Source organism: Pleurodeles waltl, chromosome 4_1, assembly GCF_031143425.1.
Source record: "Pleurodeles waltl isolate 20211129_DDA chromosome 4_1, aPleWal1.hap1.20221129, whole genome shotgun sequence".
In the NCBI taxonomy this organism is placed as follows: domain Eukaryota; kingdom Metazoa; phylum Chordata; class Amphibia; order Caudata; family Salamandridae; genus Pleurodeles; species Pleurodeles waltl.
In genome coordinates this window covers 516,394,189-516,538,367 of record NC_090442.1, presented here as the reverse complement: position 1 = coordinate 516,538,367, position 144,179 = coordinate 516,394,189, and positions in this window count along the sequence as shown.

Genomic DNA, 144,179 nt, shown 5'->3' with positions numbered 1-144,179 from the left:
GGCCCTTTTTTCCCATTTTTTTGGAAAAAACTAAATTTTCACTGTATTTTGGCTATTTTCTTGGTCTCCTCCAGGGTAAACCACAAACTCTGGGTACCATTAGAATCCCTAGGATGTTGGAAAAAAAGGACGCAAATTTGGCGTGGTTAGCTTATGTGGACAAAAAGTTATGAAGCCCTAAGCGCGAACTACCCCAAATAGCCAAAAAAGGGCTCAGCACTGGGGGGGAAAAGGCCCAGCAGCTAAGGGGTTAACAATCTGTGATAACAAGTACAACCCAATCACTTATGACAGACACTCCTAGTGGCTGTACAGATTGGAAGACAAGAACTTATACGTTAATAAATAGATCATAGTGGGATAAGTGGGGTAAATGCATGCCCGGACTCGCCATAGATTGCATCAGGCGTTTCCCCAGGATGCTGGAAGGGTGGAACACCTAAGGTTGTTTGATTATAAGAAGCATACGTCTAATGTATTTTAAAATAAATGTGTTTATAATAAATGCACACTTCTGCCTAAAAGGAGCCCCTGCACTTAGGAAACCAATGATTAGGGGAGGGAAAAACATAGATGACAGCCAAACAGTCCTGCTGATAAAGCCATTTTCAAAGCTTTCCTAAAGGTCAAGAGACGATCACAAAAACAAGGACTGAGTAGCAAAGAATTTCCGAAAAAGCACAACCCCCCAGCCTGCAACAGTGAAACATAAGGACTAACAACAGATTGGAGTCAAAAGACATCACTTGACACACAGGAAGAAAGTTTGACAACATAGTAAAGAACATAATAAGGGCTACCTCATGGCATAGTAGTGTGACATATTTGCCAAGAGCTTAGCACAATTTACAAATAGCCGGAAAAAGGCGGCGCACAGTCTCGCACAGCCAGGCAGAGTGTTTCAGGATGAAATGCTCAGCTCACGGCTGGGAGGCCGAGCAGCCTGCACCGCAGTGGCATTTATGTGCTCATCCAGAAGACTGTTCTGCGATCAGCGTGGAGCATTGGACGGGAAAAGTAGCTTCGGCACTGCAGGGTTGTGGGCTGGGCAAAAAAGTGGCAAACTTTAACTTCTTCTTTGTGAGTTAGACTGAAAACAGGAATTACTGGGAACGTGACATGGACAAGCCTCAAGAGCTGCTCTTCCAAGATGTTAGTCTATGCAGGAAACTTTGCCTGACATTCTCGATCCTAGATGAAATATTTCCTGTACGTTTAGTTCCTGTGTGAGTTGAACATATGGAGACTTTAATGACTGATAGATGCATCACGAAACATCGGTTCCCTTCTGTGGCATCATATTCATCGCCTTGTTATTTTTTTTGCCCTTGGTTTCTTGAAATCTTCCTTTGGATGTCCACCTGGATGCCTTTACTCCTCTCTCTCCTCTTCTCTGTTTTTAGGGAGAGACTGGTGCTGTGCTAATTCCTTCTGCATTGGTTTCCCTCATCTTCAGTCAAGAACCACATGATTGCCAAAGAAGTGCCTGGCCCTTGGTGTTTTCCTCCTAACTGGGAGAAGCATGGTAGGAAACACTAAGCATATGATCTCTCTCTACAATGATGATATTTTGCTATAACTGGAAGGTGAGGCGAGAGACCTGTACCAGACACCAGCCACTCTTGAACGATTTGGAGACTTATTAGACTTAAAGATTAACAAATGCCAAAAACAAATCTTGGATTTAACCACGAAGATTATTGGAGTAACTTGAGGGCCTAATACTACTCCATTTATCTCTCAACAGGGAGCAGAATACTCGCCACTAGGCGGACAATCAGGTATGTAATACAGGTACAGACTTAATATACAAAACCCTGAAAATTATAGCTTTACCATGACTTCTTTATGTCTTTGTCTTTGTCACCATGTGTTGCAGGTTCATCTGTAGTGATAACAGAAGTAAGCCAAAGTGTTTGATTTGTGGCTTTATTTAATGATAGCTTGAGTACAAGCAGACTTCTTTTTGTAGCAAAGTGGATAAAAAGTTAAAAATAATGTCCTGAAGGGTTTAATTTCCTGAAGGTTTGTTTGTTTTCTTCTAAGGTAAGGATGTAGTCTTTATGTTGTTCTCCTTTGGTTAGTGTATTCTAAACCTTGTATTTTCCCACTTCCCAGGTGATTTTGGACAAACCACTTGCGGAGGCCCCCTCCCTTATAGAAATAAAAGAGATGCATCAGGTAATTAACTTTGTTGTCTTGCCTCTTACTTCCCTTTCTTTTTCTTCTTTATCCTCTTTACTCTCTGTTTATTGGCCTCTTATGTCTACTGGACTTCTTTCCCTTACTCTGGTTTTGTGTTTACATTCTCTCTTGTGTACTTCATTTTCCTTTCCTGTAAGCGACCTATTTTAAAATTCTTTTGACTTGTACGCTTTTGGGTACTATTTTATTGGCCCCTTCTTTTGTAATATATTTCCTGTTTTTTCCAGGTTTACTGTCCTTCCCCAAACAGACTTGTCTCGGGCACAATTTTTCCTTTGTGTTAGTTGTCCACCAAGTTTTTCCAAACTAATTGCAGAGAAGCAAGCAATCCACAAAACAAAATGTTCTTTTCTGGTCACCTTCTTTGCTCCTATCTGTACTTGTTAGTGGGTATCACTTTAGAGACCCCCTCTCTTAGGGTATGCCCTTACCACTCCTGCAGTACCATGCAGCAGAGTGTGTGCTGGAGTGGGACTTTCTGTACCTATATCTCCCTGTATACTCATTAAACAAACCCCACTTACTGGTCATATGGATCTTTGAATTCAACAAAGATTAATAAGGAGCTATCATCTGCATAAAGCATTTTCAATTATTACATTTTTTAGTTCAGTCAATAAAAATAGTTAGTGTGAGTTCAAGGGTTTTATTCTCAAATCATTTATTAAAACTGTATTATTCACCAAAGATCATCATTTGAGGTTAGTATAATCCATCAATCAATATTTGATTATAAAAAAAACAATATTTTTGCCATTATTACAGTCAATGTAGTAATTATGCTACTAGTGTGTTTCATAAAGGAAAGCTCCCTAGTCTGTATAAAGGATTTATTAGAAAGGTGTTAATTCAGATACCCATTAAAAGTTCTGATGAGAGAAGTCAAACTATAAGCGTAAAGCTTTAGCATAATCAGCTGGAAAGTATTCTCAGCTCAAAAATAAGCAGATTATTCAGGGAAAATGTAAGGAACCATGCCTTTCATGAAGAGAGAATTCAGAAACTCAAAGGATTGAGTCTCTGATCAGAGAGTCAGGGAAAGAATATGCAAATCCCCCTCTACTCTAGGAATATGCACTAATATAAACACACAGGGCTTGATTCACAAAGATAAACTTTGAGCAAAAGTCTAAGTTACGCCTGCAGCAGCCAGGTCCACTACTATTCATCCATGAGGTAAGTGAGCCATATAGTGTTGTAAACTATTGATTTTGAAATTGTGACCATAAACCAACTCCTTGTGAAAGGACATTAGCAGATTTTGCCTCTTTCTTATAGCATCTGACGTTGCTGTGTAATATCTCACCAACATAGTCAGTAATGTCTGTGTAATTGCATGTACACATATCAATCATGCTGAACATTAATTTTGGTGTCACTTCTTTCTGAAGCTGCTGGATCGAGGACCACATCTTCTGCAACATGCTCAAGGAGCCAGGTGCAGCAGTTGACATCACAAGGGAGCTCAATACCATACAGAGCTGTGGCTGGAGCTGGTGTGTTTGATTATGCATTGCACACCTGCAATGAACATCTCAGTACTAGAGTGTCAGCTGTCACATGTAGGTTTACACAAACAAGGTCACATGTGAAACATCAGATCGATGCAAAGATTGTTTGACTGAGGCCTTTGATTGTAGCACATGATATACTAAGGCAAATACTTAGCCTGTTGCAAACTCATTTCACATGCTGAGGATGATGAGTCGCTTGAGGATGCTGAACCATCCACCAGTAGAGGGCGGCAGGCAATCCAAGGAGAGAACCCAAATCCTCCTCCAAGCAGCTATGCCTGCTGCCAGCAACGCAATAGAACCGGTGGATGAGGAGGAAGTAGAGGAGGAAGGAAATGATCTGGTGCTGGTCTCAGGAGTGCATATTTGGCCCCTAGGCCAAAAGACCAAACCCTACACCAGGTCCGGCCACCATTGCACCTCCCACTTTACCTCTTAGGATTGCCCATTCCCAGCAGTCAGCCAATCAGCCACAGCATTCACCTACCCCAACACAACCATCACCTCCTGACAGCCCCCACATCCAAGCTAGACGTGTTGGTTCTCCTACACACTTTTGCCACAGCCTCCCAAGTACCACCCCTCTCCTTGCTGGTAGACTTGACTATCATAACAGAGTCCATCCCACGTGGAGGGGGCTGGCAGATGTTCTTGGTGGCCAGTGGGAGGGTGATTTGTTCCAACAGCAGGCTGATGTGAGGCAGGTCATTCATGTCATAAGGGCTACTCTGTTTGACATGTCAGACTCACAGCAGAAAATACACCAAATCCCTCTGATGCTCGACAGGCAGACTGGTGTCTTGGACAGCATTGAGAAAATGTGCCAAGACATGGCAAGGAGGCAAAATGACATCCTAGCAATCTATAGGAAAGAAAGAGCAAGAAACCATGCCTTGGCCATGAAGATAATGGAGGGCATGTGGAAACTGTTCCAAAGTCTTTCTTCACGGTCAATGCATGGAGGGGACACAACACACCTCTCTGCACCACACCCCTCCCCCAACCTGTACCACAATCAGCACAAGCACCCTCACCCCAGGCACCTCCATCACATGTACAGCCATCTTCACCCCCTGTACAAGGACCTGCACCACCTGTACAGGCACCCTCACCCCCTGTAAAGCACCTCCACCACATGTACAGGCAGATCTACCACACCCACCAACACATCAGCACCAACACAGTAAACACACTTACTCGCAGAGATCCTCACCACCACTACTGCAACATCACAAAAAAGATCCCCCATGATCACTTTAATATATGTTTTACACTATAGTTTTTAAACGAAAAGATATCTTCCACATTTCAATAGAGCTGAGTAATAGTTGATGATGGGCAATTGGTTATTCTGGTAGTAGGCCATATATGTTTCAATAAATGTGTGTAAGACGTGTAGATTTGTAGGGCCATCTGTGTACCAAGGTATCCAGTTGAAAGCATAGGTAAACATCTACCAACATATCTTCAATACTTTGAATAGAGCAAATATAATAAAACATACAACACAAAGATGTAGATTTTTCTAATTTTTTGTGAGATGGTAATCAAAATAATATAAAAACTGTCCTTTGAAAAGGGAGAAAGGAAATCAAATAGAACCTTAAATCAGATTGGGCAAGTAGACTTGGAGGGGGTTGGGCAAAAACAATATAACAGATCAGGAAGCATCATGGGAACCAGTCTATGTACAAAGAATAACCAAAAAAAGTCCTGAGTTCAAATAATGTCCAGTCACTGGCCAACCTCACTGTCCTCTTGACAATAATGTTAAAGCCCTATTGACTCTTCTTGGCTGGCCGGTGCAGGACCAGACACATGAGGGGTACGAGGGGTAGCAGGGGAAACAGAGGGGGAAGATGAACTGGAAGACACAACTACAGTGGTTGGGGGGACGTGAGCCAACACAGACAACATGGCTGCACCTAAGGAAGTGATGGAGGCACTGAGATGAGCCATATCTCTTGATTGTGCCTCTCTGACCATACAGAGTTCATCTTTGATCTCCTGCAAGATCAGAGAGGACACATTCCCCTCAACCTCAGATGCCAGCACTACTTCCTAGGATGCAGCTGCTGGAATGACAGTACATGGAGGGTTTTGTGTACAACAAGAGGGATGAAGAAAACAGAGACAGATGCCTCCCTCAGCTCTTCTGGGCAGGCACATGGTGGGGGAGTAGTGGCAGGGGATGCAGGTAGAGGCTCCGTTGGAATGGTAGACTCAGGAGTTATGGAGGCACACATGTTGATGAGACCTGCCCCGGGGACACCACTTCAAATTTCATTTCTCCTGAGCCAAGGGGACACCCACAATCCCCTTGCTGGTGGTGTCCCCCTCAACATCATCCCCTTTAATGTCTGCAGCCTCCACTCAGGCAGATGTGTTAGTAGTGCAGGTTTTGTCCAAGTGGGCACACTACACCGGCCTTGGTCTTGCTTTCCCTCCTCCTCCTACTCGTCGGTATAGTTGAGAGGACTTACCTTCCGATGAGCTGAGGTTCCACTATCCTGCCCCTGGTCCTAGGTGGATGTCCCTTGTCAAGCAGGGTCCACTGAAATAGAAAGCAAACAATTATGTAGTTGGTGTTCAATTCATAATCAAGCTCATGACCACATTAAGCAAGTGCTGACTTTGTACTCCTTGGTCTCACTTGGCAATGCTATGTTTTTTTATCCCAAAACTATGTTTATTATCACTGCAATGTCCACACAATAACAGCTGTCTCAAGTTTGCTCTGTATACTCTTCAGTATATACTAACCCTCATATAGAGCAATCTACAGCATTGTTGCAATGTGAGTTTCTGGACATTGAAACATAGCTGACTTCCAAAGTAAAAGTTTACAAGTGGAGATGAGACCCAGTCTGGAAGAATAAATCCACACCAAAAAGTGGATCCAGGAGTATCCTGTAATGTGCAGTCTCAACTGTTTTATACATACTATCAAATGTCATCTGTTGTGTACTATACTGAAACACTACATACCTGAGAAAAAAGGTGTACATATGCAAACAAGGCCTTGGATATGACCTTGACAACAATGTGATTCTAAATATTGGAATACCACTTGAGAACATCAGACAGTCTACATGACAAGTGCCTCATGTAGCATGTCAAGACAGCTTTGTCTGTGCTGTGTACTGGTAAGCACATGTATATAGTTTGGACTGCCGCCTAGATATTAGAAATTACATACGTGCCACTGCAGAAAAGGTGTGAGTGTGTCATCTCTCTTTGGTATGTTTGTATCATTTTGAGTGAGCCAAGTTTCACAAAGTCAGCCTTTACTTCATTATCCAAAAATATATTATTCAACCTAAAAACAAATACACACAAAAAGCATGCATGATACAGCATCCAACACCCAAACCCCTCACATACCAACACTAGACATTGTGCAAGCCATTCCTTGATCATTGGATCCATCAGTTATAAGGTCCTTCACTGAGTATTCATGATAATCTAAGTACATTTTGTATTCCTTAAAATGCAACTGTAATGGAAAATTATCCAACTTGTGTTTACTACACTACAAGTCCCAGAATGCCCTCATCAAACAGCATTCCAAATTCTCAAAGGAGGCTAAAGACTTATAACTACTGTAACCAGATAGACGGAAAAGCTGACAAAAAACATGATGTAATATGTCTTTCACCACTCACATAATACAACCAGACACGTAAAGCAGTTCATGCTCTTATCAGGTCTCTGTTGGTCCTGCTCCTCCAGCTGAGCATGGAGGGTCCATCAGGCTGTTCTCTTGTACCCCGGTAAAGTGTGCTGAAATAGGGCTTATGCAAGTGTGGCTGGGAGGACAGGCCCATTAGGTCATGGGCCTTCATATGGGCCTATCATCTCAGGTCCTCCTAGTGCTTCCTACACATTAGGACCCGCCGATGGGATACACCCACTGCACTGCAGCATGCTGCAATGTTTGGGCAGATTCTGTTGCGCTTCATTACTCAGCTATTCTTCTGAGGCCCCTTAAACCTAAGGGTACTTATCAAGCACCCCTCAGCTAAGATGTTCAATTCTGTTCAGCTGAAAGGGGGTGCCTTGTCATCAAGTCCCACAGCCATGCTGGGAACAGGTTTGGTACACAGAGCAGCAGGATGGCAGATGATCTTGCTTGGAGGTGAGGATGGCTCAGAATGAATATAAAATGGCTGCCAGCAGCTTTCTTTGACAAACGTCCTGCTGTTTATTTCCTCTTTGTCATTTCCTGTATAAAATTGCACGGTTCTGGCCCACTGCTGAGTCCCTGCTCCATGTGTTGAGTTTACACCTTCAGGACGGAGGCTCTGCACTTGAGCCTGAAAACAAAGATTTACTACAAAAAATGACACAGAGGCAAAACAAAAAAACAGGAAATCCAGTACCTAAAGTTCCAGGCAGACATTTTATGTTGTTTTTTTTAGCTATCCTCACCACCAACAAAGAAGCTCTGCCATCCTGCATCTGAATTAAATAGGGCAAACTTTAAGAGGCATATGTACAAAAGCGTTGCATCAAGTTTGCACCACGCAAAGTGGTACATGCATGAAGCAAGCCTCAAAGTCGAATTTATGAAGCAAAGCAAGGCAAATTTGTGTTGCTTTGCATGGCTCATAAATCTCTTGTAGCACTACGCAGTGCACATTCCAGTGCTGCAATATTCTGCTGTGGGTTGCGGTGGGTATTCCCATGCAATACCCATGGTTTTTGACACATGCCCAGATTCAGAAGACCATTTAAATCTGAGAATGCGCCAAAACCTTACGCCTCCTCAGGGGAGAGGTAATGAAGAGATAAATCACTATTTCTCCTAGTTTTGTCCTCTTTCTGTGTGTTGCTGAATGCAGCACACATAGAAAGAGGAAAAAGCCTACCAGGTTTGTTTTTGTGCAGGAAGGTGCCTCTTCCTCCACAAATACAATCCTGCACACAACACAAGTACCCTTGCACCATGGTGCAAGGGTGCCTGCATTGACACTTGTCAGGCCATTGAGCACCAGCTCAGTTGGGAAGGGGCAGGAATGTTCTGTATGCCTTGGATACCACACAATTCTCAGTGATGCAGTGCATCGCAGCAAGATGACTTGCTGAGCAGCACTGCACCACTTTTTTAGTAAATATTACCCCAAGCTTATAAGATTGCCTGATACCCCCATGTCACGTGTGTAAAGGCCGTTGTCCAACATGCAGTCTGCCACACAGCAAGCCTAACCAATAGGGAAGGTGCGCTTGTTTTGAGTATGTGTATCTCAAAAATCTCAGGTTGACATTTACTTGTACAATTTTCAGTTTCACATATACCTGTAGTTTTCCTTGTTGTACACAGTGTCAAATGCACTGACTCTTTGCATAGGCATCAATCCTTGTGAAACTTGGTGCCGTAAATGTTTAAGATATCCATTGTCCAGGACATGCATTGACATGTACTCCCCTTAGGAAATGGAGTCATTTGTGACTTTGTCAACACTGACAATGGCACAAATTCTGTAGCAGGGACCTTTGACTCTTGAATACATCAGTGGTTGAATGGGTTACAGAGTAGTCTCAGGATGGAATTTAGGGACAGCATGTTAAATGTCCACCAATCATCATTGACAACAGCCTTATATGATCGCAAAAACATGGTGAGGAGGGTGGTCTGTCCACAAAGACGCGAGGAGTGGATTGTATTATAGTTCATTTTAACCAGTCCAATGTCGCAGGCCATGTAATTGTGGCAGCCCTTTTTCATAAGTCCAGTTCATTAACTTCTATTCAAGTCCTCCCTCTGGGGTATTTTTATAAACTAGAACCAGTCTGCTCCAGACCCCTATCCTCTGCTAGCAATCATAGACACATAGGCCCTATCATGCAAATATATTTCCCGCCAAGTGGTCACTTCTAACAGATTTGCCCCTTTGAGTCGCCTTGAGTTTAACAAGTCCAACTTAGCAGGTCATGTACTTGTGGCAGCTCATTTTTATAAGTCTAGGGTATTATCTTTTCTTTAGGTTCTCCCTCTGGGGTATTTTTTGTAAAACATAATCAGTCTGGTCCAGACCCCTATCCCACGCTAGCAATCATAGACCCGTAGGCCCCATCATGCAAATACCCCCCCACACCCAAGTGGCTACTTCCAACAGATTTGCCCCTTTGAGTCGCTTAGACTCCTGAGACTGGAGCCACTTGCACCTCAATCCATCTCAGTTCAGCCCCCCTTAGCACTGATATCACCAGGGACCATGAGCTGAATGTTCACTCAATACCTACCTGCAGGGAACTGCAGATGATGAGCTTGAATATGGAGGGCTCACTTTTAAGTTTATGGTCCATTTGTGGTTGAAGTATGTCAAGGGATTCCATCTGATCTGTTTACAGGAAACCTGGGAGACTGCAAATGCCTTCTTTATAGAGAGTTACAAAACATTTTTTGCCCCAGCCATGCTCTCTACATCTGCATAACGGTACAGAAGTGCCGCGGCACCTCCAAGATGGCGCCCGCACCCTTCCATTGATAACAAAACACAAGCGCAGGCTAGGTTCAGCTTTACAGCAACATAAAACGCCCGCGAATGCGAGCATCCGGTTGACGGCTCGTTGTAGGATTGAAGACACCGTTCTGCAGCCGACGCGTTCCGCGAGGCTTGCGAACGTAGACAGAGTGGGCTATAAGAGAAGTAAGTAAATCATCATCTGGCTTGGCGGCCTGAGTAGTTTCATTAATAGAGATAATGGATTATTTCATAGATCTGAATGGTTTCATATAAAGTTGCCTATGTTGTTTTCAGACCCCAGCATTTTCTTGGATAGACCTAAACAGAGTAGCACGGCCAATTAGGTAAGCCTATCAGCTCACTTGGTGTCCCCTTTGGTGTTCTATGAGACATAGTAGGTATGGGCTCTTTAATTGGATCCTTTCCTTCCTTTGGACTTAGGAGTATAACCAACAAAGTAAGAGGACATTAACTCGGGAAGTTCGGATAGTTATCATAACGTTAAGAAAGGTAGGACCTATAGTGTAAATGAGCACTTATGCTCCACTATCTAGGGTGTAAGGATGACTAATGTTGACACTTTTGTTAAAAAACTTTTTGACTACGGTGTTATAATTAGGAAGTGCCATAAAGTACAGGTATAGAACGATTAATGGTATTGCTTGATTTCTGTTAAGAGCATGACAATTGTTTTAACTAAGATACAATGGGATTGAGTGGTGGCAGCTTGATACTAATACTGGACACATTTGGTGGAGGATGGCAGAAGTATTTATCGAATAAGGATGATTGTAATATATGTTAATTTTTGTAGAGTTGCCAGTGCCCCCTGACAGTCCTGAAGAGGCCTTGAGTGCTGCGGCCGAAACGCGTCGACATCTCTTTAATGGTATCAAGGGCTTGGAATAATAATGAATTGAGACGCATAAATGGGTGAACACTACACAATACCTATCCAAAAAAACATCTAGGTATTGTTCAGCTGGGTGTAAGACCCTTGGTGACCATATGATATTAGATCACATTGTGAACTGTGTTATAGTGACTATTTGTTAAAGTTTTTAAGACGGGCACACTTTTTTTGTATTATTTTTTTGTATTATTTTGTATCATTGTCATGATTTTTGCTATATGAGAATGTATTTATGTTTTATATGTTAGATGTAAATATATGTTTGTAGACTTGTATATATTTTTGCCTTTATGATTGGATAAGAGATAGGTTTCTTTCCAATGAGTCTGATGCTGCATTGATGTGAATTGATGGAATAAATAAGTGCAAATAATTTACCCCCTGAAACCAAGAGTTAATATTGGTTATTAGAAATTAGGATTTAATTTGTCCCTTGCCTGCTAATTGTTGTGAATGTGCTCTACATCTGGCAGGGCAAAAAGGAGCATGATAATCTTCTTATCATTGGACATTGCAGGGTGAGTCTCTGTTTTACACTCAGGGGCCAGACTATACAAGTCCTTAAGGTAACTCTCTGCAAGTCATTTTCCATTGTTGTGGTGAATCTCTACAACGCAAAACCCTGGTCACAGATCACCCCAAACACTTACACCCTGGGGTCCTATATTCACCAGTTGGTCACTAGCAGAAAAGGGCAGGCAAATTTAATCATAGCAGGGTATTTTAGCATTCATTTGTGTGTAAACCCAAAGCAAGACGGAAATGGCATGCAGAATTGTCTTTTGTCTAAAGGGTGGCATTTGAAACACACAAGAGAGGGAACTAATTTGACTACCCTATTAAATGATTTTAATCTTGTTCATACTATGGATAGACTGGAGATGTCTGGGGGATTAGTTCCAATGTACACGGGAAGGGGTTGTGCCTCCACTATAGACTTCATATTTGTTTCGTCTCAGTTATCTAGTAAGATTTCCAAATTTAGTATCTCAACACAAGCATTTAGCGACCATAACCCACTGATTTTAGCACTAAAAGGGTTACAAATTCCCTGGTGAGCACTTTGAGATTGCATTTGAAACCACAACTACAGTGTCAAGGGAGACATTTAAGGCGGGCTATGATGGAACTGGAGCATTCATTTTATGCACTCTCTACTTCATAGTTGTGCGGGGGAAATAACAACTTGCTTAGACTCTACCTCCCCTGGCCACTTGCTTTTACTGCCAATTGGCTGCATTGCAGATAAGGTGGCTGAATTGTTACTCCCCCACCCCTCCAGCAAAATTCACCCCAACAGCCTAGAAATGGTTTGACTCTGGATTTTCTAAGGCCCTGCGCAACCTAAAAAGTGCCCTTAAAACTTCTCCAAAAGATGGTCCGCTAATAGCAACCCATTGGCGCAAATATATATTAGAATTGAAGAGAAGAGAAGGAAGGGAATCCTGAGGGGAAAAGCTTGTAAAGACTTAGTACAAGCATGCACAGAGAGAAACCTCTCTGTGTCATCACATTGCAGCATGCAACTGGGTCACCCACTTTGAGACATTTATAACGACACCGGGTCAATAGTAACCAGCAAGCAGGGAGATGTTATCGTTGGGAGTTCAGAACTCGTCTTTACCCTAGAAGATATTATACAGGACACCCAGGGCCTCACAAAGCAAAAAGCTCCGGGACCAGATGGGATCCTCCTGATCTATTTGTTAGCAGTATTGAGTTCTGGGCTCCTTTGCTGACTCTGAGCGCTGCAGTGAGATAAGGATCCCCACCCCATCCTGGTCAATAGCTGTTATTGTTCCGATCTTTAAAATGGGCAATCAGGAGAACCCCCAGAGCTATAGGCCCATCTCACTTATAGATTCATTTGTCAAGGTTCTGTAATCTTAGATAGGCTCAAAGGCTGAGCGGAGGAGAATAACGTTTTGTTTCATACTCTCAATATAGTTTCCAGTCTGGCAAATCTACCATTGGCCAGTGCATGAACTTACACATGGTGATCAGTAAATATGTTAGTGCCTGCTCAGAATCAACCATGACATGCAGTGGAATATACTTTTGGAGCTAGGGACAGATGTAAATAGTTTCTACTTTTTATGAGACCTTTATGTAAACACCACGGCAACAGTAAGGGAGTCAAATGATGAGGCATCTACTAAGAGTTTTGGAATGAGTCGGGGGGGAGGGAGTCTGCCAAGTGTGTATCCGTGCCCCATTCCTGTTCTCCCTGTAAATATATATATATATATATATACATTGGTTCGAACAGGCTTAAACTGCTATTAACACTGATTGCGCTGTAACTGGCTTGCACTCCATACCCGTTCTCCTTTACGTAAATGACGCAGTCCTGATGGCAAAAACAGCCAATGGATTGCAAACTCTGTTGAATTCCTGTGAAACCTTTAAGGAGGAACTGAACCTGACTGTGAATTTTACAAAATCATATATACTGATGGTGGGCTCCAAGTCAACTAGAACCAAGACCTTCACATTGAATCACCATCCGCTAGTCCAGAGTTTTCCTTACCTGGGGTTGCTGCTTGATAACAACCTTAGCTGGAAACCCTTGGTTATGGATAAAAGGCAGGAAATCAGGAAGTCTATTGGGGCCATTTTTTGTTTTGCCTCTAGGCTGGCTAGCAGACCACTAAAGCCCTAAGTGAACATTTATCAGGCCAAGTGTGTTTTAAAAGTGTTGTATGGGTGTGAAGTTGGGGTTATAGGGCCGCCAATGGTTTACAGATTGAAAAAAAACTGTTTCTCAGGCCCATTCTCTGTGCCCCACAATATACACCTTCTTTTAGTGTTCCTGAGTAGCTAGGGGTTAAATACTTCAGCAACCAGATAGCGTTCCCTCCTTTATTGTGCTGGGCTATGATCTGGTCTAGGGAGGAACTCAGCTTTAATCGTCCAGTTATGAGGGAATATTTGTCTTTGGATGGTGCCCTTAAAATACCATGATTCAGATGTATAAGGGATATTTTTTTTTCAAACTAGGACGAGCTGAGTTATTTTCCAATCCAAAGGGCAGCGTTAGAAGGGACTATGAATGGGTCAAGGAGCATTTTATTGACATGGTGAAGATGTACATGTAAGGGACAGAGTTGTTGAAACCCAAAGTCAGGAGTTATGCTTTGGTTACTACCACATTGAAGATGGAGCATTATTTAATAGCTGTCAAAAACAACAGGGACAGATTTCTGATAGTCGGATTTAGGCTCAGCCTCCTGCACCTGACCTTCACCACCCCTAGCGGCTGCTATGATTTTTATTCTTTGGGTCCCTGTGGCTGTGACAAAAAGTCTCCACAGGACACCTTGCACTTGGTAATGATTTCTAAGTTTTATAATGCACCTACAAACTCCTTTTTAGTTCCCTCACTTAAAAGGACAGGCTATTCACAAGTTTGCCCTTATGTTCTTTACCTACAAATGTTGCAAGATGAGTTTTTTTAACTAAGGTTGTGTGTGTTTTTATGAACCATAAATTGTATAAGAAGTTCACAGGATGATTCATTTTGTTATATTATTCTGTAAAATAATAGCCCGATTGTTTGCAACTCTTATTGTATTTTACATTTTATGTCATTTATGTGTGCTTTTATGGTTTTGCAACAGAAACCGAATAAAAAGTATTTGAAATTGAAATCATTGACAACAGAATGTGCAACCACAAAAAGTCTGTAACACAACGAGTGACTCAAGAGACAAAAGTGTCAACGAGCAGGTCATGCACCTGCATACACTGGCCTCTGTTAGGTACAATGGCCCTGTTCCCTGGATTGAGACCTAGGTGAGGGTTCAGAGGTATGTGTAAGTCCTGAACGTACCTCAATAATGTGTAAAACACAACAGGCTTCTATTACCTTGCACACAGCTTCAGGAGAGTACAGCAGGACGCCCCCTGTATGTTCAAAACACCTGAATTGTGACTCTAGGAATCCAAAAGTACGCTCTAATTGCCTTTGGATCAAGGTCATCAAGAAGTCCTCTGGGCCAGCCAGAGGAGTTTGGGCGGTTACCAGTTTTGGCAGGAAGAGCTGCTGAAAAGTATTGGACCACTGTGGGGGACCACTTGGAAAAGCAGTGCACAGGCGGACTTCAAGGTGAGTTTGGTGGGTCCCTTTGGACTGCAGAGGTCGCAGGGAGTGGGAGACTCCCAGAGAACAGCTGGTTCTCTGGTGCAGGGCCCAGAGAGGCCAGGTGCAGAGCAGATAGGTGAGCCAAGAACTGTGCTCAAAGATGTGATTAGAAGCAGGAGGCGGGTCACTTTGAGGGTGGATTGCAGGTTAGCAGGGCCACTCTGGGGAGCGATTCTCACTTGTCCTAAAGTCCCTTGACTGGGGCTTGCTCCAGGTCCTTTTGGAGTCCGGAGTAGACTTTTCTTCTAGGTGTTTGACGTTAGGAGTCCAGTACCATGGGCTATTGCACGGTTAAACCACTGGAGGTCACAGTGCCACCAAACATAGCACACTTGCAGGATTTGTCCTCTGAGTCTGTTGGGTAGAGATTGGTCTGGCTGCTATGTCTGGTTCCTTGGTCAGCAGCCAGTCAGTGAACTGGACTTCACTGGTCTTTTGCTCCTTTGTTGCAGGGAGTGATGCCTTGACTCTGAAGGAAAATCTTTGGCGATTTTCAAAAAAAGGTGGGAGTCCACTGGGGTTTTGTGGAGTCCGTTCAATGTCCGTGCAACCCCTCAGCAACAATTGTTGAGTCCCGGGTGCAGCAGTCAGGTTTTGGCACCTTTTTCTTTGTATGTATGTATGTGTTGATTGTATTTGTATTTATAAAGCGCATTCCGGCCATGCCATCGAAGCGCTAGGCAGCAGTGAGTAGAGTGACAAGAGAAAATGAAAAAAAGAAGAATAAAACTACAGAGGAAAAATCCAGGTCTTTACCTGCTTCCTGAAGGCCATGAAGTTGTGTTCCTTCCTAATTGTCAATGGGAGCGAATTCCAGTGTTTAGCAGCAGCCACTATAAATGCTTTTTTCGCCCCATCTAGCCTTACAAGTGCGGGGGGAGGTGCACCAAATAGGAACCTGTTGATCTGAGCTGACGACTTGGAGTGTACCAGTGTAACTTAGACGACAGGTATTCAGATCCGCGCATATGCAAGGACTTGTGCGTCAGACATAATGTCTTGAAAATAATCCGCTTCTTGACAGGTATCCAATGTAACTGCCTCAGACCACCGCTGGCTGAAGCTGAGCGGGGAATATCTAATATTAGTCGGGCAGCTGTGTTCTGAACTAGTTGAAGTTTATTAAGCAAAGTTGTGTCTATATTAAGCATTAAAGCATTACAATAGTCTATTTTAGAAATTACCAAAGCAAGAGATACTGTAATTCTAAGCTCTTTTTGTAAATAGGGGGAAACAAAATCAAAATTCTAAGCGTCCAGAAGCAAGCCTTAGTGACGAAATTTACTTGAGACTTAAAGGATAGGTCATTGTCAAAAATAATCCCCAGATTCTTAGTAGAACTGGTGGGGGTAGGAAGATCTCCACAAGTAGATGGCCATCAACTTGAGCTCCACAGGTCCCTACTAGAGCCAAAAAGCAAGATCTCTGTTTTCTCACCATTCATCTTAAGCCAGTTCAGGCCCATCCATCTGTTGATCTCACTCATACAGTGATGAAATCGATTGGCAGCTTCCTCCCAATTTCATATGAACGGGGATGATCAATTGAGTATCATCCGCATAGGAGGTGTCAAGAAAGCCAAAAGATCAAATGAGTCTGGCCAATGGTGCTTCATATAAATTGAATGAATAGCGTAGGGCTAAGCGAGGAGCCTTGAGGAACCCCACATGGTAGTTGATAGGTGGGTGCTCTGAAGTCTCCGCAACTTACTATGGTAGATCTGTCCTCTAAAAATGATTTCAGAGTGTTCAGCGCTATGCCTCTAACACCTGCTTGATGAAGACGATGTGCCATAATATGTGGAGAGATGGTATCAAAAACCGCTGATAAATCTAACAGCACAAAAAGGCTCCTGATCCCTCATCAATTAATCTTCGGATAGGATCTGATGTACTAATGAGGGTGGATTGCATGCTGTGGGCTTTCATGAAACCATGTTGAGTGGAGTCTAAACCGCCAGAGTCTTGAAGAAACTTGGCAAGTTATTCATTAATATGTGCAGCAGGATTGTAGTTCTCGAGCCTTTGGTCTTCTTTGTTGCAGACCTTCTTGTGTCCTTGGAATCTGGTCTGCAGGTCTAGGGGTGCCAACTAAATACTTCATTTAGTGGGCGTTTAGGGGAGTACCTAGTAGTGACCAATGGGTCATCTACCTCAGGGTGGCTACACCCACTATGTGACAACTTCCTGTGGGGAGAGGTCACTTCCCTATCCCTGACAGGCTATTTTCCTACCATGCAAGATGGAGGAAAATGAAATGGAGGGGTCACCTCGCAAGCAACACCTTAGGTGTGGTGCAACATGGGGGTGGCCACTCCTCCTGTCCTTTGTGCATTTTTCCGCCGTGGCTCTCTCTAAAAGTGGGGGTTTGCAATGAGAGCGCCCACCTGCTGCTAGCAGCAGGGCTGGGGGTCGAGTTTCAAGAGCGTTAACCCTTTGAAGCTCATAGGCAGGGTTGTGCACATTCCTGGGGAGGAGGTGTAACACCTCTGCACAGGAAGGGCTTTGTTCTCTGGACCCAGAGAGCTCAGGCTCTCACCCCAGTGTTCCAGAATCTTGTCTAATGGTGGCATGCTGGTTGTCAATGGCCAGCAACCATGCCAGGGTAGTTAGCTTTTGCCGAGGGCACCTCTAAAGTAGCCCCTGGGTACTTTTGCAATGCAGCTAATACTGGTACTAGTTTGGATGTATCATTCTGAGATGTTTGATACCAAACAACCCAGGGTGCAGAGTGGCAATCATGTAGTTGTGGAACTCGTACTGACCAGTGTCCCGCACATGCCTGCTCTATTAATTTACTATGTCCCAGGGACACAGTAAGGACATATTGCTCATGCATCCATGCCCACACTTGCAGTATAGTGCACCCTGCCTTAGAGCTGGAAGGCCTGCCAGATGGGTGACTTACCTATATTGCATGCAGTCTGTAGTGGTCAGGGCACCCAGAATGTTTTGCATATTAGGATTGCACCAAGACACTCAGCCTGCAATGGCAGTGCTGGGTACACTTAGATGCATGGTCACTGAGGATGGCACAATCTGTGCTACTGCCCTTAGAGGTCTACACTTAGTACCTCATGCCCTGGGAACCTGAGTACCACTTACTAGGAACTTACAATGGCACGTAAAGGTGTTTCCAATTGTGCCAATTCATCACAACAGTTTTGGGAAAGAGATCTGGCCCAGGAACACTGGTTAGCAGGGGCCCTGGCCACTAACAACTTTGAAATCACATCAAATACCAGGCAAAAAATGGGGGCTAACCATGTCAAAAGAGGCCCTTTCTTATATAGCTTAGTTCCAGTGGCACAGTGAACATGAAACCCTCATCTGGCCATACCCGTCACACTTAGGGAGTTGCACTGAAGTAAACAAAATAACTATTAGCGGAATGCTTGATTAATCCTAGTCACTGGTAATTACTTGAACCACCTCCCAGTCCGTTTTTATTTTGTTTATCATGCCATCTCAGATTAGACCCAGCTATATGCAAATCAGTTTCTATCTTGCTCCAATAGGAACCCATAGGAACAGCCCATCTCAGACCATTTCTACTGGAAAGAGTTAAGACTGATTTACAAATGGCTAAGTCTAAATTGATGTGGCGTGATGGGCAAAAGAACAATGGGTTGGAATGCTACTCTGAGCAGCTGCCAGTGGTTAGACTTATTGCAAGAATTCCCCCATCAGCTTTTGTGTGTTTGATGTAATGCCCTAAGTGGCAAAGGATATGCCAAGAGATGGGTACTGTGCTCACTCTGCCACTGGAACCAAGCTTCACCCAAGTGAAGAGCCCTAATCATGACAACCCCACTCTGGGCTGCTGGTACTCTGGTTCATTAAGGACCTGGCTTGGCAGTTCGAGCAGAACTGATCCTACTGCTGCAGGGTCAAGACTGATTGGTATTTGGTTGTGTCCAACCTAAGATGGAATGGTGGGTAAGCTAATGATTGGTTGAAATGCTACTTTGAGCGATTGCCACTAGTTAGACTTATTGTAAGCATTCCTCTTACCCCCTTATTTTTTTACCAGATTAAAATAAGTAGCAATTTGGACAATTGGGGATTTATTAGATGGAGACATATTACACAATTCCAGAGCTAAAACAAATATATTGCATCCCACTGGGACAATTTCTGGTATGTGGCACCCACATTGTCCAGACTTTTTAAAGATACTTGGGATTATGAAAGTCGTCTGCCTCAGGTGCATACATTATTGGCATTGTTGAGAGACAGTAAGAGAATAGTGTCACAGATATACTTAACTTTATGAAATATAACCAAGACCAGCTTGGTAACACTGTGGATGATTTGGGCTGATGACCTGGGCAAGTAATTTCTGAGACAGACTGGGAAAAAGCAGTGGGATAGCTGCACTTGGTATCAAGTAATGATAGCTTTACATTGATCTAGCACAATATTCTGCATCATATATATCTAACACCGAGCTGTCTCCACACAATATTTCCAACAGTGCCAAGAACCTGTCTGAGGTGCCGCCCTGAAGATGTGGGCAGGTTCCTCCTTATTACTTTGCTGGCCTGACTTTCTCAGATTTCGTGAAAGCCTGATAAGGAACACCGTTGGCTCACATTTCAAGGGTTTGATTACTTGGTCTGATGTTTAGAACTAAAACAGAGACTAGAATGCAGATTTATTGACCTGACCCTTGTACTTGCCATGAAACAGATGGCCATGTTGTGGAAATCCAGTACTGCGCCTCAAATGGGCCAGTGCAAAAGGATATCTCTAAGGGGGCAGAAACCAAGGGTATAGCCATAGACAAGCCAGAGTTTGGGAGATGATACTCCTGAAACTGGCTGAAAAGGTTAGTAATAGACCACCTGCACGTAATAAGGTTGTAACACTCTCAGGGTCAATGCATGGCTTTGCCCGCGGATCCTCTCACACTGTTCGAGGTGAAAGTATATGTCGTGTTATTAGTAGTTCTGGCTAAACCTACAGCAAGTGAAATAAAAACTCTAACGTTGTTAATACCCTTGCACCTATTAACCACTGTGACCCGACCTGACAATTATAAACAATGCTTTATTAAAACGTGGCAATTTATATGTAGTTTGTGTGTAAACACCGATAGAAATATGTTTTTAAAGTGGTACCATGGTAACGTTTCTATAGCTTGAATTAATGCTATTTTTTCAAATTTTGTGTTGGTGCATCTGAGAAACGTCACGCGATTTCTTACTAGATTTCTTACTGCTCAAGTGCAGAGACAGCTTCGCTCTTTCCGTGCCTAAAGCGGCCTGAGACTTCTCTCTGAGAGATGAAGCTTTCTTTGTATTGCTAAATCTAGCTATGCGACGGCGAGCCATGGCACCTTCCCTCAAGAGTTTACGTGACATAGTGTGCAAACGTCCCAAGCTATCCAATGGTTAGTAATTGTGACAATCACAAGAAACTGCAAAAAGAGTTGAAGCTTTATGTTTCGTTACACCTACTCTGGTGCCAGGACCCCCTTTGGAGATTTTGAAACCTAGCCATTTATTTAAAAAGTTGTACCCTAGTGGGAAACAAAAAACACTTAAGTCATATGTGTTACAACAAATCCAACTTCCAAATAAAGTTAGAACTGGCATAATGGAAAAACTGGGTGGTTGGTTAATAAAAAAATGATTTTTGTACCTATATAGCTTGAATGCTTTATAAAATATGTATTTAACGAGTTGAGCCCCTCATCTTTTTTGAAAGCCAATTAAGGTTACCCAGCAGAACACGGCGGAAGCACATTATGTCAAAAGATTGTGACATGTTTGTGCTTGACTAATGTGAAGTGACACGTTGTCATTCAGTTCCCGCCTGCGGCATGCACATGCGGTGAACTTGTTCTCCAGCAAGCAGAACGGAAACAAAGGACGGACAAAACTGATCAGAAGAAGTGAATGTCTCACAAGAGATGAAAGCTCGTGGGCCTCGATTCATCTTCCATTGATTGCGACGCAGACCAGGCATTAGTCAAGATCAAAGAATCGCCTAATAAAGAGCGGCACAGTGAACTCAGAGCCAGGGTTGTGGTTTTCAGAACGCGGTCGGTTTGCACTATTGACGGCAACTCATACAAGACCCTTGTCCCAAGGCCAGTGCATGATTGTAAACGCATGTCTCCTTAAGTCTTGCGAAAAAACGGTGAGAATGTTCTGCAGTGTAGGCCTAGTTGCATATATAAAAAGAACCACGGAAAAGAAATTCCAAATGCACGTCTCTGTCCTTGAATAAAAACGCATATATGTATTTCAGGTACCACAGGACATTTCACGTCAGAGGGCAGTATTTGGGGCTTTGAGTGACAGCCCTTCGCAAGTCTACTGAAAGTTCAGATAATAGACATCATGCCCTCCTGGACATTGGAACTATCCGTTCGATAAAAGTGCCGAATGTGAAATGGTATATATAGCTCACTCAGCTGGAAACAAGGGCTGCACTTGCTGAAAGTAGCATAAGAAAAAATAAATAGTTCTTTGTCCAGGGTTCGTACCAGCTTAAAATCGTACACGTCAGCGAGCGGTGATATGGAAACGTCACCTGCGACATACTAATGGGAGCTGAACATTTTTCAGGGGAGCATGCACAGTGCCTGATACTTACTGCTGGAATATCAGATCGAGATATTTATAAAGTATTCATATTCCCATCAAAGAGCACAGGACATCCAGCCAGATAGCTGCTAACATGTCAGGGGGTATCTCTCATGTTCGGTATGACCCAGAGTACTGCAATTCAAGCTCGGTCAGACATTTATGAGATACTTTTATCATAGCCTTAAACTAGTCAGTCAGATTGCAGATGTCTACCAACTACAGCACAAAAAGAATTCTAAAATGTTGGAGTACGTGTTATGCGTTCACAACAACTTCCACGAAAAACAACACAAATTCAGGATCTCCGCACCAGTGGTGTAACACAAAATTATACCCCTCCCCCTTATCACCCACAGAATGTGATGTGGCTCCCCCGAGTCTCCTATATCGTAGATATCATCATTGGACTTCAGCTGAACAGGGGACTCCTTAAGGGTTGTGCCCCCCACTTCTCCATCCCGCACTGCAAGGGCTGCAATGGCCTACTTTTTACCCATGATCTGCACCTTATTTATAACCTCACTCACGGGCTTATTTATAAGCCCCTTGTGCCGCCGAGCCGTCACGTTTTCCCATGTAAAAAGTCGGGCACCGGCAGCCCAAGGGACTTGTAAATAAGCCCCTCCATATTTTCACAAGGCCATACTTTTGGCAAAGTTTTTCCATGACAGAAACACATTTTGAGAACCATGTTAGAAAACTTAATGAGGTTGCATCTGTTATTTAAAGTTCAGAACTCAAGCTCTAAATTAAGCCAATGTAACTCATGATAGGGAGTTCTCAATGATGTCATTGCATATAGAACTGATATTCAGGAGAGGTGTAGAATTGGCTGACCCTACAATTTTGTGATGTACTGGTTTGTGGATGATGGAGTGATTTTAGAGCTCACAAATATGCTGCAACATATAGAGGGCCCTTCTTAATGAAGCGAGAACATGTGTAGCTTTGAATAGTACTTTACCTCGTGCCTAGCTTAGCAGCAGGGGTTCTTAGCACAATGCACTCTATATCTCACCCTTATGGTCTGTTATTTTTGTGAACCTCCTCATGTGCACTGTAGCATTGAATGTATACACGCTCTTCTTTAGTGCATGCATGGATCCCGCAGGGACAGGCAGTGTTTACTGAAGCATGCTGGATTTGCATCTGGTCATCTAGCCTTTGACGTGTCTCTGGGAGCCCCCTTAAATGTAGGTACAGTCTCTGACTGTACAGTGTATGTTGCCTTCTGAATGCTTTCAGGTACTCTCTCAACACGAGGGTTTCCTAGGACAGAGCCAAGATGTCTGATCATTGCTGTAGAATCTGGAGCTTTGTCAGGAAATTCATGAAACGGCCAGGTCGATGGAATATTTAGAATCTAGCATTGCTATTATAATAAAGATTGCAATGCATGTAACTCTTTTTTTTGTGATAGCTGCACACACCAATACATGTTTTCCTTGTTTTGTCCACCGCCTTATGTTGCACAGGTGTCAGTTAGATGTGTGGAAGTGGCACAGTATCTGTTTTACCAAAATCTTGAGGAAGTGTACAGAACTTAATTGCTCTTCCTTAACAAGGTACACATTCCATTAATGGTCCAATGTAAATGGTTGTCACTGCGGAATGTTGTGGAGTTTAGTAGAGTGTAATCACAAGAGTAAGGAATTAAGTTAATTGAAACACAAAACATGGGGACATTACAAAGGAGGATCGTTGAAATCCAATAGTGCACAAAGTCTCCTTAAGAGGTAAAATATCAAAACAATTCTCTCTAGCGGATTCAAATACTACTTGGGCATTTTCTTTTAAAGTTCACATTAGAGAAACCTTGTTAAACCTTGTTTCATTAAAGCAAGTGTCTGTCATATGCATTAATCAGAGATCATATTTTAAAATAATATTTCCTAGATTAACTGCGAGTCTCGACCAAACATCCACAGGGGATGGTGGGAGGTCGGAGAAATCAGTCTACAAAAGGGGGATTAGAGATCATCAGGAGTAGTGGGAGTTGAGATTGGGAATAATAATTCAGTGGAGTTGATGAGCAAAGATTTTGAGTAATAAAGATAAAAATAAAGTGGGAAAAGAAAAAAAGGAGGGAGAGATTATAGATGTTGCCACACATAGTGGTATCCATGCCGCAGGGGTACATTTATCTAATGAAACCAAACAAAAAAATTGAAGGGGGAATTTCTGTATATTTACAAATTACTCCACAGGAAGATCGAGGCAAAGGAGGAAGCCAAGAAAGAATCTTAGGAATTAGCCTGGAGGCTGAGAGTGCCTGTTAAAATAGATACATGGGCATATGCCTTTAATACATATTTTAGCCTGTATTGCAAAAAACGAGAGAGGCCTGTGGCCACATTGAAATATATTGACATGATTAGAAAGGGGCAAATGGACTTTGGTGGTTTAGTCTGGCTACATTTGGCGAGCAATTTTGGGCCAAGTTGTGCATTGCACCAGAGAAACTATGGGATGAAGTTGTCAGTGAGCTGCAGCCCCAGTAGATGACCCCCACCAGAACAGAAGCAGCATTACATATAGTCAGCAGCCTACTGGTGCCGTATAGAGCCTTTCTTGGGTGTCCCACACTCATGGGGTGGGTTTTGTGGGCACAGGAGAGAGTGTCAAGTCAGGGGCATGTTGTGGATTTAATAAAGGTTTCTGTAGCATGTAGATACAAGCACTAATGCTGAGATCCATGTGTAAGAATCCTATCAACTAATGCTTGGGAAAGTCACCAATGCGTGCACGAATTCGGCAAGGACAGGACGGGGCTTGCAATGTCAGCTTGGCAGCAAGAACTTTTACATTGGAAGAAATGTTACAGTTGGAAGAAAGGTTGGCTTTTTATCCAGATACGGAGGCTGCCGTGAATTTGAAGCAGTGTTTCAGAGAGGGTTTTCATCTGAGATATCAAGCTCCTAGATTTAGGGGATTCACGGACATCCAGAAGTCTGCTAGAGAAAAGCTGCATAATGTTGGGCAGAAACTATGGAAGGAGGTAGAAGAATGGCTGGTCCTTTTCAAAATTTGCCAATATAGGACTTAATGGTGTCCCTGCTGGGCATGGAGTCCAACAAAACTCAGGTAAATTTAGAATGATCCTTCACTTGTCTTGGCCGGAAGGGCCAACAGTTTACAATTTCATTTCGAAAGATACAATGTTGCAATTTGCCTTTGTGAATTTTGATTTTAGCTTGATTCTGAAACATGGAGCACGCATAGAATACGCAAAATGTTTCATTAAGTCAGCTTTTAGGTTGTTACTGGTTCACCCAGTTGATTTTGCATTGCTAGGCATTCATTTTTAGGAGAGTTTTAGTGGGCATGATCTTGCCAGTGGGCTGATATACTGCAAATTGTTTGAAAGCTCCAGCTCCTTTTTGCCATGGTGGATTATCTAAGGTTGAGGTAATGAAATGGTTACAGTCTAGATACTTTTGATTAAACGAGAGAGACAGTGTGGACGATGCAATAAGGTATGTGAATCTATGGCACAGGAACTGTGGGTGTAATTGGCCCCAAGAAAACAGCAGCACCAAGTACCACCATAAAGTTGGTTGCTTTATTGGAGGAAGCAGTGGTTGCCAAAAACTGGAGATGAGAAAGGTGAAGAAACTGCTAGGTTATCTGAAATTTGTTTGCAGAGAGGTTAGAAAGAGGAAATCCTGTTGTAGGCATCCAGGTTTTGAAATGTCAGGAGCAATGCCTCATCATCACAGACTGACAATTTCAGCATCAACTAGATCTGGCTTGAAGGTGTGGTTGATTAACTTTCAATGTGTGATTTCAATGGAGTGACAATGTGGTAAAATTACAAACTGAGCAGTGAGCCCAGTGGAAGTATCTCCCCTTTGTCCCACAGTAAGTCATTTCTAAAGAAGCATTGTGCACTTGCTATGAGCTTATTCTGCTCAAGAATGCAAAATGAGGCAACTAAATAGAAAAATACATATAGTGGTGCACCAACAGAAAATAATAATGTGAAAAAGTCCATATCAAAATGTAGAATTTTCCATATCTTCAGCAGAAGAACTTGTTTGCTGTGAGATGGATGGTCTGCTGGATTTGGAGGAAAAACAAGGAAGCCTTACACAACATTGTTCTAGAGAATCGGATCAGAAAAATTGCATTCAGAGATGGAAGACACAAGTGGCACTGCAGAGACCAATCAGCAGAACACAATACTCTTAATGCCCAAGTGGTGTTCTGAATACTGTCTTCCACTCACCACCTGAGTGGATCCATATCAGATGATAAGCTCCTCTCATATCCAAGTTAGTATTGAATACTTTAGCTCAAGGACAGCCTCCAGAATACCAAACATTAGTGGCAAAGGATAATGGTCCTTGATTGTTATCCTATTTAGACCTCTGTCATCAATACACGCTCGAAGTTCTGAAGTACCCCTTTCAGGTGCAAACAATAAAGAAGCTGCAGTATGAGATGTAGATGGAATAATCAAACCATTCTCTAACTTTACTTCAAGATATTCTCTTAAACCTTGCTGCTCCAAAGGAGAAAAGGAAAAGCTGGGCCTCTATGGAACTATAGCCAAAGGAAGAATGTAAATGGTGCAAATAAAGGGCCAATGAAGTGGTAACTCCTTGGTAGCTGACGCTTGAAATACATCAAGGTATTCATGATCAATTTCAGGGATTGCAGTTAATTGTACAATTGTACCTCCACAAGAGCAGGCACTAAGAGACGTTCAGGCTGAATTAGTAGTTCCCCTTGCAGACAGACAAAACTAGAAGGTTTCAGAGGAGAAGGCAGGGGTGACTGATTTACACTTGCCTCTAATTCCTGCAAGATTCCTAGTTTTCTGATTTCATAAACTGACATACAGGGCATACAGGACAGATCTCAGAAGATAACTTTTCATCAACAGAATAAATATAGCCCTTGTTTACATCACTTTGTTCTTTCTTTGTCTGCCAAAGGACTTCTAATAAAACCCTCATGCATGGGTTCATCTTCTGAATCAGAAGTTTTAGATGGAATTTTGAATGCAGGCATTGAAGGGGACCTTGAGTGAGATTGTTTACGACCTTCCAGCCCATAGCTGCCAAGTTTTTTTGCTTGCTTATCTGTGATATTTATATGGTTTCTTTGTATGAATGAGTGGCATTCTACTACTGAATATGTGATACTTCGAGTGACCCTTCCTCATGTGTAAATCAAAGCAATGACTAGTAATATTTACATGCCTGTGAGCTTTTTATTACTCTAGCCAAATATACGACATAATAATTAACATACCCTAAAACAAGCCAGACCTACCTCATCAATATTCATGAGGTAGGTTGCAATTTGCGAGCCATTGCGAATGGCTACAATCACAGGGATGGTGGCCTGCTGGGCTCAGCAGACCACCATGTCTGTGTTTGCTTTTCAATAAAGCAATCTTTTTTTTTTTTTTTAAATGCAGCCCGTTAAAGGAAAACGGGATGCATTTAAAAATGAAAAATGAAAAGTTTTCTGATCATAAAAAACGTTTTTGTATGCATTCACAAAGGGGAAGGTGTCCCTTGGGGACCCCTTTTTCTGTGCAAATTCGGCGCAAACAGAGTATAAATATGCCCCTTGGATCGGATTGAAAGAACAGTGGTTGAAACGATGTTTGGATGGGATTGCCTGTCGGGGTTGTTTAATTGATGGAATTTCTTAGTTGGGGGAGGTTTAATGGTGGGAGGGGACAGGATTTTTCAATGTGTTAGGTGGGAATTTTGCTGATTGGAATGTTTTTGGAATTTAGCTGCAGACATGTTCTGATACAGCTACCTTTTGCTCTCTCAGATTTGTCCTGGTTTATTAGCACATCTTGCTTGATGGGGGCCCCTATGGATAGTAGTCCAGAACATCTATCTTTGGGTTTTTCAGGCTGATAGTGCATTCCAAAGTATTTAGTGCATTAGCATTTTGTAGGTTGTCTAAGGGGGTGGGATTTAGGTGACAGGCAGGGCAAGGATGTCATGGCCTTTTGTCCCTGGTGCTGTGTTCGTGGTTACGGTAAATTTGTGATTGGCCCTTCCTACCACTTTTTAGGCTTTCCTTGTGGATTAGAGTAGAACCTTATTAATCATTTCTAGTAGTCCTGTTGTATGTTTTTTTCTTATAGGTGTGTAGCAAGTGATGTAGCTGAAATGTTATTGCTACTTTGACATCACAACAGTAATCTACATTTGACAGAATTTGCATTTTGTTGTTTGAAGTTCTAACAAGTTAACTGTAAAGTGGTGCACTGAAAGCTTATATTAGAGTGCATTCACTGTGGAATAGTGATTTAATGTTATCTGGTATAGCCACAAAACTTCACGTACAATCAATTAATTTGATTCCATGTGTTTCCCCATGATGTTAATGAATAGTTTTCACTAAAATGATAATGAATTTCTAGAATTAAATGTGTTAAATGTAACATGTTAATGTTGAAAACGTAGTTCCCCATTAAACTTACTGAAATGTATTAGCAAAGTTGTTGTGGTTTAAATCTACTGTAACATGAACACTGGCAAGCCTATTAATGATTAATTCATGATTTTAAATGTTATTGGTGTTGTTTAATGTAAATTAATGCACCATTTTAACTCACTATAGTTAGCCCACTTTCTGAAATGTATGGAAAACATTTAGGCCCTCATTCTGACCCTGGCGGTCTTTGACCGCCAGGGCGGAGGACCGCGGGAGCACCGCCGACAGGCCGGCGGTGCTCCAATGGGGATTCCGACCGCGGCGGTAAAGCCGCGGTCGGACCGGCACCACTGGCGGGCTCCCGCCAGTGTACCGCCGGCCCATTGAATCCTCCACGGCGGCGCAGCTTGCTGCACCGCCGCGGGGATTCCGACCCCCCCTACCGCCATCCAGATCCCGGCGGTCCGACCGCTGGGATCCGGATGGCGGTAGGGGGGGTCGCGGGGCCCCTGGGGGCCCCTGCAGTGCCCATGCCACTGGCATGGGCATTGCAGGGGCCCCCGTAAGAGGGCCCCTACATGTATTTCACTGTCTGCTGCGCAGACAGTGAAATACGCGACGGGTGCAACTGCACCCGTCGCACAGCTTCCACTCCGCCGGCTCGATTCCGAGCCGGCTTCATCGTGGAAGCCTCTTTCCCGCTGGGCTGGCGGGCGGTCTGAAGGCGACCGCCCGCCAGCCCAGCGGGAAAGTCAGAATTACCGCTGCGGTCTTTCGACCGCGGAACGGTAATCTGACGGCGGGACTTTGGCGGGCGGCCTCCGCCGCCCGCCAAGGTCAGAATGAGGGCCTTAGTTTTAGTTTCTTGCTAACATGTCATTTCTTTCGGACTTCGTACCCATTGAATGTTAGCTTTCAAATAAATGTCCTATTGTTTTACACATAGAGAGCCTGAGAAAGTAACCTTAAGTGTGATGTGAGTGATGGACAAATCATCTTTGACTTTGGATTTTAATTTAGAATTCCCCAGTTTGGTTAAAAGGCAGATCCTATTTGGACTTTGAGCAGATTTCCCTTGGCCTTTGAGAGGTACAGACCTCTTTGTCCTTGCCCACACCTTAAGACTGAGATGAGAAGACTAAGGGGCATATTTATACTCCCTCTGCGCCGATTGTGCGTCAAAAAGTTTGAGGCACAATCAGCGCAAACGTTGCCCCGTATTTAAACTTTGACGCCTGAGCCCGCGGACGACAAAATTCCGCCGTGTGCTTCATTTTTTGGATGCGGCAACCCGCCTTGCGTTAATTATATGCAAGGCGTTCCCGTCCCAAAAATGGCTTAAACAGGCGTGCGTCGTATTTATGCTTTAGGGCAAAATTGACGCACGGCCGGGAGGAGGAGCCAGAAAATGACGCACAGCCTGGTTTGCGTCAAATTTTAACGCCTGGGTCAGGGCAGGCGTTAAAATGGGGCAAACACACCTGTATTCAATCAGAACACACAGAACAAACAGCAGAGCAGCAACAGGGAGCCATGGAGGTGATTCTAATCCAGCGTGCAAGCAGACGCAGAGCCAAGCAGCAACAACAGCAGCTACAACAACACCAGCAGGGACCCCAAAGGCAGCGCAGAAGGCAGGAGAGGATATTCCGCCAAAGAACAACCCTTTAGGGCCTCAGGGAACACAACATCATACAGAGGTACCGGTTGAACTGGCAGGCCATTCAGCAGCTGCTGCGAAACATTGAACAGCAGTTGGCCCTCACTTTGGTGACACCCCACACCATCCCAACAGAAACAAAGCTGCTTGCCGTACTTCATATGCTGGCAAGTGGCTCTTTTCAAACAACTGGTGCCCTGGTTGGCGGAATATCACAACCATCATTCTCCGCCTTTTTGCCCAAAGTACTGGACGCCATCATTCGACTGACACCCCGCAACATCTGCTTCCCTAACACACTTCAGAAGCAGCAGGAAACTAAACAGGGGTTCTACGCAATCAGTGGCTTCCCACACGTCCTTGGTGCAATCAACTGCACACATGTACGCCTTGTGCCACCTGCTGCAACTGAACACCTCTACCGCAACAGGAAGCACACACATTCCAACAACGTGCAGGCCATAGTCGATCACCGGGGATTGATCACCAACATCGTGGCTAAATATCCTGGTAGTGTACATGACTCATACATCTTCCGTCACTGCACCATCAATGAACACTTCCAGGGTGGACGGTGTGGCAATGGACTACTTGTTGGTAAGTACAAAAACCTACATATATATACACTGCACAGCAACCCTCTAGGACACACAACACATACACCACAAGAGCAACATGTGAACAGGAACACACTGAGGTCGTGACATCGCTAGCCATGTTTCTTAAGTCACCATTGAACCTGTCACACATTGGAATTTACTGTACAGCCTAATGTGAAGAGGTCAATGAGTGTGGTTGCCTAAATGTCACCTTGCAAATTGTAAGTGTCCCAATGACCTTTACATTAATACATTGCCTAAGTCTAAAGGTATGGGATGTCCAGGGTACTTTGATATGAACGTGTTAACAACACTTTCAATTTTAACTGTGCATGGAACTATCATCTCACCCCCAGTGAAGACACACGGACACCTGTATCACAAGTCACAATGCTAGGGAGGGCACACTGTACTGCAAATCCCAAAACATACTGCTGACAAACGGTTAGCAGACAAACACTTGTTCAGCCACGGAAACAACACAATGCAGATGGTATAGCCTACAAGCATAGGATGTCACATTAGTACACAAAAGAGTCACAGACAACTACTGCCATTAAAGGTCTTTTCAATAGTGCCAGCTACATCAACATGATCCCATTAATTTTCTCTTGCAGCTGATCAGGGGTATGGCATCCAGCCATGGATAATGATACCATTTGGCAACCCGAGTACAGCTGCAGAGCGTGCATACAACGAGGCCCATAGGAGGACACGCAGCATTGTCGAGCGGACCTTCGGCATCCTCAAGTCAAGGTTCCGCTGCCTCAACATCACTGGTGGTAGCCTCCTATATTCCCCTGAGATGGTCTGTAGGATCATCCTCACATGTGCAATATTGCACAACATTTGCATCAGAAGAAACATTCCCTTCCTGGAACCAGAGACACACATGCCTGAAGAGGAGGAAGAGGAGGATGCTGGCCTGCAACAGGAGGGGGAACTACAGAACACAGCTGCTGGCATATGCAGGCGGCAACAGATTGTAAATAATTTCTTCTGAATATGATCACCTTCACCACTTTAGTTAACTATTTTAAATAAACACCTATTATAATCACCATATCATGGTCTGGCTATTCCTTTTTACACACCTTCATCTCTACTTATCAGAATAAGAGTGTTGCCTCATGGAGCATTGCTGAGATACTGAGTAGGACACGGAACATCCCAGAGCTTATGTGATGCCTAACATACAATGGTCACATACACACACACTCTTAATGACATATATCATGTACATATCTCCTTTGAAGGCCTACAGCAGAGGACCACAACTATTTCACACATACATGTTGAAAGCAAGGTCCAACGCAGCATATGGCACACAACTATGACAACATCACTCAATAAGGGGAAAACAAGCCTCATACATGAGGCAGTCAATGTGCTTTGGCATCACTAACAGGAATGTCTGTCAAGACCATTGACAGCAGTTAGTCCAACTGCATCCAATATTTGCAAGGAATATCTGTGACTAGAGTTCCATAGAAGCAGAACATAGACAGCACAAGTGCCACACATATGACATGCATTGCGCACATGACATTCCATGCACATGTCAGCCCATTTCCTAACTCCTGACACACCCATGGACCTGGTCACAACCCACCTGTCGGAAGAGGTCCCTGGAATAGTAAGATGTGTACCCTGATAATACCTCCTCTACACACACAGACCAACATTAGCAAACCAGTGTGCTACACCCTTTCCTAAGGTATGCCATTGTCATAGAACATCTGACTGCATGGACGTCAGGTCAATTTATACACTGTCTTCTAGTTTCAAAGCCCTGTTAGCACATGTAGATTGCTTCGCCTTGTGAAAATGTCTGTTGGCCCTTAGAATGCAAGTTTCACCTACAGGACTGGTGAGAAACAGATGCAGCCCACACCTGTGATCACCTCCATGCACACCACCCATTACAAAAAGCACTGCCTCTGATGATGCCTGGAACAGCATAGGAGTCGCCATTATGTCAAATACACCGTCAACCATTGATAGTAATTAAGCCGTGTAACACAGCCCTTCGGTTCATTTGTCACCTTCAAAAACACAGGACATACACAGTTAGAAATGTCAACTGTCTAGTTCATCCTCCAAACAGTCTTAGTCAGACCACTGATTATGTAACTTGTCAAATTGCTGTATCCTAATTCACCCTGCATTCTGTCAGCCTGACTGGTATCGGTCTGTGCGTCACACTAAAGTATCCCTGTGTCTACATATGTACCACACTTGCGTTAGCAAACCTGCCATTCATCAGGGGGCATTGGGCATGGGCTTCTACCATGCATACACAAATACATTGTATAGCATCATCTGCCTTTTAACTGTACCATTTGAGTTAAATCCTCTTGTAAAAGCAAAATTCATGGCCCATCCCTTGTCTGGGTTGCATTTATACATGAATGACAAAGTGTGACAGTGTCCCAGGGTCATAGGCAGGGATTGGGTACGGGGCTTTCAGCACAACCAGGAACCTCTGATAATGTCCATGAATAATACACAAATGTCAGAACCATGACAGTTCACACACAGCATCACAGTGAGCACAACATAGTGATGGGCCGTGTGTGGTGAATACCTGCGAGAATAAACAGCAAAGAGGCTATGATGTTCCCAGATGCAGTGGGAAGTGCAGAGGCCAACCTGTGTACAAATGTTGTAATGACACCTGCCGGAACATGACAATTGAGACATTATCTCACTCAGCACACCAAGGTTGCCCTGCTGACTGTCTCATTACACGTCTTTAATGACAGGGTGGGACCATCCACATGTTGGTTCACATGTCCACATCTACTTTACTCACATTGATCAACCAAGGATACTCAGTAGTTACAGGAATAGCTGCCACTGACTCATGATGAGTCCTGGTCCGTACTGTGACAAATGACACTCCAAAAAAGCTACAGGATCATCATTGGACCACACACATGAACAAGACACCTATGTGCAATTGATCACTGGATATATGTGGACACGTGCTGTCTTGAATGCTGGTCCACCACAGCCACTTGATAGTTGGGGCTTACTTCTATGGCCTCAACTGTGGTGTCATCATACATATGAGATTGACCCTTGTCTGTCTGTGCAAACAACATGGTACCCACTTCCTCAATGCATGTGTATGACTCACTGTGGGATTCATCAACTAGTGCCTAGGAAGCTGTTACCAATACTCTAGGACATAGGATGTAGAAATTGTGGACCTTTGACATGAACATGCGTCTGCCATCCATCTGGTGCATGCTATGTCACATGTGGTGTCTACGTGACCCTAAAACTTGGAAGTATACATTGCGGGTGTTGTTACATGGATGACTAACACATGCCCTTGCTCATTCCAATTTTTACTTGCATCTTAGGGTTGGACACATGGAGGTCACATTCATACAACCAAATGTACAATAATGCTTCATGTGATGTACACACACACTTGGTCAACCAACAAATTAGTTGTCAAAGCACACACTTTGAGCCAAAGGCAATTAGGTATTGTACATATGTGCGTCACATTGCTATCTGTGAAGCATATTTGCTTCTTATGGCAAATATGCACAATTTGTGCCACACATATATGTAGGGCACACTTATGACCATCTATGACATCAGCCAACTGTAAACATACTGTGAAGGGTGTAGTGGATGATGTTCCACTGCAGTATGATGTCACACATGTGAACATACACCATCAACACCATACTGTCTTCAATTAGCCAATCTCTGATGTGTTCCAAATGTAAAATAACCAAAAAAGAAGTAAAAATGCCCCAAACCAGTTAATGCACTGTAATTTTGACGTCCCTAGCGGTGTGCGTCATTTTTTGTTTACCAAAACTGTATTTGCGTCATTTTTTTTTACGCACAGGAGTGAAATTTAGCCCGCATCCAGATATTCGTACAGTCCATGTATCAATATGTGGATGCGGGTTAATATTCACGTCTGTGCGTAAAAAAAAAAAATGACGCAAATACAGTTTTGGTAAACAAAAAATGACGCATAACGCGAAAAAGGCGGGACATTTCATAAAGGAAGTGATGTAATAGGATATCCTGTTTACAGATCATGTACAGTGGGTGTACTTTCACTTTGCAGTCTATGATCCTTCTAGACTGTGTGGCTGTGTAGAGAGTGTTGTCCAGAGATTTTGTGCTGTATTTGTCCTGTGTACTATCTGTAAAGTCCTTTTGTGAAATAAATATTGTTTGTGTATACTGTGGTACTGTGTTTTGTCTACATTTGTCCATTTATCTTGTGTATTTCTTGTTTGTGGGAGTCTGATGTGGGTAGTGTTAGTTTGGGGATAGTTAGTGTTTAGGTTTACTTTTTTTCTGTCTTTTTACCCTTACTTTCACCCATTTCCCCTTTCTATATCTTTTACCCCTATTCCTTCTCTTCAATTATAAGTATGTCTGGTAGGCCACATCTTGGCAGGATGGGGGAAGAGGAGTTGGGGGGGCTTCATCTGGCTGGTGACACATTTCTTGCCGCTTATGATCCAGGCAGGGGGCAGGGTCATACAGGGGTACCCGACAGAGGCGCGCAGAATCCGGTGGGGAAAGGTGCTGCATCACCTGCAGCGTGTGTATGCCAGCCAGAGGAGTGACCACCAGCTGAAGCACCGGTGGGCTGACCTCATCACCAGGGAGCAGGATCTCTTGGACCACCTGGGAATCATGATTGGTGGCACTGTTGGTGAGTACGACTATTGTTATTGTGCACAATTAAATGCTCTGTAGTGACATCAGTGGATTAGTGTAATGTCTGCCAGCTAACTTGATGACTGTGTGTAATTTTGGGGAAATATAAGGGGATCATTGATGCACTATGGCAAGGATCACAATTGCTAGCTGTCAGGTAGCACGTGCTCAGCAAACTTACAGGTAACTTTATCATGAAGGAAATTGGTGCAGCCTTTTTGTCAGCACAGCTAACAAAATAGGAGCCAATCATGTCTATGTGCTGCACATTAAACAGCCGGTCAAGGATATCAAGAGGACCCTCCGGAGGGCCAACCTCTAGACAGTTGAATAAATGGACATGATACCCTCCCCTCCCTCCTCTTTCCTTGTTCTTATAGTTAGTGGGCTTAGGGGGCTTAGTGTTAGGTTAGTATAGGCTGTTAGTTTTGTCAGTGTTAGTGGGAGGGGGCTAGAGGGTCCTGCTTGTTTCTTTTTTGACTTATTACATGTGTGTGTGGGTGGGGGGTTATGTTGGGGTTATTGTGTGTAAAAAAAAAAAAATACCAAAAAAAGAAAAAAACATTAAAAAAAAAATTACCCCAAAAAAATATATTTGTTTAGGATAGTATAGAATGTGTTTAGGTTAGTATGTGTTGTCCTCAATGTGTCCCATCTCATAAGGGGGTTGGGGGGTAGATGTTTAGAACGTTTCGTTACATGTGATAAGTAAGTGTAGCTTAGGTTAGTTAGGGACAGTTGTGGGTAATGAGTAGTCAGGGTAGATTAGGGTAGGTAAGATTTTTCCTTCAGTTTCCTCATCTATGGTTAGCTTTTAATAAATATTTGGTTACCCCTTAATAGTATGTGTTGAATGGTACTTGATCATGGGTTTGGATTCCGTGTACATCTCTTTTGTACTATAACATCTGTGTCCAATGCTACAAACAAATCACAACTGAGCTGTACGATTGGCAGCTAACCCAGAGCTACCTTGCAAAGTGTCTACCCTTTATTGCAACCACCAATGACAGTTAATATGGATGACAATGTGTTTCTGTTGATAAGTGTGTTTTCAAAGTCACTAACAGTGCTTCCAGACTTGATACTGGGGAAACAGTTTTAGGTCTGACTGCAGTGTGATGATCATGCACACCCTTATAAGATGAGTTCTCATTGGCAATCTTGTATTCTTGTCTTCATGACCCTCATACATCATTTGTGACATAGGTCGGCATGATTACCTATTTGTATGTTAACTCAGACACCTTCATTTATGCAGTTTTTTTTTTGTATTTACTTAGATTAGTGTGGCATGTTTATTGTGTTATTTTTACATGTTGACAACATTTAGCGGGCACTATTTGATGACTTAGTTATCCCCTGAGGAAGCATTCTTCTGTCCAACACAGCATGGTGGTGTATGGTTTCTCACTTCATCAGATTATTCCCTCAGGATGGGCAGACTATGAGGCAATCATGGTCTCTGTGCAGATTTCTTGTATTGACAAGCTACGTTATTTGACAGTAGGGACATTTCAATTATCTACAGCGCAGTTTATATGCCACATTACCCAGAGACAGATTTGTTGTGTAAGTGCTATTTATTGAAAAGTGCTGTAGTGCTATATGTACATTGTCCATGATTGTGAGTCCATTATAGTGATATCTTCCAGTGTGATCCAACACAAGGATTTACCAAAATGCTTTTGTCATCCTGGGGTTGCTGTTTCAGACAGTGCAGAGGAACAGACTTAGCCAATGAGTAGGAGAGAGACAATCACTGGGCTGGGTGACAAGTTATACAGTGGTTAGCAGAACAGTGCTTGAGTACAGTTGTTGTAAGACTGTCATGTTTCAAAACGCAGGACTTTGGTAATAGTTGGCCATGTGGCAGGGACTAGTGCTTCCGGGTACTTTTCCTTGTGAATGTGATCTGTTCCATGTCTTCTTCTTCTGATGTGTGTGTTGCCTGCTTTGTCCTTGTTGTTGTTGGTTGTGAAGGGGCAACACACACCTCAGTGTTAGAAGACGTGGAGTCAGACATCCCGGTGGCTGCTCCCTGTGAAGGTCTTAAGGGCAGTACTGCTGCAAGGAGGGCCTGCTGGTTCTTGAGAATAGCAGCCACATCACAATGGTAGGCAGCCAGGTCAGCCCTGAGGGGTTCCATGTTGCATTTGTGCACGCGTTGACAGGATTGCTGTTGTAGGTGTTGGGTCAACTGTATTACAGCTGTGCTGATTTCCTTCTGGGTTTTCTGCTGTTCCTGCAAGATAGATGTTAGGGCTTGCATAGCTGCTGCCTGATCTGCAGATGACATCATGCACGAACGCATCCCCTCAAGGCTGGCTGCCATAGTTTGCATCCCCACCCGCACCTCCTTGGCCATCTCCCGCTGTACTCCAACTACAGTTCTCTCAAAGCTGGTGCCAGTGTCGTCTGAGTCCTCAGCTGTATTGGAGCTGGCAGGTCATACAATTGGGGTGGTTCCTCTGCGATGGCTGCTTGTTCTGTGCTCCTCCTTGTGACTGAAGGTGGGGTCTGGAGGGTTTCAAGGACCTTTTGGATAGTATCCTGGGGAATGTTTATCGGCTCGTCATCCATGTCATCAGGGAAATCTGGGACAGGCATATCGGCAGGAGAACCATCTTCCTCTGCAATGAAACAGGGTACAATTAGTGTGTCTGTGTTGTGACAATTTTGACGTGACGTGCCTGCCTTTTGATGAATTCACTTTGTGATCTTGTTTTGTATTAATATCTGCAGTCCTTCAGATGGGCATTGTTTCAGGCCTATGGCCCACCTGTGTGTCACAAGTATGTTATTGAGTTATCAGACTTGTCAGCCTCATCGCCTCTAGGTGTTGGTTTATGCCAAATAGAGAATTGCCACCTTCTTGTCCTTCTCGGCCCTCCGTGTATATCCATTCTCATGGTGAGACCTTTCACTGGCTGTGGGTGTTCTGATGGCACCAGCAGCACACTTAACTATCAGGACCTGCCCCAATCCCTGATCGTTCACATCGACCTAAATGTAATTGACATGTTGCATATCCTATGCATGGCAATGTTATGATCTGATATGGATGTTGACATTGTTAATGGGTCCTGCTGATGTTGGGTAGTGTGTGTTACATTGGATTGCCCTGATAGTCGTATCAGTGTCCTATTTCGTCCTCTGACTGTGCAGGTGTATTTCAGTGACCAGTTACATGTGTCCCGTCCTCAATGCTGTTGTCTGAGCAGTATGACATTTGGGATGTTGCCTTGTTACCCAGGCACAGGATGGACCCTGACATATGCAGCATGGGTGTGTCCTTAGTGCTGTGTCGCTCCTATTGTTGTTTACTTTGGCTGATGTTTGTCACAACTATGGGCATTGACATTTGGGTGTACTGGGGCCTTTGTCTTGTTTCAGGGGATTGTTGCAGATGTGATCCTCACCCCCTAATTTAGGTGTGTATGTTCCATGGGAGGTTACTGCCATTGGCTACTTGAGCTGCACACATATCAGAGGTGGTAGTGGCAACTGTTGTCGCAGTTACATTGCAGTTGTCGGTTTGGTTAGAGGATTGCTAATAGGGCCCTAGTTAATGTAGGAGGTATGTTGGCTGATGAGTGCCAGGATGTCAGTTTGACGTAGTGGCCTTCCCTCCTGGTGTGGCTTTCCCTTTGCTCCATCGTTGGCATGACAACATGCCCCCATGGGAATGTTGTTGGTGTTGTGTAATGGTGTGCCCCAGGTCTTCTCAGAACGGGCCATACTCCCATGCCGTGCCCCTTTACCCATGCCACTCAATGTATTAGATGACTTCCATGCATTTAGTGGTCGTATCCCCCCCCATGCTCACAGTTGACATTAGTGAATTTTAATTCCCCATGCGACTTACCCTGCATGTGCGTTGTGTCCTGGTAGTCTGCGCTGTCCTGTCCTTGAATCCCTGTGACAATCTCCTCCTGGATGACGGCTGCGACCATCTCCTCCATGTGGTCCAGGGCCTCCTGGTGTGCTGGACTCCCCCCTCCAGTCTGCAGTGCTGCCTTCCTGTTCCTGGCCATCTTTTCCTTGGTCCTGCGTTTGCAGTCATGCCAGCGTTTCTTGCACTCGATGACTGTTCTGCGTACTTCTGCCACACTGTTTATCTTGTCAACAATTTGTTGCCATATAGCCTCTCTCCTACTGATTGGCAACTTTGATGTGACAAACAGTTAGTGCTGGTGTTCCGTCACCTCTTTAACCAGGATTTCCTGCTCCTCTGCACTGAAGCGACACTTTCTTTTCTTCTTAAATGTGTCCTGGTTCTTGTGTGGGTCCTCCTGGCTGGTTCCTGGTCTGCTCTCATCTTCCTGGAGTCTGTAGTGGCATCTGGGATCCATTTTGGCTCTCCTCTGGTGAAATGGCTGTGTTCGCTGTGTTTTTTTACGCTATTGCGTCAAAAAAAATGGCGCATATCCGGTTTGCGGTGTCGTAAATCGACCCACAGTCATTTCCGCTGCGTTAACGTCGTTTTCCTTTACGACTTGACGCCGTGGTGTGCGTAAAAAATAATGACTCCCACCTATTGTTTGCGCCGCCGTGCGTCAAAGTATAAATCTGACGCCCGCACGGCACACCAAAATGGCGTTAGCCGGCTGTAATATTTTTGACGCAAAACTGCGCCGGCGCAGTTTTGCGTCAAAAAGTATAAATATGGGCCTAAGATTTTTTTTGGGACCCATGAGAAGACTCTTGACTGAGTTTCTGACATTTGTTTTGTAGCCCAGCACTTGGAGAAATTGGACTTTGTACCTTTAAGGGATCCCATTGTTTGAAGAATAATTGGATTATTAGCGAGATTTATACAATTGCTTTGAAGAACTGGTCAACGTTTATTCTCAGCACACCAGGTTCTTGTATTGCAGTGATAGAACTCTTAGGCCCTCATTACAACCCTGGCGGTCGGTGTAAAAGCAGCGGTAATACTGCCAACAGGCCGGCGGGAAAAAAATGGAATCACGACCATGGCGGAAACCGCCAACATAGCATCCACTTTAACACTCCGACCGCCATGGTGGTAGAAACAAACACCGCGGTGGTAACCGCCAACAGACAGGCGGAACACAAGGTTCCGCCCACTGTATTACAACACGCCTATCCGCCATCTTTTCCGGGGCAGAACCAACGCTATTAAAAGCACGGCGGAAACAGTACACAGAAGGGAAACCACTCACCTTGCAACACCCAACGAGGAACCAGGACGCCATGGAGCCCGAACTACACGTCCTGCCCATGCTGGTCTTCCTCCTTCTGTATCAGGAGCACGACAGACGCCGTCGAGGACCACACTGAGTACTGCACCTACAACACAGGGGATCGTGGGAGGGAAAAGAGAGTGACACACACATGCAACACGCAATAACCCCACCCCACCCTCACCCACAACACCATACACACAAATACATGCAGCAACATTACATATACACCCCTCACCCCCTGGAAGAACGCAAGGACAAAAGGAAATGATTGTAACGAGTGTAATCAATAAAAATCAGATAGTTCAATTTCAAAAATCAGTATATACAAATATGTACACCAACTACACAGTAGTTGTCCAGATAGTGTTCCAATCATTGTCCGTGGACCAGTGGTCCCAAAATGCATGGGCGAAGCCCACACAAGATACCTGACTCGAAACGGAGAGAACACTGCAGGGGCATCAGATCGAAATGAAACAGGCACCTCAGGGGGAGGGCGGGGACCTCAGCTGGATGAATGCACGGCGCTACTGCTGCACGAGGGGCCTCCATGCCCACTGCTGTATCCTGGGGAGTGCAAAGCCACAGTCTCTCAAGTCTTTCCAGTTGGTGGTTGGCTCACTGCTCTATCCTGGGGAGTACAAAGCCACAATCTCTCAAGTCTCTTCAGTGGGTGATTTGCCCACTGCTCTATCCTGGGGAATGAAAAGCCACAGTCTCTCAAGTCTCTTCAGTGGGTGGTTTGCCCACTGCTCTGTCCTGGGGAGTGCAAAACCACAATCTCTCAAGACTCTTCAGTGGGTGGTTTGCCCACTGCTCTATCTTGGGGAGTGCAAAGCCACAGTCTCTCAAGTCTCTTCAGTGGGTGGTTTTCCCACAGAGTGCAAAGCCACAGTCTCTCAAGTCTCTTCAGTGGGTGGTTTGCCCACTGCTCTATCCTGGGGAGTGCAAAGCCACAATCTCTCAAGACTCTTCAGTGGGTGGTTTGCCCACTGCTCTATCCTGGGGAGTGCAAAGCCACAGTCTCTCAAGTCTCTTCAGTGGGTGGTTTGCCCACTGCTCTATCCTGGAGAGTGCAAAGCCACAGTCTCTCAAGTGGATGCTTTTCTCCACTGGTTCTGGAGGGGGCTTTGTGCCCAGAGTTCTTCATCCTGCCAAGGACTGAGGTAGTGGATGTCTTTCTCCACTGGTTCTGGAGGGGGCTTTGTGCCCAGAGCGCTTCATCCTGCCAAGGACTAAGGTAGTGAATGTCGTTCTCCACTGGTTCTGGAGGGGGCTTTGTGCCCAGAGTGCTTCATCCTGCCAAGGACTGAGGTAGTGGATGTGAATCTCCACCGGTTCTGGAGGGGGCATGGTGCCCAGAGTGCTTCATCCTGCCAAGGACTAAGGTAGTGGATGTGAATCTCCACTGGTTCTGGAGGGGGCTTTGTGCCCAGAGTGCTTCATCCTGCCAAGGACTGAGGTAGTGGATGTCTTTCTCCACTGGTTCTGGAGGGGGCTTTGTGCCCAGAGTGCCTGATCCTGCCAAGGACTGAGGTAGTGGATGTGAATCTCCACTGGTTCTGGAGGGGGCTTTGTGCCCAGAGTGCTTCATCCTGCCAAGGACTGAGGTAGCGGATGTGAATCTCCACTGGTTCTGGAGGGGGCTTTGTGCCTAGAGTGCTTCACATGCAGTGTGGCTGGTCCCATTCCCTCACATGGATGTGTGTGCCCGAGATTGCCTAGGAACACGTAGCATGATACGCCATGGAGGCAGAGACATACCCCACCTTGCTGTGGCTTCGTCTGCCACCTGCAGGTGGAAACAGTGATGAGAGTCATGCCTCATGGAAGCTGGGCAGGGTCCAGGCCATCTCCTCCAGCCTCGGACAGCCGCCCACTGGGGATGATAGTCATGTCAGCTGTGGTGGCACTGTCTGAGCACATCGCGGGGCTGGTGGCGGTGCTTGCGGCGCTGTATGTGGCGGAGGTGCTGGCGGTGGTGCACGTGTCAGCACCAGTTAAGGGACACAGCAGGATGTCTCCTGCAGCCTTGGATGGTTGCCCACTTGGGATGATGCTGGGGACTGTTGCTGAGGCAGCAGACGTGCAGGTGGCGGTGCAGGTGGCGGTGCTGGTGGCGGTGCAGGTGGCAGTGTCCACTGTGGTACATGTTGGTGTAGTGGTTGACAGAAGGGGTGACTCTAGTCCCTCAGTCAGAGCCACCGTGCCCTGTCCCGACCTGCTCTTTAGGTTGTGCCCCTTTCCCACCTTTGATGTTGCTGCTGGTGTCTTGCCACTGTCCCCTTTTGGCTTGGAGGAGCCCTTGCTTGTTGGTAGGTGCGGCTTCTCCCTCTGGGATGTGTGCACCTTCTTCACCTTGGCAGGTGGCGGAATGTCCTTGGCCTCGCTAGGTGGCACACTGGCAGCCCTGATGGGTGGCGCACTCGATGAGACCGCAGTTGCTGGCACCACAGTGCCTGGGGATTTGGTGGCTGAGGTGCTGGGCTGGGACCTGGAAAGCCTGGCCCTAGGGGAAGGACGGGGTGGTGGGAGGTGTAGGGAAGAGGTCAAAGTTAGTGAGGAAAAGTTTTTCAGACACACTGGGATGGGAAGATGGAGGGGGTTTGGGATTGAAGGAAGAGGTAGTGGTTTTAGGAGGTGTACGTTTGCTGAATTTGGGTGAAGGTGCATGGGCCCGAGGTTGTTGTGAGGTGGATGGCTGTTGGGTGGGTGTGTGTCTGTGTTTGTGTACTTTGGGAGGAGGGCTCACAGACACTCTGGGAGGGGACACTGGGGATGTGTGAATGGTAGTGGGGGTGGTGATTACACTTGAGCGGTGTGTGTTGATGGGCGTGCTGGTGATGGAGGTAGTGGCTGAGGATGTAGTGCATGCAGGTGTGAGTGGAGATGAGACAGGGAGGGAGGAGAAGGACGTGGAGGAGGGGGACACAGTGGAGGCAATGGATGTTGCTGTGTCTGCATGGGGATGGTGCTTCTGTGAGTGCCTGTGGGATGTGTGGTGCTTATGTTTGCCATGTCCACTCTTGTGTGTTGATGAGTGTGCATGCTGGTCTGATGGTGTGCTTGGGATAGGTTGAGGTACAGGTGATTGGGTCTGGGTGGAGGAAGTTGGAGGGGGAGGCTGGACACAGGGACAATGGCTGCCATCAGTGCTGAGGCCAGAGCCTGAAATGCTCTCTGTTGGGCCGCCTTCCCAGAATGAATGCCCTCCAGGTATGCATTTGTTTGTTGCAAATGCCTCTCAACACCCTGTATGGCATTCAAAATGGTAGATTGCCCAACAGTGAGGGATCTCAGGAGGTCAATAGCCTCCTCACTGAGGGCAGCAGGGCTGACCTGGGGCAGGGCCTAAGGTGCCTGGGGCGAAGGAGATGCCCACCCTCCTGGGTGAGCACGCACGGGACACGCGCTGAGGGGCTGCTGGGAGGGCGGTTCTGGTAGGGGGTGGCACAGAGGTGCCCACCACCGCAAGGGAGCTCCCATCAGAGGAGGAGTCGCTGTCGCTGGTGTATGCTCCTGTCCCCGCCGTGGAGCTCCCCTCACCCTCCGTCCCACTGGTGCCTTCAGACTCCGTTACTTCATGCTCCAGGGACATGTGGAATGCAGCTCCCTCCTGCTCCGGTGCCACTGCTCCTCTGCCATATGATGCTAATGCAAGCAAGAACACGGTGACAAAACAAAAAGGGGGGGGAGACAGAAGAAACACATGTTCAGTGCATGAAACACCACTACTGTTGGCGGACACAACACACAGGGAGCAGCCCTATGCACTAAGCCATGCACTAACAGTTCTTAGGAAATTCACATGCCCATGGGCGACGATGCCTAAGCCCAATTGCTGCACACCTGGAACCCACAGGAGCCTGACTAGGTGTAGATGGCTATTACCACTAGTGTGGTTGGGGTACCACACAGCCTGCCTAACAAGGGACCTACCCTACCAAGTTCGCCCTGGCCTAGGGGAACCCACAGCCCACTTCCCCCAGCCAGACACCTTGTAAAGCGTGCAGAGTCAGCTGAATGAGAGTGTACTCACCCCCTTGTGGTTGCTGTGATGCCCTCAAGAGCCCATCAAAGTCCGGATAGACCACCTCCAGGATCCGGTACGTCAGGCGGTCATGGTGAGACGGGCACCCCTTCCACGTTGGGAGGTCATCCCCAGCTGGTCCTCCGCCATCTTCTTGCTCCAGGGGCGCAGGTCCTCCCATCTTTTCCGGCAGTGGGTGCTCCGTCTATGGTAGATCCCCAGGGTCCGGGCATCCTTGGCGATGGCACGCCAAATACCATTCTTCTGGTGGGCGCTGACCTAGAGGAAAAGTGAAGTTAGAATGGATGCTACTATCCCGTACATTTCATCTCACGCATTGCCTAAACACCTCCCACCCTGGGCAGGACATACATACACATACACTATCCTGACATGCTGGCCTGTCCCTCTCCCCACCCTCTTCCATCCATGACACTCCATACAATCATGTGCCATCCACCATGCTCACAGTGTACTCACCTGTTTGTCTGGAGGACCGTACAGTTGCGTGTACTGGCGGAGGACCCTATCCACCAGTTTGTTCAACTCCTCCGAAGTGAAGGCAGGGGCCCTTTCCCCAGACACTGTAGCCATTGTTGCTTCCAGACACAGGTCACAGCAGCACTTGCAGTGTAGGTCTTCTCCTGTTGAAGGTCAGGTATCAAGTGAGGGAATAGTTAGAAAATGGCAGCCACATCCGCGGCGGTGCGTACAGTCACTGCTGGCGTACATCGTCATTGGCTCCTGGGACCCATAGGGCCCAATGTTAACCAATGCTGAATTGCGCCGGGGTCTTCGAGCGCCTACCGCAACGGTGCACAACGCCAGCACAGTTACCTCATTTCCCCTTGTCCCACCTTACAGGGCAGGCAGCCGCCATTTCAGGGGGCCACATGGCAGTCAAAAAAACTGCATCACACCTATTTAGGCCAGGAATACAGACAGACAAAGGCACATTGGGAATTTCTAACATTTTTGCAAAAAACACATTGTGATACCTAAGTGTTGGATGACCCTCTTCTCACTGTTCTCCTCCATAGGGCACATCTGCTGGGGCAGGTGATGAGATGGTGGCAGCCTTCGGTGTACAGACCCCTGGTGGACCTGTCGACAATGGAAGAGAGACACATCATTATCACTTACAGTCTTGATCGTGCCACAATCCAGGAACTGTGTGCCCAGTTGGAGCCAGACCTGATGTCAGCTATCCACCAACCCACAGGAATCCCCTATCTAGTGCAGGTTCTGCCTGTACTCCATTTCCTGGCCAGTGGGTCTTTTCAAACAACAGTGGCCATGGCATCAGGGATGTCCCAGCCAATGTTCTCTAACGTGTTGTTTGCCCTGCTGAAACACATGCGCAGCTACATCGTTTTCCCTCAAGTGCAGGATTTGCCAACAGTGAAAGGTGACTTCTATGCCCTGGGACATATCCCCAACATCATTGGTGCCATTGATGGTACACATGTGGTATTTGTCCCCCCGCAGGAATGAACAGGTGTTCAGAAACCGTAAAAGCTACCATTCACTGAATGTGCAGATGGTGTCGTTAGCAGACCAGTACATCTCCCATGTGAATGCCAAGTATCCAGGCTCAGTGCATGATGCTTACATTTTGAGGAATAGCAGCATCCCTTATGTGATGGGGCAACTCCAGAGGCACCGTGTGTGGCTAATAGGTGAGCCTAAAGACCCCACACAGTTTCATTTGGTGTCTGGGTATGGGAGATTCCCTAATGTTTGGAGGATGTCTAACAGTTGTCCCTCGATATTTGCAGGTGACTCTGGTTACCCCAGCCTGTCATTGCTACTGACCCCAGTGAGGAATCCCAGGACAAGGGCAGAGGAATGCTGCAATGAGGCACATGGGCGAACTAGGAGGGTAATAGAACGCACCTTCAGCCTCCTGAAGGCCAGATTCCGGTGCATCCATCTTACAGGTGGATCCCTATACTACTCACCGAAGAAGGTGTGCCAGATAATTGTGGCTTGCTGTATGTTGCACAACCTGGCTTTGCGACTCCAGGTGCCTTTTCTGCAGGAGGATGGACCTGATGGTGGTCTTGTGGCAGCTGTGGAGCCTGTGGACAGTGAAGAAGAGGAGGCAGAAGAAGAAGATGTAGACAACCGAAACAACATCGTAATGCAATACTTCCAGTGAGACACAGGTAAGAAGATGGAACTGCTTCCCACATCTCATACTATTGTTGGAGCTAGCATAAGTCTGCCTTTTTCACTCTGTGTATGAACCCTGACTTGTTACTTTGCCTTTCCATTTCACAGATCTGGGTCCCAATTTGTGCCCTCTGCTATGTTTACTGCTGGCCTACAGCTGTGTAACATTGGTATGTGAACAAGTACATTGACATTGCTATATTCCAGAGGTTTTGCAATTACACATTTGTGAAAGCACAGACTGACACCAGATTGTTTTGTGATTCAAGGGTGTTTATTTCTGTGTAAATAAGTGGAGGGGGTTGTGAAATGGGCTGGGGTGATAGTAGAGGAATGTCCATGGCAGAGTCCAGTCAATTTGTATCACAGGTGCATTGTCCATTGACATTCAGGGGGGTCTTATTTCCTGGTGGGAGTCTGACTATGTTCTCTGTCTTGTTCCTGAATCTCAGGGACCATTTGCAGGGTGGGGTGCTGGTGGCTTGTTGGTCCTGTGGCGGTGCCTCCTGTCCACTAGCGCCGGCAGAGGTGGAGGGCCGTTCATTCATCCAGGCTAGTGTCAGGGGCCCGTTGGTGTTCCACTGTGTCCCTCATGGTGTTAACAAGGTCTGCCAGCACCCCTGCAACGGTGACCAGGGTGGCGTTAATGGACTTCAAGTCCTCCCTGATCCCCAGGTAGTGTTCCTCCTGCAGCCGCTGGGTCTCCTGAAACTTGGCCAGTACCATGCCCATGGTCTACTGGGAATGGTGGTATGCTCCCATGATGTTGGAGAGTGCCTCGGGGAGTGTCGGTTCCCTGGGCTTGCCCTCCCACTGTCGCACAGCAGTCCTCCCAGCTTCCCTGTTATCCTGTGCCTCTGTCCCCTGAACCGTGTGCCCACTGCCACTGACCCCAGGTCCCTGATTTTCTTGGGTTGGTGGGTTTGCCTGGGGTCCCTCTAGTGGTGGACACACTGCTGATTGACGTGTCCTGGGACAGAAGGATTGGCCCACTGGGTGGGTGCTGTGCTGGTGTTTCCTGAGGGGGAGGCTCTGTGGTGGTTTGGGACTGATGGGCCAGGCTGGTCATCTTGATCCAGGCGTGCAGAGCTGCTGTCGTCACTGTGGGCCTCTTCTGTGGGGGGACTGGATATGTCTGGCACCTCCTGTCCGGTGAAGTTGGGTATGGGTCCTGTTGGGGTGTAAATGTATAATCTTAGTATATGTGTGTGCCATCTTGTGCAATGGGTGAGTTAACCTCTACTCCTGTGCGTGCATTATTGCTGTCGCCCTTGTGTGATTGGTGATTCTGGAGTGAGTCTCTCTACTGGACATGCTTTGATGAGGGGTGTCCATGCATTGGTGTTACATTCAGGGCTTGGTTTTGGGATGTGTGGGTTGTGGTAGTGAGGTATCTTTGGGGTGTTGGGGTGATGGGTGTGAGGGGTGACGGTGGGAGTATGTCTTGGCATGCAGGTAGGGTGGGATATAAATAGTAAAGATTTGCCTTACCAGAGTCCAGTCCTCCTGCTACTCCTGCGAGGCCCTCCAAGACTTGCTTCTCCCATATTGTTAGCTGTGGGGGAGGAGGTGGAGGTGGAGGTCCACTGCCAGTCCTCTGTACATAATAATCTGGTGTCTGGATACCATGGAACGTACCTTCCCCTGTAGGTCGTTCCACCTCTTCCTGATGTCATCCCGTGTTCTTGGATGCTGTCCCACTGCGTTGACCCTGTAGACGATTCTCCGCCATAGCTCCATCTTCCTAGCTATGCAAGTCTGCTGCACCGGTGATCCGAATAGCTGTGGCTCTACCCGGTTGATTTCCTCCACCATGACCCTGAGCTCCTCCTCTGAAAACCTGGGGTGTCTTTGAGGTGCCATGATGTGGTGTGGGTGATGTGTGAGTTGCTGTCTGTTGTGATGTGTGAGGGGATGTGTTGGTGTGTGTTGTTTGAGGTGCGTGGATGTTGTATAAGTGATGGTGTTGTGTGTCTGTGGATGCTGGTGTTGTGTTAGCTAATCTCTTTCTCTGGCCTTCTTTCAAAGTTTTGGTTGTAAGGGTTTGTGGGTGATGTGGGTGTGTGCTTTATATTGGATTGGGTGTGTGGGTGTGGTATGTGTATGTGTATCAGGTGTGTGTATTTTTAATTGTCCAATGTGGTTGTGTTTTGTAAATGTGTGTGTATTTTGAGCACGGCGGTGTGTACTGCCAATGGATTAGCGCAGTTGAAAGTCCGCCGTGTTGATTTGTGGGTCGTGATAGTGTGGGCGTATTCTTGTTGGCGTGACGGTGTGGGTTGTGGTATCGCCAGTTTATCACTGACCTTTGGTGTGGCGGACTTGTGTGGGTGTCTGTATTGTGGTGGATTCCTAGCTGTTGGTCGTAATACCTGTATCAGAATTCCGCCGCCGCAACAGTATGTTGGCGGTCTTCAGCACGGTGGAAAGTGGGATTTACTGCCAGGGCTGTAATGAGGGCCTTAGTCTGTTGGATGTTAGTTAAGTTTCAATTGTTCCCCAGATTTGGACATCCAATGGTAATTCTGCATCTTTATAGTTTTGGCTTGAGAATAATCTACATTAATCTGAGTCTGAGTTTGTAATAAAACCATTTAACTTTAGAACCGACTTGTGTTTTCCTTGTGTGGCCAATGTTGATTTGATTGTACATGTTGACTTTGTCTTCACCCCTGCTAGGGCGAAATCTGTTGACCTAGTTTAGAGCACACCTGAGCTGCCCCAACACTAGCTTTCTCACTGCTGTTAGGATAGGTTGCAGGGAAACATAGCCCTGATTGACAAAGGTGGAAGTCTTGGGGTTTTGTCAGGAGACATTAGGGCATGTGACACCTTAAAGGCAACTTTGGGTCAAGTTAAGTGAACAGTAATTGAAAGGATTTTTGGATGCGATGGATGTTGGAGTAGTTTGACTAGAGGAGTTACATAATTTGGGGACTTTTAAGAGTGGGATGTATTAGTGTTTGTCAATGTGTTAGTGAGATGGCTTTTTTTCTGATTGTAATGTTTTTGAAATCTAGATGTGGACTTGTCTTAAAAAAGCAGCTTTTTGCTCTCTAAGGCCTATATTTATACTTTTTTAGCGCCACATTTGAGCAGCTTTTTGACGCAAACTTGCAAAATACAATTGTATTTTGTAAGTTTGTGCTGCTTTTGCGTCAAAGGATGACGCAAATGTGATGCTAAAAAAGTATAAATATGGGCCTAAGAGTGATCCTGGTTTTTATGTGCTATCTTGCCCAATACATGCTTTAAGCAATTAATTATTTTTTTTAAAAAATTCAAAACACTTTCTGATGAAAAGTGCATGTTTCCTGGTTTTGGCGCTGAGGTCTAAACTATGGGTATCATACTCCATTGGCGAGACTTTTTCAAGGAAATCATAGATGTTAATCCATTTGCAAAGATTTAACCGCTCCAACGACTCTATCCTATTTCTCCAATAGAAAACCTGCAACTGGCAGAGCTTTCTCAGCATACTGATGTAAAGTTTTAAGGATTCCTGAAAGTCATAAATCTTCACCCACGAGAGAGTCTAAATCACCAGGTGGAGATTTATGGTTACTGAATTTGGTCCATAATGTTGTACTAGCTGCAAAAAATAAATCTAGTTGGCATTTTTAAACATTGTGTCTTATGGGGAAATGTGTTGCAGTGAATGTTCAGTTACTCATTACAATACCTTTTAGGCATCTCTGCTGCAATACCATGAGGTTGTGTGCATTATTCTGCAAAATAGTCCTCTCTTAATTTTATGACTGTATGACAAATTGCATGAGAACATACAAATGTGTAACACAAATGTAGTTGAAGTTTATTTGCTGCATTATTACAAACCTACATCCCACTCTGGCTAAAGGTCAGACATATCTCTCTGCCAGACTGTTTGCTTTACTCCCAGTTTAAATACTATTAGAGTAGGCCGTGCCATGTATGCTTTTTAGTTATTTTATTTCACTCCGTTCACTTTATAAAAAAAGGCACTTTAGAGACTCTCCTGTCAGAGCGAGCAAGTGCCATTTAGGGAGGTTTACGCTCTAGCTAGCCATAAGGGGTAAGTATTTAATGCGCATGTCTGAGCTAGCGCGCACAGCGGGTGTGCCAACGGTGCACCTAAGGTGTGCCAAAAGCAAGCCCGTCTGCACCCATCCACGCCTAGCGCCAGACTTTCTGGCGGTTTGTCTCCTCAAAGGCACTTGAGAGAAGTACTTCTCAGTCTTAGCCAGGCAGGTAAGATGGTTGGCAACTGTACATGTGTGGGCTGTCTTTTTAATAAGAGTAGTTTCCACTGGAATAGCTGCGATTTCAGGTGGAGATGCGAAGAAGTGCCATCTTATGTCAAATTACCTCCTAAGAGAGCTGCCTATTCTAATTATTTTAACTGTTTTTTGATTAACTCTCGCTCAGTTGTTAAGCATAAATATGATCTAAGAGAATTTTTAGAGACACATGCTCCCATCTAATGTTTCTTATGGAAATGTGGCCCGACAAAGCCTTAGACCCAGGTTTCATTGCAGCTCTCCCTTCTGGATATGTTTTTTTACCAATTAGATTGGATGGGAAAGAGGGGAGGTGGCATTGCTATAATCCATTCTAAAGTATTTAAAGTGTCTTGTAAACCTTTGACTCTAGAAGACAGTGAAGCGATTTTCATTTAATTGCTTATTAAACCATCAGGAATTGTTTCATGGAGCTCTTATTTATAGACCACCAGGCCCTAAGTCACAGTTCTTCCAGTCATAAACTCAGCTGGTGGAGACGAGTGTCCAGTACCCCAACTACACAATTTTGAGGGATTTCAATTATCATCTTGAAAATAATGAGAATAAAGAATCACTAACACTAGTGGAGACCCTGGGCTGTTTTAATTTGAATCAATTAGTCAATATGGCCACACATAAAGTTGGCCATATTTTAGATGGAATTTTCACTAACTACCCCAAGCTGAAAATGGAATCTGTCTTCCCCATAATATGGTCAGATCATAGTGCAGTATATTTTAAAGTTGACCTGGTGTGCTCCAACTCATTGAAACCTACTAAGAAAACGACAAAAAATAAAAGGGCTTGGAATAAAGTGAACTATGCAGATTTAGAATACTGTCTGTCAGCTTCTACACATGGTTTAGTGGTTAATTCCTCGGCAAGACTATATAACAATTGGTTATTGGGAGCAGTGTCTAAGGCAGAACCTGAGATATGTCCAAATTCTTTCAGAAAACACCGACTACACACTGGTACTCATTTTCACCCAGACAATTTAAGGAAAAATGCAGTAAGAGGAGAAGTTATGGAGGCTAAACTATAATGTGAAAGAAAGAACTAAGTATAAGAGTATGATTCAGGAATATAAGAGTGCAATAGTTAATGAGAAAACTAGGTACTATTCTGCAAAAAATTAGTCAGGCAGCCAGATCAACAAGAGAATTCTTTAGAACTGTTCAGTGTCAGACCAAGCCTGACCTTACGTCAGGCTCTACTCCCACGCAGTTATTCTGTAATAAGTTAGCACACCACTTTAAAGAAAAAAGTGGAATCAATATATAATGAATTTGACACCATGAGATCCTTACCAGAAAAACTGCTGAGCTTACTACCTTGGTATCTAGAGAACTGGAGCAATGTCGCTTCCGATCTCTGACAGAAAATCAGGTGTCAGAGTTGATTGTGCGCACTAAGGGGGTTATTACAACTTTGGAGGAGGTGTTAATCCGTCCCAAATGTGACGGATATACCACCAGCCGTATTACGAGTTCCATAGGATATAATGGACTCGTAATACGGCTGGTGGTATATCCGTCACTTTACCGTCACTTTTGGGACAGATTAACACCTCCTCCAAAGTTGTAATAACCCCCATAGTCTGGCACTCCATCAGATCCGATTCCATCAAAGGTGCTACATAAGGTCATTAAGACCATTTTTTCAGTAATGACAGCTGTATTTAATAAAATTATAGAGGAAGGCTATTTTCCTGGGGATTGGACTCAGACCACAGTGTTACCACTTATAAAAAACACCACTCAATTCCATGCTAGAAAGTAACTGGTGTCCTATTTCAAGACTCTCTTTTCCAGCCAAGGTAATCAAAAGGTATCCTAATAATATTCTGTCAAACTATCTAGAGGACTATAATATTCTGAATGAGTCTAAATTTGATTTCAGATCTGGGCACATTACGGAGACCACTCTTGTTGCAGTCTCAGGTGAAATCAGGAATAATATGAACAATGATAGGAGGGCTACGGTCCTCCTTTTAGACCTGTCAGCAGTCTAGTTAGCCATGTTGTACTTCTGAAACGGTTAACACAATTAGGGATTTCCGGTTTGGCTCTCGACCTTCTGTTATCTTGTCTGGAAGGCGGTGTACAAAAAGTAGCCTTGGAAGAATTCCGTCTGGTGTCCCTCGGGAGTCATCACTAAGCCTCACTCTATTTAATAACTATGTGGCCCTGTCGCGTGGGCTCTCATTATCCTAAATGAGACTACTGGATTTCTAGGCAGCAGGATCGATAACGGTGTGGGGGACTGAGTCTGACCCACTTGTAAAGAACTCTGTCACCCTAAATCCGGTTTCTGCTCCGGCTAACTAGCAGTGCCTCATTTCTCCCATGGGGAAGAAATTATTAGGCAGCCGAGCGCATGACATCTTTGGAACTTCTCAGGGAAGTCGTGGTCACTCAGATCCAAACTAACTCTCTCATTTACAATATGGTCTCATATACAAATGACAAAGACAGTATAAGTTTTATATAATGTTTTAATAAAACAACTGTATTTTAGATAATAAGGCGTGAGCCGCAATAACCAGAACAATACAACATAGTAGGATTGAAATAGTCACCAGGAGAGTAAAACATAAGAACAAAGCTATCATAGTGCCTAACAGTTTCTACTCTCCCTCTGCTTGTTCTATTTAGAGCACAGCATGTTAAGCTTCTAGCTTGCCTTTCTGAATCACTGGGGAGACATCAGCCCTCATACCTGAGCAAAGGCCTGTGATCTGGTTCAGCATCTGCAACGAGGCAGTCAGCGTCTAGTTGTGGGTCTCTGGTCGGAATCTCCCTCTTGCATGTATTGGGACAAGGAAGTGATTTTATAACTAACATGTCATCGTGATCACAAAATGTCCCTACGCAGGAATGCCAAATCTAAACTCCTACCACGTCTATCGGCAATGTACCAGACTGTATCCTTGACTGAAGCACAGAGTGAATATGTTATGGAGAACCCCAGTGCTGAAGTAGGCAAAACAGTGTGATATGAATAAAAAACAACACCGTAGAACTGGCTATTCGAAAAATAACAGTACGAAGCCTAATAAAAAGCATTTAGAGCAAAGTGCACAGAGGCTCTAAGCTGTAAGCAAATGAATAAAATACATTCAGGGCAAAGTGCACAAAGGCCTAAAGCCTGAAGCTAATGCGCAAAGGATACGTAAAACTAACCACACTACAGCCCTATTAGACTCATTAGCTCCTTTAGTTTTGCCACTATATCATATGCCTACAACACTCAGGTTGTGGTGTCTGTGTCCAGTAACTTTGGTAAGATTGCTGATCGTTTTAATAGATGTCTGAAAACAATTGCTAATTGGATGAGCAACAATTTGAACACACATAAGACTGAAGTTCAATGTTTTTGGGAAAGATTGCACATTCCGGAATAGCTCCTGGTGGTCTTCTTTACTTGGATCTCCACCTACACCACTGGCAAAAGTCAGAAATGTAGGAATTGTATTTGACGATTGTTAGAAATTGTTTTTTTGGTTGACAGTCAGGTTACCCCATGTTCAAGCAAGGACCCTCACTCTAGTCAGGGTAAAAGAGAATCACCCTCAGCTAACCCCTGCTTACCCCCTTGGTAGCTTGGTAGAACAGTAGGCTTAACTTCAGAGTGCTAGGTGTAAAGTATTTGTACCATCACACACAGTAACTTAATGAAAACACAACAAAATGACACAACACAGGTTTAGAAAAATAGAAAAATGTATCTAAACAAAACAAGACCAAAACGACAAACATCCACAATACACAAGTCAAGTTATGAATTTTTAAAGATGAAATCCAAAAATAGCACTTAGAAAAACAAAATGCTTCGATGAGGTGTTAACACAGCATCATGACGGAGCCGTTCCCAACAATCCGACACCAGCGGTTCTGGCCACAGAGTCATGCAGACCCCCAGGCACAGTACCTTGGTGAAGAGTGAAAACAAACCGATGCGTTAAGTCGGGGATCGCGGCGTACGTGCGAAACATTGAATCCGCGCACTTCGAGCGGCGTCAGTCACAACATGGTGCGACGACTTCCATGGAGTCGTGGACTTCGGCGGGGCTGCAGCGGTGCCAGGCCTGCGAAGGTCGTCGCATTGGAGCGAAAGTCACGGAGACGGTTGCAGGCGGCATCACCGGAGTCAGCAGCGACGTCGGTCCGGAGTCGTCCGAATTCGATTTCCTTGAACTTTCACCAGCTTTTCCTTTCAAGAGCCCAGGATAGGGCACCACTTGTCAAAGCAGGAGTCTCAGCAGAGAGTCCAGGTACTGGTAAGGGAAGTCTTTGATGACCCTGAGACTTCAGAACAGGGGGCAAGCTCAGTCCAAGCCCTTGGAGAGTCCTTCTCAAGCAGGAATATACCACAGAGTCCAGTCTTTCTCCCCTAGCACAGGCAGAAGCAGCAACTGCAGGATAGTTCAAAAGCCAACAGCAACAGGTCAGAACAAATAGCAGACAGGAGGCAAAAAGATTGATGGTGACCCTGCAAAAGCAAAAAAGTCCAACAACAATGAATTATCTTTTGTGGAGCAGACCAACAAATTAGCCTCATCTTGCTTTTTTGTCATAAAAATGCTGAGGAAGGTTTTTGCAGTTTATTCCTCCAGAGCTCCAAATGTTGGGGAGATTGCCCTAGTTCCATCCAGATTGGACTATTGTAACCCGGTATATGCTGGTATGAGACAAGGACCACTAAATAAGCTCCAAATGCTACAAAATACTGCTTGTTGCCTACTTAAAAAAATTCCAAAACACGAAAACAGCTTTGACTGTACTTCATTGGCTGCTGATAAGAAAAGGAATTGCCTTTACAGCACTATGGCCCTCATTACAATGCCGCCTACCGCCGTGCTTACGGGCGCCAACATATTGTGACCGCGGCGGTATTCCACTATGGGTATTATGACCCACACTGAGAAATCCGCCACAATGCAGACACCCACACAAGTCCGCCAGACCAAAGGTCAGTGAGAAATTGGCGGTACAAAAACCCACACCGTTACGCCAACAGGAATACACCCACAGTATCAGGACCCAATAATCACTGCAGCGGTCTTTCAACCGCGGTAAACCATTGGCGGTACACACTGCCACACTCAAAATATACACACATTTACAAAACTACACCACATTGGACAATTCAAACTACACACACCTGACAAACATACATACACCACACCCACACAGACCACTATAAAACACACACCCACATTACCCACATCCCTTTGAACGAAAAAAAAGATTGCCAACAGAGAGAGACATAAGTCAGGAGCACCCACTCAATCTGAGCCACAGAACACCATCACCAATGCACCATCCACGCACCTCACAGCATACACCACAATACATCACCCCACGCATCCTCACACATATCACTCACACAACATCCATGGCACCCCAAAGACACCCCAGGTTTTCAGAGGAGGAGCTAAGGGTCATGATGGAGGAAATCATCCGGGTAGAGCCACAGCTATTCGGATCACAGGTGCAGCAGACGTCCATTGCAAGGAAGATGGAGCTATGGTGGAGGATCGTGGACAGAGTCAACGCCGTGGGACAGCATCCAAGAACAAGGGATGACATCAGGAAGGGGTGGAACAACCTACGGGGGAAGGTGAGTTCTGTGTTTGCAAGACACCAGGTAGCTGTACAGAGGATTGGCGGTAGACCCCAACCACCTCCCCCACAACTAACAACATGGGAGGAGCAAGTCTTGGCAATAATACATCCTGAGAGCTTCGCAGGAGTAGCAGGAGGACTGGATTCTGGTAAGTCAAATCTTTACTACTATATCCCCCACCCTATCTGCATGCCATCACAAACTCCTACCCCTACCCTCACCACCATCACTCCACTACCTCACATATACCCCATTATCACAACCCACCCATCCCAAAACCAAGCCCTGCATGTAACACCAATCCATGGACCCCCATCACAGACCTGCATGGACACCATCACCACAGCATGCCCATTAGCCCACAAAATCACCACGCACACAAGCCTAAGCTGCCAGGGCTATCAAAACCATACAGGGAAACAAACCCATGTACAAGATGGCACACTGCATTTTCATCCCCACAGGACCCCTACTCAACGTCACCGGAGAGGAATTGCCAGCAACATCCAGTCCCCCCCAGAGGAGGCCCACAGTGATGACAGCAGCTCTGCACGCCTGGATCACGATGACCAACCTTGCCCATCAGGGACCTCTTGACAGTCGGTTCCCCTGCCACAGACCCAACCCACCACAGAGCCTCCCCCTCAGGAAACACCACCACAGCACCCACCCAGCGGGCCCATGCCACTGTCCCCAGGACACGTCAATCAGCAGTGTGTCCACCACTATAGGGACCCTAGGCAACCCCACAAACACAGGACGATCAGGGACCTTGGGTCAGTGGCAGTGGGCACAGGGAAACTGGGAGGAATGCTCTGTGACAGGGGGAGGGCAGGCAAAGGAAACGACTCTCCAGGAGGCACTCTCCAACATCCTGGGAGCATACCACCATTCCTAGGAGACCATGGGCCAGATACTGTACAAGTTGCGGGAGACCCAGTGGCTGCAGAAGGGACAGTACCTTGGGATCAGAGAGGACCTCAAAAACATTTACACCATCCTGGTCACCATTGCAGGGGTGCTGGCAGACATGGGCAAGACCATGAGGGAGGCAGTGGCACACCAACGGGCCCCTGGCACTAGCCACACCGAAGAACAGCCCTCCACCTCTGCTGGCGCTAGTGGACAGGAGGCCCTGCCACAGGACCAACAGCCCACCAGCACCCCACCCCCTGCAGAATGAGAACCACCCTGCAAACCGTCCCTGCGATCCAGGCAGAAGACGGAGAACATTGCCAAGACCCCTGCCAGGAAAAAGGGCTCTCCTGATTATCACCCTTCTGTCCCACTCTGTTACCCTGTCCACCTTGAACTACCATTACTCCCCTTCCTATGCCCCATTGGACAATGCACCTGTGATACCAAGAGACTGGACTCTAACTGGACATTCTTCCAGCTTCACCCCAGCTGATTGCACATCCCCCTCTACGTATGAGCACTTAAATAAACACCCTTGGAACAAATACAAATCTTGAGTCTGTCAAATGATTGAATTATGTATTAGTACAACATTCTGAAAACATTGCAAGTCATATGTACAGTTATTTATACATTGGTATGACCTTTAGTGGGCAGCAGTAAACATACCAGGAGCCAGAGTAGGGCACAGAGATCTGAAAATAGAGATGCCAAAGGGTAGAGTAAGTGGCTATAGACATAGGGAAACCAGGCTGTTTTGTACAAAGTCCAACAGAAAACTGAAATGTAACGTGAAGTTACAGTGTCTTACCTGTATTAGTGTATTATATTACTTCTGCTGTCCACATCTTCTTCCTCTGCCTCCTCTTCCTCACTGTCCACAGGCTTCACCACTGCCACAAGATCATCTCCGGGCTCATCCTCTTGCAGAAAAGGCACCTGGCATCTCAAGGCCAGGTTGTGCAACATGCAAGATGCAACGATGGTCTGGCATACCTTCTTGGGTGAGTAGTACAGGGATCCACCTGTCAGATGGAGGCACCGGAAGCTGGCCTTCAGGAGTGCAAAGGTTCTTTCAATTATCCTCCTTGTTCGCCCATGTGCCTCATTGTAACGTTCCTCTGCCCTTGTCCTGGGATTCCCCACTGGGGTCAGTAGCCATGAGAGGTTGGGGTAACCAGAGTCACTTGCAAAAATCGAGGGATACCTGATAGACGCACACTAACACTTAGGGACAACTCCATACCCAGACACCAACTTATACTGGGTGGGGACCTTGGGCTCACCTATTAGCCAAACCTGGTGCCTCTGGAGTTCGCCCATCACATATGGGATGCTGCTATTCCTCAAGATAAAGGCGTCATGCATAGAGCCAGAAAACCTGGCATTCACATGGGAGATGTACTGGTCCGCCAAACACACCATCTGTACATTCATAGAGTGATAGCTTTTTCTATTTCTGAACACTTGTTCATTTCTCCGGGGGGGGGAGGGAGGCAAATTCTACATGGGTACCATCAGTGACACCAATATGTCCCAGGGCATAAAAGTCAGCTTTCACTGTGGCCAAATCCTCCACCTGGGGGAATAAGATGTAGCTGTGCATGTGTTTCAGCAGGGCAGACAATACTCTGGTCAACACATTGGAGAACATTGGCTGAAACATCCCTGATGCCATGGCCACTGTTGTTTGGAAGGAACCACTTGCCAGGAAATGGAGCACTGACAGGACCTGCACTAGATGGGGAATACCTGTGGGCTGGCAGATAGCTGAAATCAGGTCTGGCTCCATAGTCGCAAGTTCTACCAGGGGTCTGTACACCAGAGGATGTCGCCATCTCATATTCATCCTCAGTGGTTGCAGGCTATGGAGGAAAATGGTGAGCAGAGGGTCATATTCACACATCAATTCAAATAATGATGCATCTTTTCCTTTACAGAACCTGTATGTGAATCTGAGAGTCAGATGCTGTGCCAATGTCTGCTGTGACGCAGTTAGGTGCCATGGCCTGTGTCCCCCTGAAATGGCGGCTGCCTGACCTGTGAGGAGGGACAAGTGGAAATGAGGTAATTCTGCTGGCCTTGTGCGCCGTTGCAGTAGGCGGTCGACGACCACAGGGCAACTTCGCATTGGTTATCATTGGGCCCTATGGGTTCCAGGAGGCAATGGCGATGTACGCCGGCAGTGACGGTACGCACCGCCACGGATGTGACCGCCATTTTCTATCTGTGCACTCACTTGCTACCAGACCTTCAACAGTAGAGGACCTACACTGCAAGTGCTGCTGTGACCTGTGTCTGGAAGCGACAAAGGGTCATGTGTGTGGGGAAAGGGCCTTCACTGCGGAGGAGTTGGAGAAACTGGTGGATGGGGTCCTACCCCAGTACATGTTACTCTACGGTCCTCCAGGCAAACAGGTGAATACACTGTGAGCATGGTGAGTGGGCCATGAATGTATGGAGTGCTGTGTGTGTAAGCCACATGTAGGGGGGGACTGAGGCGTCCTGGCCAGGGTGCTGCATGTATGGTGGTCAATGTATGTGTGTCAGGGGAAGGGAGGGATCTGGTGGGCCATGAGTGTGATGGTCTGGACGGTTACCTAAATCCAGTTTCTGCTGTCTTTTCCAAGCAGGTCGGTGCCCAACAGAAAAAGGGTATTTGGGAGGACCTGCGCCGCTGGGCAAGGAAGACGGCGGAGGCCCAGTTGGGGCTGGCCCCCCTGATGTTCCGCATCCTGGCGGTGGCCTATCCGGAGTAAGATGCGTGCCTGCAGGCATCACAGCAGCCACAAGGTGGTGAGTACAGATTCAGATTCATGACTGTGAGCGCGTTAAGGTTTACCTGGGTGGGGGATGGAGGATGTGGGCTGTGGGTGCCCCTAGGCCAGGGCGAACATGGCAGTATAGGTCCATTGTTGGGCAGGCTCTGAAGCACTCCACCCCCAATACTGTTAGTGGGCATCTACTACTGGCCAGGGTCATGTGGGTTTCAGGTATGCAGCTAATTGCGTTAGGCATTGTACCCCATGGGCTGGTGACTATCTTAGTAACTGGTAGTGCATGGCCTAGTGCATAGGGCTGCTCCCTGTGAGTTGTGTACGCCAGTGGTAGTGTTGTTGCTGGTATTGACCAAGTGTATCCTTTATCTCCCCCCTTTATGTATTGTCACCCTGTCCTTGTGTGCATTAGCATCATCTGTAGGAGGAGCAGAGGCTCCGGCAACAGAGGGAGCTGCATCCCACATGGGCCTGCAGGCCGAATCCACCGACAGTGAGGGCACCACTGGGACGGAGGGCGACGGGAGCACCACGACAGGAGGGGACACCACAGACAGCGACTCCTCCAATGGAAGCTCCCTGGCGGTGGCGGACACCTCTGTGCCCACCCCAACAGCAAGTACAGCCGTTACCCCCCCACCAGCACTGCCCTCCCAGCAGCCCCTCAGCATGTTTCCCGTGCCCGCTCACCCAGGAGGGTGGGCATCTCCTTCGCCCCAAGCACCTCAGGCCTTGCCCCAGTCAGCCCTGCTGCCCTCAGTGAGGAGGCTATTGACCTCCTGAGATCCCTCACTGTTGGGCAGTCAACCATACTGAATGCCATCCAGGGTGTCGAGAGGCATTTGCAACAAACAAATGCATACCTGGAGGGCATTCACTCTGGCGAGGCAGCCCAACAGAGAGCATTTCAGGCTCTGGCCTCAGCACTAATGGCAGTCATTGTCCCTGTCTCTAGCCTCCCTCCTCCAACTTCCTCTACTCAGTCCCAAACCTCTCAGCCTCAACGTATCCAAAGCACACCTTCAGACCTGCATTCACCCAAATCAACACACAAAAGTGGCTCAGGCAAACACAAGCACCACACTTCATCTCACAGGCACTCACACAAGCACCATCCCCATGCAGACTCACCAACATCCACTGCCTCCACTGTGTGCCCCTCCTCCTCATCATCCACCTCCTTACCAGTAGCGTCTCCACTCACACCTGCATGCACTACATCCTCATCCACTACCTCCATCACCAGCACGCCCATCACAACACACCCCTCACTGGCAGTCACCCCCCTACATCCATGCACACGTCCCCAGTGTCCTCTCCCAGTGTGTCTGTGACCCCTCCTCCCAAAGTACACAAACCCAAGCACCCACCCACCCAACAGCCATTCACCTCACAACAGCATCCAGCCCATGCACCTGCACCCAAACTCAGCAGACAGACATTTCCTACAACCACTCCCTCTTCCTCCACTCCCAAACCCTCTCCCTCTTCCGGTCCCAGTGTCCCTAAAGAAGCTTTTCCTGGCCAACTTTGACCTCTTCCCTACCCCTCCCCCATCCTTCCCTTTGGGCCAGGGTGGCCAGAACCCAGCCCAGCACCTCAGCCACTGAATCGTTATCTCCTGTGGTTCCTGCAGCTATAAAAAGCCTCAAAGGGGGCACCCATCAGCCCAGCTAGTGTGCCACCAACCCCTGCCAAGGCCAAAACCATTTCACCACCTGGCAAGGTGAAGAGGGGGACAGGATCCAGCAAGGGGAAGGAACCACAACCACCCAGCAAGGCCACCTTAAAGACTCCATCTGCCAGACCCAAGGTCATACCACCATCTGCCAAGGTGAGGAAGGGGCAGAAAACACCAGCCAAGGCACTTCAGCCGTCAGAGGCTGAAGGTGAAGGCCTGGTGGCTACCAGCACAACCGCAAGCACCGCCACTTGCACCTCAGCCAGCACCGCCAGCAGCCCCATCACTAGCACCGCCGCAATCCCCGCCACCTGCACCGCCACAAGCACCACTACTGTCAGCAGCAGCAGCCCCAGTGGGCAGCCGTATGAGGCTGCAAGAGAAGGGCTGGAACCTCCCTACACCACTGGCAGCACCGGCACCTGCACCACAGCCAGCACCGTCACCTGCACCGCCGCTAGCATCACCGCAAGCACCGCCACCTGCACCGCTGACAGTAGCACCACTACCAGCAGCAGCAGGCCCAGTGGGCAGCTGTCCAAGGCTGCAGGAGAAGGGCTGGAGCCTCCCTCCACCACTGGCAGCACCCCCACCAGCCCCAGCACTATCACCAGTTTGCAGCCATAGCCGTCGCCAGATGGAGTCTAGCCCTGCCTCCATGGACTATCATGCAACCTGGTCCCTGCAAATCGTGCCTCAGATTCCCAGGTGAGGTACTGTGAACTGCCACACCCCAAGTGTTGCAACACTGGGCACAAAGCCCCCTCCAGAACCAGTGGAGATATGCATCCACTTACCCTATCCTTGGCAGGATGAAGCACACTGGGCACAAAGCCCACTCCAGAACCAGAGGAAAAAGGCATCCACTCACCCTATCCTGGGCAGGATGAAGCACATTGGGCACAAAGCCCCCTCCAGAACCAGTGGAGATATGGATCCACTCATCCTATCCTTGGCAGGATGAAGCACACCGGGCACATAGCCCCCTCCAGAACCAGTGTAGATATGCATCCACTCACCCTATCATTGGCAGGATGAAGCACACTGGGCACAAAGCCCCCTCCAGAACCAGTGGAAAACCGGCACCCACTAGAGAGACTGTGGCCTTGCACTCCCCAGGACCAAGCAGTGGGCAAACCACCCACTTGAGAGACTGTGGCTTTGCACTCCCTAGGACAAAGCAGTGGGCAAACCACCCACTTGAGAGACTGTGGCTTTGCACTCCCCAGGACCAAGCAGTTGGCAAACCACCCACTTGAGAGACTATGGCTTTGCAATCCCCAGGACCAAGCAGTGGGCAAACCACCCACTTGAAAGACTGTGGCCTTGCACCCCCCAGGACATCGCTGTGGGCAACCCACCCACTTGAGAGACTGTGGCCTTGCACTCCCCAGGACATCGCTGTGGGCATAGAGCCCCCTCCAGGAGCAGAGGCGTTTTACCATCTTCCAGCTGAGGTGCACCCCCTTCACCCTCCCCCTGAGGTGCCTGTGTGTTTTCAACCTGATGCCTCTGCAGTGTTCTCTCCATATTGAGGCAGGAGTCAAGTGTGGGCTTGGCCTATGAGTTTTGGCCCAGTGGCCCACGGACATTTTGAGTGGACAATGTACCGCCTTATGTACATATTGTATATTTTTGTAAATACCGTTTTTAAAATTCTTACGTATATCTGACTATTTCTAAAATATCACTGATTTGACTCTATTCCTTTTGTCCTTGAGTTTTTCCAGGGGGCTACGGGGTGTAAATGTAATGTTGATGCATGTGTTTGTGTGTATAGTGTTGTGGGTGAGGGTGGGTGTTGGGGTGTGGCGTGTTGCATGTGTGTGTCACTCTCTTTTTCCTCCCCCCCTCCCCTGTGTACTAGGTGCAGTACTCACTGTGGTCGTCGCCGCCGCCGTTGGTACTCCTGGTAGATGAGGAGGTAGACCAGCGTGGGGAGGATCTGCAGCTCGGGCTCCATGGCGTCCTGGTTCTTTGTTGATTGTCGAGAGGTGAGTGGTTTCTCTTCCAAGTACTGTTTCCACTGTGCTTTTGATGGTGTTGGTACCACCCCGGAAAAGCTGGCGGATGGGCGGGTTGTGATGGGGTGGGCAGTACATTGACTCCTGCCTGTCTGTTGGCGGTTACCGCAGCAGTATTTGTTGCTACCACCGTGGCGGTCAGAGTGTTAAAAAGTGGCTGTATGTTTTTGGCGGTTTCCTCCGTAGTCGTGATCCCATTTGTTTTACCGCCGGCCTGTTGGCGGTATTACCGCCGCTTTGACACCGACCGCCAGGGTTGTAATGAGGGCCCATGTTTGGCACATAAAGCATTACATGAATGTGGGCCAGAGTTTTTTTAGAAAGAATTTTAGATGGTATCTGCCAAACAGAGTTCTTTGCTCACAATTGTCACGATTAGTGATTGTTCCCCGTTTCAAGAAAGCAAACAGGGGAGGTCGGAGCTTTGTGTACTTTACTAGTGTGCTCTGGAATAAGATGCCACGTATTCTGAAACTACAGCATAATTTTCTTTGCTTTGGTAAGATGTTAAAGACCTGGCTGTTTAAGCCAGTTTACCATAATGTCACCTTGTAGTTGCACTACTTTCTGGCAGGACATTTGAAGATAAGTTTTTAATAATGTCAGCACCAAGATGCCTTGAGTCAATCACGTGCTACATAAGTAACCAAATCAAATCAAATCATATTTCTCAAATGTTAGTGGCATAGAATGCTAGGAAGGTTGTAATCTCATAAAATCCTGTTATATTTTAGGCATGTTCTGTTGTCGGAACCCGTCTGTAATATGAAAATGACATGCAAAGTTGCTTGCAAAAATTTATATGCAGTCATCATTCCCACTGACCTCTTTAACAGTGTGAGGAACATTGGACCACAGCAGCTCTGACACTGTCTACGTCACATGACAGCACTGCGTAAACCACTCTCTTAGTCCTTACAGGACACAGAGACAGTAATTTAATTTCTCCACAAATTCAGAATTTTCGGTCTAAAATAAAGAACTGTGTTATGCAGCCTACAGGGAACCCTAGCAGTGTATAACAAATCAAGGAGGTGCTGTTGGACCGGGTCCTTTTTGCAGGGTCATGCCGAGATTTTTACCGTCTGTTGACAAACCTGTGTTTGTTGGCATTAGGACTCTGTGCACTTTTTCCTTCTAACCATTGGTAAAGTGCTTGTGCTCTCTCCCTAAAAACATGGTAGAATTGGCATCTCTGTGACCTGTACATTTAATATATATATATGAATCCCTAGTAAATTGGATTACATGTACCCAGGGCCTCTAAATTAATAATGCTAATAGTGGGCTGGAGCACTCAGTGTGCCAATCACTAAAGTAGCCTTTTTAAACGTCTCAGTTCTGACACTGCAGACTGTAGTGCAGTTTTAAACTGCCATTTCTACCTGGCAAAAGAAATATTTTGCCAGGTCTAAACCTCCCTTTTTTAATACTTATGTCAGCCCAAGGGTAAACCCTTTAGGCTCTTAAGGCAGCATGAATTGCATTTAAAAAGTGGGACATATGTACTTAGGTTTTGCATGTCCTGGCAGTGAAAAGTTCCTATAGTTTTTTTCACTGTAGAATAGATCGAAATATACCATTTAGACTCGAATTGTAATTTAAAATTCTCTTAAATGGTAATGTTGGGTTTTAAATTCTGAAAATGCCCCATTTAGAAAGTTGGCCTTTTCTTGTACCAACCATATGTGCCTTCTTCCAGTGTTCTAACACACATGAATGTGAATGCCTCTGCTGTCGGGGTTTGTGCATTTCTTCCAGACAGTAGCACCAAGGGGGTTCAGAGGTGGTCAGGATGACCCTAACTAACAGGATGACTGGGGAGCAGTTCGACCCAGCCCCACTTACACTTCAGAGGGCTTTGCCTCCTTTACACACAAAATAACTTGACACCAGGCCTGCCCTGTCTTTTTGTCACCCCAGACAGCTGGAGCCTCAGCAGGGAAAGGAAAATAACTTTACAGTACAAGATTTGGAGGTAGGACAGGCAGTCCCCCCGCACAAAGGCTGACACTAGTTGTGAATATTAGGCCTCCAGAGCCACTTATCAAAACACTCCTTTGCCTGTTGAAGTTACAGAGGAAGCACTGCCCTGCTGCCAGAGGACTGCCCTGATGGTAAAGGACTGCCTTCCTGTATGAGAAGGAAGTTTGAACCTGCTTGCTTTCCTCCCAGGCCACTACAGTGGCTGCAAGGGTCAGTTGACTGACCTCCTGTGTGAGATCCAGGACACAACGAGCTTCAAAGGCCTCCCTGCAACTGCCTAGCTGCCCTTTTGCAACTGGACCTGTCTGAGCCCTGCTGCCCTCTGTTGGAGTGAGTCCCATGAGGTGCCTCCCCAGTTCCTGGACCCTTGGCTGCCATCAGAGTGTATTCCTACTGAAGAAAAGGTGACAAGCCCGAAGTTTGGGCTTCACGGTAATGTGAACAGGCCCATTCGTGACAAAAACCTGCTGCCCATGACAACCGCCAATTCAAAGCTCCAGTGAAACCAGCTCTTTGCACCGAATACGACTGTCTGTGGTGACAAGCAATAGGAGACCTGCACTTCACGTTACAGTAACGACAGCCCACAACAACTGCCAATGCAATGTTATAGCAATGGCCATCCACAGTGCTTGACTGGCTATTCAAGCTACAGCAACAACTGCCCATGATACCCAACCTGTTCTTCGTGCTACAGAAACCACTATCAATGACTCTCAGCCTCCTCCCACACAAATGAAACTCTTTACACTAGACTTAAAAGGTAACTTTTCAGCGGGACTAACCTGATACCTGTATTTATTTTGCACTCTACCACGGTTGGCCTGAACTTGTGATTTTCCTGTGTCTTGCACAATCAGATAACCATGCTTTTAGGTGTTATTTCACTTACAACTCTAAAATATAATATCTCCTATTCTGATGAATGGATTTTTTCCTAAATTGATTTGGGATTTTCTCATATTGTGTTTTCACTTTCGTACTGTTTGTGTGCTTTATAAATAATTTACACACTTTCTCTAAGTAAAGCTTGGTTGCTTTTGTGCCAAGTTAACAGTGGGTTAATCCAAAGCTGCTAGGTGAAGAAACACGAGAGAGAACAATGCTGGACACCAGGTAGCTTTAAGGTCAAAAGGAGGTTTATTAACGAAAAAAGGTGAAAAATTGGATAACAGTAACACTTATCATTTGTGACTTTTAAAAATGAACAAAGCGTGGTATGAGGCTCTAAAAATTGTATTATTTTGAGTTAGTGTATAAAGGCCATTCTAAGTTGAGAGGCCCACATATTGTAAGGAATAAAATATCCCCTAACTTTACATTTTGAGGATATTGCAAGTCCCATGAGAGTTACATGACCCTATAAAATCACTCAACCTGCAACCTCATACCTCTGTAGGCTCATCTCAGGCTTGCTGTAGCCTTGTAATGAACAACAGAGTGTACTTCATCTTCTGTATAATCAGGGCAAGGCTAACACATTCAGGGGAACAAATTCAACAAAAAGCCAACAAATGAATCAAGATGTGGTAAATCCAATAGGTCTCGACTTTTTAAGGCGTTTGTATTGTTTGAAAAAAGTAAAAGAACACAATTTTAAATAATGGACGAAAAGGAAACATATTTCATGGAATTACAAAACTGGACTTTGAATCTTTTAACACACGGCTTATTTTTCAAATGCACTTCACTCAGCAAGTTCTAAACAGAATTTAAAAAATAAGGAAGTGTCGGAATGTAAAGGGAAATGCTTGCCAAAGCCTAATTGACTTTTCACAGGACTCAGCCATTTTGACATCCACAGTAGCTCAGAGTGCGGATTAATAGGCCTCCAAGAGAAGTGTCATATTAACTTCCTCATCAGACGCCAGCTGTGAGCAGCAGATGCCCCTTCCAACAGCTCCATAAAACCCTTACTTTGTGAAAGCTTGTGCTTTCCTGTAATGAGTCAAAAACAACACAAAGTCTGCTCTTCAAGCAAGCCTCAGGAAAAATAACTTGGTTGCTGTGCTATTACAGACAAGCTGGGAGATGTGGGAAGCAAAATGGTGTAGGGATTAAGTGGCATCAATACTTGAGGTGAGGATGCAGCTCAAGAGGGAGAGAGCTAGAAAACACATGCACTGTCAATCAGTGCTGAATGAAAAATAAAACAAATGTAGTTCCCTCAAAGTGAGCAGGGGAAGGAGAGAAGACAGCCAGTCAGAGAAATTGTAATGATGTTATGCTGTTTTACAGGGACAAACACAAGATGGAAAATCATTTCATATGACACAAGCAAATGAGCATGACAATAAAGCCAACAAGCTGTACATAATGGGTGAACTGTAAGCTCCTGCAAGCTCTCAGTAATCCTACAATAGTTTTTGTGCAACCAGGGCCTGATTTAGAGTTTAATAGATGTGCAAAGGCTGCCACCTGTTTACCCATATGCAGTGTTGAAGGTCCAGTCATCACATCAAGATCAGATCAAGAGTATGGCAGCTTGAGAGGTGAAATTCCATCAACCATCCACCACCTCCATTGCATTTGTCTTCACTGAAATTATACCTAAAACCCTGGGGCACCCATAGCGAAAATCCTGAGCCTACGCAGAAAGGCACGCATGACACAAAACCTTGAAATGGAAATAGGGTGACTGCTCTTGAAGACAGCTGGATTCTCATGTTAAGTAGAACTTCCAGGATCAACGTAATTCTGCTTATGTACATGTCTGTTTTCTTACTGTTGCTATTTCTAAACGTTTGGCTTTGCTCTGCTTGGTGGCAGTACAAGCATTCTCAATCTAGATAGGGAGGTCTACAGATCCCCATAGGTTCGTTCTGACCAAGCTGGTGGTGACACATATTCCTCAGAGGGCCCCTAACCCTGGCTGTGGCACTTCTAGATGTTTTTCTTACATCTAGCTTATGTTAATTGAACTAGGTTTCCTTAGTGTGCTTGGAACTGAGATACGTGGGTTAGAGAGGTTGAGTACTGGTTTAGCCTTCACCTATCTCATCTGCTGCAGCTACTAAGGCATGGAATGCTTGTTATTGTCAAACCATGTACTTTTACTTCAGTCTTCATTCCCAGGGTGGTTATTCTCATTGTAGGTTGCTGGGTTTTGTTTATGCTAGGCTAATGACCTTATTTTAAATATGCCATACTGCCATTAAAGATACACTTTCCTCCACTTATAGGGTCAGAGACCTGGGGGTGGCCCTGAAAGCAAGAGGGGAAAGATTTTTATGACCTTTACAATAGTGTGTCATGATGGGTGAAACAGTTAACCTGGAATGTCCGTGGATTAAATAATTACACTAAAAGACACATAGAGGAAACCAAACCTGCACCTACTAGAACATGATAAGCAAGCAGGGTAAATGAGAGCAACCTTGCACTCGCACTCTTACTGTACATTCTCTAGAGCAGTGCCTATATGAATTGCTATTGGCATTGTGTGGCACTCTTGATAGACAGGACCTCGGTTTTCATAATTTCTATGCACCGTCTGTGGTGGATGTGTTCTTTTTTCACTCCCTCATAAACTCGCAGAAGACTCCCTAATTCTATGAACGAGGGTTTAATAATACTAGTTTTAAAGTCTAATAAGGACCCATCTGACCTTAAATTGTATCTCCAATTGTTGATGCTAAATGTTACTATGACATTTCTTAGTGGTGCTGTACAGGCTGGCCCATGCTAAATAATTTCTAGATCTTGGTCAGCAAGAATATGTATGTAGTGGTCTTGCATCACATTGAGTTGACCTTTGATACTATAGAGTGGGAACTCCTGTATCAGACCTTGAAGAGGCTTGGGTTCGAGGTTCTGCTTGGCATGATAGGCTTCATTTACTCGAAACTATAAACAAATGTATAAGCTGAGAGGGAGATGTCTGATGTTGGCCACTTGGGAGAGGAACCTGACTTGTACTTCCTCTCCCACCCCTTCTTTTCGTGTTGGGCATTGAAACTATGGCTGATATACTACTTTGGGAATGAGGTATTAAATTAGGAAATGTAGTCCACGATGCAGATGACACCTTCATTTATTTGAGGGACACCTTGTGGTTTGTGCCTAACATCTTAGAACTATTGGATGAATATGGCGCCCTTTAGAGCATGTGCAAATTAGTCTTATTCACAGTTGTTTTTACTGGGTTTATTTGATTGGCTGATCTCCCACAACCGGTTCTCCATTGGCAGGTTGGAGTTATGAAATATCTGGGTATACAAGTGACACACAATCAACAAAATTACCTAGAAATAAATGTGGGAATAACCACTCAGTTACTGAAATAACTTCCCATTATCAAGCAATAGGCTGAATAGCTTCAATTGAAACGCTTAGGCTTCCTAGATTTGTTATATCTTCCAGAATGTTTTCTGTTAGTTACTTAGCCATAATGTCCAACTATCAGCCATGATCTAGGCCGAGCTACGCCCTAAACTCAAAATCATAACTTTAAAATAACTCTATGACTCAACCACCAACTACAATTACAGATACTGGCATATAGTCCTTGCACACCAATGAAGTTTCCAATGCATGCTAAACGATTTATTTTTGTTGTATATAGCAGTGATTGCTTATGACATGTAGGTGCTATTTTCACTACATGACTTGAGCTGGGTTATTGCAAGGAGTGCCTCTAGTCTGTCCTGAGGAAACCTGCGCTGTCCTTCCCAGTGGACAGGTCCTTGACTCCGAAAAGAAAAGGGCAGAAAATGTTCAATCGTTAGCTGGATATAGCACGAGGCTAATTCCAGGATTAGGTTTTAACTGTATTTTGTGGACTCCTGCAAAATATTCGGTATGGGTGTTCAGTACGCGAGAGGAAGCATCAGTCGGCTATGCTGGTACTGAGTCCGTGCTCCATCCTCTTCCCATAGATTTAGGAAAGCAGACGGGGGTGAGCAGTACAGTGAGCTTCTTTGGACTTGTGTGGACAAGAAAAGGCTCCTGTCACAAGAAGCAGGTTCACTGTTAATGCTATTCGTCCGATCAGTGACACTGGTATGCCCTGCGGTGTCTTTTTGATTCACACGTGGGGTGAATAGCACTGAACTATACTATAATCAATTCTCAGGTTAAAAAAAAGTTTCTTTTACATGGGTTGCTCTTACCCCGGTGGAGTTGCTATTTACTTATCGCTGTGCTATCATGCTGTTCCAAAATTCTTTATTTTTGTATAGTAACACGAGGGTTACCCAGCCTAGCCGCCACACATGTTCTCTCCATTTACTCTTCAGCATGCATGTCCTCACCGTTCACAATTCCGCCCATGTATTTAATAATGGCAGGCACATCACCTGGATGACAGCAGCGTATTGTGCGTGGCACTCATAAGAACCCCATAATTTAATTGATGATACGGAAGCCAACAATCTCCAAGTACATAATACAGAATCTGAACTGTGTCATCAAGCAGTATGAACCAGGGATGACCCCGTGCAAACCATCGGACGAGATTAAAGAATTTGGAAGAGGGAAATCTCAAAGCAAAGAGCATTAAATTAAAAAGAGAAGGTGAATTGATCTCACATGGTGATGTCTCTATCTAGGGAACCACATGATTATATATTACCTTGCATATCACATGATTTCTATAGCATGTACACTTGTAAAATAAGGAGCTATTCAATTGTATATTATTTATTATGGGTACGGTTCATCTTGTAATAGAAAATATTTACAAACATCATTTGATAAAAGCAAATAGTTATATAGCAAACCAGTGTTAGTCTAACAAAATGTATTCAACATACCTGACTAAACTTGTTAATTCACCAAGGTATATATTTCATGCAAACCATTGAGATCTACTGTGACAGTTTGCATCCCCTCTATATATCTAGCCTCTGACCTAGAGAGCTTAGATTTTTATTCACTACATCTAGAGTCCTAATCGACATACATTCATCGGGGATATGCTTTTCTTGTAGGTAGTGATGCACCAAAGGGCCATCCATGATTATTATGCATCTAATGTGTGATCTTTGTTGATTGATTTGTTTTTCTCATCTCTTGTGTAGTCATACCCATGTAACTCATATAACAAGGGCATGTGATTAATCACATTTGTTTGTGTTTCAGTTAACAAATGTGTCCTTCTTGATGGTGACATCATTAGAAGTGACTTATTTTGTGTTACTCGTAAATTCATATGCTGTACATTGCCCATACCAGAAATGACCATTACGTTTTGGGCTGAGTAAACATTTCTGAAGTTGTATTGGTAGCTTGCGATCTGGCTGCATGCACACAAGGCGTCTCTCAAATGCCTAAACACAGCAGTTTCTAAGTCAAAGAGCTTCAATAGTTCTTTTTGACCAGAGCTTTAATTTTGTTTGGTTCATGTGGGGCTGTATGTCATTACACATGTGAGAGGGGTATATTTCTATTGAACTTATGATTGTAGTAAACATTATGGAGCATAAATCTTGCCTTCTTCATAGAAGTTTTAACCATTTTTTTAGGGTATCTTCATTAGGCAAACTTGTTGTACAACTTCTCTGCGTTAGCAAAATACTAATCTTTCCGTATGCAGTTCCTCCGGATATGGAGGAACTGACAGTATGGCAAGTTGTCTTTTGGGGACCTCACAAGGTAATTGGTTATAATAAGGTGTTTCTGGCTGAGGGTTTTACGTACAAGCTAGTAATCAGAATGCCTCTGTCATCTATAATTCACAAGTCAAGAAAATTGATTTGTGTGTGTAGCAATGGACTGTGAATTTGATGTCCAAGGATCCATTGTTAAGCCAAGTGTGGAATTAGTTTAGTGATTTGTGTGAAACTCTCTATATCAGAAAACATTGTCTATATATCTGAACCAAGTCGTTATAGATGTTCTAAAAGGATTATTTGCAATGTATACCCATTTAGTTTCAAACTATGACACTTATAAATTGTCAAAAGAATACCATTTTGCCACTACCTTTATTTGAAGATAGATCTCATTTTTAAATATATAGAAATGTATTATGAGTGCAAGAGTTGCAAAGTTGACTGTTAAATCTGTGAGGAAGTAATTTGTTTTATCCCTTTTGTTAAGTATTGTTTGTCTTTATTTACTTTCAGTGCTTCATTACATCGTTACTCTGCCCCTGTCCTGGCATTCCTCACAGGGGTCAGCAACCACAATAGGTTTGGGTAGCCAGAGTCACCTGCAAGTATTGAGGGATAACATTTAGCCTCACACAATTCTATAGGGATGACACCTGAAGGCATACACTAACATACAGTGGGTGGGGACCAAGGCTCACCTAGTAGCCACACCCTGTGCCTCTGTAGTTGGGCCATCACATTTGGGATGCTGCTATTCCTCAGAACAAAGGCATCATGCACAGACCCAGGATACTTAGCATTTTCGTGGGAGACGTACTGGTCCGCCATGCACACAATTTGCACATTCAGTGAGTGGAAACTCTTATGATGGATGAACACCTGTTCATTCTGGCAGGGGGACAAATGCAATATGTGTTCCATCAATTGCACCAAGAATATTGGGGATATGTCCTATTGCATAGATTCCGGCCTTGACTGTGGTCATCTCCTCCACCTGGGGGAAAGAAATGTAGCTGCACATGTGTTTTACCAGGGCAGACAAAACTCTTGCCAGCACGATTGAGAACACTGGCTGACATTCCTGCTGCCAAACCCACTGTCATTTGGAAAGAACCTGTTACCAGGAAATGGAGCACTGATAGCACTTGCACAAGATGTGGGGATCCCAGTGGGTTGACAGATAGCAGATATCAGGTCTGGCTCCAATTGGCACAGAGCTCAGTTATTTTGGCCTTGTCCAGTCTATAGGCGAGTATAAAGTGCCTGTCCTCCAGTGTATCCAAGACCACAAGGGGTCTGTACACACGGGTATGTCCTAATTATTCACAGCGGTAGGTATCTAAGGGACATAAGAGTGAATAGGCTGTCACAATTTTAACAATGGAATCACAACTTCAGTGTACATAGTGCATTTATGTTATGGGACAGTGGTAATGGCGAGGTATGTGCTAATCTAGGCTGTGACGCAGTTAATGTCAATATGACCGTTGTCCTCCCCCATGAAATGGCAATCGCCTGTCCTGTATATGGGGACAGGTGGAAGTAAGGTAACTCCGCCGATGTTGGGCATCAAGGCGGAAGGCGGTCTTGCACCGCCGTGCAATTCCTCATTGGATAATGTGGGTTTCTATGGAGTACAGTGGCCAATGGGGATCTGCGCCGGCGGTGACGGTGTACACCGCAGCAGATGTGGCTACCATTTTCTATCTGATTCCTCACTTGTTTCCTGACCTTCAACAGGAGAACACTTACACTGTGTGTGCTGCTGTGACCTGTGTCTAGAACCTACCATGGCTCATGTGGCTGGGGAAAGGGCCCCTGCCTTCACTTTGGAGGAGTTGGAGCGTTTGGTTGATACGGTCCTACCCCAGTACAAACTGCTGTATGGGCCTTCAGAGCAACAGGTGAGTACACTTTGGGCACGATGCGTGTGCGAAGGATGCATGGAGATGTGTGTGCAAGCATTGCGTCATGGGGGGAATGTCTTGTGGTGGTGTACATGGTGTGCGTCGGATGATATGTGTGCCAATGGTGATGGAAACAGGATTGGTGGACCAAATGTGTGACAGGCTGGATTGGTTGTGCAATAGTGTTCTCCTGTCTGTAGTACCTCTGCAAGTCAGCACCCATCAAAAGAAGGGATTATGGCGAGCCATTGCCAAGGACGTGCGGACCCTAGGTAGAGCACCCACTGTCGGAAACGGTGGGAGGACCTGAGACACTGGGCACGGGAGACTGTGGAGGCCCAGCTGGGGATGGCCTCTCAATGAGTAAGGGGTGCCTGTCGGAACCAGACCCCCCTGATGGCCCACATAATGGCGGTGGCCTAGCCAGAGCTGGATGGGTGCTTGAGGGAATAACAGCAGCCACAAGGGGGTGAGTACAGTGGGCATTATTAAAACATTTGGCAGCTGGGATAGGATCCGAGTGGTGGATGTGAGTTAGTAGGTGCCCCTAAAGCCAGGCCAGACATTGCAGCGTGAGTCAACTCTAGGGTAATGGGTGTATGGCAAATGCAGGTAACCTAGCTTGTTAGCATTCCATTTCAATCAGGGCTTTGTGTGTCCCAGGAGCGGTGCAGTTGGCGGTGGGTGGCCCTCATCTTGCCGTGGCATCTAGCCAAATCACTGGCAGTGCAATGCATAGTGCCCAAGCCTGATCCCGTGTATGGCAGTGCTGTGTTTCAACTGTGGTGTTGGTTCAGTAATTGACCCAGTGTTTCACCTTTTCTCTCTCCCCCCTTTTTTCTTCTGTCATCCCGTCTGTGTGTGCATTAGCATCATCTGGTGGAGAAGCAGAGGCACCGGCGACATAGGGAGCTGCATCCCACAGGACCCAGGAGGCAGAGTCCACCTACGCCAAGGGAACCAGTGGGACAGAGGGTGAGGGGAGCACCATGGCAGAGACAGGAGGTTACAACACAGACTCAGATATCTCCTCTGATTGAAGCTCCCTGGTGGTGGCAGACAAATCTGTGCCCCCCGCAGCTGCAGGTACAGCCGCCACCCCCACACCAGCACCGCCCTCCCAGTAGCCCCTCAGCGAGTTGCCCATGCCCGATCACCCAGGAGGGTTGGCATTTCTTTCGCCCCAGGCACCTCAGGCCCTGCTGCAGTCAGCCCTGCTGCCCGGAGTGAGGAGGCTATTGGCCTCCTGAGATTAATCTCTGTAGGGCAGTCTACCATTGTGAATGTCATCCAGGGGCTGGCATCACAGATGCAGCAATTCAATGCATACATGGAGGGCATCCAAGGTGGATTGATGGCCCTACTGAGATTGTTTCAGACTCTGGCCTTCTCTCTGATGGCAGCCAGTGTCCCTGTTCCTACCGCCCCCCTCCAACTACCACTTCCCAGTCCCAGTCTCCTCAACCACAACCCATCCCAGGCACAGATACAGACAAGCATGCACATAAAACATCACACAAGAGTAGCACAGTCAAACACGGGCAGCACACTTCAGGCCACAAGCACTCACACGAACAACAGACAGTTGCACATACAACCACATCCACTGCCTTCACTGTCTCCCCCTCCTCCTCCTCCTCTCTCACAGTCACATCCGGACTCACACCTGCAAGCGCTGCATCAACAGCCACCACCACCATCACCACTTCGAGCAGCACACACACCTCACTTGCAGACACCTCCACAACACCCATCCACGCGTCTTCTTTGTCATCTCCCACCCTGCCTGTCCCCCCTCCTAAAGGACACAAACGCATGCACTCAGACACCCAACAGCTATCCACCTCACACATGTACACTGTCCATGCATCTGCAACCAAGTCCAGCAGACGTACACCTCTGACAACTACTCCCTCAACCTCCACTCCCATCCCTCCTCCCACATCCCGCCCCAACGTCCCTAAGAAGCTTTTCTTTGCCCAACTTGACCTCTTCCCTCCCCCTCTGCCTCCCATTGTGCCCGTAAGAGCAGTGTCCCAACAACCCAGCACAGCACCTCAACCAAACAGTCTGCCACTGCTCCCATCAAATCATCATCTGCTGGCACAAAGGGGCCCCAGAGTGTGCCGCCTGCCACTCCAACTGAGAGCACACCTCCGAATCAGAAAGGGAGGACTAGAGTGGTGAAAAGCAGGGAAAAAGAGACGGGGACAGTGGAGGTAACGCCTAGTTTTGGAGGCAAGGACACAAGTGACATCTCAAAGGCCAAGGGGACCCGTCACAAGAGGACACATGAATCCCTCTCCACCACCAAAGATTGCCAAAAATCCCCCTCCACCAGCAAAGGAAGGGAAGGTTCCCACTCAACCACCAATGAAAGGAAAGGTTCCCACTCAACCACCAATGAAAGGCAAGGTCCCCACTCAACCACCAATGAAAGGCAAGAGGTCCACTCCGCTAGCAGAGGGCAAGGAGCCCCCACTTCCAGCTGACACACAGGAGCCCTCACCTCCAACACAGACACAGCAGCCCTCACCTGCAGCTGAGGCACAGGAGCCCTCACCTCCAGCACAGGCACAGCATCCCTCATCTCCAGCAGAGGGCAAGGAGCTTCCAGCACAGGCACAGCAGCCCTCACCTCCAACAGAGGGCAAGGAGCCCCCACTTTCAGCTCAGGCACAGCAGCCCTCACCTGCAGCTGAGGCACAGGAGCCCTCATCTCTAGCACAGGCACAGCAGCACTCACCTCCAGCTGAGGCACAGAAGCCCCCACCTCCAGCACAGGCACAGCAGCCCTCAACTCCAGCAGTGGACATGAAGGCCACCCTCAAAGGACTGTTGTACAAGGAGCCTCCTCCAGAACCAGTGTCCAAGTTCCCCACTTCAGAGACTGTGGCCTTGCACTCCCCACCAAAGACAAATGGGCATGGAGCCCCTTCCGGAACCAGTGGGCAAGTTCCCCACTTCAGCTGAGGTGCCCACCCCACCCATCCCTCTTTCCCCCTTCCCCCTGAGGTGCCTGCCCATTTCCAACATGATGCCCCTGAACAGTGGATTCCAGATTGTGTCAGGAGTCACATTGGGCCTTGGACTGTGGCCATGTGGCCCTTTTGTAATTTGGCCCATTCTGAACATTGTCACCTGCGTGTGTATTCAAATGGACAATATGGTGGCTGTTGGCATCCAATTACAGTGACAATCATTGTGGTCCTTGTTTCATTTTAACGTGTGTCCTGTGACATTGGCTTAACTCTGCAACTGGTTCTGTGTATGGTGTGTGTGAAAGGTGTGTGTTCTGCGTGTGTGTGTGTCACTCTCCTTTTCCTCCCTCCCTCCCTTGTGTACTAGGTGGCTGTACTCACCGTCGTCATCTTTGTCAGCATTGGTGTTCCAGGAGGACTTCTTTCCTGCTTGTTGCCCAGCTGCCTATTGCTCCTGACTCTGCTGGAAGGACTCTGCCTTCATCCTAAAGTGCCATCTAAAGTCCTCTCCAAGGGCTTGGGTTGAGTTTGCCTCCTGTTTCTAAAGTCTGAGGGCAACAAAGACTTCACCGCTTCAGGAAAACCTTGTATATCAGAAAATCAACGCATAGCCTGCAGAAATAACCGCAGCGCCTGCATCGCAGCTGGAAAATCGCTGCACCACGGACCGGAATGATGCAGCGCTGCACTCACAACTGGAAATCCAACGCATTTTCTTGCTTCACAGCTAAAAAATCACTGCAGCACCTACAGGATCGATGCAGCACCTGCTCCTTTCTACCAGCGTTTCAAGGATTTTCAATGCATCGTCCCTGGGCATCAAAATAACCCTACATCGCAGTGAGGATTCAAGTCTGCGCTCCTGGAATGGTTCTGCAGTCCCCATGTGGCCCTTGACTTCGAGTCGCTGGGTACATTTTCTACAGCATATACTAAGCACATTTAGGCAAGGTAAACATGTCAATCAGTGATAACCCAATTCAACTGTGATTAAAGGGGGAGCCCAGGAACTTTGTTCCTGGTTAATACTGCTATTTTAAAGGTATTCTGTGTGATGATTTTAGGTGGGCTAAGTAACAAGTTAAACTTTTGAAATAAATGCTTTTTAGTTAAAGTGTCTCTTTCTTAGTGTAGTTTGTGTGTGTGATATTGCAAAAAACGAAATTGTTTTTCAGATTACCGCAGTCTCCCTTGATCCCTGTTGAAGGACTGTTGGTAACCCAAAAGACACCACTTCAACTATCTATTTAGTGGGGGTCTGTGGGAATGCAATGACCTGTTTTTTCATATTCAATCATTGGTGTGTTAAGCTGAGTTCACTTGTGTCACCCATAGAGCTAAGCCAGAGTCTTAGTTTATGCAACAATTGGCATGGGTTTCTAATTTACAATACTGTATATGTTACACTTTCTGACAATCTCTTTATTTCCATCTCTCTATGATGAAATGAAAGTCAACAGATTTAAAAATGAAATGTAATTAAAGCTCATATAATTATTGTAAACTGCACTACACTCTGTTAGCTAAAATGAACTAGATTCAAGATTATGTGATAGCATTCTGTGGTCCGGACTATGTTCAACAGAACTGGTTAGTAACTGTAATATGAAAAGCATTTATTATTATCATATAGCTCATCTTGACAATGAACAAACATATGCTCATTCAAAGCAACACTGTAATACAATACATGCTCTAATAAGGATACAAAGGCCCTCATTCTGACCTTGGCGGGCGGCGGAGGCCGCCCGCCAAAGTCCCGCCGTCAGGTTACCGTTCCGCGGTCGAAAGACCGCAGTGGTAATTCTGACTTTCCCGCTGGGCTGGCGGGCGGTCGCCTTCAGGCCGCCCGCCAGCCCAGCGGGAAAGAGGCTTCCACGATGAAGCCGGCTCGGAATCGAGCCGGCGGAGTGGAAGCTGTGCGACGGGTGCAGTTGCACCCGTCGCGTATTTCACTGTCTGCGCAGCAGACAGTGAAATACATTTAGGGGCCCTCTTACGGGGGCCCCTGCAATGCCCATGCCAGTGGCATGGGCACTGCAGGGGCCCCCAGGGGCCCCGCGACCCCCCCTACCGCCATCCGGATCCCGGCGGTCGGACCGCCGGGATCTGGATGGCGGTAGGGGGGGTCGGAATCCCCTCGGCGGCGCAGCAAGCTGCGCCGCCTTGGAGGATTCTATGGGGCGGCGGTACACTGGCGGGAGCCCGCCAGTGTTGCCGGTCCGACCGCGGCTTTACCGCCGCGGTCGGAATCCCCATTGGAGCACCGCCGGCCTGTCGGCGGTGCTCCCGCGGTCCTCCGCCCTGGCGGTCTTTGACCGCCAGGGTCAGAATGACCGCCAAAGTCTGTGCAAAAGGGGGTTCCAGTAACTACTCCTGCAGATACAATGCAAGTGCATATCCAAATTAATGACACTGTATAACAAACAAGTGCAAGATAGATTTCAAGGTATTAATCCCAACAGTCGATTCCTTGTGAAAAAAAAAAACAAGAGCCAGAGAGTTCACAATTCTAAATGAAAAAGTCCTAAAATAATTTTCAAGTACAAATTCTATTTACTTTTAAAGGAGTACCCTGTTAGAACAATTCTCTGACTCCAATTATATAATTTAGAAAAATATATTGTGAGGATTCCAAACATCTAACAAGTCCCACCGGCAGTGACTATGTATCAGGATTGCCTGGCAAGGACGATATCAACCAAGAGATTATAGTCTACGCATTCAAGATGGAAGCCACCCTTTGCAGGTCTTATGAGACTCAGATGGCTCCATTGGGGCATGTAATCCTTTGTGCCTTCACTCAGCTGTTCACCATAGCATGGCTGTTTGAGAGGCAACGCCTCTTTCTGGGTGAGGGCTAAACTATGTGTACTCCACTACCCTCTTCTAATCCTAAAGAGTTACACATTCAGAAGAACAGCACAGGACCAACTTCTACAAGTAAGTGTATCCTGCGCACCCTGACATTAAGTGAGTTGAAACAGCATCTGTAGCTATTAAGTCACATCAAAGTTGGGGGGAGCCTGATTCCCTTTTAAGTCTGGGTGACAAGGACAAATTTAAGTTCAATAGAGTAGTGACTGTGGAGCCATATTGAGCAGGGTGCTGTTGTTTGATCTGACTGTTTGAGCAGTAATCCTTTATCTACTGAGTTTTGTTGAGACTGAATCAAAGGCTAGAGTTCATATTTTGACACTGTTTTGGTGTCCAGGGAGGTGATTAAAAAATCCAGCGTAGCAGTTTGACTTGAAGAAACAGCTTAAAAGTGTTCTTATTTTCTTTTAGATCTTCAAGTCACTTTCCGCAGAGTACTGACATCTTGGTCGACAATTGATTGTAGGTGCCTCAACACATCTCTGGAATACTAAGAGTGCTCTATCACCAATAGAGAAGGAAAAGAGCCCCATTGCACACACAAGACCTCATTTGTACTGGGAGAGTCTAACAAAAAGTCTACTTGCTCCCTGCAGGTAAAAGGCACCACTAACAGTGCAAAGTACTTCCAGATGTCTGCAAAATCCAATATCCTTGAGAGTAAATGTCCGAAAGGTTTCTTGAACAAACCTGAGAACCAATCCCAAGGGAAAGGTGTGTTCCTTCCCCTTAAAGGTTCCAAGGGTGATGTCAAGGATGATGTCAAGCACTATAAATGACAATGCCAGTTTAGACACCTCACCCATGTGGTCCTGAAAAAATGACAGGGAAGGTTTAACTTTAAAGATTTATTTTCAAGTTATAATTCATACAGAAATTATGTAATAGTGTTGTAATCAGTTAATGGATAGATCAGAGTGCAAAGCTCAGGTAGAGTACAGAATCAATCAAGGAGCTCATACAGGTCAGATCACTGAAATAAAGAATATAAAATGAGAGAGAAATCCGGCATGGATTCACCTCCTAAGGTCATAAAGAAAGGGTCTGACTAACACATCAACAAAGAGCATACTTTTTTAGGGTCTGGACAAAGGATTTCATACATTCAATATAGATAGACGCAGTTCCCACAGAATAAATCAATCAGAATTTACTTGGTGAAACAATTGCAGGATACTACATTTTAAAAACCTCTCATAATTCTACAACATGGAGATTCTCACCGACAGTGTGAACGCTGAATTTGTACTAATAAATATTCATGTATTTCGAATTATGAATCTGCATAAAATTTTGTTAGTATAGAAAATATTGTAAACTTGGAAAATGTGCCTACTTGAGTGGTCGTCATTAATCACAAAGTGTCTTTATTAAATGCTTATTAATATTAATTGATCTGCTCATGTTTAGGTTAATGTAGTAGTATGTCATATTTATGATTATTTGCTATGTATGTGCTTTATTAAATTGTAGGTCTTAAATTAGCGAAGTTTGGACCTAATTGCACAGCCTTATGTTAAGCTGTACTGTTTGAATGATTCACATAAAATGGTTGGTTAGAGAAATTAATTCATGTATTGTTTTCCACTGCATTGAACAAACGTTGGCTGATATTTTAACTTTCTCATGAGAACGGCTTGCTAGAATGTCTTGTATTAGTAGATGATACATTTTATAGTTTAATACATGAGAAAGCAATGTTCCCAGGAGCTAATAAATGGATGTACTGACTGGAGAACGGAGTGCTACAAATTAGCTACCTGACGAATCTGACGATGGAAACAGGAGGAGAAAAGCCAATCATCAACATGTGAAAGACAGTTCAGTTATATCTTAGATTAAGAAATGGGCTCTTATTGGACTAATTGTAAACGTGCGATTTTCTGACCAATGATAACGTGAGATCTTTGGACAATTTTATCTTAACCCGACTACAGAGCACGGAACAGAACCATTCTTTTTATTTTATTCAGCTGAAGGAGCTGATGAGTTCCTAGAGACTTTTATTGCTTAATGTCTGATATTGAATACTGATCCCTAGACTTTGTTTTCAGATGGTTCAGATTGCTTAGAGTCCAGTATCTGAACTTTTCACTTCCATGGTCCATTGCTGATGCTGACTGAACAGATGTCCAACTGACGAAGATGATTGCAGCATGCCGATCCATATTGAGGAGAGGTATATATAACAAAATGCTACTGTTTTTGTTGTAAATGTTGTCTTATGTTTCCAGGTGCCAACCACTAATTTTGATAGAGCCATAGCTAGATGTTTTCCAAATCTATGCCTACTATTTTTTTTTGCATTAAGCCCAAACATGCTATGCTAATCAGAAGGGTAGTTAGGGAATCCTGAAAATATTAACAGGTTGAAATTTAATTAAATTGATGACATTAAGTTGCTGGACCTAAATGAATGCTATTTCTATTTTGCAGCTATTTTTGCTATGAATTTCTATTGTGATATTAGAGTGTCTAATGATTAATGCGCTAAGTAGGTTGAGATTGTTTAGAAGGTTTGGTCAACCAATGTTGTTCTTGTATGTGTATCAGTTCATACTGAGGTTGAGTTACATGATATTAGTATTGTTAATATAGGGACATAAACTTTCTCATTTTACTCCAAAGTGTGGTTATTCATGGCCAAATGGGTCATGGTGTGTGATGACCATTGCCTCCAAAGGTATTTACTGTAGATTATTGATGATATTGTCGCATATCTGGGATTTATGGTGGGATCTTCTATAAGCACAGTCAAAAGGTCCATTGAACCTCTAACGTGTCCCCATATAGATCAAAATCAAGAAACCAAATAAGGTCAGTCGCGCTAGCAGAGATGGTTTGTCTCCTTAAGAGCCCATCATAAGGTCCTTATTTCCTTTTAGAAATAGTAAGGGAATAGGATGATTAGCCCCCTTAGGAGGCAATTATAAGAGCGTTTGGTAAAGATTAAGCTTTTCATATTTCGATGATAACAGTCAGAGACAGAATGTCTCCCTAAAGATCCACAATGACTTTCCCAGAACCTTGGAGCTTACCAATGTTTGTTTGAGAATGTTCTTGGCATTCTAGTGATAGGGTGAATCAATAGGTTTTGCGCTTGCACAGCTTAGAGCAAATCACAGGTGGGAGGTGATGTTTGTGAGGTTTAGGGAGTTTGCATACTCCAAAGAAGTTGTTGAAGGAGTTTGCGTACTCCGAAGTGTGAGAGTAGGAAAGTCGTTGAAGTTGACATGTGTGTGGCGCTTTGTGCTCAAAACTGTCCACGTGGTTGTTGGTATACGAACTCTGCGAGGTCTAAAATTCCAGAGTATTGAATAACTGTATGAGACACTTGGATTATATTGTAATTTGTCTTTTTAATTTGTCTTTTTAATATCTCAAGGGGGCGTGGTTCACAAACTCAAGAGTGCGTGTTAAAGTAAGTGATAGGTTTTCAACTGAGATTTGGCAAGTCCTGTGTGCACAAGGACAGACCCAATGATCAGTTGAGAGTAAAATTTGCTGGACGAAACTGAGATAGAAGGAGTATCTGTTAGAGCGAAATGCCACAGTAAAAAACATCAGAAAGGTTTCTGAAGCGATTCTTTTACCCTACCTATAGTAAGCAGACGAATTTGTGTTTTTGTTTAGTGCTCGCAATATTTGCATTAGTTTTGCATGAATCTGAGTTGAGGAGGGAAAGCCAAAAGACTTGTCACCCGCTGTATATGTGGGTGTGACATCATTGGAACCACGCTGGGATAGGTTGGTTGGTGTGAAGGGTCACGCACAAATTGGTGGACAATCGTGACGCATCATTGGTTGAGAAGGTAGGCGAAGGCGATTTTGGGACTAACAGTCACTTCCTGATTGGATCGAGAGTAGCGTAAATTAGTAAAAATTACATTTTTCAAAGCTTTAAAAAGTGCCCTGAGGGGAGATACCTATATTGCAATGAGAATAGGAGAAGTTATACCACCAGAAGGTATACCTGCCTATACTGTATTTGAAGAACAAGGTGCTGCACCATGTCTTTGGCTAAAGCAGTGGTGCAAAGGGCCAGAGAGAGAGGGGAACTTAGCATTTCCAGTCCATGGAACATTTAATTAGAGGATTTTAGAGAATTTGAGTAGAGTATTGTATGATTTGAAACCTCCTCCAAGGCCAGCACAATTTGAAGCTTTAGCTATTTGGGAACTAAAAGCCAGACAGCAACAGCAACTGAAATTCAAGAGAAGAATAAGGAAAGCTGAGAAGACACTAGCAGAGGCTAGATTGGATAGTGAGCAGAAAGTTTGGAGAACTGAGACTTTACAGGGAATTAAACAGTTTCCTGCAATTAACCAAGAGAAAGTGAACAAGACTAGGAGAAGCACTAGAAAGAAGGATTCCTGCCCTTCCGATGACAAAGAGCATAAATCAACAGAGTCTAGAAAGTCATTGGCAGATGAGGAAGAATCAGACGATGACAAATTCATTTTGCAATTACTGAGAAATCGTCCTCTACCTTATGCAGCGCGCGAGTCAGGTCCAAGCGCTAGTGTAGATCCTACAGCTCTGAAACCAGTTGAATCGATCTAGAGTCAGATACCCGTCAGCCACAGCATTCCGAGTACCTCTGCAATTCAAATGCCTATGCTGCAGTCGGACATACCGAGAATTTACCCAGTTGTGCCTATTGTAAATACTGCAACAAACTTAGTGATGCCAACAGGACAGGTTTACCAGAAGCCAACACTAACCAGAGAGAATCTACCCCAAATTTAATATCCCTGACACAAGAACAGACAATTCCAGGTTACGCCACGATAACAGGATCCTAGGCAGAAATGCTACCTTGATGATTCAGAATACAGAGATAATGTACCCGAGAGACTCAAATACCAGATGCTATGTCAGTTCCAGTTACCATAGGTCCGGTCGTACCATTATTTGCTCAGGGAAACAACACGAGTGGAGAGCAGAGATTTCTGAACACAAGCATACCGAGGGAAAGATTTGAGAACAGTGCAAGAATGATGACTCCCATGAAACTGACAAACTGACTTTTGATGGAACAGGCCCATTGATTGATTTAGGTTCCTTTAGAACTCCTCCAAATAGTCACAGAAGGTTTGAAGCATGCCCCAGTCCAAGTATGGTAACCCCAGAAACCCCTCAGCCTAAAGTTGCAGCAAAAACCAGGGGCAGGTAACAATAGCATTTCATTGCAAGGTTTGACAGCTCAACAGATAACTGAATGGTTGGAGAAGCTGAATAGCACCCATGGTGGTTTCAGTGGGAAAAGTGCCCTGAATTTGACCCAACCTAGATTAGAAGCAGAGGACTTGATTGACGGAGCAATGGAGTTAGAAAAACTTGATTCATACAGAGAAGAAGAGCCGTGTTACTTGTGTACCAACAAAACAGAAGTAGTACACCAGAAATTAACAGATCTGGCAGAGATGTATGATATAGAACTAGAGAAGACAACACATTTAAAGAGAAGTTACAGGTTACACTTTGATTCGAAGGGCTTTGAGAACATGAGAATACCAGGAATGAAAATTCACATTAGAGAGCTCATTCAGAGCATCCAGACATGGGGAGCCTTAGGCAGATGGGTGAAGAAAAGACTACTATTACACGAAAAGAGAGTTCTGGGAGTGTATCAACCCCATACAATCTCCCTTGTACACAAAACTATACCACAACATGTATGGGGAACGGTAAGAGGGGGTTCCTCTGCCCCGTTTCACAGGTAAGTGGGTCACCACATCTGGGTGATCTAATTGTAGGCATGGAAAGTGGTAGTGACAGTCGAGTGTTCAGAGAAGGGTGGGGGAGTTCCCTTTACGGACTAGGTGGTCTCACACACATTATAGTGTCACACGTCATCATTTGACCACCTACCCCCACCCAGGTAAGATGATACCACCTGGGCGGACTCAACCTCGCTGTTAAAAGAACTCTGAGGGAGTGCTGAAATGTTATCTTTCTGGATAAAGCGGGGATCCAGTTGAAGGTGAAAAAATTCTAAAACTACCTCACAAATCACCTGTATAATTTAATCCTTTCATAACGGTGTTTGTTGGTAAGATTTAAAAATATGAGACAATCTTGAACATAATGGTTCCAGGTGTCATCCAAAATTATATGGCCAACATGTTTCTGCCCTCTCCAATAGCAGAACTGGTCTGGGGCATTCGTCAGGGGCTAGGTGTCAACACCAGAACAGTGCACGCTCAACAGGCGACTAGAATGCAAAAATCCAGCACTCTCAAGACAACGTAATTTATGCATTGTGCTGATATGTTGTTGTTTAACCTTTTGCATTGCAGAGTTCAATCCTGAAGACTTATTTTTAAGGTGTTTATAAATATTGTGCTTTTGCTACGTATTGCTGCAGGCTTTCAGAGTGTGTCAGGGTGTGGTCCCTTTCCAGGGCCTTCTAGAATCTTTCCCTGCAGCGTGCCTGGGTGTGGTTGTGGGCTGAGCCAAGACTCTATAAAAGGGAGCCAGCCCAGCTCCACGTGCTCACTATTCAGAGGTCCCGGTGCAGAGCAGCAGCAACTTCCTGAGCTCCTGTTCCGGTGGCCTACTTTGATCCTCCAGGCCTCTGCCCTTCATACTACTTTGGTGATCCTTAAGCAGGGCGGTAAGACGGTGGTTGGGCTGTTTCCCCGACACCATTATTGAGTGCGCTCAAGTTCTTGGGCCTAATCTTGCAAAAACAACTTTATTCTTGTGCGTGTAAATGTGCGCTTGGTCATTTTATGGCATTTACAAGGTAGCGTTCGAATCGGCAAGATGCGCAATTCTTTTCTTGTGTGTTAATTCATGATATTCATTGTACGCTACCATTTCCTGGCAGTTTTCTGGTGGCATTCGAATCAGCAAAACGTGCAATTCGTTTTCTTGTGTTTTAATTCATGCTACTCATTGTGCGCTACCATTTCTTGGCAGTTTCATGTTGGCATTCGAATCGGCAAAATGCGCAATTCTTTCCTCGAGTTTAATTCATAATATTCATTGTACGCTACCATTTCTTGGCAGTTTCCTGGTGGCATTCGAATCGGCAAAACGCGCAATTCGTTTTCTCGTGTTTTAATTCATGTTACTCATTGTGCGCTACCATTTCTTGGCAGTTTCATGGTGGCATTCGAATCGGCAAGACGCGCAATTCTTTCCTCGAGTTGAATTCATGATATTCATTGTACGCTACCATTTCTTGACAGTTTCATGGTGGCACTCGAATCGGCAAGACGAGCGATTCTTCCCTCGAGTTTAATTCATGTTATTCATTGTGCGCTACCATTCCTTGACAGTTACATGGTGGCATTCGAATCGGCAAGGCGCGCGATTCACTTTCTGAGTGTAATTCATGTTACTCATTGTACGCTATCATTTTCAGGCATTTACTTGGTGGCTTTCGAGTTGGCAAGTCGTGTGATTTATTTCTTGAGTCTAATTCGTGTTATTCTAGGTGCACAATCATTCTATGGTATTTACTATTAATGTGAAAATATGCAAAGTGTGCAATTCATGTTCTGGCAATTTGAGAGAACAAAAAGCCAGAGTTCTAGATGTAATGTTATGTGTTCTTAATATGCTTCGCAAAAACGATTCATATGATGCTTTAGAAATCATTCAGATTGTTTCTTAATCCTCATGCATAGGTTAATACTTGAATCTGAAAATTGCATTTAACCTTTCTTGATTCCCTCTCAGGTATCCAGTCTTCTTGAAGCCTAGTCATTTTTAAGTTTGTGCTTAGGTTGTTCGTGTTTTCAGAATGACAATGGTTAGAGTCATAACCTAGTACTGATTCATATGATGTAATTTTGATATTGTGAGTTTTAACCTTTTTGCTTCCTACAGGTCTTCTTCCCAGCTGTTCCCTACCTAATCCCCTTTTCCCCACTTGGACTCTCTTAGACTCTGTGACAATTCTAGTCAGAGTATTGGAGCTGTCTTGTGGTGGAAGTGTTGGGAACGTGCACAAACCCCGAGGATCTGGTGACTCTGACACTAGGATCCATCCTGCATATGGGGTGGCTGGCTCAGCTAAAACATGAGCACATGCATTGAAATGCACACTGGGCCTACCTGTTTGAGGTAACTGAGGAAGGCCTAATGGGGAGAGAAATAGTAAACAAAAATTGAAGTACCAAACGTTTTGCACAAGGTGCATGTGAAAACGCACTACAAATCACTGCACACTGTAAAAACCATGATGTGGGTCACACAAATAACCATGCAAAACTCTCTGAAAATCTGTACTTGGCTTGTGATGAAACCCTAAGAAATACACACACAGCAGGGTCTCTTACCCTATGGCGCAAAGGCAAATTGCCTCAGGTCTGGGAAAAAGGGGAGGGGAGTGCCCCTTGTAGTCACACTCTGTGGATGAACAAAGGTCCGGGTCAGGGAGGAATGGTAGAAGGGAGAAGTAGTAATATTCAAAATAAGTGACAGTCCTTCACTCTACAAATAGTAGAAAGCTTGTCTAGAGCCTAGAAAATGGGCTACAGCTCATAAGTAACACAATATTCACTGGTCAATATGTAAGGAAAGACGGTTACCTACAAGAATACAAACAAAGTGGCAGCCGGTTAGGCTTCATCGTGATATAATAAGACAACAAATAAAACAAGACAGACTATAAAAATCTTATCTGGTTAGGTCCCCGAGCGTATTCATGATGTTGCTCCCAGGGGGGTATATAGTGTGTCTACGAGGTCCCCGGTGGGTATGGCCAACTTACTACTCCAAAGCTGTCATCGTGCTCTTGAACCTAGAAGGTTCCCCATCCCAGCCGCTTGCTCCTATGGGAACCATAGATAAGGCTTGTTAGTGCTCACGCCCCAAGGACGTCAGCGCCTGTGCAGCCAGTTGTGTACCTCCTGCGTCTGTGGGGCATGTCCAGAATGCGTCATTGACACGCCATGGCTCATGGGAATTGTAGTCCCTTAAGCCCTGGGCTCCCCGTTCCCCAGCTAATGCGCGTGTCGCAAATGCATGTCATGGGGATGGTAAACCCATGAGTAAGACTGTTCCAATCAGGGGGGAGGAAGGGGAGAAGGGGGGAAAAAGAAGGGAAGAGAAAGGGGAAGGGAGCGGAAGGGGAGAGAAAAAATTAAGCTGGAAAAAAGAAGAAAAGAAGAAAAATGGAGAAAGAACAACAGAGAAAGAAAAGGGGGGAAACTTAAATACGGAAGAAAAGAAAGAAAAGGGAGGGAGAGGATGGGGGAAGGAGGAAGGGGAAGAGAAGAGAGAGGAGGTGGGAAGGGGGAGAGGGAAAGGGGTAAAAAAGAGAAGAGAGGGGATGGGGAGAATAGGGGAATTGGAACACGAAGAGGAGGGGAGAGAAAAGCCAGATAGAAGGGAAAGAGGAAAAAAGTAGAGACAGAAGGAGCCTTAGTGAGAGACGAAAGGGAGGGAAAGAGAAAAAGGAGGGGTTAGGGGGTAAGAAAGGGGCAAACAATTAATAGCAATGATTGGGACGACCCAGGGTCCAGGGTGAAGAAAAGAGACAAGAGAAAAAGGGATTCTAGAAATCTTACTGTAAGTGTGCAACAAGCTGAAGACCCAGTGAAAATATTGCCTATGGGAGAGATTCCGGGAGGAACTTTTGTCCACATCCCCTGGAGTAGGAGTAACATCTTGTTGTTTACAAATGATTACCCCAGATTGAGAGAGAACCCAGTAGAGTGGTATCAGGAAATGGATAGGTTTGTGAAACTCACAAAATGCCTGTGGAAGGATTTGAATACCCTGTTAGAGATAGTGGTTCCAGCAGACTTATTGGTCAAATTTAAGAGGAGCGTAGATTGGCCAACAAGAGAACTCAGTGTACTCAAATGCACTGACATGGTCATGTCTGTTTCATTCGATTTCTACCTGACTCCTACCTAATGGTCTCAAGAATTGCACCAATAGGACGTCTTGGTGCATTCTAATTTACCTCTTCATAACATTTGTTAATTGGAAACTCATTTTCCATTGGCCTTGAGGAAGTCTTGTTGATGAAACACGTGTTGGCTGTTGTTTCTCTTGTTGTATGATGGATACTACCTTATGGAATAATTTTGGATGAACAATAAACGCAACTACACATCATTTTCGAATTGGAATCTTCATTGACACATACAGAAGCAAATTGGATGTACACGGTGTGCCCTGGTAAATACTTATAATGAAATATTACTATAAGGTGATTGAATTCTTGAAAACAAGAACTTCACCCAAGAATATTGACTGGCAGAGAATTGACAGGAGGGCTCAAGAAGGCAAGGAGTTGATACATGCATACTATCAGCAGTTCACAAGTCAAGGGTTTAATAACAATAATAACACAGTACACCAATTCCCACTATACAGTGAGGATGGGACTAATGATGATTGGGTGAGTGAAAGTTTAAATGAAGAAGAATGCGTGTTAGCAGCTTCATTATAAGTAGATCAGAAAGGCCCAGATGTGAAGGGAAAAGTGATGGGTCACAAAGTATCATTCTTAGTTGACACAGGAGCTACACGCTCAACTGTGATAACTGCAGAGGTCCCGAACCTGACACTTTCAGGGAAAACAGTACATATTGTAGGGGTTGCAAATCAGTATTTGACAAACCTTATTACCAAACCTGTCCAGGTTAAAATTGGAAATTTTAAAGGATTACACAAATTTGAAGTTTGTGATTCAAGTCCAGTATCCTTATTAGGAAGGGACTTGCTGTGCAAGACTAGGTGTTCGATTACTTGCTCAAATGATGGAATTGAAATTCAAACAAACAGTGATGATGAAGATGACCTACCTGCAGGGACAGATTGTGCTACAGTGGATGAAGAGTACCCTTTGATAAGTTTCTTTCCAGTTTTCACAGTGAGACATCTTTCTTCTGACCTACAGAGAACAGCCAAAATGAAAGTGTGGGATCTGACAGGGAAAGACATCAGTCTGATTCAAGGGGTTGAGCCAGTTAAGGTCCCACTAAAACCAAAAGTGATTTTTCCACAGATACCCCAATACCACATGATAAAGGACACCATCGAAGGGATTACTCCCATAATTGCAGAATTTGTGAACCAAGGCATTCTGAAAGAAGTGCTGAGCAGCCCATATAACTCACCGATAATGTGATTGTGGAAGCCATGCAGGAAGTTTCAGATTGTTCAGGATTTAAGGGAAGTAAATGGCATTGTGATTAAATGTTGTCCTGTAGTACCAAATCCAGTAGTTATTTTGTTTCAGATCCCATGCGATGCTGAATGGTTCACCGTAGTGGACCTGTCACAAGCATTCTTTTCTGTACCTCTTCATGAGGATAGTAAATTTATTTTCTTTCTCACATTTTTGGATAGAGTCTACTGTTGGTGCAAAATTTCTCAAGGGTTTTCAGAGTCACCATCCAAATTCAACCATATTTTGAAAAACAACCTGGAGTAACTGGAAATGCCTTTCCAATCGACCTTAGTACAATACATTGATGCATGTAAGTATGATATTATTGCTTTACTGAACCACTTAGGGAAAAATGGACATAAAGGCCCTCATTACAACCCTGGCAGTCGGTGTTAAATCGGCGGTAATACCACCAACAGACCGGCGGTAAAAAAAATGGAATCACGACCATGGCGGAAACCGCCAACATAGACAGCCACTTTAACACTCTGACGGCCACGGCGATAGAATCAAACACCGCGGCAGTAACCGCCAACAGACAGGTGGAACATAAAGTACCACCCACCATATTACAAGGCACCAATACGCCAGCTTTTCCGAGGCGGTACCAACACCATCAAAAGCACAGCAGAAACAGTCTGAGGAATGGAAACCACTCACCTCTCAACATCCAACGAGGAATCAGGATTCCATGGATCCCGAGTTACAGGTCCTTCCCATGTTGGTTTACCTCCTCTTCTATCAGGAGCAGCAAAGTCACCATCGATGACCACAGTGAGTACTGCACCTAGCACACAGGTGAGGGGAGGAAGGAAAAGAGAGTGACACACACATGCACCACGCAACACCCCCACCCCCACCTCCACCCTCACCCACAACACCATACACACAAATACATGCAGCAACATTACATTTACACCCCGTCACCCCCTGGAAGAACGCAAGGACAAAATGAAATGATTGTAACGAGTGTAATCATCAAAAAATCAGATAGGCCAAAATTAAAATCATCAGTATATACAAATATGTACACCAACCACACAAGTCCAGATAGTAATGAAGTCATTGTCCGTGGACCAGTGGTCCAGTGGTCCCAAAATGCATGGGTGAAGCCCACACATGATACCTAACTCGAAACGGAGAGAACACTGCTGGGGCATCAGATCGAAAAAAAAACAGGCATCTCAGGGGGAGGGGAGTGGGGCACCTCAGCTGGATGAATGGACGACGCCACTGCTCCACGAGGGGGCTCCATGCCCACAGTTTGGTCCTGGGGAGTACAAAGCCACAGTCTCACAACTGGGTGGTTTGCCCACTGCAATATCCTGGGGAGTGCAAAGCCACAGTCTCACAAGTCTCTCCAGTGGATTGTTTGCCCATTGCAATATCCTGGGGAGTGCAAAGCCACAGTCTCACAAGTCTCACAAGTGGGTGGTTTGCCCACTGCATTAACCTGGGGAGTGCAAAGCCACAGTCTCACAAGTCTTTCCAGTGGGTGGTTTGTCCACTGCAATATCCTGGGGAGTGCAAAGCCACAGTCTCACAAGTCTCTCCAGTAGGTGGTTTGCCCACAGCAATATCATGGGGAGTGCAAAGCCACAGTCTGTGGTTCTAAAAATTCTGGACCCATGTAATTTACTTTGCCACAGCAGTACCATTTTAGTATCAAAAGACCGATAATGACTAGTACACTAAGCATGAGCATTTTCGCTCAATTCCAGCAGCGTTTTCACCTCGAAATCGCCATTTTCGTCCTGCACTCGTGGCTCCCATTTTATACACGGCAGTCATTTTTTAAAAGTTGCCCTCACATAGGCTTATAATACAGTCAGATTTGATTCCAAGGACACGTACACCTTGATTGACTTTTCTCTGACCTGGGCAAGCTGGAACCATTGCCTCAGGCCAAACCTGTTTGGTCAGTCCCTCTCCCAGTGGCCAAATCAGATAGCATCAAGGCACACCATGCCATAAAACCCTTATTATCGCTCACACACCCTGCCTAATCTTGCTCACACCTGCACCTGCTCTTTTCTTCTTCTTACTTTACGAGGGGGAGGTGCCCGTTTTTATTGGGGGTCCACACTTATCTGATGTAAAATACTAGGCCTTGCCGGGTAATTTATTATGGGTTGGATGACATGAAATATGAGGTTTCATCATGACACTGTTTTTTCCTTTGTAGTGAAAACATGTGAATGACCAACCAAAATGTCAAGAATGTTTGCCTGAAGCTTAAAAAACTGTATATAAGGAAACCTGACTTTGCATTGAAACACAGTCTCCTGAGAACATACAAATCGTGCTGTTGTACTTCTAGGACGCTTGTCACTTGGTTGCAGCCAATAAATTCGATCTTTGACTTCACCTAGAAGACTCTGAGTTTCTGTAGTCTGAATCAGGAAAGTACCCGAGGTCTTTGGGTGTACCCTGGCACCGCTGGGTTACCGGATCAGTACCGGTTCTGAAAAACCCAGTACCTCAAGTCTCACAAGTGGATGTCAGTCTCCACTGGTTCTGGAGGGGGCATTGTGCCCAGAGTGCTTCATCCTGCCAAGGACTAGGGTAGTGGATGCTTTTCTCCACTGGTTCTGGAGGGGGCATTGAGCCCAGAGTGCTTCATCCTGCCAAGGACTGGGGTAGTGGATGCTTTTCTCCACTGGTTCTGGAGGGGGCATTGTGCCCAGAGTGCTTCACATGCTGTGTGGCAGGTCCTATTCCCTAACCTGTGTGTGTGTGCCACGAGATTGCCTGGGAACAGGCAGCATGATACTCCATGGAGGCAGAGACACACTGCACCCTGCTGCGATGTCGCCTGTCACCTGCAGGTACAAACAGTGCTGGGTGATGTTCCTCATGTACACTGTGCAGGGTCCAGGACGTCTCCTGCAGCCTTGGGCGGCTGGCCCTGTCCTGACTTGCCCTTCGCCTTGTATCCCTTACCCACCTTTGGTGCGGCTTCTCCCTGCGGCATGTGGGCACCTTCTTCACCTTGGCAGGTGGTAAAATGGGCTGATCCTTGGCCTCAATAGATGGCACACTCGAAGCCCTGAGGGGTGCCGCACGCGATGTGACAGGACTTGCTGAGACCACAGTGCTGGAGGATTTGGTGGCTGAGGTGCTGGGCTGGGACCTGGACATCCTTGCCCTAGGGGAAGGGTGGGGAGGTGTAGGGAAGAGGTCACTGTTAGCCAGGAAGAGTTTCTTAGATACACTGGGACGAGAAGATGGAGGGGGTTTGGGAGTGGAGGAAGAGGTAGTGGTTGTAGGAGGTGTACGTCTGCTGAATTTGGGTGAAGGTGCATGGGTTGGAGGCTGTTGTGAGGTGGATGGCTGTTGGGTATATGTGTGCCTGCGTTTGTGTACTTTGGCAGGAGGGCTCAGAGACACACTGGGAGAGGACACAGGGGATGTGTGAATGGTAGTGGGGGTGGTGATTGCACGTGAGTGGTGTGTGGTGATGGCGTGCTGGTGATAGAGGTAGTGGATGAAGATGTAGTGCATGCAGGTGTGAGTGGAGATGAGACAGGGAGGGAGGAGGAGGACGTGGAGGAGGGGGACACAGTGGAGGCAGTGGATGTTGGTGTGTCTGCATGGGGATGGTGCTTGTGTGAGTGCCTGTGGGATGTGTGGTGCTTATGTTTGCCATGTCCACTCCTGTGTGTTGATGAGTGTGCATGCTGGTCTGATGATGTCCTTGGGATAGGCTGAAGTACAGGGGATTGGGTCTGGGTAGAGGAAGTTGGAGGGGGGAGGCTGGACACAGGGACAATGGCTGCCATCAGTGCTGAGGCCAGAGCCTGAAATGCTCTCTGTTGGGCTGCCACACCAGAATGAATGCCCTCCAGGTATGCATTTGTTTACTGCAAATGCCTCTCAACACCGTGGATGGCATTCAAAATGGTTGATTGCCCAACAGTGAGGGATCTCAGGAGGTCAATAGCCTCCTCACTGAGGGCAGCAGGGCTGACTGGGGCAGGGCCTGAGGTGCCTGGGGCGAAGGAGATGCCCACCCTCCTGGGTGAGTGGGCACGGGAAACTCGATGAGGGGCTGCTGGGAGGGTGGTGCTGGTGGGGCGGTGGCGGCTATACCTGTTGTTGCGGTGGGCACAGAGGTGCCCGCCACTGCAAGGGAGCTCCCATCAGAGGAGGAGTCGCTGTCGCTGGTGTCTGCTCCTGTCCCCGTTGTGGAGCTCCCCTCGCCCTCCGTCCCACTGGTGCCTTCTGACTCCGTAATTTCACCCTCCTGGGCCATGTGGGTTGCAACTCCCTCCTGCTCCGGTGCCAATGCTCCTCTGCCAGATTATGCTAATGCACACAAGGACAGGGTGACAAAACAAAAAGGGGAGGGGGAGACAGAGGAGACACATGGTCAATGCCTGCAACACCACTACCGTTGGCGGACACAACATACAGGGAGCAGCCCTATGCACTAAGCCATGCACTAACAGTGAAGGGGAAAAGCACATGCCCATGGGGGACTCTGTCTAGACCCATTTCATGCCCAGCTAGAACCCATAGGAGCCTGACTAGGTGTAGAGGGCAATTACCACCTTTGGGGTTGGAGTAGGACTGAGCCTGCAAATCAATGGGTCTACCTTTGTGCGTCTGCCTTGGCCTAGGGGAACCCACAGCCCACCTCCCCCACCCACACACCTTGTTAAGCATGCAGAGTCAGCTGAATGAGAGTGTACTCACCCCCTTGTGGCTGCTGTGATGCCCTGAAGCGCCCATCCACCTCAGGATATGCCACCGCCAGGATCTGGTACATCAGGGGGGGTCATAGTGCGACGGGCACCCCTTCCACGTTGGGAGGCCATCCCTAGCTGGGCCTCCGCCGTCTTCTTGCTCCAGCAGCGCAGGTCCTCCCATATTTTCCGGCGGATTGTGCACTGTCTATGGTAGACGCCCAGGGTCCACACTCCCTTGGCGATAAAACGCCAAACACCCTTCTTCTGGTGTCGCTGACCTAGAGGAATAGTGAAGTAAAAAAAGGATGTTACTACCCCGCACAGTTCTTCTCACACATTGGCCACAAACCTCCCACCCTGTCCCAGAAAAACATACATTCACCATCCTCACATGCTGGCCTGTCCCCCCTGTCTCTTCCATCCACGACACTCCATACAATCATGTCCCATCCACCATGCACACGGTTCACTCACCTGTTTGTCAGAAGGACCGTAGAGTTGCGTGTACTGGAGGAGGACCCCATCCACCAGTTTCTCCAACTCCTCTGCAGTGAAGGGAGGGGCCCTTTCCCCAGACACTGTAGCCATTATCGCTTCCAGACGCAAATCACAGCAGCACTTGCAGTGTAGGTCCTCTCCTGTTGAAGGTCAGGTATCAAGTGAGGGAACAGATAGAAAATGGTGGTCACGTCCGCGGTGGTGTGTACCGTCACCGCCGGTGTACATCGTCATTGGCTCCTGGAACCCATAGGGTCCAATGATAACCAATGCTGATTTGCGCAGCAGTCTTCGACCGCCTACTGCGACGCTGCACATCGCCAGCGCAGTTACCTCATTTCCCCATGTCCCTCCTTACAGGTCAGGCAGCCACCATTTCAGGGGGCCACATGGCAGGCCAACTAACTGGGTCACAGCTATTTTGGCCAGGAATATGGACAGCCAAAGGCACACAGAGATAATTTCACAATTGTGCTAAACAGCCTTGTGAAACCTATGTGGTGTATGACCCTCTGCTCACTCTTCTCCTCCATAGGGCACGTCCGCTGGGGCAGGTGATGAGATGGTGGCATCCTCTGGTGTACAGACCCCTGGTGGACCCGTCGACAATGAAAGACAGACACATCATTATCACTTACAGATTTGATTGTGCCACAATCCAGGAACTGTGTGCCCAGTTGGAGCCAGACCTGATGTCAGCTATCCGCCATTCCACAGGAATGCCCCCTCTAGTGCAGGTCCTGTCAGTGCTCCATTTCCTGGCAAGTGGGTCCTTTCAAACAACAGTGGCCATGGCATCAAGGATGTCACAGCCAATGTTCTCTAACGTGTTGTCTAGAGTGTTATCTGCCCTGCGGAAACACATGCGCAGCTACATCGTTTTCCCTCAGGTGGAGGATCTGCCCACAGTGAAAGGTGACTTTTATGCCCTGGGACATATCCCCAACATCATTGGTGCCATTGATGGAACACATGTGGCATTTGTCCTCCCCGCAGGGATGAACAGGTGTACAGAAACCGCAAAAGCTACCATTTGATGAATGTGCAGATGATGTGTGTGGTGGCAGACAAGTACATCTCCCATGGGAATGCCAAGTATCCTGGCTCAGTGCATGACGCTTACATTTTGAGGAATAGCAGCATCCCTTATGTGATGGGGCAACTCCAGAGGCACCGGGTGTGGCTAATAGGTGAGCCCAATGTCCCCACACAGTTTAAATAGGTGTCTGGGTATGTGAGAGTCCCTAAGGGTTGGAGGATGTCTAAAAGTTGTCCCTCGATATTTGCAGGTGACGCTACAAAGAGGCACATGGGCGAACTAAGAGGATAATAGAGCGCACCTTCGGCCTCCTGAAGGCATGATTCCGGTGCCTCCATCTGACAGGTGGCTCCCTATACTACCCATCGAAGAAGGTGTGCCAGATAATGGTGGCATGCTGTATGTTGGACAACCTGGCTTTGCGACACCAGGTGCCTTTTCTGCAGGAGGATGGGTCTGATGCTGGTATTGTGGCAGCTGTGGAGCCTGTGGACAGTGAAGAAGAGGAGGCAGAAGAAGAAGATACAGACAACCGAAACAACATCATCATGCAATATTTCCAGTGAGACACAGGTAAGAGGATGGCACTGCTTAACACATCTCATACTACTGTAGGACATAGTACAAATCTGCCTTTTGATGTCCGTGTATGGACCCTGACATGTCACTTTGCCTTTCCATTTCACAGATCTGGGTCCCACTTTGTGCCCTCTGCTATGTTTACTGCTGCCCAACAACTGTCTAACATTGCTATGTGAAAATGAACATTGACATTGCTATATTTTAGATAGGTTGAAATTACACATTTGTGAAAGTACAGACTGACTCCAGATTGATTTGTGATTCAAGGGTGTTTATTTCTGTGCTAATAAGGTGAGGGGGGTGTGCAATGGGCTGGGGTGATAGTGGAGGAATGTCCATGGTAGCGTTCAGTTTCTTGGTCTCACAGGTGCATTGTCCATGGGGGCATAGGACGTGGAGCAATGGCAGTTTAAGTTGGACAGGGTGACAAAGTGGGACAGAAGGGTGACAATCAGGAGGGTCTTATTTCCTGGCGGGGGTCTTGGCAATGTTCTCTGTCTTGTTCCTGGATCTCAGGGACCGTTTGTGGGCTGGTTCTCCTTCTGCAGGGTGTGGGGTGCTGGTGGCCTGTTGGTCCTGTGGCTGTGCCTCCTGTCCACTAGCGCCGGCGGAGGTGGAGGGCTGTTCCCCGGCTTGGCTAGTGTCAGGGGCCCTTTGTTGTGCCACTGCCTCCCTCATGGTCTTGCCCATATCAGCCAGCCCCCCTGCTATGGTGACCAGGATGGTGTAGATTTTTGTGAGGTCATCCCTGATCCCCATGTACTGTCCCTCCTGCAGCCGCTGGGTCTCCTGAAACTTGGCCAGTACCGTGCCCATGGTCTCCTAGGAATGGTGGTATGCTCCCATGATGTTTGAGAGTGCCTCGTGGAGGGTCGGTTCCCTGGGCCTGCCCCCCCCCATCCCACAGCAGTCCTCCCAGCTTCTCTGTTGTCCTGTGCCTCTGTCTCCTGAACCGTGTGCCCACTGCCACTGACCCCAGGTCCCTGATCATCCTGGGTTTGTGGGGTTGCCTAGGGTCCCTGTAGTGGTGGACACACTGCTGATTGACGTTTCCTGGGGACAGTGGCATGGGCCCACTGGGTGGGTGCTGTGGTGGTGTTTCCTGAGGGGGAGGGTCTCTGGTGGCTTGTGACTGTGGCAGGGGAACTGACTGTCCAGAGGTCCCTGATGGGCCGGGCTGGTCATCTTGATACAAGCGTGCAGAGTTGCTGTCATCACTGTGGGACTCTTCTGTGGGGGGACTGGATATGTCTGGCACCTCCTGTCCGGTGACGTTGGGTATGGGTCCTGTTGGGGTGTAAATGCATAGTTTTAGTATCTGTGTGTGCCATCTTGTGCATTGGGTGAGTTACCCTCTACTCCTGTGCTTGCATTATTGTGTTTGCCCTTGTGTGATTAGTGTTTTGGGGTTTGTGTGGGTATCTGTACTGGACATGCTTTGGCAGTGGGTGCCCATGCTTTGGTGTTGAATGCAGGGCTTGGTATTGGGATGGGTGGGTTGTGATAGTGGGGCATATGTGAGGTGTTGGGGTGATGGGTGTGAGGGGGTGGGTGGGGATATGTGAGGGCATGCAGGTAGGGTGTGGGGGATATAGTAGTGAAGATTTGACTTACCAGAGTCCAGTCCTCCTGCTACTCCTGCAAGGCCCTCAGGATGCATTAGTGCCAAGACTTGCTCCTCCCATGTTGTTAGTTGTGGGGAAGGAGATTGGGGTCCACCACCAGTCCTCTGTACAGCAATCCCCCGTAGGTCGTTCCACCTCTTCCTGATGTCGTCCCTTGTTCTTGGATGCTGTCCCACGGCGTTGACCCTGTCGACGATTCTCCGCCATAGTTCCATCTTCCTTGCAATGGAGGTGTGCTGCACCTGTGATCCGAATAGCTGTGGCTCTACCCGGATGATTTCCTCCACCATGACACTGAGCTCCTCCTCAGAAAACCTGGGGTGACTTTGAGGTGCCACAGTGTGGTGTTGGTGATGTGTGAGGTGCTGTTTGTTGTGCTGTGTGATGTGTTGTGTTGGGGTGTGTTGTTTGACGTGCATGGATGTTGTATGAGTGATGTTGTGGTGTGCCTGTGGATGCTGGTTTTGTGTTTGCTATTCTCTCTCTCTGCTCTTTAAAAACAAAGTCGTCAGGGTTTGTGGGTAATGTGGGTGGGTGTTTTATAGTTTTGTGAGTGTGTGGGTGTGGTGTGTGTATGTGCATCAGGTGTGTGTATTTCGAATTGTCCAATGTAGTTGTGTTTTATAAGTGTGTGTGTATTTTGAGCGCAGTGATGGGTATTGCCAATGGATTACCGCGGTTGAAAGACCGCCGCGTTGATTCGTGGGTCGTGATAGTGTGGGTGTATTCTTGTTGGCGTGACGGTGTACGTTTTTCTATCGCCAGTTTATCACTGACCTTTGGTGTGGCGGACTTGGGTGGGTGTCTGTATTGTGGCAGATTCCTAGATGTGGGTCGTAATACCTGTAGCGGATTTCCACCGCGGCCACGGTATGTTGGCGGCCTTCAGCACGGCGGTAAGCGGGATTTACGCCCAGGGTTGTAATGAGGGCCAAAGTGTCCTAAGTCAAACTACAATATTTCCAGAAAGAAGTGAAGTATTTGGGACACCAGATTGAGAAAGGAACTAGAAAAATTTCCAGCCATATTACAGATGAATCCTCCAGCAACACAGCAAGATGTGAGGATGTTTTTGGGAATGGTGAGCTATTGTCGCCAGTGGATTTCCAACTTTTCAGTCATCTTGAAGCCGTTGCAGAAGCTGACTCACACTGATCCCCTATTGTTAGACCAAGCATGTATGAAAGCTTTCACTGAATTGAGAGAAAGGTTGTGTAAATCCCCGGCTTTGGAAATGCCTGATTACACAAAACCCTTCATGTTGTTCTGTCATGAGCGTGATGCATGTTCTTTGTCTGTCTTGACTCAAGTCCATGGTGGCGTAAACCATCCAGTAGCATATTTTTCAGCTACTTTGGACCCAGTTGCAGCAGCTTTACCAGGCTGTCTGAAATCCATAGCAGTGGTTGGATTGAGCCTCACTCAGAGTAAGAGCATTGTGATGGGACATCCTTTAACTGTCATGGTCCCTAAACCCATTGAAGTTTTAATCACCAGAACCAAAACTCAGCACCTAACAAACACCAGGCTGACACGTTATGAAATGGTCATCCTGGGGCCCCCTGATGTGCCACTCAAAAGGTGTACAGTGCTTAACCCAGCAACCTTGATTCCTAATTAAAATGTTGAAATTGACAAATTGAAGGAAATTGAACATGACTGTCTAGAAGTAACTGAATTGTGCACAAAACCAAGACCTGATATTTGAGATACTCGATTGGAAGAAAATGACCAAATTGTCTTTGTTGATGGTTCCTGTTTAAGGGATGAAATGGGAACCCTGAGAGCAGGATATGATGTATGCACCATTTCTGGTATACTTGAAGTGTCCTGGCTTTGAGGAGTGTACTCTGCACAAGTGGCTGAGTTATTAGCCCATACTAGAGCATGCCTTGTTTCTACACGACTTAAAGTTACCATTTATACAGACAGTCAGTACAGATTTGGAATAGTCCATGACTTTGGCCAGCTGTGGTCACAAAGAAGTTTTCTGACCTCTTCAGGTTCAAAAGTGAGAAATGGCAAGAGAATTCATGAAATTGTTACAAGCTATTCAAATGCCTGAAAGGATTGATGTGGTGAAATGCAGTGCACACCTAAAATCACAAGATTTTGTGTCAAAGGGAAATTTTGATCAAATTGCAAGGTTTTGCACATTGAACTGTATATCATTCAAAGATAAATGGGAATTGTTGCAGGAGGAAGAGGAAAACTGTACTAGTTATGCATTGTATGTAGTTGACACTTTGGAAGAACTGAAAGCACTTCAAGAAAATGTTGATAGGGAGGAAAAAAAGAATTTGGTGAAATTAAAATGTGTCCAACGTGAAGATGAACTGTAGGTTTCAGAATAGGGACAGTAGGTGTTACCTAATAGTTTGTTGACTCAGCTGGTGAGATTTTACCATTGTCCAGCACATGTTGGGAGGAATGCCATGGTTTGAACGTTCAAGCAATTTTAGTTCCTCCAAAATTTAGACAGGTTACCAAAGCAGTTTGCCAACGCTGTGTCATCTGTCAGCAGATGAAAGCGGGCAAGAGGATTGTGGTTAATATAACCCACAAAGGAAGACTGGGAGGTCCATTCAGCAGGATGCAGATGAATTTTATTGAGATGCTTGTACATGGAGGATGGATATATGTGCTGGTAATTGTTTGCATCTTTAGTCACTGGATAGAAGCTTACACTATGCATAGAAATGATAGCCTCACATTAGTGAAGTACCTGCTTACGGAACTGATCCCACGTTTTGGTTTCCCAATCTCTTTAGAATAGATAGGGGAAGTCACTTCAGCGATAAAGTAATTAAGATGATATGTTCAGCTTTAAACATTGAGCCGAAGTTGCATTGTAGCTACCACCCTGAAGCATCAGGACTTGTGAGCAAATTAATGGTTCCTTGAGATCAAGATTTGCAAAGATGTGTGCATCCACAAATCTAAAATGCCCTGACGCACTGCTGTTAGTTCTGATGACTATGAGAAACATTCCAGACAGGAAGACTGGATTGTCGCTGCACGAAATCCTCATGGGCAGAGCAATGAGGTTGCCAGCGGTTCCTGCCAATGCTCTTGTAAATAAAACTGATGATATGGTGTTGGACTAATGCAAAGGTCTGGTTGATGTGGTTCACTCTTTCTCTCATCAGGTGGAAGCCACCACACTGCACCCGTCTCAAGACCAAGGCAACAACCTGAGAGCTAGTGATTGGGTTGTGATCAGGAAGTATGTGAGGAAGATGTGTTTGGAGCCTCGGAGGAAGGGTCCTTACCAGCTAGTACTGGTTACTACTACAGCTGTGAAGTGCATTGGAGTCCCAAACTTGATCCATGCAAGCCATACTCAGAGAGTACCATGCTCGTTGGACAATGAAGAAGAGTTGCTGACAGTACCAACAACTTCAAGACCAACTACAGAATTGGAGGCAGGAGAAGGAGCGATAGAGACTGAATCTGAGCAAATTGAAAGCGGTTCAAACACTTCTGTGAGAAACGAAATGGAGAAAATACAGGAGAGGGAAAGTAAACCGACCTCAACTGAGGTAGCAGGAGAGTTTAGTCAGAGGAGGGCTCTCCCTGAAGCAGACGGTCTTGAAAAACAAACAGAGCGAGTGACAGACCTTGAGGGTGAAGGAGTTGATGCGGACCAAAGCCAGAATGATCCGACTCTTCCTGAACCAGTTGCGGGTACATAATAAAAACTCCTACAAAACAAGCAGAAATCACAAATCCAGCACTGAAGAGAGCATTGACCAAAGGTCCATTGAAGAGAGATAAATAGCCTCAGTCACAAGCAAAGAGAAAAGAAGAAATTACAGTGATGACAATTGAGAAGGAAGTAGACACAACGAGAAAGGAAGATTTCAGTGATGCACAAATAAATGGAGATCAAAGATTGAAAAGAAAGAGAATTGCAAGTCGAAGGTACTTGAATGGGCTTATGCAATGACAAGTGAATGACTCTCAGAATTGGACATTCCAGGTCAATATTTTGGCACGTCAAGAAGATCAATGAACTGAACTGTTGAAAACTATAAACTGAGAATCAGAAAAGGGACTATTGCAATAACTGGAAAATACGCCAAAGTCGTAATGTACTTGCAGGTAGACAGCAACCAAGGAGTTCCTTCTTCTAAAGTCTTCTGTTGCCTATTTCGTGAGTTTGTTGAAACAATTGATGCAAGAGAATGTTGTGCGTGTACGCAGATTCCTTCATCAGTGGAAAAGGGAACTACTTACCATAGATTGTCTCTTACTTATGGAATAAGCTGTAGTCTTTTACTAACAAGATTTTATAATCAGGATGTTGAGTTTTTGTTTATCCCTATAATAAAATATTGGAGTAGAGCAGTTAAGGAAAACTATATAGAGATAGGGAGAGGATTCTTTGAGCCTACATTAACATTTGGCGCAGCATACCCGCATAGAAACAACATAACTTTCTTGCTGACACCAGTAGAAAAAAGGTTTTTAGATCACACTGATGATAGGAGAAGGGCATTAAAAGAGAGAATAGAAAAGGGTTTAGAAAAGAGGATGCATAGTAATGATTATGCATTTACCGACCTAAAGACACAAGAGAAATTAGTGTTAGATGCACAGCACGTAGGAAACCTTCGTTTATATAGGCCTAAATCTAGAACTGATACATTGTTTGTTGGAACAAGTGAATGTAGACATGGGTTTCTGTTTAACCGGTTCTGTGCCTTGGACGAGATGCTCTCGTCCAAGGCTACAGTTCCCCTGTGCCTTGGACGAGATCATCTCGTCCATGGCACAGGGGAACTTGGGGGCGCCCCAAAGTCGGGATGGAAGGGGAAGACCTTCCCCTTCCACCCCCGACCCCCCCACCCCCTCCGTGACGTCAGCGCGCAAGCGCGCGCTGATTTGTCACAGGGGCCTCCCTAGTCGCGCTGGAAGCTCTGCTTCCAGCGCGATTGAAAAAGAAATGCAAAAGCATTTCTTTTTCAATCACTTGGGAGGCCCGGAGGGGCTTCAAAGGGAAGGAAAAGTATTTCCTTCCCTTTGAAACCCCATTAGACACCAGGGATTATTTTTTTTTTTATTGAAACTGACAAAAGGGAGCGACCCCTTGGGCAAGGGTCGCTCCCAGGGGGGGCATTTTTTTGAGAAGGCCTTTTCTGCCCCCCCTGGGGGCAGAAACCTCTAGGCAACAGGGACCATTTTTTTTTTTTTTTTTTTTTTTTTTTTTTTTATGTTTCATTTCTTTTTTTTTTTGGTGGGGAGCGACCCCTTAGGCAACGGTCGCTCCCTGGGGGGGAGGGCAATTTATTTTAGGATATTTCTGCCCCCCCTGGGGGCAGATCGGCCTATTATTAGGCCGATCTGCCCCCAGGGGGGGCAGAAACCTCTAGGCGCCAGGGCAAATTTTTGTTGTTGTTTTTGTTGTTTCTTTTTTTAGAGATGGGGAGCGACCCATCAGGCAAGGGTCGCTCCCCTGGGGGGCAAATTGTATTTAGACCATTTCTGCCCCCCTGGGGGCAGATTGGCCGATTTTAGGTCAATCTGCCCCCAAGGGGGCAGAAACCACTAGGCACCGGGGATTTGTTTTGTGGCGCCAATGTCACGCAGGGGGAGCGACCACGTAGGCAAGGGTCGCTCCCGGGGGGGGTGGGGGCTGGGGGGGGGACAAATTTATTTTAGGCCATTTCTGCCCCCCCTGGGGGCAGATCGGCCTATTATTAGGCCGAACTGCCCCCGGGGGGGGGGCAGAAACCTCTAGGCGCCAGGGCAATTTTTTTTTTGTTTGTTTGTTTGTTTTTTTAGAGATGGGGAGCGACCCATCAGGCAAGGGTCGCTCCCCTTGGGGGGCAAATTGTATTTAGGCCATTTCTGCCCCCCTGGGGGCAGATTGGCCGATTTTAGGTCAATCTGCCCCCAAGGGGACAGAAACCACTAGGCACCGGGGATTTGTTTTTTGGCGCCAATGTCACGCAGGGGGAGCGACCCCGTAGGCAAGGGTCGCTCCCGGGGGGGGGGTGGGGGCTGGGGGGGGGACAAATTTATTTTAGGCCATTTCTGCCCCCCCTGGGGGCAGATCGGCCTATTATTAGGCCGAACTGCCCCCAGGGGGGGGGGGGCAGAACCCTCTAGGCGCCAGGGCACATTTTTTTTTTGTGTTTTTTTTTTGTTGTTGTTTCTTTTTTTAGAGATGGGGAGCGACCCATCAGGCAAGGGTCGCTCCCCTGGGGGGCAAATTGTATTTAGACCATTTCTGCCCCCCTGGGGGCAGATTGGCCAATTTTAGGTCAATCTGCGCCCAAGGGGGCAAAAACCACTAGGCACCGGGGATTTGTTGTTTGGCGCCAATGTCACGCAGGGGGAGCGACCCCGTACGCAAGGGTCGCTCCCGGGGGGGGTGGGGGCTGGGGGGGGAATAATTTATTTTAGGCCATTTCTGCCCCCCCGGGGGCAGATCGGCCTATTACTAGGCCGAACTTCCCCCAGGGGGGGGCAGAACCCTCAGGGCACCAGGGCAAATTTTTTTGTTGTGTTTTTTTTTTTTTTTTTTTGTTTTTTTTCGAGATGGGGAGCGACCCATCAGGCAAGGGTCGCTCCCCTGGGGGGCAAATTGTATTGAGGCCATTTCTGCTGGGGGCAGATTGGCAGATTTGAGGTCAATCTGCCCCCAAGGGGGCAGAAACCACTAGGCACCGGGGATTTGTTTTTTGGCGCCAATGTCACGCAGGGGGAGCGACCCCGTAGGCAAGGGTCGCTCCCGGGGCGGGTGGGGGCTGGGGGGGGGGGAATTTATTTTAGGCCGTTTCTACCCCCCCTGGGGGCAGATCGGCCTATTATTAGGCCGAACTGCCCCCAGGGGGGGGGTCAGAACCCTCAGGGCACCAGGGCAATTTTTTTTTTTTTTAATTTTTTTTTGTTTGTTTGTTTTTTTCGAGATGGGGAGCGACCCATCAGGCAAGGGTCGCTCCCCTGGGGGGCAAATTGTATTTAGGCCATTTCTGCCCCCCTTGGGGACAGATTGGCCGATTTTAGGTCAATCTGCCCCCAAGGGGGCAGAAACCACTAGGCACTGGGGATTTGTTTTTTGGCGCCAATGTCACGCAGGGGGAGCGACCCTGTAGGCAAGGGTCGCTCCCTGGGGGGTGGGGGCTGGGGTGTGGAAATTTATTTTAGGCCGTTTCTACCCCCCCTGGGGGCAGATCGGCCTATTATTAGGCCGAACTGCCCCCAGGGGGGGGCAGAACCCTCAGGGCACCAGGGCAAATTTTTTTGTTGTGGTTTTTTTTTTTGTTTGTTTGTTTTTTTCGAGATGGGGAGCGACCCATCAGGCAAGGGTCGCTCCCCTGGGGGGCAAATTGTATTTAGGCCATTTCTGCCCCCCTTGGGGACAGATTGGCCGATTTTAGGTCAATCTGCCCCCATGGGGGCAGAAACCACTAGGCACCGGGGATTTGTTTTTTGGCGCCAATGTCACGCAGGGGGAGCGACCCCGTAGGCAAGGGTCGCTCCCGGGGGGGGGTTGTGGCTGGGGGGGGGGGCAAATTTATTTTAGGCCATTTCTGCCCCCCCTGGGGGCAGATCGGCCTATTATTAGGCCGAACTGCCCCCAGGGGGGGGGCAGAACCCTCAGGGCACCAGGGCAAATTTTTTTGTTGTGTTTTTTTTTTTGTTTGTTTGTTTTTTTCGAGATGGGGAGCGACCCATCAGGCAAGGGTCGCTCCCCTGGGGGGCAAATTGTATTTAGGCCATTTCTGCCCCCCTTGGGGGCAGATTGTCCGATTTTAGGTCAATCTGCCCCCAAGGGGGCAGAAACCACTAAGCACCGGGGATTTGTTTTTTGGCACCAATGTCTCGCAGGGGGAGCGACCCCGTAGGCAAGGGTCGCTCCCGGGGGGGGTGGGGGCTGGGGGCGGGGCAAATTTATTTTAGGCCATTTCTGCCCCCCCTGGGGGCAGATCGGCCTATTATTAGGCCGAACTGCCCCCAGGGGGGGCAGAACCCTCTAGGCACCAGGGCAAATTTCTTTGTTGTGTTTTTTTTTTGTTTGTTTGTTTTTTTCGAGATAGGGAGCGACCCATCAGGCAAGGGTCATCCCCTGGGGGGCAAATTGTATTTAGGCCATTTCTGCCCCCCTTGGGGACAGATTGGCCGATTTTAGGTCAATCTGCCCCCAAGGGGGCAGAAACCACTAGGCACCGGGGATTTGTTTTTTGGCGCCAATGTCACGCAGGGGGAGCGACCCTGTAGGCAAGGGTCGCTCCCTGGGGGGTGGGGGCTGGGGTGTGGAAATTTATTTTAGGCCATTTCTGCCCCCCCTGGGGGCAGATCGGCCTATTATTAGGCCGAACTGCCCCCAGGGGGGGGGGTCAGAACCCTCAGGGCACCAGGGCAAATTTGTTTTTTTTTTTGTTTTTTTTTGTTTGTTTTTTTCGAGATGGGGAGCGACCCCGTAGGCAAGGGTCGCTCCCGGGGGGGGTGGGGGCTGGCGGGGGCAAATTTATTTTAGGCCATTTCTGCCCCCCCTGGGGGCAGATCGGCCTATTATTAGGCCGAACTGCCCCCAGGGGGGGCAGAACCCTCTAGGCACCAGGGAAAAAAATTTTGTTGTGTTTTTTTTTTTTGTTTGTTTGTTTTTTCGAGATGGGGAGCGACCCATCAGGCAAGGGTCGCTCCCCTGGGGGGCAAATTGTATTTAGGCCATTTCTGTCCCCCTTGGGGGCAGATTGGCCGATTTTAGGTCAATCTGCCCCCAAGGGGGCAGAAACCACTAGGCACCGGGGATTTGTTTTTTGGCGCCAATGTCACGCAGGGGGAGCGACCCCGTAGGCAAGGGTCGCTCCCGGGGGGGGTGGGGGCTGGGGGGGCAAATTTATTTTAGGCCATTTCTGCCCCCAGGGGGGGGCAGAACCCTCAGGGCACCAGGGCAAATTTTTTTGTTGTGTTTTTTTTTTTGTTTGTTTGTTTTTTTCGAGATGGGGAGCGACCCATCAGGCAAGGGTCGCTCCCCTGGGGGGCAAATTGTATTTAGGCCATTTCTGCCCCCCTTGGGGGCAGATTGGCAGATTTTAGGTCAATCTGCCCCCAAGGGGGCAGAAACCACTAGGCACCTGGGATTTGATTTTTGGCGCCAATGTCACGCAGGGGGAGCGACCCCGTAGGCAAGGGTCGCTCCCGGGGGGGGGGGTGGGGGCTGGGGGGGGCAAATTTATTTTAGGCCATTTCTGCCCCCCCTGGGGCAGATCGGCCTATTATTAGGCCGAACTGCCCCCAGGGGGGGGCAGAACCCTCAGGGCACCAGGGCAAATTTTTTTGTTGTGTTTTTTTTTTTGTTTGTTTGTTTTTTTCGAGATGGGGAGCGACCCATCAGGCACGGGTCGCTCCCCTGGGGGGCAAATTGTATTTAGGCCATTTCTGCCCCCCTTGGGGGCAGATTGGCCGATTTTAGGTCAATCTGCCCCCAAGGGGGCAGAAACCACTAGGCACCGGGGATTTGTTTTTTGGCGCCAATGTCTCGCAGGGGGAGCGACCCCGTAGGCAAGGGTCGCTCCCTGGGGGGGTGGGGGCTGGGGGGGGCAAATTTATTTTAGGCCATTTCTGCCCCCCCTGGGGGCAGATCGGCCTATTATTAGGCCGAACTGCCCCCAGGGGGGGCAGAACCCTCAGGGCACCAGGGCAAATTTTTTGGTTGTGTTTTTTTTTTGGTTTGTTTGTTTTTTTCGAGATAGGGAGCGACCCATCAGGCAAGGGTCATCCCCTGGGGGGCAAATTGTATTTAGGCCATTTCTGCCCCCCTTGGGGGCAGATTGGCCGATTTTAGGTCAATCTGCCCCCAAGGGGGCAGAAACCACTAGGCACCTGGGATTTGTTTTTTGGCGCCAATGTCACGCAGGGGGAGCGACCCCTTAGGCAAGGGTCGCTCCCGGGGGGGGGGTGGGGGCTGGGGGGGGCAAATTTATTTTAGGGCATTTCTGCCCCCCCCCTCTCGGGGCCGGCTGAGCTAGAGGCCAAACTCCACAGGTAGGCACTTTGCAAAAAACACCTCTGTTTTCTGTGAAAAAATATGTTCTGTCCACGTTGTGTTTTGGGCCATTTCCTTTCGTGGGCGCTAGGCCTACCCACAGAAGTGAGGTACCATTTTTATTGAGAGACTTAGGGGAACGCTGGGTGGAAGGAAATTTGTGGCTCCTCTCAGATTCCAGAACTTTCTGCCACAGAAATGTGAGGAACATGTGTTTTTTTAGCCACATTTTGAGGTTTGCAAAGGATTCTGGGTAACAGAACCTGGTCCGAGCCCCGCAAGTCACCCCATCTTGGATTCCCCTAGGTCTCTAGTTTTCAGAAATGCACAGGTTTGGTAGGTTTCCCTAGGTGCCGGCTGAGCTAGAGGCCAAAATCTACAGGTAGGCACTTCGCAAAAAACACCTCTGTTTTCTCCCAAAAATTAGGATGTGTCCACGTTGCGCTTTGGGGTGTTTCCTGTCGCCGGCGCTAGGCCTACCCACGCAAGTGAGGTATAATTTTTATCAAGAGACTTGGGGGAACGCTGGGTGGAAGGAAATTTGTAGCTCCTCTCAGATTCCAGAACTTTCTGCCACAGAAATGTGAGGAACATGTGTTTTTTTAGCCAAATTTTGAGGTTTGCAAAGGATTCTGGGTAACAGAACCTGGTCCGAGCCCCGCAAGTCACCCCTCCTTGGATTCCCCTAGGTCTCTAGTTTTCAGAAATGCACAGGTTTGGTAGGTTTCCCTAGGTGCCGGCTGAGCTAAAGGCCAAAATCTACAGGTAGGCACTCCGCAAAAAACACCTCTGTTTTTTTCCAAAATTTAGGATGTGTCCACGTTGCGCTTTGGGGTGTTTCCTGTCGCCAGCGCTAGGCCTACCACGCAAGTGAGGTATCATTTTTATCGGGAGACTTGGGGGAACGCTGGGTGGAAGGAAATTTGTAGCTCCTCTCAGATTCCAGAACTTTCTGCCACAGAAATGTGAGGAACATGTGTTTTTTTAGCCACATTTTGAGGTTTGCAAAGGATTCTGAGTAACAGAACCTGGTCCGAGCCCCGCAAGTCACCCCATCTTGGATTCCCCTAGGTCTCTATTTTTCAGAAATGCACAGGTTTGGTGGGTTTCCCTAGGTGCCGGCTGAGCTAGAGGCCAAAATCTACAGGTAGGCACTTCGCAAAAAACACCTCTGTTTTCTCCCAAAAATTAGGATGTGTCCACGTTGCGCTTTGGGGTGTTTCCTGTCGCCGGCGCTAGGCCTACCCACGCAAGTGAGGTATCATTTTTATCAGGAGACTTGGGGGAACGCTGGGTGGAAGGAAATTTGTAGCTCCTCTCAGATTCCAGAACTTTCTGCCACAGAAATGTGAGGAACATGTGTTTTTTTAGCCAAATTGTGAGGTTTGCAAAGGATTCTGGGTAACAGAACCTGGTCCGAGCCCCGCAAGTCACCCCTCCTTGGATTCCCCTAGGTCTCTAGTTTTCAGAAATGCACAGGTTTGGTAGGTTTCCCTAGGTGCCGGCTGAGCTAGAGGCCAAAATCTACAGGTAGGCACTTCGCAAAAAACACCTCTGTTTTTTTCCAAAATTTAGGATGTGTCCACGTTGCGCTTTGGGGTGTTTCCTGTCGCCAGCGCTAGGCCTACCCACGCAAGTGAGGTATCATTTTTATCGGGAGACTTGGGGGAACGCTGGGTGGAAGGAAATTTGTATCTCCTCTCAGATTCCAGAACTTTCTGCCACAGAAATGTGAGGAACATGTGTTTTTTTAGCCAAATTTTTAGGTTTGCAAAGGATTCTGAGTAACAGAACCTGGTCCGAGCCCCGCAAGTCACCCCTCCTTGGATTCCCCTAGGTCTCTAGTTTTCAGAAATGCACAGGTTTGGTAGGTTTCCCTAGGTGCCGGCTGAGCTAGAGGCCAAAATCTACAGGTAGGCACTTCGCAAAAAACACCTCTGTTTTCTCCCAAAATTTAGGATGTGTCCACGTTGCGCTTTGGGGTGTTTCCTGTCACCGGCGCTAGGCCTACCCACGCAAGTGAGGTATCATTTTTATCGGGAGACTTGGGGGAACGCTGGGTGGAAGGAAATTTGTAGCTCCTCTCAGATTCCAGAACTTTCTGCCACAGAAATGTGAGGAACATGTGTTTTTTTAGCCAAATTTTGAGGTTTGCAAAGGATTCTGGGTAACAGAACCTGGTCCGAGCCCCGCAAGTCACCCCTCCTTGGATTCCCCTAGGTCTCTAGTTTTCAGAAATGCACAGGTTTGGTAGGTTTCCATAGGTGCCGGCTGAGCTAGAGGCCAAAATCTACAGGTATGCACTTCGCAAAAAACACCTCTGTTTTTTTCCAAAATTTAGGATGTGTCCACGTTGCACTTTGGGGTGTTTCCTGTCGCCGGCGCTAGGCCTACCCACGCAAGTAAGGTATCATTTTTATCGGGAGACTTGGGGGAACGCTGGGTGGAAGGAAATTTGTAACTCCTCTCAGATTCCAGAACTTTCTGCCACAGAAATGTGAGGAACATGTGTTTTTTTAGCCAGATTTTGAGGTTTGCAAAGGATTCTGGGTAACAGAACCTGGTCCGAGCACCGCAAGTCACCCCTCCTTGGATTCCCCTAGGTCTCTAGTTTTCAGAAATGCACAGGTTTGGTAGGTTTCCCTAGGTGCCGGCTGAGCTAGAGGCCAAAATCTACAGGTAGGCACTTCACAAAAAACACCTCTGTTTTTTTCCAAAATTTAGGATGTGTCCACGTTGCGCTTTGGGGTGTTTCCTGTCGCCGACGCTAGGCCTACCCACGCAAGTAAGGTATCATTTTTATCGGGAGACTTGGGGGAACGCTGGGTGGAAGGAAATTTGTAGCTCCTCTCAGATTCCAGAACTTTCTGCCACAGAAATGTGAGGAACATGTGTTTTTGCAGCCAAATTTTGAGGTTTGCAAAGGATTCTGGGTAACAGAACCTGGTCCGAGCCCCGCAAGTCACCCCTCCTTGGATTCCCCTAGGTCTCTAGTTTTCAGAAATGCACAGGTTTGGTAGGTTTCCCTAGGTGCCGGCTGAGCTAGAGGCCAAAATCTACAGGTAGGCACTTCGCAAAAAACACCTCTGTTTTTTTCCAAAATTTAGGATGTGTCCACGTTGCGCTTTGGGGTGTTTCCTGTCGCCGGCGCTAGGCCTACCCACGCAAGTGAGGTATCATTTTTATCGGGAGACTTGGGGGAACGCCGGGTGGAAGGAAATTTGTAGCTCCTCTCAGATTCCAGAACTTTCTGCCACAGAAATGTGAGGAACATGTGTTTTTTTAGCCAAATTTTGAGGTTTGCAAAGGATTCTGGGTAACAGAACCTGGTCCGAGCCCCGCAAGTCACCCCTCCTTGGATTCCCCTAGGTCTCTAGTTTTCAGAAATGCACAGGTTTGGTAGGTTTCCCTAGGTTCCGGCTGAGCGAGAGGCCAAAATCTACAGGTAGGCACTTCGCAAAAAACACCTCTGTTTTTTTCCAAAATTTAGGATGTGTCCACGTTGCGCTTTGGGGTGTTTCCTGTCGCCAGCGCTAGGCCTTCCCACGCAAGTGAGGTATCATTTTTATCGGGAGACTTGGGGGAACGCTGGGTGGAAGGAAATTTGTAGCTCCTCTCAGATTCCAGAACTTTCTGCCACAAAAATGTGAGGGACATTTGTTTTTTTAGCCAAATTTTGAGGTTTGCAAAGGATTCTGGGTAACAGAACCTGGTCCGAGCCCCGCAAGTCACCCCTCCTTGGATTCCCCTAGGTCTCTAGTTTTCAGAAATGCACAGGTTTGGTAGGTTTCCCTAGGTGCCGGCTGAGCTAGAGGCCAAAATCTACAGGTAGGCACTTCGCAAAAAACACCTCTGTTTTTTTCCAAAATTTAGGATGTGTCCACGTTGCGCTTTGGGGTGTTTCCTGTCGCCAGCGCTAGGCCTACCCACGCAAGTGAGGTATCATTTTTATCGGGAGACTTGGGGGAACGCTGGGTGGAAGGAAATTTGTAGCTCCTCTCAGATTCCAGAACTTTCTGCCACAAAAATGTGAGGAACATGTGTTTTTTTAGCCAAATTTTGAGGTTTGCAAAGGATTCTGGGTAACAGAATCTGGTCCGAGCCCCGCAAGTCACCCCTCCTTGGATTCCCCTAGGTCTCTAGTTTTCAGAAATGCACAGGTTTGGTAGATTTCCCTAGGTGCCGGCTGAGCTAGAGGCCAAAATCTACAGGTAGGCACTTTGCAAAAAACACCTCTGTTTTTTTCCAAAATTTAGGATGTGTCCACGTTGCGCTTTGGGGTGTTTCCTGTCGCCGGCGCTAGGCCTACCCACGCAAGTGAGGTATCATTTTTATCGGGAGACTTGGGGGAACGCTGGGTGGAAGGAAATTTGTAGCTCCTCTCAGATTCCAGAACTTTCTGCCACAGAAATGTGAGGAACATGTGTTTTTTTAGCCAAATTTTGAGGTTTGCAAAGGATTCTGGGTAACAGAACCTGGTCCGAGCCCTGCAAGTCACCCCTCCTTGGATTCCCCTAGGTCTCTAGTTTTCAGAAATGCACAGGTTTGGTAGGTTTCCCTAGGTGCCGGCTGAGCTAGAGGCCAAAATCTACAGGTAGGCACTTCGCAAAAAACACCTCTGTTTTCTCCCAAAATTTTGGATGTGTCCACGTTGCGCTTTGGGGCGTTTCCTGTCGCGGGCGCTAGGCCTACCCACACAAGTGAGGTATCATTTTTATCGGGAGACTTGGGGGAACATAGATTAGCAAAACAAGTGCTATTGCCCCTTGTCTTTCTCTACATTTTTTCCTTCCAAATATAGGAGAGTGTGTAAAAAAGACATCTATTTGAGAAATTCCCTATAATTCACATGCTTGTATGGTCACCCCGGAATTCAGAGATGTGCAAATAACCACTGCTCCTCAGCACCTTATCTTGTGCCCTTTTTGGAAATGCAAAGGTTTTCTTGATAGCAATTTTTTACTCTTTATATTTTTGCAAATGAATTGCTGTATATCCGGTATAGAATGAAAACGCACTGCAGAGTGCAGCTCATTTATTGGCTCTGGGTTCCTCGGGTTCTTGATGAACCTACAAGCCCTATATATCCCCGAAACCAGAGGAGTCCAGCAGACGTAACAGTATATTGCTTTCCATAATCTGACATTGCAGGGAAAAGGTACAGAGTAAAACGTAGAGAAAAATTTATGTTTTTTTCACCTCAATTTCAATATTTTTCTTTTTCAGCTGTTATTTTCTGTAGGAAACCCTTGTAGGATCTACACAAATGACCCCTTGCTGAATTCAGAATTTTGTCTACTTTTCAGAAATGGTTAGGTTTCTGGGATCCAGCATTGGTTTCATGCCCATTCCTGTCACTGACTGGAAGGAGGCTGAAAGCACAAAAAATTGCAAAAATGGGGTATGCCCCAGTAAAATGCCAAAATTGTGTTGACAAATTGGGTTTTCTGATTCAAGTCTGCCTGTTCCTGAAAGCTAGGAAGCTGCTGAGTTTAGCACTGCAAACCCTTTGTTGATGCCATTTTCAGGGGGAAATCCACAAGCCTTCTTCTGCAGCCACTTTTTCCAATTTTTTTGAAAAAAACGAAATTTTCACTGTATTTTGGCCAATTTCTTGGCCTCCTTCAAGGGAACCCACAAGGTCTGGGTACCTCTAGAATCCCTAGGATGTTGGAAAAAAAGGACGCAAATTTGGCTTCGTTAGCTTATGTGGACAAAAAGTTATGAGGGCCTAAGCGCGAACTGCCCCAAATAGCCAAAAAAAGGCCTGGCACAGGAGGGGGAAAAGGCCTGGCAGCGAAGGGGTTAATAGTGAATGGACATTTATGTTGAATTGGCAAGACCCTGCTGTTCCAGGAGTCTATTACATCTGTGGACCAAATGCATATTCCATCTTCCAAGAGGATGGTATGGTACGTGATAACTGGCAATAGTTTTCCCAAAGATTAAGCAACTTGAGGATTTCATGCTGACAAAATTTTTAGGACCCATGATCCTAATGGATACAGAAATGGCTGCTGTAAGATCTATGACTCTTCAGAACCGCCTTACATTAGACATCCTTTTAGCAAAGGAGGGCGGAGTCTGTAAAATTCTGAACTTGCAACATTGTTGCTCTTATATACCTAACTTTAGCAAAGAAATTAGAGACTTAGGGCCTGATTCTAACTTTGGAGGACGGTGTTAAACCGTCCCAAAAGTGGCGGATATACCACCTACCGTATTACGAGTTCCATAGGATATAATGGACTCGTAATACGGTAGGTGGTATATCCGCCACTTTTGGGACGGTTTAACACCGTCCTCCAAAGTTAGAATCAGGCCCTTAATTAACAATCTAACCAATTACAGCACTGAGTTAAGTGAGCTAAAATAACCCAGAATTTGGGAAAATGTTGGCAAAGGGATTGCTTCTGTGGGGAATTATTTTGGCAACCTGGAGAAAGGGATAATAATGAAAACAGTAAAAGTGATATTGATTATTGTGACTTTCATAATTTGGAGCATGGGGAATATGAAAAATGTTAAGAAGAGCAAATTTTAGATGAATACAATTTGGGGAAATGAAAGGTGTGATGACATATTTCGGCATCAGAGGAAGGAGTGTGAACGTTGAATTTGTATTAATAAATGTATTTCGAATTATGAATCTGCATAAAATGTTGTTAGTATAGAAAATAATGTAAACTTGGAAAATGTGCCCACTTGAGTGGTGGTTATTAATAACGAAGTATGTCATAGTAATGACAATTTGCTATATATGTGCTTTATTATATTGTAGGCCTTGAATTAGCGAAATTTGGATCTAATTGCACAGCCTATGTTAAGCTGTAGTGTTTAAATGATTCACAAAAAATGGCTTGTTATAGAAATGAATTCATGTATTGTTTTCCACTGCATTAAACAAACATTAGCCGATGTTTTAACTTTCTCATGAGAACTGCTTGCTAGAATGTCTTGTATTAGTAGATGATACATTGTATAGTTTAGTACGTGAGAAAGTAAAATTCCCAGGAGCTAACAATGGATGGACTGACTGGAGAACAGAGTGCTACGAATTTGTTACCTGATGAATCTGACGGTGGTATCAAGAGAAGAAGAGCCAATCATCAGCATGTGAAAGACAGTTTAGTTATATCTTAGATTTAGAAATGAGCTCCTATTGGACTAATTGTAAAGTGCAATTTTCTGACCAATGCAATGTGAGAAGTTCTCTGGACAATTTTAACTTAACCTGACTACAGAGCAAGGAACAGGGCCATTATTTTTATTCTATTCAGCTGAAGGAGCTGACAAGTTCCTAGAGACTTTTATTGCTTAATGTCTGATACTGAATACTGATCCATAGACTTTGTTTTCTGATGGTTCAGATTGCTTAGAGTCCAGTATCTGAACCATTCACTTCCATGGTCTGTTGCTAATGCTGACCGAACAGATGTGCAACTGACGAAGATAATTACAGTTTGCCGATCCACACTGAGGAGAGGTATAACAAAATGCTACTGTTCTTGATGTGAATTTTGTCTTTTGTTTCAAGGTGACAACCGCTACTTTTGATAGAGCCATAGCTAGATGTTTTCCAAATTTAAGTCTACTAAATTGTTTTGCATGAAGCCCAAACATGCTATGCTAATGAGAAGGGTAGTTAGGGAATCCTGAAAATATTAACAGGTTGAATTTAAATTAAATTAAATTGATGACATTCAGTTGCTGAACCCAAATGTATGCTATTTCTATTTTGCAGCTATATTTGCTATCAATTGTGATATTAGAGTGTCTAATGATTAATGCGCTAATTAGGTAGAGATTCTTTAGAAGGTTTTGTCACCCAGTGTTGTTCTTGTACAGTATGTGTATCAGTTCGTACTGAGACTGATTTACATGATGTTAGTATTGTTAATATAGTGAAATAAACTTTCTCATTTTACTCCAAAGTGTGGTTATTCATGGCCAAATGGGTCATGGTGTGTGAGGACTTCAAAGGTATTTACTGTAGATTATTGATGATATTGTGCCCGATCTCGGATTTATAGTGGGAGCTTCTCTAAACTCAGTCAAAAGGTCCATTAAACCTCTAACGCGTCCCATTATAGATTAAAATCAAGAAACCAAATAAGGTCAGACACTAACAACGGGCCTGAGCTAGAACAAGCTTTGCTTCATTTTAACATTCTGCATATACAACTATTTAATGTTCTGGTGAAAGTTGTTGTCTTGACTGTGATAACATGCTCAGCATTATTTTGTTGAGACATGAAAATACTAGTTTGTGTACAGTGATATAGATTAGAACAGAATGTTGGCAGCAAATGCCACAAACAAAAATTAAGTATGAAGTCAACAATTTCTATGTTAGCTAGAGTCTGATCTGTCATTAATGCATAGCATTTATTTTCGAAACACAATGTTAACAGGTTTAATGCCAGAACCTTGGTTAGTCCCTTCTTCCTCCACTTAGTCATGTGAGAGGTCAGCTACTGGTTCACGTGGCCAGGCCTGCTGTGGTCTGGACCTCTTTGGCTCTCAGCACTGGAAAACCCTGACAAAGGTGATATTCTTGTGGTGTAAATGTTCCTTTGCTGGTACCATGTAAAGGTCCTTCCTGCGGATAGACAGTGATGCTTTAGATATCAAATTGCTTGCTTTGTGAAGAAGTAGAGAGACAGGCACACAGACACACAAGTAAAGGGAGAGAAACAGAGCTAGCATGAAAGACAGTAAAAGAGAGAGACAGAGAGGGGGGATTAGTAGTATATGCATTAATGCGGCTTCAGACAGAGGCCCACATTACAGCCCTGGTGGTAAAAGCCACCTACCACTGTGCTGACGGCCACCAACATACTGTGACCGCGGCAATATTCTGCTACAGGTATTATGACCCACACTGAGAAATACGCCACTATACAGACACTCACACAATTCCACCAGACCATAGTTCAGTGATAAACTTGCGATAGCAAAACCCACACCATTACGCCAACAGGAATACGCCCACAGTATCACGACCCACAAATCACCGCAGCAGTCTTTCAAACGTGGTAAACCATTGGCGATACACACCGCCGCGCTCCAAATACACACACATTTACAAAACACCACCACATTGGACAATTCAAACTACACACACCTGAAACATATACACCCACCACACCCACCACCCACAACACTATAAACCACATACCCACAGTACCCACAACCCTTTCAATGAAAAGCAAGATTGCCAACACAGAGAGACACAAGCCAGGAGCACCCACTCAATCATAAGTACAGAACACCATCACCCTTACACCATCCACGCACATCACAGCATACACCCCAACACATCACCCCACACATCAGCCCACACATCCTCACACATATCACTCACACCACATCCATGGCACCCCAAAGACACCCTAGGTTTTCAGAGGAGGAGCTAAGGGTCATGGTGGAGGAAATCATCCGGGTAGAGCCACAGCTATGCAGACCACAAGTGCAGCAGACGTCCATTGCAAGGAAGATGGAGCTATGGCGGAGGATAGTGGACAGCGTCAACGCCGTGTGACAGCACCCCAGAACAAGGGATGACATCAGGAAGAAGTGGAACGACCTACGGGGGAAGGTGCGTTCCATGGTTGCAAGACACCAGGTAGCAGTACAGAGGACTGGGGGTGGACCCCCACCTCCTCCCCCACAACTAACAACATGGGAGGAGCAAGTCTTGGCAATAATGCATCCTGAGGGCCTCGCAGGAGTAGCAGGAGGACTGGACTCTGGTAAGTCTAATCTTTACTACTTTATCCCCTCCAACCCACCTGCATGCCATCACAAACTCCTACCCCCACCCTCACCCCCATCACTCCACTACCTCACACATACCCCACCATCACAACCCACCCATCCCAATACCAAGCCCTGCATGCAACACCAATGCATGGCCCCCCAACACAGACCTGCATGGACACCCATCACCACAGCATGCCCAGTCAAGAGACTCACCCAGCCCACAAAATCACCACTCACACAAGGCCAAGCTGACAGGGAAATCACAATCATACAGGGAAACACACCCATGCACAAGATGGCACACGCAGATACACTAACACTGCATTTGATTCCCCACAGGACCCATACTCAACGTCACCGGAGAGGAGTTGCCAGCTACATCCAGTCCACCCCCCTGAAGAGGCCCACAGTGACGTCAGCAGCTCTGCGCGCCTGGATTAGGATGACCAACCTGGCCCATCAGGGACCACTGGACAGTCGGTTACCCTGTCACTGTCCCAACCCACCACAGAGTTTCCACCCTCAGGAAACACCAGCACAGCACCCACCCAGCGGGTCCATGCCACTGTCCCCAGGACACAGGAACAACAGGCCACCAGCACCCCACCCCCTGCAGAAGGAGAACCACCCCGCAAACGGTCCCTGCGATCCAGGCAGAAGCCAGAGAACATTGGCAAGACCCCTGCCAGGAAATAAGACTCTACTGATTGTCACCCTTAGGTCCCACTCTGTCACCCTGTCCACCTTGAACTGCCATTACTCCCCTTCCTATGCCCCCTTGGACAATGCACCTGTGATACCAAGAGTCTGGACTACACCATGGACTTTCCTTAACATCAGCCCAGCCCAGCCCATTGCACATCCCCCTCTACTTATGAGCACTTAAATAAACACCATTGAAACAAATAAAAATATGGAGTCTCTCGAATGATTCACATATGTTTTCAACATTATCAAAGCATTGCAACTCAAATGTACAGTGAAATATACTTTGGAATGACCTTTGGTGGGCAGCAGTACACATAGCATGAGCCAGAGAAGGGCACAGAGATCTGAAAATAGAGATGCCAAAGGATACTGTCAGTGGCCATAGACATAGGAAAACAGGCTGCCATGTACAATGTTCAACAGAAAATTGAAATGTAAAGTGAACTTACAGTGTCTTACCTGTGTGTCACTGGAAGTACTGCTGAATTATATTGCTTCTCTTGTCAACATCTTCTCCCTCTGCCTCCTCTTCCTCACTGTCCACAGGCTCCACTGCTGCCTCAAGACCATCTCCAGGCACATCCTCCTGCAGAAAAGGCACTTGGTGTGTCAAGGCCAGGTTTTGCAACATGCAACGATGATCTGGCACACCTTCTTGGGTGAGTAGTACAAGGAGCCACCTGTCAGATGGAGTCACCAGAACCTGGCCTTCAAGAGGCCGAAGGCCCTTTCAATAATCCCCCTTGTACACCCATGTGTCTCATTGTAACGTTCCTACGCCCTTGTCCTGCCACTCCTCACTGGGGTCAGTAGCCATGAGAGGTTGGGGTAACCTGAGTCACCTGCAAATATCGAGGGACAACTGTTAGACACACACTAACCCTTAGAGACAACCCCATACCCAGACACCTACTCATAGTGTGTGGGGACCTTGGTCTCACCTATTAGCCACACCCAGTGCCTCTGGAGTTGAGCCATCACATATGGGATGCTGCTATTCCTCAAGATAAAGGTGTCATGCACAGAGCATTCACATGGGAGATGTACTGGTCTGCCAAACACACCATCCTCACATTCAGAGAGTGATAGCTTTTTCTATTCCTGAAAACTTGTTCATTTCTCTGGGGGGGAACAAATGGCACATGTGTACCATCAATGGCACCAATGATGTTGAGGATATGTCCCAGGGCATAAAAGTCAGCTTTCACTGTGGCCAAATCCTCCACCTGGGGTAACACGATGTAGCTGCGCATGTGTTTCAGCAGGGCTGACAACACTCTGGTCAACATGTTGGAGAACATTGACTGGGACATCCCTGATGCTATGGCCACTGTTGTTCGGAAGGAGCCAATAGCCAGGAAATGGAGCACTGACAGTACCTGCACTAGAGGGGGATACCATTGGGCTGGCGGATGGCTGACATCAGGTCTTGCTCCAATTGGGCACACAGTTCTTGGATTGTGGCACAATCAAGTCTGTAGGTTATGATAATGTGTCTGTCCTCCATTGTCAAAAGGTCCACCAGGGTTCTGTACACCAGAGGATGCCGCCATCTCATATTCAGCCTCAGCGGTTGAAGCCTATGGAACAAAACGAGCAGAGGGTCATTTTCACACATCTATTGCACTAATGATGATTTATTTACTTCACAGAAAAAAGATGTGAATCCGACAATCAGTTGCTGTGCCAATGTCTGCTGTGATGCAGTTAGGTGCCATGCCCTGTGCCCCCCTGAAATGGCGGCTGCCTGACCTGTGAGGAGGGACAAGTTGAAATGAGGTAATTCTGCTGGCGTTGTGCGCCGTCGTGGTAGGCGGTCGAAGACTGCCACACAACTTCACATTGGTTATCACTGGGCCCTATGGGTTCCAGGATCCCATGGTGATGTACGCCCGCAGTGACAGTATGCACCGCCATGGACGTGACCGCCATTTTCTATCTGTTCACTCACTTGCTACCTGACCTTCAACAGGAGAGGACCTACACTGCAAGTGCTGCTGTGACCTGTGTCTGGAAGCACAATGGCTCATTTGTCTGGGGAAAGGGCCCCTGCCTTCACTGCAGAGGAGTTGGAGAAACTGGTGGATGGGGTCCTACCCCAGTACACGTTACTCTACAGTACTCCAGACAAACAGGTGAGTACACTGTGAGCATGATGTGTGTGCCATGAATGTATGGAGTGCTGTATATGTAAGCCACATGTAGGTGGAGGGGGGCAGAGGCATCCTGGCCAGAGTGCTGCATGGAAGGTGGTCAATGTATGTGCGTTGGGGGATGGGAGGGATATGGTGGGCCATTACTGTGACGGTCCGGACGGTTGACTAATTCCCTTTTCTGCTGTCTTTTCCATGCAGGTCAGCGCCCACCAGAAAAAGGGTATTTGGCGTGCCAACGCCAAGGAGGTGCGGACCCTGGCGGTCTTTGACAGGCGGAGCACCCACTGCCGCAAAAGGTGGGAGGACCTGCGCCGCTGGACAAAGAAGACGGCGGAGGCCCAGCTGGGGCTGGCCTCACCAACGAGGAAGGGGTGCCCGTCGTACCATGACCCCCCTGATGATCTGCATCCTGGCGGTGGCCTATTGGGATTTGGATGGGCGCTTGAAGGCATCACAGCAGCCACAAGGTGGTGAGTACAGATCTGAATCTTGACTTTGCGCCCATTAAGAAGTACCTGGGTGGGGGATGTGGGCTATGGGTGCCCCTAGGCCAGGGCGAAGATGGCAGGGTAGGACCCTTGTTGGGCAGGCTCTGAAGCACTCCTACCCCAATGGTGTTAGTAGGCATCTACTACTGGGCAGGGTCCTGTGGGTTTCAGGTGTGCAGCCAATGGCGTTAGGCATTGTACCCCATGGGCTGGTGACTAGCTGTGTAACTGGTAGTGCATGGCCTAGTGCATAGGGCTGCTCCCTGTTTGTTTTGTATGCCCACGGTGGTGGTGTTGCTGGCATTGGCCAAGTGTATCCTCTGTCTCTCCCCCCCTTTTTGTTTGTCACCCTGTCCTTGTGTGCATTAGCATCATCTGCGGAGGAGCAAAGGCACCGGCGATGGAGGGAGCTGCATTCCACATGGGCCTGGAGGCCGAATCCACCGAGGGTGAGGGCACCAGTGGGACAGAGGGCGAGGGGAGCACCATGACGGGGACAGGAGGGGAGACCACAGACAGCGACTCCTCCGAAGGAAGCTCCCTGGCGGTGGGGGACACCTCTGTGCCTACCCCAACAACAGGGACAGCCGCCACCCCCCCTATCGGCACCTCCCTCCCAGAAGCCCCTCAGTGTGTTTCCCATGCCCGCTCACCCAGGAGGGTGGGCATCTCATTTGCCCCAGGCACCTCAGGCCCTGCCCCAGCCAGCCCTGCTGCCCTGAGTGAGGAGGCTATTGTTCTCATGAGAACTCTCACTGTTGGGGAGTCAACCAGTCTGAGTGCCATCCAGGGTGTCGAGAGGCATTTGCAACAAATGCATACCTGGAGGGCATTCACTTTGGCGTGGTGGCCCAACAGAGAGCATTTTAGGCTCTGGCCTCAGCACTGATGGCAGCCCTTGTACCTGTCTCTAGCCTCCCCCCTCCAACTTCCTCTACCCAGTCCCAATCCCCTCAGCCCCAGCCTATCCCAAGCACACCTTCAGACCAGCATTCACCCAAATCAACACAAAAAAGGTGGCTCAGGCAAACACAAGCACCACACATCATCCCACAGGCACTCACACAAGCACTATCCCCATGCAGACACACCAACATCCACTGCCTCCACTGTGTCCCCCTCCTCCTCGTTGTCCACCTCCCTCCCAGTATCATCACCTCTCACACCTGCATGCACTACATCCTCATCCACTACCTCCATCACCAGCACGTCCATCACTACTCAGCCCTCACTGGCAATCACCACTCCCACATCCATGCACACATCCCCTGTGTCCTCTCCCAGTGTGTCTGTGACCCCTCCTCCCAAAGTACACAAATGCAAGCACCCACCCACCCAACAGCCATCCACCTCACAACATCATCCAGCCCATGCACCTTCACCCAAACTCAGCTGACAGACACCTCCTACAACCACTCCCTCTTCCTCCACTCCCAAACCCTCTCCCTCTTCCCACCCCAGTGTGTCTAAAAAGCTTTTCCTGGCAAACATTGACCTCTTCCCTACCCATCCCCCATCGTCCTTCCCCTTGGGCCAGGGTGTCCAGAACCAAGGCCAGCACCTCAGCCACCAAGTCGGCATCCGCTGTGGTACCTATAACTCACAGATGCTCAAGGGGGGCAACTGTCAGCCCAGCTAGCGTGGCACCAACCCTGCAAAGGACAAAACCATTCCTCCACCTGCTAAGGTGAAGAAGGGGACAGCATGCAGCAAGGGCAAGGAACATGATCCACCCAGCAAGGCCTCCTCCAAAACTCCAGCTGCCAGAGCCAAGGTCACAACAGCATCTGCGAAGGTGAGGAAGGGGCAAAAAAATGAAAGCAAGGCACTTCAGCCGTCAGAGGCTGCAGGTGAAGGCCTTGTGTCCACCAGCACAGCAGCCAGCCCCGCCACCTGCACCGCGGGCAGCACCGCCAGCAGCCCCACCGCAAGCACCGCCACCTGCACCGCCGGTAGCACCACTACTGTCAGCAGCAGCATTCCCAGTGGGCAGCTGTCGGAGGCTGCAGGAGAAGTGCTGGAGCCTCCCTCAACCACTGGCACCACCGGCACCTGCACCACGGCCAGCACCACCAGCAGCCCAGCCGCAAGCACCACCACAAGCACCGCCACCTGCACCACTGACAGTAGGACCACTACCAGCAGCAGCAGCCCCAGTGGGCAGCCGCCCGAGGCTGCAGGAGACGGGCTTGAGCCTCCCACCACCACTGCCAGCATCCCCACCAGCACCGGCACTACCACCAGTTTGCAGCCTTAGCCACTGCAGGATGGAGTCTACCCCTGCCTCCATGGACTATCATGCAACCTGGTCCCTGCAAATCTCGTGCCTCAGACACCCAGGTGAGGGAATGTGAACTGCCACACCCCAAGTGCTGCACAACTGGGCACAAGGCCCCCTCCAGAACCAGTGTAGATATGCATCCACTCACCCCATCCTTGGCAGGATGAAGCACACTGGGCACAAAGCCCACTCCAGAACCAGTGGAGAAAGGCATCCACTCACCCTATCCTTGGCAGGATGAAGCACACTGGGCACAAAGCCCCCTCCAGAACCAGTGGAGATATGCATCCACTCACCCCATCCTTGGCAGGATAAAGCACACTGGGCACAAAGCCTCCTCCAGAACCAGTGGAGATGTCATCCACTAGAGAGATTGTGGCTTTGCACTCCCCAGGACCAAGCAGTGGGCAAACCACCCACTTGAGAGACTGTGGCTTTGCACTCCCCAGGAGCAAGCAATGGGCAAACCACCCACTTGAGAGACTGTGGCTTTGCACTCCCCAGGACCAAGCAGTGGGCAAACCACCCATTGAGAGAATGTTGCATTGCCCTCCCCAGGACCAAGCAGTGGACAAACCACCCACTTGAGAGACTGTGGCTTTGCACTCCCCAGGACATTGCTGTGGGCATGGAGCCCCCTCCAGGAGCAGTGGCGTTTTACCATCTTCCGGCTGAGGGGCCCCACCCTTCCCCGTCCCCCTGAGGTGCCTGTGTGTTTTCTACCTGATGCCCCTGCAGTGTTCTCTCCGTATTGAGGCAGGAGTCAAGGGTGGGCTTGGCCCAGTGGCCCACGGACATTTGGAAGGGACAATGTACGGCCTTATGTACACATTGTATATTTTTGTAAATACTGTTTTTCTATTTGTTACATATATCTGCCTATTTCTAATATATCACTGATTTGACTCAATTCCTTTTGTCCTTGCGTTCTCCCAGGGGGTTACAGGGTGTAAATGTAATGTTGTTGCATGTGTTTGTCTGTATTGTGTTGCGGGTGAGGGTGGGGGTGTTGCGTGTGTGTGTCACTCTCTTTTTCCTCCCCCTTTCCCTGGGTATTAGGTGCAGTACTCACCGTGGTCGTCGCCGCCACCTTTCGTATTCCTGGTAGATGTGGAGGTAGACCAGCATGGCAGGACCTTTAACTCTGGCTCCATGGTGTCCTGGTTCTTCGTTAAATGTCCAGAGTTGAGTGGTTTCCCTTCTGTGCTCTGTTTCCGCCGTGCTTTTGATGGCTGTTGGAAAATGGGTTATTGGTAGGGCAGGTAGGTACCTACATCTAGCAACAAGCCACTAACCTCCACATAGGTACAGTTAGGTCTCAGTAAATTAATCCCAGCTCAACCCTTGGTAGCTTGGCAACGAGCGTCAAGGCTTAACTTAGGAGACAAAGGCCCTCATTCTGACCCTGGCGGTCGGTGATAAAGCGGCGGCCAAGCCGCCAACAGGCCGGCGGTCTAAAATATGCAATTCTGACCCTGGCGGGAACCGCCAACACAGCCCGCCAACTTAACACTCCGCCCGCCACAGCGGTACAAACAAACAGCGCGGCGGTTCCCGCCAACAGCCAGGCGGCAGACAATGTACCGCCCACCCTATTACGACCCACCAATCTGCCACCTGTTCCGGGGCGGGAGCACCGCCGATAAGAACACGGCGGAAACAGACTACGAACGGGAAAACGCTCACCTCTACGCACTCCACGCGAGATTCCGGCAGCATGGAACCAGAGTTGCAGGTCATCCCCGCACTCCTATTCCTGCTCATATACCAGGAGCACGCCCGGCGGCGCGGAAGACATCGGTGAGTACTGCACCTACGACACAGGGGAGGGAAAAGATTACCGGCACACACCCACCCACCCACACCCACTACAACACACACATCAATGCATTCCCACAGATCACTGTCACAACCCACAAACCACCCCCCTCCGAAATAATGCAAAGACCAAAAGAAGAGATCATAAACGGGCAGATATATTGAAATATGGACACCAGTAATCGCAATAAATAAATAAACTATATACAAAATATATACAGCTACTAAATGTAGTCCAACCACTGTCCGTGGATCACAGGGGTCCTGTGCAAAGGGGCAAGGCCCAGTCCCACGACAAGAACTCCACGGAGAGAACACTGCAGGGGCATCAGAAAGAAAATCGGACAGGCACCTCAGGGGGAAGGGAAGGGGGGGCACCTCAGCCACTTGAGTACACAACGCCAGATCCACGAGGGGACTCCATGACCACTGGCCCATCCTGGGGAGAGCAAAGCCACAGTCCATACAGTCCATACAGTGGGTGGCCTGCCCACTGGGCCATCCTGGGGAGAGCAAAGCCACAGTCCAAACAGTCCATACAGTGGGTGGCCTGCCCACTGGGCCATCCTGGGGAGAGCAAAGCCACAGTCCATACAGTCCATACAGTGGGTGGCCTGCCCACTGGGCCATCCTGGGGAGAGCAAAGCCATAGTCCATACAGTCCATACAGTGGGTGGCCTGCCCACTGGGCCATCCTGGGGAGAGCAAAGCCACAGTCCAAACAGTCCATACAGTGGGTGGCCTGCCCACTGGGCCATCCTGGGGAGAGCAAAGCCACAGTCCATACAGTCCATACAGTGGGTGGCCTGCCCACTGGGCCATCCTGGGGAGAGCAAAGCCACAGTCCAAACAGTCCATACAGTGGGTGGCCTGCCCACTGGGCCATCCTGGGGAGAGCAAAGCCACAGTCCATACAGTCCATACAGTGGGTGGGCTGCCCACTGGGCCATCCTGGGGAGAGCAAAGCCACAGTCCAAACAGTCCATACAGTGGGTGGCCTGCCCACTGGGCCATCCTGGGGAGAGCGAAGCCACAGTCCATACAGTCCATACAGTGGGTGGCCCGCCCACTGGGCCATCCTGGGGAGAGCAAAGCCACAGTCCATACAGTCCATACAGTGGGTGGCCCGCCCACTGGGCCATCCTGGGGAGAGCAAAGCCACAGTCCAAACAGTCCATACAGTGGGTGGCCTGCCCACTGGGCCATCCTGGGGAGAGCAAAGCCACAGTCCATACAGTCCATAACAGACCCCACTGCCACTGGAGGAGGCAAGTTGGCCAGAGGACATCCTGCAGCCCTGCCCGAGATAGATCCTGCCCTGCCACGTCTGCCAAAGGGCCAGCGGTTCTTGCCTTGAATGGCCCAGTTCAGCGGTGCTTGAGACGGCGGGGCCCAGTTCAGCGCTCCTTGCCTTGAAGGGCCCAGTTCAGCGGTGCTTGAGACGGCGGGGCCCAGCGGAGCGGTTCTTGAGACGGCGGGGCCCAGCGGAGCGGTGCTTGAGACGGCGGGGCCCAGTTCAGCGCTCCTTGCCTTGAAGGGCCCAGTTCAGCGGTGCTTGAGACTGCGGGGCCCAGCGGAGCGGTTCTTGAGACGGCGGGGCCCAGCGGAGCGGTTCTTGAGACGGCGGGGCCCAGCGGAGCGGTGCTTGAGACGGCGGGGCCCAGTTCAGCGCTCCTTGCCTTGAAGGGCCCAGTTCAGCGGTGCTTGAGACTGCGGGGCCCAGCGGAGCGGTTCTTGAGACGGCGGGGCCCAGCGGAGCGGTGCTTGAGACGGCGGGGCCCAGTTCAGCGCTCCTTGCCTTGAAGGGCCCAGTTCAGCGGTGCTTGAGACGGCGGGGCCCAGTTCAGCGCTCCTTGCCTTGAAGGGCCCAGTTCAGCGGTGCTTGAGACGGCGGGGCCCAGCGGAGCGGTTCTTGAGACGGCTGGGCCCAGTTCAGCGGTTCTGGAGACGGCGGACGGTCTATGGCCAACTGCTCATTGCCTGGTGGTGCCCTCCTGGGCAGCGGGGATGGTGCTCCTTCAATGCCCACCTGGGCTGTGGGTGGTGGGGCCCTCCTGGCCAGCTGGGCTGGGTCCTCCCTGGGCAGCGGCTATGGGGGTGGTGGGCTCTCCCGGGGCAGCTGTGCCGGTTCCTCCCGGGGCAGCGGCTATGGGGGTTGTGGGCTCCTCCTGGGCAGCAGGCCTGCTGCCTGACCTCTCCGACTTGCTGCCCTTGCCCTCCTTAGTCGTGGGCCTGTGGCCCTTTCCTCCCTTTGGAGCTGTGGCTGGTGACTGTCTCTGGGTGGTGTCCGGGGGGGATGTAGAAGGCAGGCTCCTGCGGCGCCCCTTCCGCCTTCTGCTCCTCTTCCCAGGGGGTGGGCTGCCTGTCCCCTTGCTGCTGGGCGAAGATCCAGACATGCGGGCTGGCGGGCTCCAATACCCCTGCACCCTTGTCAAGGGGGCTGCAGGGCTGGTGGTGGCTGAGGTGCTCTTCTTACCCCGACGAGAAGGAGGGGGGGGCTCAGGGTTAGGAAAGAAGTTAGTAGTGGCGAGGAAGAGCTTCTTGGGACAATGGAGAGTGGTAGGTACAGTGGGAATGGGAGTGGAGGGAGAGGATGTGGTTGTAGGTGAGTCACGTTTGCTGTCTTTGGGTGCAGGTGCAGGAGGGATAGGCTGTCGTGAGGTGGATGGCTGTTGGGTGGGTGGGTGGCTGCGTTTGTGTGGTGTGGAAGAGGGGGTGACAGACACAGTGGGAGAGGACACAGGGGACGTGTAAATGGCAGTGGGGGTGGTGACTGCACGTGTGCGGACTGGAGTGGAAGGTGTGCTGGTGATGGAAACACTGGCTGATGGTGAGGTGAATGGAGGTGTGAGTGTAGACGTCACAGGGAGGGAGGAGGGAGACGAGGAGGTGGGGGTCACAGAGGTGGTAGTGACTGTTGGCATGTCTGCATCGGAATGTTGCGTGTGTGAATGTCTGCGTGATCTGTGGTGCTTATGTTTGGATGAGTTTCTCTTGGGTGTAGAGGTGTGTGCAGGCTGGTCTGATGGTGTGGGTGGGACAGGCAGAGGAACATGAGACTGGGAGGAGGGAGTTAGTAGAGGCAGGCAGGAGACAGGGACAATGGCTGCCGTCAGTGCTGAGGCCAGAGCCTGGAACGATCGCTGATGGGCAGCCTGACCCGAATGAATGCCCTCCAGGTACGCATTGCTGCGATGAACCTCCCTCTCCACCCCCTGGATGACATTCAAAAGGGTAGTCTGCCCAACAATGAGCGTTCGGAGGAGGTCAATGACCTCCTCACTGAGGGCAGCGGGGGTAACAGGGGCAGGGCCTGAGGTGCCTGGGGCGAAGGAGATGCCCGGCTTCCTGGCAGAGCGGGCACGGGGCGAACGCTGAGGGGCTGCTGGGAGGGCGGAGATGGTGCGCTGGGTGGCGGCTGTACCTGTAATGGCGGGGGGCACGGATGGTGCCACCCCCGCAAGGGAGCCCCCTTCCGAGGACGTGTCCGTGTCGCTGCAGGCTCCAGTCGTCCCCGTCGTGGAGCTCCCCTCGCCCTCCGTCTCACTGGTCCAGTCTGACTCTGTGGCATGGCCCTCCTGGGCCATGTGAGATGCAGCTCCCTCCTGCCCCGATGCCACTTCTCCTCCGCCTGATGATGCTGATGCACACAAGCACAGAAAGACAAACAAAAAGGGGGGGGGAGAGAGAAATAAAGGGATATTGAGTACATGGATCTCCGGTACAGTTAGCGGACATGACAGACACAGATGCCCCCTGCACTAAGTTGCGCACTTGGGGTCCGCTACGCATTCCGTGGAACATGCCCTACACGCCCAGAGTTGACAACTGCACCCATGGATGACACGGCCCAGGGATGGCTGTACTGACAAACTACTGAGGGTGGTGGCTGGGGACACAGGGGCTTACGGGGGTGCCCAGCCTACAGATATCGCCCTGGCCTAGGGGGAGCCCCAGCCCTCCTCCCCCACCCAGACACCTCCACTGCGCGACAACAGAGTAGATAATGCTTGTACTCACCCCCTTGTGTCTGCTGTGCTGCCCTCACGCGCCCATCCAAATCAGGGTAGGCCACCGCCAGGATCCGGAACATCAGGGGGCTCAGTTGACGGCAGGCACCCCGCCTACGTTGGGAGGCCATCCCCAGCAGAGACTCGGCGGTCTTCTTGGTCCCGCGGCGGATGTCCTCCCACCTCTTGCGGCAGTGGGTGCCCCGTCGATGGTGGACCCCCAGGGTCCGGACTTCCTTGGCGATGGCACGCCAAATCCCGATCTTCTCATGGGCGCGGACCTATGTGACACGTACAGGGAGGGAGAAATACCACGTTCAAGTTTGTCAGCATTTTCCTTTCCAGTGGCCCAACGCCCCCCATCCCCGGCAGGCCCCCCGCCATGCCCAACATGCCCCCCATCCCCGCCATGCCCCCCGCCAGGCCCAACATGCCCCCCATCCCCGCCAGGCCCCCCGCCAGGCCCAACATGCCCCCCATCCCCGCCATGCCCCCCGCCAGGCCCAACATGCCCCCCATCCCCGCCAGGCCCCCCGCCATGCCCCCCGCCAGGCCCAACATGCCCCCCATCCCCGCCATGCCCCCCGCCAGGCCCAACATGCCCCCCATCCCCGCCAGGCCCCCCGCCATGCCCCCCGCCAGGCCCAACATGCCCCCCATCCCCGCCATGCCCCCCGCCAGGCCCAACATGCCCCCCATCCCCGCCAGGCCCCCAAGCCAGCCAGTGTCCCCAAATCCAGATTGAATTAAACTCACTTGTTGGTCTGGAGGACCGTAGAGTAGCGCATACTGGGGGAGGACCCCATCCACAAGTTTCTCCAACTCCTCTCCAGTGAAGGCAGGGGCCCTTTCCCCAGGTGCAGCAGCCATTGTCCCTTCCAGACCGAGGTCACAGCAACACTTGCAGTATAGGTCCTCTCCTGTGAAAGTTCAAGTCGCAAGTGGATAAGTAGATAGAAAATGGCGGTGACGTCCGCGGCGGTGCGTACCGCGGCGGTGCGTCCCGCCACCGCCGGCGCCCTTCGCCATTGGCTCCTGAAACCCATAGGCTTCAATGTTAACCAATGCGGCTTTGCGCCGCGGTCTTCGCCCGCCGCCCGCCGCGGTGTGCCACGCCAGCGCATTGACCTCACATCCCATTGTCACACTTCACAGGTCAGGCAGCCGCCATTTCCAGGGCCCACATGGCTCAATTTCAACTGCGTCACACAGGCCTAGGCCTTGCATAGCCACTCAGACACGCCATTCACTGCATAGAGAATCGTATACTGTGCTAGCTGTGAGTACGTACCTGTGGGTTGCTTGACTGTGTGCTCCATGTTGTCCTTCCTAGGCACCGTCCGCTGGGTTGGCCGAGGAGACGGATGAATCCTCCCGTGTACCGACCGCTGGTGGACCTGTCGACAATGGAAGAACGCCACATTATCCTGACCTACCGTCTTAACCGTGCCACTATCCATGAACTGTGTGCCCAGCTGGAGCCCGACCTGATGTCCCCCATCCGCCAACCCACAGGGATTCCCCCTCTGGTGCAGGTCATGTCAGTACTCCATTTCTTGGCAAGTGGGTCATTTCAGACAACCGTGGGAATTGCTTCTGGGATGTCTCAGCCCATGTTTTCGAAGGTGTTATCCAGAGTGTTGTCTGCCCTGATGAAATCCGTGAGCAGCTACATCATTTTCCCTGAGGTGGGCGAATTGGCTACAGTGAAGGGTGATTTCTACACCCTTGGACATATTCCCAACGTAATTGGTGCCATTGATGGGACCCATGTGGCTTTGGTTCCCCCAAGAGACAGGGAGCAGGTGTACAGGAACAGAAAAAATTACCATTCAATGAACATCCAGGTGGTGTGTTTGGCTGACCAGTACATCTCGCATGTAAATGCCAAATTCCCAGGGTCAGTGCATGACGCCTACATCCTAAGGAATAGCAGCATCCCTTACGTGATGGAACAGCTACAGAGTCACCGTGTATGGCTAGTGGGGGACTCTGGGTACCCCAACCTGTCGTGGCTACTGACCCCAGTAAGGAATCCCCGGACCAGGGCAGAGGAACGGTACAATGAGGCCCATGGGCGTACTAGGAGGGTGATCGAACGCACCTTTGGCCTCCTAAAGGCCAGGTTTAGGTGCCTGCATATGACAGGTGGATCCCTAATGTACTCACCTAAGAAGGTGTGTCACATCATCGTGGCCTGCTGCATGCTTCACAACCTGGCTTTGCGCCGCCAGGTGCCTTTCCTGCAGGAGGATGGTCGAGACGGTGGTGTTGTGGCAGCGGTGGAACCTGAGGAGAGTGACGAGGAGGAAGACGACGGGGCTGAAACAGACAACAGGGACAGAATCATTGAACAGTACTTCCAATAGGACACAGGTAACATTTCAAAGATAATTTAGTAAATGTTAACTACTCTCCAGCATCTCTGCTGCCTGTCTATTTGCCCCAGTGTATGATGACTGAGTTTTGGCTTTTCCCTCCCTATTTCAGATCTGGGGTCCCCACTACGAGTCCTGTGCTTCGTTTCCCCATGGACTACAGCTTTGTGGCAGCTGTTTGTTGACTTCACCATGTACAAGGACATATTTGCACTGTCATGTCAATTACAATCTATTGAAATCACAGCCAGACTCCAGATATTTTGGTGCAAAATAGGTGTTTATTGAAGTGCTCAAAATGGGATGGGTGGTTTCAAGTGGGTGGGGGCTATGGTGAAGGAATGTCCATGGCAGAGTCCAGAGTAACAGTCACACAGGTGCATTGTCCAGAGGCCTGTGGAGAGATGGAGCATGGGCAGTTCAAGGATGGACAGGGTGACAATGTGGGACAGTGGGATGACATCAGGTGGTATCCATTGCTGGCGGGGGTCTTGACATCCTACTCTGTCTTCTTGCGAGATCTCAGGGCCCTCTTGCGGGGTGGTTCTTCTCCTGCAGGAGGTGGGGGTCTGGTGGGCTGCTGCTGTGCGGGGGCCTCCTGTCCACTAGAGCCGGCGGAGGTGGTTGGCTGTTCTTGGTCCAGGCTAGTGGCAGGGGCCCTTGGGTGTTGTTCAGTGTCCGCCCTGGTGTTTACGAGGTCCTGCAGCAGCCCTACCATGGTAACCAGGGTGGTGTTGATGGCTCTGATGTCCTCCCTGTACCCCCGATAGTGTTCCTCCTGCAGTACCTGGATCTCCTGGAACCGGGCCAGTACCGTCGCCATCGTCTCCTGGGAGCGGTTGTATGCTCCCATGATGGTGGTGAGGACCTCGTGGAGAGTGGGTTCCCTAGGCCTCTCCTCCCCCCCCTGTCGCACAGCTGCCCTCCGAGTTCCCCTGTTTCCCTGGGCCTCTGCCCCCTGGCCGGTGTGCCCACTACCACTGCCCCCAGGTCCCTGTTGTTGTTGGGGTGGTGGGTTATCCTGGGTGCCCTGTAGTGGTAGACACACCGCAGATTGACGCGCCCTGGAGACAGAGGCATGGGCCCGCTGGGAGGGAGCTGTGCTGGTGTTCCCAGAGGGGTTAGGGTCTGTAGTGGCCTGGGCCTGTGTGAGGGGAACCGACTGTCCAGAGGTCCCCGATGGTCCGGGCTGGTCATCGGTGTCCAGGTCGACAGAGCTGCTGTCATCGCTGACGGCCTCTTGGGTGGGGGGTGTGGATAATTCTGGCCCCTCCGCCGCGGTGTGTTGACGGTCGGGTCCTGCAGGGGTATAGAGGTATGGTTATAGTTTCAATGTGTGGCATATGGGTATATCTGTGGGTTCTCGTGTCCCCAAGTGCTGGCATTCGTGTGTGGGGGCTTTGGTGAGGGTGGCTTGTGGGGGGGATGTGTATATGCATTGGGCATGCTTTGGTGATGGGTGTCCATGCTTAGTGGACGCATGCAGGCCTATGTTTTGGGATGTGTGGGTTGTGATGGTGAGACATTGGCGGGGAATAGGTGTGCTGGGGGTGGGGGTGAGGATGGTGGTGGGAGTGAGGATGGTGGTGGGGGTGAGGGTGGGGGTGAGGATGGGGGTGAGGGTGGGGTTCGAGGATGGGGGTGAGGGTTGGGGTCTGATTTGGCATGCAGGTGGGGGGGAAGCAGTATTGAAGCTTCAACTTACCAGTATCCATTCCTCCGCCGACTCCTGCGAGGCCGTCAGGATGCAGGATGTTCAAGACTTCCTCCTCCCATGATGTGAATTGTGGGGGTTGAGGTGGGGGTCCTCCGCCAGTCTTCTGCACGGCGATGTTGTGCCTGGATACCATGGAACGCACCTTCCCCCGTAGGTCGTTCCATCGCTTCCTGATGTCTTCCCGATTTCTGGGGTGCTGTCCCACTGCGTTCACCCTGTCGACAATCCTCTGCCATAGCTCCGTCCTCCGGGCAATGCTGGTGTATTGTATCTGTGTGCCGAACAGCTGGGGCTCTACCCGAACGATTTCCTCCACCATGACCCTGAGTTCTTCGTCTGTGAAGCGGGGTTGTCTTTGGGGTGCCATGGGGTGGTGTGTATGATGTGTGGGGTGGAGTATGTGTATTTAAGTGAGTTGAGTGTGGTGGTGTGTGTTGTTTTGTGTGTGGATAGTGTGTGGGTGATGGTGTTGAGTGGCTGTGGCTGTTATTTTTTGGATGCTGGTGTCTCGCTCTTGCCTTCGTTACGAATTTTTTAGCGTAGGGGTTTGTGGGTGATGTGGGTGTGTGTTTTATATTGTATTGTGTGTGTGGGAGTGGTGTGTGTATGTGTATCAGGTGTGTGGGATTCAAATCGTCCAATGTGGCAGGGTTTTGTTCGTTTGTGTGTATTCTGACCGCGGCGGTGTGTCCCGCCAATGGAATACCGCGTTTGAATGACCGCCGCGTGGATTCGTGGGTCGTAATGGCATGGGCGTATTTCTGTTGGCGTGACGGTGGAGGTTTTGTCACCTCCAACTTTCCGCCGACCGCTGGTCTGGCGGTCTGTTGTGGCGGTCGGATTTTCGGAGGTTTGCCTTCTGCGGGTCAGAATGACCGTGGCGGGTTTCCGCGACCGCGGCGGGATTATGGAGGATTTCTGACCGGCGGTAGGCGCCTTTTACCGCCGAGGTCAGAATGACCCCCAAAGTGTAAAGCATTCAAATATCACAAAACAGTAATTAAATAAAACACAGGAAACAGTTTAAAAATCCAAAACCAATTTATAAAAATAGTTTATATTTTTATCTTTAAAATGACACAAAAACGATTAAAATCGGTTCAGGGGAACCGGAGATATGAATTTTTAAAGAATTATTACTTTTCTAGCGCTTAGAAACAAAAAGCGCCAATCGGGTCATCTGGTTGCACCTCGACCGGGGCAAAGTCAAACTTTCAGGCCGACCGCGATGGAGCCCTGCTCGGCTACAGGTCGCGGGAGGCCTCGGTTAAAAAGTTACCTTCTGACAGTCTTTATTTTGAAGTTTTTCTTCACCGGGACGAACCTGCCAGTTGAATCCGACCTCCTGGAGCCCTTGTCCGGATACACGATGTGGGTTTCCTCGGTGGAGACTTTTACCTTCGGACTTAGTCGTTTTTTCGAGATGAAAATCCTTCGACCGGGGTAAACCTGGATCTTGATCCGACGTCCATGGAGCCCTTCTCGGATACGATGGCTGGGAGGTCCCGGTCAACTTTTTACGTTCTGACTTAGTCTCTTTTTTGGATGTTTTTCTTTACCGGGACGAACCACGAAGTCAGGCCGGGTCGCGGTTGAGGCAAGCCGGCTAGAATTTCCGCGGCGGGTCGGTCCCTCTCTGGAGCTTTTTTCCAAAAATTCTCAAATCTTTTCCAAACTTCTGGGGCTTCACCCAGATGTTCTTTTAAGGTTCTTTTGGGGTCCACAGCTCACCCCAAGGGTCCAGAAGTTCTGTGATGGTCCTTGGGGGGTGCGGACTTCAACTCCCAGAATTCACCTGGCACAAACTCCTTTTTGGCCACTGGACAGTGGTCAGCTGGTCGCTTTCTTCAGGAGTTGGTGCAGGGGACTCTGGTTAGCAATTTTTCACCTGTAGCAAACAGGGAGTCCCTCCTTGAACCAGTTGAAGCCAGGCAAAGACCTTCTTGTGGTGAAGCCCAAGTGTGCAGCTGGTGCAGTCCTTCTGAGTGCAGGGTCCAGGTGCAGGCCAGGGGTCCAGCAGGGCAGCCCTTCTTCTTCTTTAGTTCCTTTCTTGTTGAATTCTGGAGGGGATCTGAGGCGTGGGTGCAGGTCTGCCAGTTTTATCCTTGCTCCTGGGTGAAAAGCAGGGGGGCCCTGGTTCTCCAATCAGGGACAGGGTCGTCCCCCTGTGATGACCACTTCCTGGGAAGTGTGGCAAAAATCCATCCCAGAAGGCAACAGTCTCTAAAAATCCAACATGGATGAATCTGATTTTTGGAGGTTACATCTGGCTGAGCCCACCCACTGGTGTGGCTAAAAATCATAAACACACCCCTCTCCTGCCCTCTCCTAATCTAATCAAGGGGGCACCTAATTGTCTGGGGTTGTAGGATGTGGGGGTGTTGCTGGGTGCTCCAAATGTCCTTCTCTGCCTTTGAAGACCAGTTTGGCAGCCCTCCCCCTTCCTGCCTCACCATCTGCTGAGGGGAGATTCTCTCCCCCAAGCACATTCCTTTGTGTGAAGCCAGGCCACTTCACACCTCATCAAGGCAGCCTGGCAGAAGCTGCTGCAGGCTGGTCAATCAGAGCACAGCAGCAAAAACAATGCAGAGCTGAAATTGGCAACTTTTTAGGTAAAGTCTAAACTTTTTACCTGGACAAGTTATATTAAATCCAACAACTGGAAGTTGTGGGATTTATTACAACAATCAATTTGATACCAAATTCTTGGTATGTAACATTTAAGGAGACTTTAAAATTTAAAATAAAGTCTGCCCATTCTAGCCTATGAAGGCCATTTACTTCAATGAGGGAAAAACAAATTTGGCTGTTTTTACCTCACCAGGGCTTATAAATCTATTTTTATAAAGTCCCTGCTTATAGTTACATGGCACCCAGCCCTAGGGGCACATAGGGCACACCTTAGGGGTGACTTATATGTAAAAATAAGGTAGTTTAAGACTTTGGAAGTACCTTTAATTCCAAAGTCAAATTTGCATATAACTTTAATTTAAAAGCAGCCAGCAAAGCAGGCCTGCCTTTAAAATGACACTGGGCACCTCAGCAGTGCACCTAGGTGTGCACCACCTATGCTGTGGTCCCTAAACCTACATGCCCTACCATATACTAGGGACTTATAGGTAGGTTAACTTAGCCAATTATAATTAGCCTAATTTGCATATTGATTTTACACAGAGCACAGGCCCTGGGACTGGTTAGCAGTACCCAGGGCACCATCAAAGTCAGGAAAACACCAGCAAAAAGAGGAAAATGGGGGCAAAAAGTTATGGGGCCTCTGCAATCAGCCCTGTTTTCTCACACAACCCCCCTCCAGCCCACACGCCCAGGAGACTCAGCCCAACCCTGGGAGAGTCTTCCTGGCTTGTTAGGCGAGGAAGACAGTGAAGAAAACTGGCTGTCCCTTTGCAGGGCCTACTCTGCCTTATATCCTCCTGTCAGGGTCACTCCCTATGGGTAGTGAAGCCATCCCAACAGTAAAAGGACCCAACTCAAACTGAAACTTTCCTCTAGGGGGGTCTTCCTCCTTTCTCTCTGCCAACTTGGGTAGTGAGGTGCCCACCTCCCCTACTCCAAACTTTGCTAGGGCAACACCTAGCTTACCCAAAGAGGTCACCCAACACTTGAGCAACCCCAGCATGACCAATAGGGTCAGGGGGCCTACTTTGCCATTGGCCCTTGGGTCTGCCTCCCAGGCCAAGTACAGTGCTGCCAGGAAGGCTAGCACCCAGCAGAGGCTACTGACAGCTGTCAGTACCCAGAACCACACCCTAAGCTCTCCACTGACAGGTGGCTGAGCTGCTTTAGGGGCAACTTTGGGGTCCTGGCACCCCTCTTGCTGTCTAGAGTGGGGGGCTACCACCTCCTGTGGCAGACACCCTCCTTCCACTCTCCCTTCTGTCAGTGCAGGGGCAACACCCTGCATCTGGACAGCTGCCTGACTACTCAGGACTTCCTTGGGGTCAGGGGAGGCCTCACCAGTGCCAACTCTGGGCTCCCCCCCTACTGGGGCAGAAGGCCCTTGGCTCCCTGGAACTCTCTTTAAGAGTGGCCTACCCTTCCTTTTCTTCTTTCCTTTTCTTGGGGACCCCTGTCTCCTAACTGTAGGGACTGACTCCCCAGGACTTTGGGTTGGGGGGGCGCCCTGGGCGACCACCCCATCTGTGACCAGACTCACCTCTGGGAGGTCATTGCCCAGGATACAATCTAGGGGAAGGTCAGCACTGACTACCACCCTAATCCAGTCAAGGATACCCTCCCTCTCTAGGGGCACTATGGCTACAGGTTTGGAGGAGACCTCCCCTGTGGCTATCCTGACTTTCTTTGTCTTTCCTGGGACATACATGTCTGGGGTCACTAACCGGTCACTCACTATAGTGTGACTGGCACAGGTGTCTCTCAGGCCAGTGGTAGGGATCCCATTCACCTGAATGGGGTGGAAGTGCCTACTTCCACCCTCAGGGATCACCAGCTTACCATCTGGTCCTGTCTCCCAGCTCAATGCTAACAGGACTTCATCATCTGAGGAATCCTCCTCCATGGCTACACTGGACAGCCCAATGCTAACCACCTTCTTTGGACAGGCTGCATCTCCTCTGAAGTGACCTGTCTGCTGACAGTCAAAGCAAGCCCTACTGTCCAAGAGCTTTTTTAACCCTGGGTCTCCCTGTCTCTGCTTGTCAGAGTGGGAGTCGGATTTACTCTCCTCCTTCTTAGGGTTCTGGGGTACAGAGGGAGTCTCTGTGGTGGGCTCACCACCTCCCTCCTTAGGTTTTTGGGGACCTGTCCCCCCCTTCTTGGAGTCTCCCCCCTGGGACTTGACAACCACCCTGGTTCTCAACCACTCATCAGCTGCCTCCCCTAGCTCTCTAGGGTTGGTCTGCTTAGAGTCCACTAGATGCTGGCGTAACCTTTCTTGGGTACAATTGGTCCAGATGTGCTCTCTCATGATCAGATTGTATAACCCCTCATAAGTATCTACTTTGTTACCAATAATCCAGCCCTCTAGTGCCTTTAGTGAAATGTCCACAAAGTCAACCCAAGACTGGGTACTGACCTTCTGGGTGTCCCTGAACTTCATTCTATATTGCTCTGGGGTCAGACCAAACTTCTTGGCTAAGCACCTCTTCATACTAGGGTATGAATCTGCCTCCTCCACCCTTAAGGTCAGAAGCCTATCCCTCCCTGAGTTGGGGACCAACTCCCACAAAAGGGAACCCCAGTATTGAGGCCTAACCCTACTCATTTGGAGTGCCCTCTCAAAGGCCCCCAGCCACTTATCTATGTCATCCCCCTCTACATAAGCAGGAACCACCCCCTTGGGTAATCTGGGGCAAACTCCCCCACCCATGGACACCTCAGCTTCTTTATCGCTGCCTCCATCTCTTTTCTCTTTGTATGCCCACTTTTTCTTTTCTAGGGCCAGCTTCTCTGCTTCCAAAGCTATGTATGCTAGCTGGGCCTCCAGCTCTCTTTCTCTGATGGATGGGTTCTCTCCTCCTGAAAGGACCCCCTTCCCACCACTAGCTTTGGATCTGCCCCTAGTGACTGTATTTACTGAGGACCGTTCTTCCTCGTCCTCACTTGGGCTCAGATGCCTTCCCTCCCCTGAGTGGTTAGAGCTTGCATCCTCCCTTCTTTCTCCCTCCTCTGGAGCTTCTTCTGACTCTACCTCTTGGGCCTCAGCCCATGCTATCAGGGATGTGATCAGGATTTGCTTCCTGAGATCAGTGGTTGCAGGCAACCCTCTTTCAATACACAACCCCCTAAGCTGGACTACTGTCAGTGTGGGTAGGCTAGCCAGATCAAGCTCCATGGTTCCCTAGTTTTGTGTCAACAAAAACTTTTTGCAAAAATTGGAAACAAGAATTTAGAAAAATTACAAAAATTCAATAATTGAAATTAATCCAAATTAAAAATTAAAAACAATTTTTGCACTAGGACAATTTAAAGGATTTTTAATTTGTTTTACCTAAAACTGTAACGTGATGTTGAACACAAGTACAGGATCCCGTCGCTGCTTCCAATTATGTTGGAAAATGGGTTATTGGTAGGGCAGGTAGGTACCTACATCTAGCAACAAGCCACTAACCTCCACATAGGTACAGTTAGGTCTCAGTAAATTAATCCCAGCTCAACCCTTGGTAGCTTGGCAACGAGCGTCAAGGCTTAACTTAGGAGACAAAGTGTAAAGCATTCAAATATCACAAAACAGTAATTAAATAAAACACAGGAAACAGTTTAAAAATCCAAAACCAATTTATAAAAATAGTTTATATTTTTATCTTTAAAATGACACAAAAACGATTAAAATCGGTTCAGGGGAACCGGAGATATGAATTTTTAAAGAATTATTACTTTTCTAGCGCTTAGAAACAAAAAGCGCCAATCGGGTCATCTGGTTGCACCTCGACCGGGGCAAAGTCAAACTTTCAGGCCGACCGCGATGGAGTCCTGCTCGGCTACAGGTCGCGGGAGGCCTCGGTTAAAAAGTTACCTTCTGACTTAGTCTTTATTTTGAAGTTTTTCTTCACCGGGATGAACCTGCCAGTTGAATCCGACCTCCTGGAGCCCTTGTCCGGATACGCGATGTGGGTTTCCTCGGTGGAGACTTTTACCTTCGGACTTAGTCGTTTTTTCGAGATGAAAATCCTTCGACCGGGGTAAACCTGGATCTTGATCCGACGTCCATGGAGCCCTTCTCGGATACGATGGCTGGGAGGTCCCGGTCAACTTTTTACGTTCGGACTTAGGGGGTCATTCTGACCCTGGCGGTAAAAGGCCCTTACCGCCGGTCAGAAGACCGCCATAACACCGCCGCGGCCGCGGTTAACCGCCACGGTCATTCTGACCTACAACGGCCAAACCTCCAAAATTCCGTCCTCCTCTGCAGGCCGCCACATCAGCGGGCAGCGATAAACTGGAGATGACCAAACCTCCACCGTCACGCCAACAGAAATACGCCCATGCCATTACGACCCACGAATCCACACGGCGGTCATTCAAACGCGGTATTCCATTGGCGCTACACACCGCCGCGGTCAGAATACACACACATCACCAAAACACAGCCACATTGGACAATTTGAAATACACACACCTGATACACATACACACACCACTCCCACACAATCAACCAACTATAAAACACACACCCACATCACCCACAAACCCCTGCGACCATAATTACTGAGAGAAGGAGAGAGAGACACAGCAGACAATCCAAAGCAAGACACACTGAGGCACACTACACCATCACACACACCACATAGTAGCACAAAGCACCACTCACCAACATACTTACCATCACATACACCACCCCACACCTCACCCACACCACCCCATGGCACCCCAAAGGCACCCACGCTTTTCGGACCAATAACTCCGGGTCATGGTGGAGGAAATCCTAAGAGTGGAACCCCAGCTCTTTGGCTCGCAGGTGCAGCACACCAGTATAGCTAGGAAGGCGGAGCTATGGCAGCGGATCGTGGACAGGGTCAAAGCGGTGGGACAGCATCCCAGGAATAGGGAGGACATACGCAAAAGATGGAACGACCTACGGGGGAAGGTCCGATCGATGGTCTCCAGGCACAACATCGCGGTCCAGAAGACTGGTGGCGGACCCCCACCCACCCCTCCCGAATTCACATCGTGGGAGCAAGACGTCTTGAACATCCTGCATCCTCAGGGCCTCGCAGGAGTAGCCGGAGGAATGGACTCTGGTAAGTCCAATCTCAACTACTATATCCCCCCCACCCCACCAGCATGCCAACCCACACCCCCACCCTCACCCCCAACCCCCCAGCACACATCCTCCCTGACAATGTCTCACCAGCACAACCCACCCATCCCAACACCAACTCCTGCATGCCAACACAAATCATGGGCACCCATCACCTAAGCATGACCACTGCACTAACCCCCCCCCCCTAACTACCCTCACAACACCTCCCTCAAGGGAATGCCTGCACTGGGGGACAAGGGCACCCATAACACGCACGCTATTGCACACACAGAAACAATAACCAAACTCTCTTACCCCATGCAGGACCCGAACGACAACACACCAGCCAGGAGGGTCCAGAAGTGTCCATCCCACCACCGGAACAGGCCCACACTGAGGATAGCAGCTCTGTCGACAGTGAACCTGATGACCAGCCCGGACCATCGGGGACCTCTGGGCAGTCGGTTCCCCTCAGGCAGCCACAGGCCACACCAGACCCGACCCCCTCTGCCAACACCAGCACAGCTCCCACCCAGCGCGCCCATGCCTCTGTCTCTAGGACAGCTCAATCAGCGGTGTGTCTGCCACTACAGGGCACCCAGGCTAACCCAACACCCCAACACCAACAGGGACCTGGGGGCAGTGGTAGCGGGCACACCGTCCAGGGGACAGAGGCCGGGGGAAACCGGGCAGCTCGGAGGGCTGCTGTGCGACAGGGGGGGGAGGAGAGGCCCAGGGAACCCACTCTCCAAGAGGCCCTCACCACCATCATGGGGGCATACCACCACTCCCAAGAAACGATGGCGACGGTACTGGCCAGGTTCACTGAGATCCAGGCACAGCAGGAGGAACGCTACATGGGGTTCAGGGAGGAGCTGAGAATCATCGGGACCGCAATGGGGACCATCGTCCTGGCCCTCAACAGGATAGAGGACGCGTTGCGGGACCATGGTGCACCACACAGGGCCCCTGTCACTAGCCCGGACCAGGAACAGCCTACCACCTCCGCCGGCGCTAGTGGACAGGAGGTCCCAACACCTCGACAGCCCCCCAGAACCCCACCTCCTGCTGAAGAACAACCACCCCGTAAGAGGAGCCTGAGACCAAAAAAAAAGACAGAGTAGGATGTCAAGACCCCCGCCAGCAGGACATACCCCCTCAAGTCTTCCCACTGTCCCACATTGCCACCCTGTCCAACCATGAACTGCCTATGCTCCATCCTTCCACAGGCAAAAGGACAATGCACCTGTGAGACTGAGAACTGGACTCTGCCATGGATATTCCCCCACCCCCACCCATCACCCTTAGAATCACATGTACCGA